The sequence below is a fragment of the Mytilus californianus genome, unplaced genomic scaffold (assembly GCF_021869535.1).
Source record: "Mytilus californianus isolate M0D057914Y unplaced genomic scaffold, xbMytCali1.0.p SCAF_7, whole genome shotgun sequence".
NCBI lineage: Eukaryota > Metazoa > Mollusca > Bivalvia > Mytilida > Mytilidae > Mytilus > Mytilus californianus.
Genome location: NW_026262723.1, coordinates 74388771 through 74532949, shown reverse-complemented (window position 1 = coordinate 74532949; position 144179 = coordinate 74388771). Strand labels below are relative to the sequence as shown.

The 144179-nt window shown below is 31.8% G+C and overlaps 4 protein-coding genes across 4 annotated transcripts in view; 1 reads left to right on the top strand and 3 right to left on the bottom strand.

The window, feature by feature from the left end:
* LOC127708489 (methylthioribose kinase-like) overlaps nt 1-3135 on the bottom strand; it is an 11701-nt gene extending 8566 nt beyond the window's left edge. The window contains exons 1-2 of the mRNA XM_052213377.1: nt 3106-3135; nt 258-367 (exon numbers count right to left, since the gene is read on the bottom strand). Of these exons, the coding sequence (XP_052069337.1) occupies nt 258-338 (81 nt within the window). The 5' untranslated portion in view covers nt 339-367; nt 3106-3135. The remainder of the gene's footprint in view (nt 1-257; nt 368-3105) is intronic.
* On the top strand, nt 2863-39762 carry LOC127708495 (AP-1 complex-associated regulatory protein-like). Its single transcript, XM_052213386.1, has 9 exons — nt 2863-2992; nt 4446-4497; nt 25409-25429; nt 26031-26056; nt 33209-33305; nt 35759-35931; nt 37297-37376; nt 37651-37746; nt 38540-39762. The coding sequence occupies exons 1-9, from the start codon at nt 2949-2951 to the stop codon at nt 38722-38724; spliced, it is 774 nt and encodes a 257-aa protein (XP_052069346.1). The 5' UTR covers nt 2863-2948; the 3' UTR covers nt 38725-39762.
* Nucleotides 10348-21269, bottom strand: LOC127708496 (uncharacterized). Its single transcript, XM_052213387.1, has 3 exons — nt 20910-21269; nt 13713-13859; nt 10348-13011 (listed from the first exon to the last, which is right to left on the bottom strand). Exons 1-3 carry the CDS (start codon nt 21124-21126, stop codon nt 12605-12607), a joined length of 771 nt encoding a protein of 256 aa, XP_052069347.1. The 5' UTR covers nt 21127-21269; the 3' UTR covers nt 10348-12604.
* An 8240-nt stretch (nt 39763-48002) lies between the features above and the next one.
* LOC127710241 (uncharacterized) lies at nt 48003-125013 on the bottom strand. Its single transcript, XM_052216008.1, has 27 exons — nt 124870-125013; nt 123858-124168; nt 96289-97740; nt 86302-88775; nt 85488-85718; nt 82247-82407; nt 80625-80792; nt 79055-79291; nt 74990-75114; nt 72830-72991; nt 71641-71730; nt 70292-70435; nt 69660-69768; nt 67324-67547; nt 66697-66936; nt 64195-64651; nt 63757-63923; nt 61806-62033; nt 60510-60680; nt 59929-60089; nt 57797-58463; nt 56857-56989; nt 55819-56066; nt 54578-54752; nt 52616-53830; nt 51709-51821; nt 48003-48955 (listed from the first exon to the last, which is right to left on the bottom strand). The coding sequence occupies exons 1-27, from the start codon at nt 124916-124918 to the stop codon at nt 48785-48787; spliced, it is 10083 nt and encodes a 3360-aa protein (XP_052071968.1). The 5' UTR covers nt 124919-125013; the 3' UTR covers nt 48003-48784.
* Nucleotides 125014-144179: the final 19166 nt, after the last annotated feature.

Sequence of the window (144179 nt, the reverse complement as noted above, 5' to 3'; positions counted from 1 at the left end):
CTAAAAGGGGGAGGAGGCAAGGTGACAATAAAAAAAACCCAAAAAACGAAAACAACAACAAAAAACCTTTCTATTTTTCTATCGTCTAATAGTCTAGATGTTAGTGTTCTTTTTCATTTCATTATTTTATTTTCAATAAAACGTTTTGGGCCAAAAAGTGGGTTGGAGCAATTGTCCCCTTGTCCCCCGGTCCCTAAGCCAGGGAGCACATTCCATTTGTTGAAAACTGAAGATGGTCTATATTTTATTTATCCTACCTCTAATCCTTTACAGCCACTGTTGTCGTGACATATTCGTTTAACATTTTCAAACATTGTCACGGTGTCCTCTGCAGACATGTTTAACCGGATATGTGAATATATACAGCCTGCAATAAAATCAATTTAAACAAATAAAACAAAAATTGTCAGGCAATACAAATATAATTCAGTGAAACGAATTTAAAACATATTCGGAATATGATTATTACTAAAATATCTTATCAAATTTAATTTATAGTGGACAAATTGTGGTTCCTTTTGAGAAATCAAATATGGTTGATGCACAAAGCAGTTATTTTTTATTATTACATTCATTTTGACTATTTTGCCATTTTGTTGATTTGATTTGTCAATTTTCTGCTTTAGTTACATTGGTACTCCTTAAAGTGATATGATAGTCATTTTTTTTTTGCTTTTTATGACGCCGAATGTACTCCTACAACTTGGACCCATCAGTGAGATTATTAAGTCCAGATTCTGATCCATTAAAAAATCGTGATAGACTATATTTCAAGAATCAGTATTAAAAAAATAACTAAAGATACCAGGCCTTGTAATTTTGTACGCCAGATGCGCGTTTCGTCTACATAAGACTCATCAATGACGCTCGAATCAAAAAAGTTATACGGCCAAAAAAGTACTAAGTTGAAGAGCACTGAGGACCCGAAATTCCGAAACATTTTGCTGCATACAGCCCAGGTAATCTATTCCTGAGGTAGAAAATCCTTAATATTTCTAACAATTCAATTTAGAACTTGTCATTTGATATGGACGATTGTCCATCGTTGATTTTGTGACCTCTAAAATTGTATTATATATAGCAAACTGAAACAATTTCTGAAGATTTTTTCAGTCAGCAGAAAACTGTACAAATATGCATTTTGAATATACTAGTAGTCGTATTGCTTATAGATAACCTGGTTATTTTTTTTGTTTGGGAGAAGAATTTGAATAAAAAGACAAACATAACTGAACAAAAAACTACACAGAAAACTGGATTGAGCAACACGGACCAAGTCAAAACACGAAATTATGAATTAAATTTATATTCCCCGGAAGGTCAAAATCTCGACTCCACACATGACATCTGAAAAGTCGCTTCAAACAAATTAAATGCAAGGTTTATTCCTTAATTGCAAATGTTTTTATTACTATAGCGATCTTCAGTTATATTATCCTACTAAACTAAAATGTTCGCATTCACATATTGAATTTAATTAAGATGCTCAAATTTGAAATTGAAAATTCAAACGAGTCATTATAGTCAGACATACATGTAACCATAGAGGAAAAATCGAAAAGATCAAGATATGAAGCAGACCTTCTACTTTCAGAGGTATCCTTAATCTCAAGTTCACTGGGGTATATGAGATTGACGCACACTCACTTTCCCCGAAATGTTGGATATCAAATGACAGGATATCATCAATATACTAGTTTCTGAAAATGAAATTAAAGAACATGGCAATATGCTTTTACTCTTCTGTTTGAGAGGATTTTGTGTGAATTCTGCTTCACATGAGTACGAAAATCAAGTCGGCAAGTAGGGGTGTACAATTAGTATCCTTTGGAATACCCACTGTTTGTTCAAATATCAATCCAACAAGCTCAACAAGTATATTGTAAACAAAAATAGTTCTGCATTTTGAGGATGTCATCATTGGGGTATTTATTGCTGGTATCAACGTGAATATTGGGGAAAAAAAGATTATGATTTATCACCGATGTTTTTTGTTTGTTTTGTGTTGTTGCTTATTTTGACCAAATTCAAATTGAACCAAACTGACTGATATATAATAGCTACTTATAATATTATTTCAATATTCCGCTTTTCTAAATGTTTGAAAAAAGTCCCATATTTTATTTGTTTTTCTATATCGTAGCTAATACAAATGCTCCTTCAAATATGAGAATATTGCTCTTATAATTTTCTTTCAGAAAAGAAAAAGCATTTTTTTTTTAGATCATCAGGTATTCGTTTTTATCTACAAAACAAACTGACAAAATAGATTATTTTACTATACATTCTAATAATACCAATAAGAATAATCATAACTTCATTCGCAATACAGCTCGTAGAATATACATTTAACAAATATTCACAGCACAATAGCATCAATGTCCACCCGGCAATTAATCTACACACAATATATTCCTTTATAAAAGTTATATTATCTGAGTTATCTCCCCTCATATAGCTATTTGAACAATATTGAATCAAACAAAACAATATTTGGTATTTGTTATAAACAGTCGGAAAAGTAAGATAAAACACATAATTTTCATCCTTTCGTTGAAAATTCATGTAAATTTAATGTATTCTTCTCACAAAATTTCGCGGCAAATTTCCTTAATCTAGACCTTTTGTTTTCTGCTATTTTACAATCCAAGCCAAAAAGTATTGCACATTTCAAAAAGAAAATAATTGGTGATTTATTTATATATGAAGAACAAATCATCCCAAAATAAAATCATGTGAAACTTAATAGGAACTCGCATGCATAAAATATTGATGGAGTCAGGAGATGGTAATTTTTTATTTCGTTTCACTTTGGTAATTAGTTATATTTCGTAAAAGGTTGTCTTACTTTGCTCAAATTTACATTTCCTGTTTACACAGGAAGTAAATGTCTGCTCCCAATTGATGACGAAAGATCATGTTGTGATATTGTTTATTCTTCCTCAAACATGGGGAATTGTCTAGGAAGGTGTTTTGGTATTTCTGACAAAAGGTGCATACTATGTAAATGTAAACAGACAGTAAAACGATTACCTGTGTACACAAGACGACACGCCCCCTTTATTGAGATTTATGAGAAATTATATCTGATAAAATCGTACTTACTTTCTATCACCTGTACACACTGGTCTATGTCACGAGGGTCAGTCGAACTGTAGTCTTAAAATCGATCACGGAACGTGTCATTAGTCCGGTAATTTCGTTCGTCTGGTCATTCCGTTCATTTCGTTAGACGTTAAATTAAAGGACTAACCGGACGAACAAAAGTACCGGCCAGCATCGTACATTTATATGAAAGTATCAAATCCAGTTTTTACCTTGCCAAAACAATTCTAATACAAATATAAAATTCAGTAGCTGAAGTCAGACATATATATTTCTCTGCTGAAGTACAACATGTACAATATAGTCCCCAGACTACTTGTTTTGACAGTGGTTTCTTTGTAAAAGTCAAATTAATTTAAAAAAATCAACTAGGCTCCAACATGAAATAAATTCACCTGCCTTAGTATAGAACATTATTATTTTAGTAAAACACACACCTCTATCTCTGCTTTCTCTCTTGGATAAAAGCTGACAGCTGATAACTACCCTACTTTCACTTTGGCAAAATTGCTACTTTCACTTTCTTCAATTAATTTATCCCAATATTTTACTTTTTGCAATATGTATGTTACTTAAAGCTCCACTTAGATATTTTACTATATTCAAATGGTAGCAAGAAAAATCAGGAAGAAATACCGAAATACCCTAGATACATTAATTTATATGTAATACTTGCAAACTACAAATAATTTCAGACAGAGAAGAAAGGGAATTAATTGTGATGAGGCCTATTAGGCTATTGAACATGAAAATAAAAATGCAAAATGTTATCACAATCTGACAATTTTTGAAAGACACTAAAAAGTTCATTTGTTTTCATCTGTCTATCTTTGTGATAAGTTATGTGTACTTCTAAACATGCAAAAGTAAATTTAGACTTGATATTTTTAAATTTAAGACCTTTTGCCCTTTTAATGTTTGTACAACATATGATGAAACAAGGGAAAAAGTACAAAAATTTGAATAAAGTTGAAATCTATGCATGCTATATTTCACTCAGTCTCTCATATGTAAAACATACGACTGGACCAAGAAATAGTGAGATCTTACGTAAAATTGGTGATAATGGCATTTTTGTTTTAAAAAAGATTTAAATAAATGATAGCTGATCATATATTTCAGCCACTGATTGTTTCATCCTATTAAACAAAACAAAATATGTCTTCACTGCAATGATGATATTTGAATTAGTTTACTCTTTCTGTGGTTTCACTTATTTACAGTTAAGAATGACAAAAGAAATGTCTCTTCATGCATGAAATAGATAGCAGGCCTCATCCATTATTGATAAACACTCGATACATGTAACTGCAATGATCAATTTATGAACTGTTTTTCAGAAGAAAGTTTTTGAGAACAAGGTACAATGTAGAAAGAGATATTTCCATAGAGGTAAGTTTCCTTCAGTTTGTATATTGTAATCTTTTAGAAGGAAAATGATATATATAGTAACCACATAATTTCTAACTTGATAACAAATGCAGATTCAATTTTTGCAATAGCTAACACGCTTTATTAATATACAAAACTAGTCTTGAAAATGATGCATATTCTGGATAACTTTTTTTCATCTCTCCGCCCAAAGAATATATTTCCTCTAATTCTTTAAAACAGCTACTTTTGTTCAGATGACATCTTCATTTTCAGCATTTAAGTTGGTTTTATATAAGCATCTCAAGTTGAACTTGTCAACATCACAAAAAAATCAAATTAAAGACATCTTGTGTTTCTGCTTCTATGCATTCAGGTCTTGATAGGGGGTCCTTTATATCTTTGTTCTTTAATTCTTTAAACCATTTGTCTCTATTTTTTATTTATTTTGACTGTGATTCTCTATTCTTTATAGTTGAGCACTACTTTTTTCTCTATTCTTTATTATTTTTGCTTATTTTTCTCTATTCGTTATTGTTTGCTTTTTATTTGCACTTTTTGCCCATTATTTTCTATTCTGTAAACCCCATTCAGACCTTCATGCATCTACCAACTGAAGTTTCTTTATAATTTATGAAGCTTGATTGAGGTTGTTTATATACTGTGGAGATATACAATACTAGATTTGGTTTACAAATCATTATGAAGCTTCCATTTAAAAAGCCATATAATTAAAAAAGTATAAACATTTTTAGATATTTCCAGGTTACTTAATTTAGTATACTTTCTTACTCTCATAGCCATGCTTATGTTGAAGGCTATTCAGTAACCAATAGTTGTTAACGTCTATGTCATTTGGTCTCTTTTGGATAGTTGTTAACATCTATGTCATTTGGTCTCTTTTAGATAGTTGTTAACATCGATGTCATTTGGTCTCTTTTGGATAGTTGTTAACATCTATGTCATTTGGTCTCTTTTAGATAGTTGTTAACATCGATGTCATTTGGTCTCTTTTGGATAGTTGTCTCATTGACAATCAAACCACATCTTCTTTTTTTATATTAGATGGAAAAGTTGTGTATCTGAAAAAGAGTAAATTAATTGGATATAGTAAATGATTCATTCTCAATTTCTGCCAAGCATGGAAATAAAAAAGATACTTTTATCATTCAGATTAACATAAGTTATCCACATTTTGTGTCTGTAATTACGCCAGGCTATCCAGACCATGTGTTGTTCATTGTTGTTTCTTGATTTTTGTAGGAGTTGGTTGTTAGTGGTTTGTGTAGTGTGCTGTCCAATAATCACATGATACTTATGATTCTTACTATTATCCTTTTTATGTAATATCAAAAAAATGTTTCTCAAAATTATGACTAGAATGTTTAGTGTTTGTCTACCTGCATGATGGAAATAACAGAGTTAAAACAAATAAGAGACATTTATCATCGTTTTATTTAGCATATTTAAAATACAAAAAAATCTTTCATATTAGACAGAAATAATAACTTTATGCGAAAACAAATACATTATTTCCTATTTTGTAGTTTGATTTTTGATTCCTTACAAAAGACACTTATGATCAGACAGTAACATCACAAATGCTTCATGATTCATGTTTGATTTGTTCCTTATGAGTGACTTGCATGAGATCGTATGCCTTTTTTTATGATTTCATGATATATAAATTGTCTATTTTTATTTTTATTAGCAGACACAGGTATGGTTGCTGCCTTACGTCTTCCACCTATCACAAACTGTATTTAGATTAACTACACCTTGTGACCCATTTTCGATCCCAATACACATCTACCTCCTGTTTTGCAAAAACACAAGTTAATTGCAGTTGTTCTTCACATGAAGTCATCAAAGTCCTTATGGCATTTTGTTAGTAGAAATGCACCACTAAAATGCAATACAAAACGAGTTATATTCTGGGACTTAAACAGTTTTTTTCTTTGGTCCAGGTTAAGAGGCCTAAAGCTGGTTTTTCTCAATGGTAAGAGTACTTAAAACATATAAATGCATTTTTGCACCTGTCCCAAGTCAGGAGCCTCTGGCCTTTGTTAGTCTTGTATGTTTTTTAATTTTAGTTCATTTATATGTTTTGGAGTTTAGTGTGACGTCCATTTTCATTGAACTGGTACACATTTTTGTTTAGGGGCCAGCTGAAGCCTGCCTCTGGGTGTGGGATTTTCTCGCTGTGTTGAAGACCCCATTGGAGGCCTTCTGCTGTTTTCTGCTCATTGGTCAAGTTGTTGTCTCTTTGACACATTCCCCATTTCCATTCTCAATTTTATCTAAGCAGGCATCATCTGGGTCATTTCCTTCCTTTTGGACATTTTTCACACATTGATTTGAGTATTAATTTAAAGATTTCTAAATGAAGCAATTAAGCATTTTTCAGTCTTTCCTTGAGCAGATGAGAATTGAAGGCTTAAAACAAATATCTGAGACAAAATTTGACAGTAGCTTATAACAATATCTCATAGACAATATCTGAAGAGTATTTTTGATAAATTTATAATTCTAAGTGATATCAAATTAAAGGGGTAAACATTGCCCTTATATATCATACATTCAACTTTATTTAGTAAAATTCATTTCAACTCCTTTATGGACAGCACAGGTACTTGTGTAACCCTCTTTAAATAAAGAATTATTATTATTATTATTATTATTACTTGTTTCTATCCATTATGAGGTCGACTTCTCAAGGATAGAAACAACTGCCTGTGAAGGACAGTGTAAAGTTTTAAAATGTGAGGAAGCATAATTGAAATAGAAGAACCATAACCACAGAAAAAGTACAAAAATTAATCCTCAAATATTTTTATGCCCCCGCCAAAGCAGAGGGGGCATTAAGTTTTACCCTTGTCCGTCTGTCCATACGTACGTCTATACGTCCCAAAATTGGTTTCTGTTCTCTAACTTAAGTTTGCCTCAACCAAATGTTATCAAACTTATACACAATGCTTATTACCACAAAACAAAGATCAAGTTTGAATTTTGGTGGTGTCACTTTAACCATTCTAGAGTTATCCCCCTTTAAAAATGGAAAAATTGCAAAATTTTTTATTTCCGTTCTCTAACTTAAGTTTGCCTCAACCAAATGTTATGAAACTTATACACATTGCTTATTACCACAATACACAGATCAAGTTTGAATTTTGGTGGCGTCACTTATACTGTTCTAGAGTTAAGCCTCTTTACAAATGGAAAAATTGCTAAATTTTTTTAATTTTTTTTCTAAAAATATCAATGATGTCATTGTTTAAGGAATTTTCAAAATTGGAGTTATCTTCCTTTGTGCATGATTATAGTTGAATCAACTACAATCAATGCTCTATACAATGCAATGTTTAATTTTGCCTTCCACTGATAAAACACAGATCAAGTTGAATTTGGGTAGTGTCACTTTAACTATTATTGAGTTATGCCCCTTTATAAATCGAAAAATTGCTAAATTTTTAGTTTCCGTTCTGTAACTGAAGTTTGCCCCAACCAAACATGAAACCTACACAATAATTATTACCACAAAACTAAAATCAAGTACAAATTTGGGTAGCGTCAATTTTATTGTTCTTGAATAATGTTGTATACAAGCGGGGGCATCATCTGTGTCCATGGGGACACATTCTCCATTTATTTAATTCTTAGATTTGTTTTAATCTTTTATGACCTACGTATTTTAATTGTATGAAGAAAAGAAATAAAAACACCCAGTTTGAAAAATAAAGTATGAGCTTTTATAAAAAACTTGCCTGACTTCAGCAATTATTTATTTTTGTAATTGTGGTAGTGATAGTATAATTGTAGATACCATCTACCAATACTTTTTGAAATAAAAAGAGTTTTATAATAAATATGTTAATGGATATCTTATTGAATAACACTTACTTCTTAAAAAATGCAATTTGAATAATAAAAATGAGACAGGTGAATATATAAAAACTCATAATATTATTCATGCAAGATGAACTGGAATCTAGTTATTGTTTTCAAAAGATGTGTCAAGTACAACTTAGTTATGTCTGTTATATTTACATCAGTACTTACTTCTGACAAAATTGACATCATTTCTTATTTTGCCTAAAATATTACAATTTACATTCCTCAGTATCAAAATTACTTAGAAATTAAACCAGTTTCAGTTTAAACTTATTAACATGTAGTTTTCTTTGCAAGACATTCTTGAAATGTTTACCAACAATATTTTCTTAAGTCTCACTAGTTTTTTTCAAAAGTAATATTTTTGTCTTGCCTGGACGGAGTCAAAAAGCGAGACATAGGTATGCTGTTTCCGGCCTCAGTGGCGGCATCAACAATGTATTAGTTTGTGACTAGGTCTAGTTTATGGTGAACCACTAGTGGTAGGTCAATGATATTTGGTATGCAGTTGTATTAGCACTTGAACATCTCATTACCATGGAGATTATTTGGCCCCCTCCCCCTCAGTCATGGTCTATTGACTTTGAAACTTTGCTTAGTTTACATGTATTAGTTTGTGATTAGGTCAGTTTATGGGGAACCACTAGTGGTAGGTCATTGATATTTGGTATGCAGTTGTTTAAGCATTGGCATATCTCATTTCCATGGAGATTATTTGGCTCCGCCTCCTCAGTCATGGTCTATTGACTTTGAAATTTTTACTTATTTTACATGTATTAGTTTGTGATAAGGTCAGTTTAAGGGGTAGGTCAATGATAATTGGTATGCAGTTGAATAAGCAGTAGTGCATCTCATTTCCATGGAGAATATTTGGTCCTAACCCCTCAATCATAGTCTATTGACTTTGAAACTTTTGCTTAGTTTACATGTATTAGTTTGTGATTAGGTCAGTTTAAGATCAACAACTAATGTTAAGTCAATGGTATGCAAAGGTATTGGCATTTGCAAGTTTCATTTCCATGGAGATTATATAACCCCACCTCCTCATTATGGTTCATTGACTTTGAAACTTTTACATAGTTTACAAGTTAATGTTTGTGTTAAGGTTTGTTTAAATGGAACAACTTATGAAAAGTCAATGGTATTTGGTATGCAGATGTATTAGCATTGTATTTCCATGGAGATTGTTTAGCCCTGCACCTTCAGTCATGGTTCATTGACTTTGAATATTTGCATAACTCACATGTTAAAGTATTGCTATTTTAATTTCAACATTTGCATTATCAAAATAACAAATAGGCGAGACATATCTCTGTGTTAACAGTTTATTCTTTTGTATTGATACTAACTAGTAAGTTTTTATACAGGTATTGTATTTGATTGAAAAGTTCTCTGTCATTTCACTGGCAATACCATCAAAGATGCATTTGAAAAAATTACATATGACAGAATAAAGCTATCAACCTATGATTCCATATCATGTAGGACTGATGAAAACTGAATTTTAACCGTAATATTACTCTGTTCAATACAAAAACTAAGATAAACAGAAGATATAAGAAGATGTGGTATGAGTGCCAATGAGACAACTCTCCATCCAAGTCAAAGTTTATAAAAGTAAACCATTATAGGTCAAAGTATGGTCTTCAACACGGAGCCTTGGCAAAAACTAAGATAAACAGCTCCCTATTTCCAAAAATCCAGATTATACCAGTTTCATAGAAGTTAAAGATAAAAAATGCCCACCACCAATTGTCATGTTTGCAGGTACAATTAAGTCCAAGTTATGCTATTGGAAAGCACATTATTAATGGACAACAATGGAGAATGCAACTATACTTGAGAGTTTCATAATTTCATGTTAGTTATTTTGGGAAAAAGTCCAGTCCAAAATTTCAATTTTTCATTTTGAAATTTAGCTGACAATTTCATGTCCAATATATAGTATATGTATAGGCCTTGAAAAGACAATAAATTGAATAAAAATGTTTATATGTTTAATGAAATCAATTGACAAACATAAATGTATAACAAGAAAAGATTAAACAACAACAATAAATAATGAAAATATGAATAACAATAGTGCATTTACGTCAATAAATTATTTAATAAATCTACCTGATATTTTATGAGTTTTTGATAACATAAATTCAAATTAAACAAAATATCTTCTATAATGCCATTATTTACATACATGTCTTTTTTTTTCTCAACACACTTTGTCTTCTTTCAAAAGTTCATTGTTGATTTATACAATGCCATGACACTATCCATGTGGTAAATATTGTCAAAAGATAAAAAGAAAAAGAAAATGATTTACATTCTTACAAAATGTTATGATTCGGTTCTATATCCCAGTAATGTTACTGATTGTGATATTGTTTATGGTGTCAACAGAACCGAGTAGATTGTGTTGACCTTCCCACAAACTCATTTTTGAGAACAATGAACAATTGAACTTAAAAGCAGATCGTTAAAACTGTCAATCTTTTCAAATAAACTGAGAATAATATTATGCCCAGGAATATAAAAATTGGTCTGAATTTATTTAAACATACGTTTTCAAATTAAAAGGACAGAAAGATTATAGTACATTTTACAGTGCATTGCATCGTTCCCGAAATTTCAAAAAGACATGAGTATCCAAAAATTAAATATTTCAGCAAAATATAAAGTACAAACAATATAAGTATACAAGTGACTGTAATTGATTACAGAGAACAACATTTATACTTCTAAGTACACAAGCACACGATAAGAATGAACAAGTTTCAATAGTCTAAACTAAAATGACAGATTTTCTACTTTTTTCACTGCAAAAAAATGAACACCACATCATAGAATGTTGGTCAAATGTTTCATTTCTCACGGTCTTTATATAATTCAGATGATAATTTTTAAATGATATAATTATACTGCTTTTATTTAAAAAAATGGTAAAATAACCATCGGTGCAAAAGGAGGTACAATGAGGCCTCTTTTTGGCCCTATAATTTCGAAAATCAAAAAGTTTTACAAATCTATCAAAAAACATCTATTAGTTTTACAAGACATTTATAATTACTATGTCAGATATCAGTATTTATATTTTTGAATTGTATCTTTATGACTTCAAATTTCATTAATTTCATGTAAAACAGCAAAATCTACCAAACATTCTCATTAAAAACAGAAAATTTAACGAAAATTACCATTTCAGTGATTTTACTCTAAAATGCATTTTAGCCTAATTGACATTTTATTGGATTTGCATTATTGTAAACATCTTTCATTCATTTCCATATTTCATTGTGAACATTTTCTTTAGCGGTTCGATAAAGATTTTTTTTCATAAGTTTGATAATTCCATTTGTGTGAAGAAGTCGCTTCAGTTCAAAAGCATACATCAACGTTAAACTGTCGTTTATAATAGTTTGTTTGTATAAATTAATACGTCTTTCAAAATATTAATACAATATGATATACAAAATCACACATAGAAATTATTTTATAAATGCCTATTATCTAGGTATTGTATGGGAACGTAAATAGAGGATGTTGAACTGATTCGTTTTTGAGACAAGGTTTTCGTGTGATGACATTCACACTTTATAACAATGGCACAAATAGACCATTGATCTCGCTCATATGTATCCTCCAACATTTGTTAAGCTCCTGTTTATATTTTGAACAATTCTTACGCTTAGGGAGCTACCATTTGATTTTTATGGGGGGCTAGGATGAAAAATTTTGTCCTGCATTTTTTGTTAGTTGTAATCTCTGTCCTGCCTTTTTATTTTTCACTCAATTCGGTCCTGCCTTTTTTTTTTTTTATTATCCTGACTTTTTTAAAATAAATTGTCATCCTGCCTTTTTTTTTTTGCCAAGTTGCTCATCCTGCTTTTTTTTTGCTCAAAACTACTGTCCTGCCTTTTTTCAAATTTCATCCTAGCCCCCATCCCCACCCCCCCCCAATAAAAATCAAATGGTAGCTCCCTTATCTAAGACAGTAATTTGTATATGGACACTCTATATAGAATGTATAAAAGTATGAATTAAGTATTTACGTATCCGTATATAGTGAACAAATGACATGTATGTGGTATTTTGATAACTTCTATTAACATACAGCGTACTCCTACCTTCTAAAAAAGTCGCAATTTGCTCAAATTAAAAAAGATAACATTGGGTCAATGCTTACTGCTAGTGACGCGGACCAGGACCCTATTGGCTAATGACAAATAAAAGTTATTTTACTTTATCGTGCTTTATAATCATATCTCTGTGAATATTGTGGTGTTCCATAGCGGCGTTGTGATCTATTCGAGTTGTCGGTGAAGGCAGGGGATATCACATCGATACGCACTGACCGAGGCGTTCTTGGTGTATATGTTGGGGATGGTGGAGGAAGTGCCTTTCTCTCATATCTTGGACTGGGATTTCGAATATAATACGTAGGCTGTAATGGAATCGGTGGTACTTTTTCTTGTGGTTTAACTTTCAGAATGTTGGCCTTTTTCTGCGCACGAAGGTCTCTTATCAGAAGACAACTGGCAACCACATATAAAGCAGCAGCGACAATTGTCAACCCAAGTGACCAAGATCCAAAATACGATGTTGGAATCTCAACCAACCAGATTATCATTCCAATCACACAGAAAAACGCTGAAACAGAAACGAATAAAAAAATGTGTAATGAAATTATGCTGTACACAAAATTACACAAATATTTTTATTTCCCTAAGTGAAAACAAAGTGTATAGATATAAGACTGTGTTAATTCTATACGAACATCGACATGAATATTAATAAAGTTTTCCTTAGTAATATTCTACTGATAAAATGATTTTTTAAACTTTACATTTACAGAAAATCATTAATAGGGTTTCCCCATGGTCATTTTTTTTCGCCACTCTTTCAATTTTAATTTTTTTCGCCAACTTATTGTCCTTTAAAATACGAATAAAATTAATTAATAAACACTAAATTAGAATATGATTTTTATAAAGAGAGCGGGAATGCCAGTGGTGACAATTGGAATATATCCGTGCTTGTATATGATACAGTTATCTCATAACGGTGAACCAACTCGTGAGAGTCTGTCAAACCTTCGAAGGAATGACTTTACCACTTGAAACCCTTGGTCCAATATCTTCCTTATAATCAGGAATCCTGTACCAAGCAGATCATGATAGGAAACACAAGCTCTGGAATAGTGTATCAACTGTGGAATATTCACATTTATGAATACTGTAAAATTGCATTACAGAGGCAATGCAACGTTCTGAATTAATGATTCGTTATTGAATATCGTAATTTTCATTAACATTACCCAAATATGAATGGAGCAAATCGTCTACACTTACTTGATGCTAAGCTAAATGTCATTATGGTAATGGCGAAACATCTTGTTCTGGCTTTTTCTGTAGCAACATATATTACTATAAAAATAGTTGCTAAAATGTATCCTACCATTGCAAGTGACTCTAGAGCCTGGGTTCCAAGAAACGAACCTGTAAAGAACATTTTCTTATAATTATAGGTTATAATCTATAAACAGTTTTGTGTCCTTTTTCTGACTATAAAGGTTACATTTTATCATTGTGAGACATTAGTTCAATCCTTTCAAGAGTGCGTTTGTTTAATTTTCATAATTTAGAAATGTCTGCAGTTTTCTTCCGGCACACCTCGGCAGATTAAACAATCAGGGTAGTGGATTCTGCTGATGTCTGCCGATTTAAAGTTACAGTGAACTGAGAATAAAATGAAAAAGAAAATTTCAAGGTCTACAGAAGGACGTGAAAGTTTAATTATTTAGGGACTGTAATCCAGCCTAATGAATATTATAGAAAAAACTCGTTAACTTGGTTTAAATATTTAGGGACTGTAATCCTGCCGAATGAATATTATAAAAAAATCTCTTAAACTTGGTTTAAATATTTAGGGATTGTAATCCAGCCGAATGAATATTATAAAAAAAAGCTCTTAAACTTGGTTTAAATATTTAGGGACTGTAATCCAGCCGAATGAATATTATATAAAAAAAGCTCTTAAACTTGGTTTAAATATTTAGAGACTGTAAATCCAGCCGAATGAACATTACAAAAAAAACCTCTTAAACTTGATTGCTTTATTTCATAACTTTGCCCTATTCCACTTTATTTTCCCTAAAAATAATAGACCAAAGTCTTTAATTTGTTTTAAAATTGGTAAAAGATTTATCACGGTACACTGAATATTAAAATCTATGCACCCATGATGTAAAGTTTTACATAATGCATGATTTTGAAAGCAGGCGTAAAGAAAAAAGGGAAAATGCTGTTTATTGTATATCACGAGACGTGAATCGAATACTGGTTACCTTTTTTTTTTAATATCTATAATTCCAATAAATAACAACGATTTGTAAATTATGTTATGTGTGGTGGAAAACCTGCATGACGATATGGCATTAAGAATTTACTGCGATGTAGTGAAGCGCCATAGAGAGAAATGGGATCTCCAGCATTCAAAGAATAATGTTTTATCTTTTTGGTCGAAAAATAAGCACATGTAAAATAACACAAAAACGGTCTAAGATATCTTTTTTCGTTTTACTGAAAGTTGTATTATTTTTTACGGAAAAGTATTGAAATATGGAATTTTGTGATATTACCTCAAACATGCCAAGATCAAACCGATATATCTAGAAAAGTTATTAATGGAGGTTTATTAATTTATCTTTATAAAAATATGGAGATGTGGTATGATTGCCAATGAGACAACTATCCACCAAATTTCAAATTAAGTGGTTGTAAGCAATTATAGGCAACCGTACGGCCTTCAACAATGAGAAAAACCCATACCGTATAGTCGGTTATAAAAGGCTCCGATATGAAAAATATGAAACAATTCAATTGAGAAAACTAACGGCCTAATTTATAACAAAACAATTCACGAAAAACAAATATGACAGACATGAAACAACGACAACCACCGAACTACAGGCTCCTGACTTGGGACAGGCACATAAAGAATGTGGCGGGGTTAAACATGTTTGTGAGCGGTCAACCCTCCCCTAACCTGGGAAAGTGGTGAAACAGCACAACATAAGAACAAACTATAAAAATCAGTAGAAAAAGGCTTAACACATCAGATCGAAACAAAGCAGAAAAACATCAAACAAAAACACAGACCGGACGTGGCAGGGTATTTATCCATCCCTCATCCCTAACAACAAAAAGGACACTAAGTACAGATCTGAGAGTACTTGCAGTTACTGACAGCTAGTTCAAAGCCAATAACAACTAATAAAAAAATCATGTATCTAATATTAAAATATCAATCAGTACACATCCAACATCCAATGGATTTAGTGTAAAGACGTCATTAACAGTCAGAGAAAAACATGACCTTGTGCAATGCCAAAATAAAGGTATCAACAGATTGTAGTATCGTTAAAGTGAATGGATATAACAAAACTATTTAGTATGATTTTAATTTACTGATAAGAAAATCTATATTTATACCAATAAAAACAATATTCAAAGATCTAATTACAGTGTTGAATTGGTAACCTTTTAGAATAAGTTTATTTAAAGTATTGATAAGTTTACCCGGATCGTTTTGCATGTTTTTGAGAGTGCTTATCAAAATTGATCTTTTGACAAAATTTGAATAAAAGTCAACGTGAGGTATCTTCTGTCGTTGGCCCTTAAGAAGGATGGAATGAATTATAAAATCAAGAAAAAACGAAATTAAATAAATAGGAAGTAGGAAGTATTTGTCCGTATTAAATTTTTATATCAAGGTTCAGAAAATTAAACATAGTGACATCAAAGTTGTCCGTTTTTTTTTTAAATTTCTGAGTCCTCTTTCGAAAATCCAAAGTCTGAATTTATTTCACTTCAATGCCGTTTTTATAAGGACAATCTTTACGAAATATCCCCGTATCACAGCTTCGTGTATGTACTTTGAGTTTACAGCAATACTACGGTGTATTTATGATCATTTGACCAAATAATAAATATCTATAGAAGGTTGAAAACAGAAATTTTTGGGTCTTTTTCTTTTTCTGGAGCAGAGGCGGATTTAGGGGGCCCAGGGTGCCCGCCCCCCTTTATGTGGGAAGAATTTGGTTAATTATATAGGGAATCACTGAAGCATGACTGAGCGGGTCCTCTCTTACGGCAGTCAGTGGCCCCCTTATGAAAATTTCTGGATCCGCCACTGAAGGAGTAATTGAGATCACCCCCGGTTTTTGGCGGGGTTCGGGTTCCTCAGTCTTTAGTTTTCTTTGTTGTGTTTTATAGACTGAAGTTTGTCTTTTGGACGTTTTTCGTGTTTTTGCCATGGCATTGTCAGTTTGTGTTGACTTGCGAGTTTGGATATCCCTTTGGTATCTCCCGCCTCTGTTTTAGGCCAATATTCTCTTTATTTATTTGATCTAATGGGTCTTTTAAAAAAACTTTCAATTTTTACTGAATGTACAAGATTACAGCTTGATGTATGTACATTTGTACTTCAAGATTCTGACAACATTTCTGCCTTATAATTTTGAAATTATAAATGCCAACCGGTATTGTAAAACTCCAGTTTAATAGATTTTGACAAATTTTACCATTCACATGACAAAGATGAATAATGTACTTTTAACTGTGTTTTTTTTTTTTTACCAATATCCTTAATTTGGAAAATTTAATCGGTTCTTCATTTTACATACTGCGATAAATGCTGTTAAAAGCAATTTTACTTAAAAATTCCTGAACTTTGACATGTTTTGGTTTTTTTCATTGAAATAATCGAATGATAATACTCATAAAGGTTGTTTTCAATAAATATTTGGTCTGTTTTTAATGTCCTTCCTTTCATCTTTTGACTCTAATCATATACCGCTTTCACTCAATATCCAAAATCGACTCCGTTAGTGAAAAATAGAGACGAAATTCCTTTCCGCTGTTAATTTCAGTTTAAAAAAAAATTATTATTACGAATAAAACTATGACGTAAGACAAACTCTTTTATAAACCGGTTTATACTATAACCTACAAATGAAAAACAAAACATTTCTGTAGACAACTCCATTAAAATTCTGAGGTAATCAAAATTCATACAGTGATGGTTTTCAAAGAGCTTAAAAAAATGTATTGGAAAGGAAATCTATATTATATGTGTACAAATTGCATTTGATATCTGAATTCAAATTTTTAAAAAGTTTTATTTTGTATAAAGGAATAGAAAAAGACATTCGATTTGAAACTTTTCATATCATAATGCATGTTAATGGTTGATCATTACACAACATCTTTATAAATTATATGATACATAATGACAAATTTCTCCCTATAACCATTCGTTATGAGTGCATCAATTTAATTATGACCTTCTTACCGGGGGTCTTGTATCAGTGTTGTATCAGGATGAACAACATCAATAAAACCACTTTGTTATTTTGGTTATTATATGGGTACATCTTTTTTACCAATGTCTTATGTAAACCCAATCGTATTTTACAGATGCATTTCAAATACTTAGTCGTCCATAGAGGCGGATTTAGGGGGTCCCAGGGGGCCGGGCCACGCTTATTGAGCTACTCATATGGTAAATCCATTTATGTACGTTTCGGCAATAAAGTTTATCGACAATTTGTAGGTATTCCAATGGGCGCCAATTGCGCCCCTTTAATGGCACAGTTTATGGCCAAATTCAGTAAAGACCCGTCTTAATTGCATTTAATTGATAAATTCAACAACACTTACCGTTATCTTGATGATATTTGTTCGTTAAATAATCAAGAATTTTCTTGATGTACTGCCGAAAGATTACCAAAAGGAACTTACTTTAGATAAATCAAATATAAACGGTAATAACTGTCGTTTCCTAGATTTAGATATTTCAGTTTTACAAAGTAAACTCTACACAATAATTTACGACAAAAGAGACGATTTTTCGTTCCCGATTGTTAATTTTCCTTTTTTGGACGGTGATGTTCCTTTGGCACCATCTTACGTTGTTTATAGATCACAACTCGTTCGCGATACCCGTGTCTGTAGTGACATTTTGGATTTCAATGGACGTAATCTATGTTTACTGATAAATTCTTATGTCAGGTATTTCGTTACCACAAATTACTTAAAGCCTTACTAAATTCTTCCATTGATACACATATTTGGTTTGGAAGTTTGGCAACACCTAAAGAAAACTTATTTCAAACGGTATAGCAAATCCTAATTTTTACGGAGATGTTGTTTACCGAACCCGTAAATTTAGATACGATCCGTGTAAATTTATCGATCCTTTGAGTCTTTAAATAAACTTATTCTAAAACGTTTCCAATTCAACACTGCAATTGGTTAGATCTTTGAACATTATTTTTTTTGGGTATAAATATTGATTTTGTTATCAGTAAATCAAAATCAAACTAAATATAATTGTTATATAAATGTACATATACACATTCATGGCTCTACAATCTGTCGATACCTGTATCTTGGCATTTCACAAGGTTATGTTTTTTTCTCTGACTGTAAATGATGTATTTTAGACTAAATCCATTGCATGTTGGATGTGTACTGATTGATATTTTAGTCTTAGATGCATGCATGATTTTTTATTGGCTTAGAACTAGCGGTCAGTAACTGCGAGTACTCTCAGATCTGTACTTAGTGTCTTTTTTTATTGTGGGGATTAATAGATACATGTCCGGTCTGTGTTTTGTTGGATGTTTTTCTGCTTTGTATTGATCTAGGTAAGCCCTTTTCAACTGAAGTTGATAGCTTGTTTTTATATTGTACTGTTACACCACTGTGTCCCAGGTTAAGGGGAGGGTTTGGCGTCAGCAAACTAGTTCAACCCCGCCACACTTTTCATTGGACTTGTTTTTGAATTTGGAATATTTGGTTTTTTTTAAGTCTTAATTATGGCAACGTAAGATTTAAAGTTATAATTCATATAGCACTTTAACTAGAGTATGTTGGGCTCTATTTACTTGACACTTTACACCATGGTTTGTAATCGTAAAAGTAAGTTTTTTTGTATTTTGAAAATGTTGTAGTTTTTTAGAGGGCATTACGTTTTACCCTTGTCCGTCCGTACGTCCGTCCCAAAGTTGGTTTCCGTTCTCATTTTAATATGATTTAGTGCATTTTAACATATCGCACACGTGTATGTACTAGCGTATGGTCGGATCAATTAACTATAAACTTGATAGTACTATGATGATATTATTTGGATTGGTAAAAGTAAGGTAACTTTTGACTTTTTTGAATTTTCTTATTTGTCGTTCCAGAGTAATTGAGACTTTAGCCGTTATTTTAAATATCGACTCACCAATTCGAGTATGCTTGGATCAATTTACTTCAAACTTCATCTTGTTGTTTTGATTGGCAAAACTAAATAGCACCCTTTTGATTTTGAAACTGTTCTTGTTTGTAATTCCACAACTACGAGACTTTATTCATTATATTTAAAGAAATATTTCCATGTCGCACACTAACACGAGTATGCTTGGATCAATTTACTTCATATTATTTTTGGGATTAGTGAAAGATCGTTTTTGTGTAGTGGAGTGTTGTTTGTCCTTTTTATGCCCCCGCCGTAGTCGAGGGGGCATTAAGTTTGACCCTTGTCCGTCCGTACGTCCCAAAGTTAGTTTCCGTTTTCTAACTTTAGTTTGCCTCAACCAAATGTTATGAAACTTATACACAATACTTATTACCACAAAACTCAGATCAAGTACAAATTTGGGTAGCGTCACTTTTACTGTTCTTCAGTTATGTCCCTTTATAACTTTATATGATATGCAAGCGGGGGCATCATCTGTGTCCCATGGACACATTCCCCATCTATTTTCAATTATGATGTTGTGTGTCTTTCGTAGAATTATTCTTACAATTTTTGCAATGACATAAAGCTGTTATTTTAATGATTTGGACAAATTTTTAGTTTTTATTAAGAATATAAATAAAAAAGAGTGTCTTAACCGAAAACAAAATTCTTTATGAATTGAAGCTATGTTTTACATTTCATATATACTATGTACAGGTAAATTCGTGTTGGTTCCGAAAGTTCTTCGATGCAAATAATACAAGAACATGTACAATGTACAAATTTACCAGCAATGTATAGATGTACAAATGCATTAACAAACGTGTCAATTTTAAGTATGCTTAAGCGTAAAATTAAAGAAAAATGTGTGAAGAATATCATTTAGACGTTAAATATTCAAATTCCGCTAGGTTTAATCAACTTTCCGATTTCATCTTTTGAAAAAAACAACATGACATATTTAACTTCAGCCTATTTTCATATGGTGCTCATGAAAAGTCACTTTGAACGACAAATGTCGCCATATGTTAGTTAACTGAAATGATACTATTAGTTTTATTTTTCCCTTAATTTCAATTCTTCTGCAAAACTGTTTTTACGAGTAAAAGTTTTTTTTTATTTTAAGAACAATTAGTCTGAAAATCTTATTTACGTGACAGACAATATCAAATTATGGATGTATAACATTTATCATATCCCTTTTTTACTCCCAAATAAGTTTCTTCAAAAAGGAACTTTTGAAGATACAATATTCTTACCATTTTTATAGGAATCTGGAACACTGCTAGTTTTACATGACCCGGATGAGCAATCATTAGTTTGCCATAGTCCTATAGAAACATCCAATAGTTCTCTAATTGTCTCTGACACCATCCATGCCGGAGTAGCATATCCAGATATAAACAATGGTAATCCAATTAATTCTAAAATTGCGGCAACTTTTGCCCAAGTTGAAGCGTCTCCACATATACCCATACTTATTTGCTAAAAACACTGTTCACATTTACATTTCTCCGATCTTAGTTAGAAATGAATGCGATGAACTTATATAAAAAAGCTTCGTTTGACATCATTTAACATTTGAATTTAAAAAACGTACGGTCTATTGAAATGACGTGTTAGGTGCGAAGTTTTTTTCATTATCTGATTTTTAATCACGTGATCAAATATTTTAATTAAATACGCGGTTGATATTGTCTATTCATTGCCTTTCATGTAAAACATTTGCTTTTCCCATTTTGATTTTTGAAAGGTATGTAATGTTCGTTGTAATCTTCAATAATGCGTCATGTAAGAAAACAAATATTTTATTTGCCATCATATAATGTGTGTAGAGTTGTAGACAATGCATACATAATAAATACACGAAAAACGTAAAGAAACAGTTGTTATAAGAAAGAAACCATTATTTCAATTATAACAATAATAATACAAGTAGAACATGGTGTCAAATATTATTTTAGATATTTATTTTTATAGTATTACTTTAAAAATGTTATTTGGATGGAACGTTTGTGTACGAATCCTTTGGAATAGAAATGAGAAACATCACACGGACCGCCTAGATACCGATGCACCGTTCTGCATTTAGATATATTTAAAAAACAATTTCTTCTCTATAGTGTGCCGTGTAATTAACATTTTTAAAATAAGAAATTAAAAGTTGAATAAAGTGCAGACAAAACATATGTTTACATTATGATATGTTTGAAATAATATTTGAAACGTAATCTTATGTTAATCTCTGTCAACTCAGAAGTTTAAAGCTAAAACATTTCAGTACTTTAATTTCCAATTAATATTAAGTTGGTTTGAAATTCAGCTTGCATGACTAAAAGATCAACAATTCACCTTTTTTTAAAACCTGTTTGTATGGACATTTCAGAAGCAGCTACACATAAACTGATGATATATAGATTTCTATTTAATAAAACGGGCATTAGCTGTCAAATTTATGTTCACCGATTTGACGCAAATTCTCATATTTGATTTAGTACATAATAAAACATACCCAAATTACAAAAAGACAAAAAGAAACAATTAAAAGTGCATGGAATCGTTGTAATGTATCAGCATTTCGTGCGTATTTTAGACGACGCATCAGAATTTATCATCGAGATGACCTCCGAAGAATACCTATATCATATGACCCGATATAAACATTAATGTCAATAAAAATAAACAGACAAGCACATTCAATCATAGTATGACGATTTTTTTTTTAGGTCTGTTCAATTTCATGTCATGATGATAGATTAAAAAATACAAAAATCTTCTTTTTACCAGTATATTTTTTTTTTCTGGGCCGAATGAGTCAACGAAATGGTTCTTTCTGGTGGCTCCGTTGTTCCACGTATCAATGTTGATATTCTTTTCTTACAATAACTAAACATACATCATGCACAACCAATTTTCGGCTAAGGGTCGAATCGAAGGTTGCATGAATACGGATTCATATGAGATAAATTATTGATTTACAAGCCAATAATACATCAGCGATGTTTTACTTAGCTTATATTGACAAAATTGAACCAAACTGACTTCTTATAGCGAAATATTATTTCAATATTCCGCTTTTTTAAAAGTTTGAAAGAAAAAAAATGTTGTTGATTTGTATACGCTCTTCGAAGACGGGACGGGACGTATCATTGGTATACCATTTGATTTGATTTTTGGTGTTTTAACGCCACTTTTAAGCACCGTTTTTGGGCTATTTCATGGCGGTCAGTTTTTATTGGTGGAGGAAGCCGCAGTGCCCGGAGAAAACCTCCAACCTTCGATAGGAAAACTGACAATCCTAGTCAATTAAGATTGGAGTCGAGTGCACCCGCACGAGCGGGGTTCGAACTCACAACCTCAGTGTTGACTGGCTAGTGATTACAGTAGTAACTACTTAAACCACTCGGCCACCGAGGCCCCTTTTTGGTATACCAATCTCCATCCTTCCGCCCGTTAACACTTCGTACGTTAACTCAAGGTCGCTTTAACCAATTATCTTTTAACTTTAACAAAACATTGAAATTGACGGAAGAAAGCTCTCTTTCAATTATTTTTATTATTGGCTCTGTCATTTTAGAGTTATTGAACCTCGTCCCTAGGATTATGGAAAGGAAGCTCCTTTTTGTTTTTTTTTTTTTTTTTTAATTTTCCAGTTTGTCGCATCAGAGTGACTATAAAAAAAAATAAGAAGGACTTTTTGATATGAGTAACCAACACAGAAATTCAATCAGAGGTAAAGCTATGTTTTGTCCTTCACATGTTTATTTAGGATGTCTTTTAATGCAAAAGGAGAAGGGACTGTAATGGCAAACAGCTGTAAAATGTGCAATATTGTATCGACAATGGTAAACACATTAGGTAACATTTTGATTTTAAGACATGTGTAAATTAAGGCGATATTTGTTTATCGATATTCAAAACTCGTTAAATCGATTAGGAAGAGATAAATCAATGTAACAAACAAAAACTGAGAGAATCACATAATCCAAAATGAGCGAGACCGGATGCGTCGACTGGGTAAGCGTCTCGTGATATACTAATACTTTTACTTCTGTCGTTCTGTTAATTTACAAAACTTTACATTTTTGAAATACTAAGGCTTTTCTACCTCAGGAATAGATTACCTTAGCTGTATTTGGCAAAACTTTAAGAACTTTTTGGTCCTCAATGCTCTTCAACTTCGTACTTTATTTGGCCTTTTTAACTTTTTTTTATTCGAGTGTCACTGATGAGTCTTTTGTAGATGAAACGCGCGTCTGGCGCAAATACAAAATTTCAATCCTGGTATCCATGATGAGTTTATTTACACTGTTACTCACTAACGCTTACATTCTTTTCGGTAAACAAATTATTTGCCTTTTTTAATCGGGAATTGTCAATTATTTTCTGCTACGATGTATAGCAATCTTCATCTCATCCACCCCATTGTCTGATAAACGACATATCTTTTAATATTTATTACATAGAAATATGTTCCTGGCTCTAGGCTGTCCATGGGGAATAATGAGGAATAATCTTTGATGAGTATTCGTCAATTGGCGATGTTTAGTATTGGTGTAAAAAATATTTTTTCTGTTATTCAATATGTGATTTCATTACTATTGTCAACTCGAGTCCTTTTCTGTCACGTCTCATCGATTGTGTTTTTTTGCTGCTTTTCGTCTTCGGACAAAAAAAAAATTGAACTCTGACTCAAATACAATACTAAAAGTTTGCATTGGATTTGTTTAGGTTTTTGTTCATATACTGACTCTCAAATCATGCCTTGGTTGAACAGTTTGATACGATGTTTATGTTGTCTATTCAATATTGTACATCCATTGTATCTTTTAATAAACTATGATTTGTTGGACGCGCCAATGCCTTGTAATTTTATACATTTTGAGTTTTTACACTGTTTTTTTTTCTCGGAACAAATAGTTTAGTCTTTGATAGATATTGGTTCGTTTGTTTGTGTTAAAGTTAAATGTCTGTTGTTCAACGGCAAACATTTTGGTTTTCTCAATCAATAATCATGGACATCATAAACTTGTTAGAATGATTAGAATGTGAGGTTAAACCATATTTTGAAATAAAAGCACTCGAACTTAGGAGTTTCATGAAGGTATATTTCTAGAAACTTAAATGCACTACAATATTAAGAGCCCTAGGTAAACTTTTACACGACCAACTTTAGCATATTCAATGATACAAATATCCAAATAAAATGGAATTGAAATATGAAAAAATGAATTAAAATAGGATTAAATACCATTAGTTGCGATGCTTTAAAGTACGCTATATATTTTGCAGTTGAGAGGAGTATGGAGAAATTGTACTTATACAGTGTATAGGACTTTTCCAAGTTTTACAAAACAAACTTCAAAAAAATGAATAAAAATGAATAAATAAATTGTACTTTTTTATTAATTTTTTCGATGTATCGTCTTATATGAATTGTATTTAATCGTTAGGAGTAGCTCCCATATTATTTTTATCAAATTGACCATTGGAGCTAACCTGAAGAAATGGGTTTATTCTTTCATTATTAATATCTTTTTTTCATAATAATAGTTTTGCTGATCATGTTATGTTATACTGTCTACATATAGGTATTATTAATCAGAATGTGGTCCAAATATGCCTGAATAAAATTGAAATATTAACAATTGGACGGTCATGTTAATTTATACACAACAAAGCTCATTATGGGTCCTGATATTGATAATACACATATGTGTACATAAGTTTCTAATTGTCTTTCTTATTTTTTTTTCAGTTTGAGAATCTGATGGACGATGTAAGTACAATGATTATTTGAATTTAATTGGAAAATATAAAAATATCATCGACAACTCGACTCATCTATGTATGTCAATTCATATTGTATGTGTACACAGAGAGACAAACAAACGGATATATATATTTGTTTGCTGACATCAGTATTACGTACTGAACTTTCAATATTTCACATATATATGACAAAATCTAAATTTATTGATGACCCAATTTTATAATTTTCCAATACGTTGACGCTAAAAAAATTTGAAAGTCATGTAAACGTTATAAATAGCAGTGAAACATTTGTATTTCTTAAAGGAAATAGCTCTTGAGATTTTCTACTTTAAAACGCTCTGTATGCGAACGACCACTGCGATAGTTCTCTTTTTGAAGAAATGTTTTATTATTAATTCATTAATAGGCGATAATTATCTCACTTTTCATGTTTTTGTATGAAACATTTGAATACGTTACACCAAGTAAGTATATGTTAACGTTGTATGCTTTGACTCTTTTCAATCTGAAATAAAATTCTTAAAAGAAAACTAAATTGATATAAGGACTTGGACCTATATTTTATAATTTTTATTTCATATCATTTTATATGTTTATCTTTGTAGGATAATAATGAAGATGAAATGACAAGGTATGACAATAAAGAAACAGTAGACATCAATAACTCATAAATGATCAGTCAAGTAATTTATATAGGTATTGATGAGTATATAAAAATCTCACAATACACGGTAAACGATTGTAATAGTAGATATAAAGAGTAGACGTTTGGGTATTCAATATATGTCATCCCTGTCGATGTTTTATCCCCGTCAAAGGTTTTAATGAAAAGATAATTCATCATGTTAAATCTGATATAGTGTATAAAGAAAGCATGGGTTTTAACGATTATAATGGTTTTAATCGTATAATTTGTATATGTCACAATCATTATTTGGTTGCAGAGTACTATTTCTATTAAAGTTTATGAAATTCTTTCTATCTAAAAAGAAGTGCATGAAAAACTGCATACAATGATATATTGAAATATTTTTGTTGAAATAAATAGGTTAAAAGAACTATGTCAAAAAAAAAAAGAGATTAATTTTCTGCAGGTCATGTTGAGTTTTGGTATGCCAACATTCTGTCTAATGGTTCAGATATAAAAAATGCAATTAATAAAGAATGTGTATATATGTTAAAAAAACTGGAAAATGGTGCAAAAAAATAAAAAGTTTAACAACTGTATTAATAAAGAAGAGTAGGTATTCCTCCGTGAACCAGTATTTTTTTAAATAAAGAAAAAGAAAAGGCAGCTATCTGAATACTTTCTTTTCATGAAGGCGATGTAAGAGCAGTTCTATACGTTCTCAGTTTTTATACGCCCGTTTACGGGACGTATTATGGTATACCGTTGACCGTCTGTCCGCCCGTCTGTCCGTCCGTCCGTCCGTCCGTCGTCAACATGTCGGACATTAATTCAAAAACGCTTTAACCAATATGCATGAAACTTTGGTGAATTGTTTATATCTATTGACGTGAGCTCCCTTTTGTTTTTTATAAATTTCGGATTTACCGTTTCCGAGTTTAGGGGTTTTATTCATTAAAAAAGTGGGGATTTTCCAGTTTTGGGACAATAACTCAAAAACATTTTCACCAATTTGTATGAAACTTTTGTGAATTGTTTATATCTATTGTCGTGAGCTCCCTTTCGTTTTTTATAAATTTCGGTTTTACCGTTTCGGAGTTTTGGGGTTTTATTCATTATAAAAGGGGGGATTTTCCAGTTTTCAGACAAGAACTCAAAAACAATTTCACCAATTTGCAAGAAACTTTGATGAATTGTTTATTTCTATCGACATGAGCTCCCTTTTGATTTTTATAAATTGTAGACTATACGTTTCCGATTTATGGGGCTTTATTCATTACAAAAAGGGGGATTTTCCAGTTTTCGGACAATAACTCAAAAATGCTTTCAGCATTTTTTACGAAAACTTTAGTAAATTGTTTATTATTTGTAGCCTCACCATTTCAATAATGATGTTCTGATTCATTTCCGAAAGATATTTTGACAGTCCTTTTACAGAAATGTCGGTATAAAAATGTGATTTTTTTTGTTGGAAGACCAAGTCTTCTTTTATCTACGGAGAACACCTAGTAATAGTTTTGAGTAATTAAATAAAATTTTCTTATCTGAAACTACTAGGCAAATCTTACAAAGACTGATTCAATTACATCGTAATGAGAAAACTTAACATTTTGTTATATCTACTCATGCAACTTTGGTATCCTGACCTTTTTTTGTCAGAATAATATACTTGTTTTATAATTTGATATTTTTTTTTAACATATTTCACATCTTCGTTAATTTGATAATATTTTATATTGACAATCGTAGTAAAATGCTTTTTTGTTTCAATTACTGAGTTAAACATTCAGTTTTAGAAAATGGTATCTCAAAAAAATATAAGTACCGATTATTAGGTTGACTGCCTTTCGATATTGTAAAATATCAGCTGCGAGTTACAATATGAAGCTTTTTGTCGAGTGATCGCAGCGATCAAGTTCAAAAAGGTTTCATATTGTGTCAAAATTTCTACGTTTATATAATCCCTGCCTTTCAAGAAATCAAAAGAATCACTGTCTACTTAGTTGCAAATACTTACTAGAACTGACAGTCCGCCAGCGGAGGTACTGGTCAATGCAGCTATTACCAGTATCTCAGGGGATGATATCAATGTCAGTACCTACGACTCATGTTTCTGGAACACTCACAACAAAACAGCCAAAAGTATAATGGTCGGCCCATTGTTTGCATTTGAAGAAAAAGGGTCACAACAAGCTAACTACTGACTCAAACACAGTACGGCAAATATGGTTGGGTTTCATTAAAGTTCAAATGTTTTAAGTTAGACTGTAGTGGACAAACGCACTTGACACACCTACAAAGTACGAGATGATGTCACAAATGCATATGAAACGTGACCACGATACAGAAATATAAAAAGGGATTGTCCTTATATATGAGAAGATATGTATAATCATAACAGAAGATGAAACAGGGCTCATTTCATGTGTTGGGGTTTGAGCTTTCCTGATGAAGATAAATCCAGAAAAGAGCTTATGACACATGACACCAATATATAAAGGTTTTTTTTTCTTTATTTCATATTATCAAAACGTTGTTGTATTCCTGCATTGAATATTTTTAAAATATGGCCTCTGGACTTCCGACTATCAAAATTAACGTATGTTACAGACCAAACAAAAACTGTTTGTGACATTTCTTCTTCTTCAAGTAACCGGGTTTTTTTTTCAAAATAAATAGATGCATGAACGAAGTGATAAAATGAAAATATGTGTTATGTAACGAAATAATGTAGATTTTATAAATTTATGTGAATATCTATAAAAGTGACCTTTAATATCCAAAACATAGCACAAGTTTACTTAAAATAGACATTTTAACAAAGGTCACTTGACTCTAACCAAGAGATTTGTTCATTCTGTTTAAAGCGCCTGCTTCTCTTTCTTTATGTGATGATATATGTGAGGGCAATTGAAGTATTTTGAGAAACAATGATGGCAGTAATAAATGTAACACTGTATTGAATAAAAAATGAATGTCTGTAAGTAACCTGCAAAGACGTTAATTTGAACACATAATGTTTAAGCGAATAATTATCTAAAATATTGAATATACTTAATTTATATTAAAAAAAGTCACTCAACTGAAATCTCTAATACCGGTTTTAGTTGTCCGTCTCTATTAACCATCCCTACGGATTATAGATGCATGTGATCATGTGTGTATATTAAGGTTGTTCTGAAAAATTCACAAAATTAGAGTTATCTTTCATCACGAATTTCAGATTTAGAATAAAAATTCAACTGCACTTTTAAATAAAGATAGAAAAAAGATAATCAAATGCAGCTTTTAAAAAATATTGGCTTCTTTCCTAAGTTGTTGCAAAATGTAAAAGAGGCTGAATCCCGCATGACTCATGTGTTGTGTCGCCCTTTTATATGCCGTTGAAAATGTAAAAGAGGCTGAATCCCGCATGACTCATGTGTTGTTTCGCACTTTTATATGCCGTTGAAAATGTAACGCATGTAATATCCATTATTGCAATAAAAAACGAGTTCAGATTCGGTCAAGTAGAAAATGCGAAGTTGATTGTACATGGTTTACCGCATCGGTTGTCCCGTGGAAGCGTGCTTGTCTCCATTGTGGATAGTCGCGGGTTCAAATTCCGGGTCAAACTTAAGACTTTTAGTATTGATAATTGCTGTCTTTTACAACTAAGCACATGAATGAAGGAGTAAGAGTAAATACGGGTGGGATCGGTGTTAAAACAACGATCTGAGTTGGATGATGTATTTTCCTGTTGACCTCTTTTTTTGTGGGTTAGCACGTTAAATATTCGAGACACCGTTTCAGTCTATAGTACAAATGAGGGTATGTTCAAACAACTTTTACATGCTATCATCTGGAATATTCGTGTTAGGATTTGACTCTTTCAAAAACATTATATACTTAGAATTAAGATATGTCCTAGCAGAGGGGGATTTAGGGGGAGGCCCCAACTATGGGACTACATATATGGTTAATGGATAGACTTTTTAGCTCACCTTAGGGTAACTAGTTTATAAATTGTATCTGAAGTTACTAGATCTATCAACAAACATGGCCACTGTTGCTTAAATTAGAACATAGGGGTCAAATGTAGCTTTTGGCTTATATCTCAAAAACTAAAGCAGTTAGAGCAAACGTGAAAGGAGTTAAAGTGATGAATAGGTCAAAATCTATCTGCTATGAAATTTTCAGGCCAATTGGAGAACCCATTGTTGGGTTACTGTCAGAAGTTGTTTATTTTTAGGAAATTTTACAGTTTTTATACGACCGCCAAAAATATTTTGTGGTCGTATATTGGTATGACGTTGGCGTCGTCGTCGTCGTCGTCCGGCGTCGTCCGAAGACACATTAGTTTTCGCACTCTAACTTTAGTTTAAGTGAATGGATCTCAATGAAATTTTACCATAAGGTTCAATACCACAAAAGGAAGGTGAGGATTGATTTTGGGGTTTATGGTACCAACAGTTAAGGAATTAGGGGCCAAAAAGGGGCCAAAAATAAGCATTTTTGTAACTTCCAGACATAACTTGTGTGTAAGTGTATGGATCTCTCTGACATTGTACCACAAGGTTCCATATCACGAAGGGAATGCTGGGATTGATTTTATGGGTAATTGCCTCCAAATTTTAGGAATTAGGGGCCAAAAAGGGGCAAAAAAAAAGCATTTTTCTAGTTTCATGACAATAACTTGTGTGTAAGTGTATGGATCTCTCTGACATTGTATCACAAGGTTCCATATTACAAAGGGAATGCTTGGATTGATTTTGGGGGTAATTGCCTCCAAATTTAGGAATTAGGGGCCAAAAAAGGGCAAAAAACAAGCATTTTTCTAGTTTCATGACAATAACTTGTGTGTAAGTGTATGGATCTTTATGAAATTGTACTACAAGGTTCCATATCACAAAGGGAAAGCTGGAATTGAGTTTGGGGGTAATTGCCCAAAAAGTTTAGGAATAAGGGGCCAAAAATAAGCATTTTTCTAGTTTCCAGACAATAACTTGTGTTCAAGTGTATGGATCTCTCTGAAATTGTACTGCAAGGTACCATACCACAAAGGGAAGGCTGGGATTGATTTTGGGGGTAATTCCCTCAAAATTTTAGGAATTAGGGGCCATAAAAGGGCAAAAAATGAAGCATTTTTCTAGTTTCAGGACAATAACTTGTGTGTAAGTGTATGGATCTTTATGAAATTGTACTGCAAGGTTCCATATCACAAAGGGAAAGCTGGGTTTGAGTTTGGGGTAATTGCCCTAAACGTTAAGGAATTTGGGGCCAAAAAGGGGCCAAAAAACAAGCATTTTTCTAGTTTCCAGACAATAACTTGTGTTCAAGTGTATGGATCTCTCTGAAATTGTACTGCAAGGTACCATACCACAAAGGGAAGGCTGGGATTGAGTTTGGGGGTGATGAATCATAAGGAGGTTCAAAAAATTTGGGGGGGGATTTTTTTTTTCATTTTTTTTCTTTAAAATTTTCCATTTTAAATTGGTTATTTCTGATTTATATATAAAAGCAAATAATAATGATATGGTTTGAATAGGTAAGTTAAAATTTTTTAAGTTCTTAGACCACTTCCATTCTGTGTCAGAAACCTATGCTGTGTCAAATATTTAATTACAATCCAAATTCAGTGCTTATCAAGCTTGAATGTTGTGTCCATACTTGCCCAAACTGTTCAGGGTTCGACCTCTGCGGTCGTATCAAGCTGCGCCCCAGCGGAGCATTTTATTGGTTATTATCTTTTAAATTATAGTAGATAGAAAGAAAGTGTAAATAAGAAAAATGCTCAGCTAAGTAAGATCTACAAATAAGTCAGCATGATCAAATTATCAATTGAACCCTTAAGGAGTTATTGCCCTTGAAACACAATTTTTTACTTTTTTTGTGCGTTTGTTACTTTTTAAAAAATCTTCTCCTCTGAAACTGCTTGGCCAAATACTTGCAAACTTTAACCGAATGTTCCTTAGGGTATCTTGTTTATAAATTGAATCCAAAGTTTTGCTCCATCAACAAATATAGCCACCATTGCTAAAAACAGAACATAGGGGACACATGCAGTTTTTGGCTTATATCTCACAAACTAAAGCAGTTAGAGCAAAGTTCAGACCAATTTGCCAACCCCTTGTTGGGTTATTGTACGGAATAGTTTTTTGGGAGAAATTATAGTTTTGGTTATTGCCCTTGAAAGATTTTTTTTATTAATTTTATACCTCAACAAACACATTTTTAGGAATTATATATAGGAATCACTCATCTAAAATATAATGCATTGTAAAAGAGGGACGAAAGATACCAGAGGGACAGTCAAACTCATAGATCGAAAACAAACTGACAACACCATGGCCAAAAATAAAAAGACAAATAGACAAATAATAGTACAGATGACACAACATAGAAAACTAAAGACTAAGCAACACGAACCCCACCAAAAAATGGGGATGATCTCAGCATAGCTGCTATTGCCAAGAAAGAACATAGTAGTAAAATGCAGTTTTTATATTTCATCTCTTAAGCAACAAGGACAAAACTTACAGAATAAATATGATCAACAATTTAAAATCTATCTGCAGTGAGATTGCAGACAAATAATTTTTTTTTTATTTTGAAGCAAATATGACCAAAACAAAGAGTTTTTAAGTGGCATTTTAAGCAAAAACCGATATACATTAAAAAGCAAAAATATAAATCATGATTGATGAATGAATTGAGCAAAAAAATTCAGGTGAGAGATTCAGGCTCTTGAGAGCCTCTTGTTACAAACCCTAACATTGCCTAGTGTTGGCCTCCTTTTTCAAAATCCTGGATCCGCATCTACCTAAGATCATCTTATTACATGTTTTACTTCTAAGATCCCCCTGATGATACAGTCCATGATTTGGAGTTTTTTTTTTGTCATATAAGTAAATTTCAAAGCAGATTTAAGCTTTTTAAAATGGAGCAGTTGATTTTGTAGAGTAAATTTGGAATTACAACCAGGACCTTTTACAGTTTCCTCCTATGTTGAGCGGGTAAGGTAATTTAAAAATATTATAAGATGTTGTACTTGGCTGTTATCATTTATTTATGTTGTACAAATAAAAAAGAAAAGACAATATGTCTTGTTGCAATGTTTTCAGTTAATTAATGTCTGCATGTGTTGAATTTTCCTTTTATTTTTTTGTATATTAGATTGGTGACTGAAAAAGAAAAACAGCTTTTGTTGAATAAATCTTATACGGACATCGTTAAACACCAAAAAATACTTGATGCAGAAATCGACTCTAAGGTAGGATACGATTTGCTTACAGGTAGCTTCTTCTTTGGTATACATTCTCTTGTATCCATTTGTAATATTAACTTTAAATGCAAAATTTCCATTTAAAGGTTCACATCCAGAGCTCTAGTTCACATACAAGACAGATGATTATTTGATGACTGTCTCGTAGACAAATGCACCCATTTTAATTATTTATATATGTGCATAAAATGAAGGTTTAGGATCAATCTTTATTGTGGTAATGCAATTTCTGAATATACTACGCATTTTATTTTCACAGAACGCTTCACTTTGCTATAGTTGTTTTTTTTATTCTGTTATGTTTATATTTAATTATATTTATATTATTTGTTATTTTAAAAAATTGTATGCACATATAAATTTATTTACGTAGTTTAAATATATTGAAAAGATGTAAATTTTGTTTTGCATTTTGTAAAGTCATGTTTATACACTTTCTTCATGTTTGTTGGAGCTTTTCTTTTAAAAGTTTCATTAAACACAGTTTATTATCGAACAGTGGTAAGATTTTTTTTATCAGATCGAACATGAACATATTTTTGAGTGTTAATATATTCAATGTATTGCACAAAAGAATGGATTTTAACTAAGCAAGTTTTGATCTGTCTTTGCAACAGAAACATTATGTGATAATAATCATTATGGTATTAAATCAAGCGAAATCAGTGCTAAGTCAGATCGGTTGTTTTTTTAATCCACCATTTTGTATACGCCCGTTTACGGGACGTATTATGGTATACCTCTGTCCGTCCGTCCGTCCGTCGTCAACATGTCGGACATTAACTCAAAATCGCTTTAACCAATTTGCATAAAACTTAAGTGAATTGTTTATATCTATTGACGTGAGCTCAGTTTCGTTTTTTATAAATTTTAGATTTTACGTTTCCAAGTTATGGGGTTTTATTCATTAAAAAAGGGGGGATTTTCCAGTTTTCGGACAATAACTCGAGAATGCTATCACCAACTTGCAAGAAATTGTGGTGAATTGTTTATATCTATTGACATGAGCTCCCTTTTGATTTATATATATTTTAGATTTTACATTTCCGAGTTACAGGGTTTTATTCATAAAAAAAAGGGGATTTTCCAGTTTTCAGGCAAAAAATCAAAAATGCTTTCAGCAGTTCTTATGAAACTTTGGTGAATTGTTTATATCTATTGATGTAAGTTCCTTTTAGAATTTTATAAATTTTACATTTTACATTTCTGAGTTATGGGGTTTTATTCATTAAAAAAGGGGGGATTTTCCATTTTTTGGACAATAACTCAAAAATGCTGTCAGAAATTCTCATGAAACTTTGGTGAATTATTTATATCTATTGATGTAAGCTCCCTTTACATTTTCATAAATTTTTAATTTGACATTGAGAATTAATTGAACTTTAATTGTTTATAGTCTGACAACAGATTTACTAAGTATTGCGCAACAGCACAGTGTATTGCACAACAGCAAGAAATCTTTAATTGAATATAAATTCAATTCATATAACCAATTTCAAGTTCTTTGACTACATTTATTCAGCAACCAGCGAAGCAGTTTATTACATAAGGAAATGCCTGTACCAAGTCAGGAATATGACAGTTGTTTTCCATTCGTTTGATATGTTTGAGCTTTTGATTTTGCCATTTGATAAGGGACTTTCCGTTTTGAATTTTCCTTGGAGTTCGGTATATTTGTTATTTTACTATTCAAATCAGCATTACTAAACTTAGTAGTGGAATCTCAAATTAAATTTTATAGTTAAAATAATCGTTAATAATTTTGTAAGTCAACTTATTGTTACAAAGAGCAAGAGCAAATCTTATCATGGAGAGAAAATTGTCAAAGTTAACAATGAAAAATTAAATTGCTTAGAGTAAAGACAATCATTTTAACTGTTTTAACTTACTCATCCTTAGCTTTCAAATTTTCGGTTTTGAGATTTCCTAATGAAGGTTAATCCAGAAAAAAACGTTTCGGACGCATAACATTTATAATGTGTTGTTTTCGTTTTTTTACAGCACTGGGTCGATACCTTTGCAGGTGGAATAACAGTCCCCGAGGGTATCATCAGCTCAGTAGTCAGTAGTTCGATACTGACATGATTTATAACAAACCTTTCTAAAATTGTCCGTCTATAAATTTTGAAATTATAAAGAAACTAAGGTTTCAACTTCCTCTGGCAATGTTGACCTTCGATGGATTTGGCTATTTTTTAATGTCTTTTTTGGTCAAATAGCTCTTCAACTGTTTCGGTTCTTATAATTCTGGGCTTTGAATTTTTCGGCTCTGAGCGTTCCTGATGAGGGTAAATCCAGAACAGCGCTTCGGACGCATGCAATTATACAGTATTGTTTCATTTTCTTACACTCAGCTATTGCAATTAATGTCCTTTGGTATAGTTAGCAAAGGCTTTAATGTTAAAAAAAACCTTTAAATTTATTTATTTATTACTTTTAAGTTGAGACAAGAAGAAGAAGAAATCCGAGCTGAAGAAGAAAAGTTCTATGAAGCTAAACGTGAAGCAGCACGGGTTGCTAAATTCCAAAAAGCGAAAGAGACAACTGCCAAAAATAAAACTGCTTCCAGAAGTGGAAAATCATGGCTTGGTGATGATGAAACAGAATGGGAAATGTAATTAATTTTTAAAAGTGTCAGAGTTCAAGAATGTTCCTCTGATACTAGTATGTGGCATTTTCCAAGTATATCTTGAGAATGTTGTTTCTTGTACATTGTTCCCATATCATTTTCTCTCTTAAACACCACTGCTGGTAGATTGTAAGTTCCCAATGTTGTCATCAATTCAGTAGTCAGTGCTTTGGTACTGACATAATTTATAAACCTTTCATAAATTTTCCGTTGTTAAATTAAGAAATTATTAAGAAACTAAGGTTCCAGCACCCTCAGGCAAAGTTGACCTTAGATGAATTTTGCTTTGTTAGGTCCATTTTGGTGATATAAGTTGTGAGTTGGTTTGGTCTTAATATACACTCTTGGCTTTCAAATGTTAGGTCCATTTTGGTGATATAAGTTGTGAGTTGGTTTGGTCTTATACACTCTTGGCTTTCAAATGTTTGGTCCATTTTGGTGATATAAGTTGTGAGTTGGTTTGGTCTTATACACTCTTGGCTTTCAAATGTTTGGTCCATTTTGGTGATATAAGTTGTGAGTTGGTTTGGTCTTATACACTCTTGGCTTTCAAATGTTTGGGTTTGAGCATTCTTGATGAAGGTAAATCCAGAAAAACGCTTCGGAAACATGAAATTAAGGACGTTCGCTACTCTTGTTTTTTAATTTTTGTCAGATATTCGGAATCCTCTAGTTTTATCCATGTTAGTGCCACTAAAAATTTTGCCCGCTAACCCCTATTTTTCTTTTCATAATTTTATTACATATAGTTTAAATAGCCATATTTGAAAATGCTACAAAATCCTTGTTTTTTTTTTAAAGAAAAAGGGTGCCAATGTTAAATGTATGAAAAGTCTAGAGAGAATTATTTCCCGCCAAATTTTCAATGGCTTATATCTCGAAAACAAGCACACGGACCCTTCATTTTTTTCTGCTTTTTTAGTTCCTTTATTTACATACTATCAATTTATAACAGTCTTTTAAAAAGCTTGTTATTTTGAAATAGAGTAGCGAACATCCTTAATACACTTTTGTTTTCATTCAAAATAAATAATTTTTCTTATACATTACACAATGGCTTGGATATACAGACCATCTGAATAATACTTGTCTTCATTATTAGAAATAAGAAAGTGGTTCAAATAACAAATGAATTACTTTATTCACTGTCTAGATGCATATAATTTTAATGTATACAGTAATACAATTTACAATGAAAAAGCAAGCAATTATTTCCTGGAAGTACCAAAATTGACCAGATATTTTGAAGACTCTAGAATACAGTTACTCTTGCTGACTTAAACTTTTTTCATTTTGAAATTGTGCAGACTCGGTTTCATTTTTATATGATAAATATATATTCAATTCCAGTGCAGGAGGAGAAGATGATTTTGATATGTTCTTAGAAAGTGTTAGGGCACGATCCCTCAGAAAGACTCATTTAAATCACGGTAAGTACAGATATAATAGTCGACATTGCAGATTTGTTTGCAAAAATGAAACAGTTCATATATAGTCTATTACGAAGACTCCGTGTAGGCCTTCATTTTGAATTGTAGCAGATTTGCAGCAATAGTAAAATGAGATATACATTTGCTTTAAAATCAAAGTGAAGCTCACATTTTATGCCGAAACTACAGTTGATAAGAAACCTGTATTTTTTAAAATTTGATTAATGTTGGTCTACACTAAATATACCTCAAATATATTGCTTATGTTGAACAGGCTCAACAGATGGACATAGTTCCACAAGTTCTTTATCAGGGACACAGACCAAAGATAAATCATCATCAATAGACTTAGAATGGGAACACGAAGAAGGTAGGCTATACTAAAGTATGTTAGCAATAATATGAAACTGTCACTATGAAAATGGATGAATATGTAAATCAAGAGTTCACTCGATAAAATGTGGTCTCGCCTGCTACGAATCATGATTGAATAAGCTTAATATGACATTAACTTAACATTATTTATGATATATTTGAGGTAAGATGAATCCTATTAAGCTAATCGAATATAGGTGACCTGTCACTTATGATAACTTAGAAATTGACCTTATTACGAAAATTTAAAAGTTGATCAATGAACTTTGAAATTCAGGTAAAGATCAGACGAACCATGTCGGGCATTCAAGTTCACCATTGTCACCATTACAGTTTTTATACTCTCCGAATAATAATGCCCAAAAATTATAGTATTTGAGAAATGTAACTTTTCATAAATCTTAATTTTGACCAATGAACCATGAAAATAATTCAAGATCAGATAAATACTGTAATCAGACATGTTACTTTTTATCCATCTAAACATTAAATATGGTTTACCATTTACGTATAGTATCTGAGAAACAGACATAATTATGAAAAGTTAAGGTTAATCAATGGACTATGCAAATAAAGTCAGATAAACGGTGTCAGACAGGTAGGTACAAGTAAAAGACTTCATACAGGAGCTGCACAAGAAGAATTAAAAGAAGTTTGCATTATATTTTAACTTCACGTTCCTCTATAGTAATGATGACCTCTCTTTAATCATTCTTTTTAAAGTATACAGAAGTAGTAAGAAATTGTCACTTTCATTATGTTTTTTCAATAATTTGAATTGATTTTAGGTGTAGTGCCTCAAAAGCGACAAAGGTCATCAACTGAAGAAAATCTTTATGCCACCATTGGTACAAGAAATAAAGAAAGTCCAGCGCAGTCTGTTGAATTAGAATGGGATAATGACTTTGTATCGGCTGACTGTGATACAGAAAAACTTCTTACATCTGACAAAAGATCTCGAAATGATTCATAATAATACACATTCCAATGTGATATATTTTTGTGGTTGTGGCCACTTAAACTTTTTATGATGTAAGGTGCTTTGTTTTTTTTATACAAAAACAAAACATTTCAGGTATGCTTTATTTGAATTCCAATCACTCTATTTGGTTGATTTATTACTAATTTATTAAAACATACTTAATCTTTCAATCATGTAAATAGTAAACCCAAAGTTTGCAATATATGAGTTCAGTTGAGCCGCCAACAATAGCAGAGGTGCATTATGTTTTCCGTTCTATGAGTTCGTTCTTTCAGTATTGGGTTAAAGTTTTGGTTAATGGTAGATTACAGTTTTGGTTTAGGTCAGTTTGTGTTCACATCAACTTGAAATTTACTGCATATTTTCATTATGAAGTAAACCGTGTAATATATATGCCAAATGCAGTTTTTGACCCTTCTTGGTTTACTGAACATGAATATGTGTTTTGGTTAAAGTTTTAGTTTAAGGTAGGTAAACGTTTTGTTTAAGGTTGTTTGTGGTCACATTAACTTGAAACTTCATACACATATTTGCTATAAAGTGAACTGTCTAGTATATTCCAAATTGGGGTTTGAACAAATTTTCCCGTTCACAGAAAATGGAAATGTGATGGTGCGAGAGGGGCATCATATCCTATGAACAAATATTTTGTTGGTGAATTGATTTATCCAGAAATTACCTGTTTTTCAAAATGTTAATTATTTTCTTCTTACCATTGTCGTCCTCTTTAAATACACAAAAGTGGAATGGTAAGTTTTCTAATGATCTAAGAATCCTTAATTTGACCATATATTATTTCCTATCCATTTGACACAAGGTTTGATTTGATATATTTAAATCATTATATATTGTAACAAGCATTCCAATGCATATCAGAAAAGTGTGAATGTAGAATATATGTTTTTTGTTGTGAGCAATATTTTGGAGGATCCAAGTTTTATCTATAATTCAGTGTATGTTATTGAGAATATATATATATACATTTTATAATGAAGCCTTTATATCTGCAATAAATGCTGTGAAAATAGACTTGTTGAATTTTTGTATGCTGTTTTCCAAATTGGACAGGGCCTCGTTGCCCGAGTGGCCTAGTGTATCTACTGAGGTTGTGAGTTGGAAACACGCACGTGGCATGTTCGTAAGCTCCGATCTTTATTGCCGAAAGGAAAGACGGAAGATGCCAAAGGGATATTCAAACACATTATTCGAAGACAAGCTGACGACACTATGCCAAAAAAAACAAAAACAAAAAACTATGAAAAGACACACCAGAATTTCGTTAAGGTTTTAAGTATGGTACTGGCTACGATTACCTGCAAAAAGTTACAATAACAAATAATTATTGTTACTTCCGATAATAATTGTCGAATTGTATTTCCAGACAAGGACCTGATTTCATAAGAAAATTGTATGTAGCAATATTATCATTTTTTAAAGGCAGTGCTTTAATGCCTTTCTGGTTGCCGGGTTAATCTTTTTCCTTACGCGATGTCCGACATATCTACGTGAGGGGTCATTTGGCCATAATAAGATCCGGAAATGTTGAATTCTCTCCTCTTCTTCTTGTGATATAAAATTTGTTTGTTTCATTTCATTTACATTAGGATATAAGGAAACGTGTGTTTTGTTAGTTTTCAAAACTTTTTGATATATTTGTATTTTGCATTATAAGCAGTCAACCGATTGACAAACTAGAATTATTTGAATTCCGTGTGGAAAGAGGTCGGGTTAATTTCGAGTGTTATTTGCAATCTAGATGTTTTTAAATCATTTCAGTCGTTGATATAACAATTAAAGGTCGACTGAACATGAATTATATTGCATATTATAAAGCGCATTTCTGTTTATGCAAGTGAACGGATGACGTAATTATTATTTCGGTATCAGTTGTAAAAAGTATTATCGTTCCTGGATAGGTGGCGCCGTGGTAGCCGTTCCTGTTCATTAACTTCCGGTATCTGCACTGTGCAAATTTACATGTTTAATTAACGATGCCTAGTACTTGTTGTTGTGTACCTGGATGTCATTTAAGAGGAGGACATGCATTTTCAAATGACTTAAAAAGAAATGAAAGTTGGACCAACGCCATGGCCCATACGCAGATTGGACGAGAACACGAGTCTATCTCAATCAGCTGTTGTTAATGCAAGGCACATTTTACTGAAAACGACTACGTGCAGGAAACTATTCATGGTAAAACTTTATTTTCTTTTAGAAATATATACAGTTATATATTAACGCCGTGCGAATAAACCAAAGTATGTTTACAACCGCAATTATCGTTTTAGAATAAAAGGGGGTGGTTAATTCAAGACTTTTTGAATTACGATTCAATGTATCTGTTTGAGATTTGTTGGTAAATGCTACAATTATAATGATTTCCTACAAGAGGTATATCATACTGAGAATTAATTTAGCAGTAATTATTCTTATGTATGATGTAGTAATGACAGGAATGCATAAGCTTAGTCCAAATAATGACGTCTTGAAAGGCTATTTTAATTTTTTCTGTGATGCCTTCCTACAACCGTAAGACAATATAAGAAGGTGTCACAGAAAAAAAATTAAAATAGCCTTTCAAGACGTCATAATTATTTGGACTAGCATAAGCCATGCCTTATAAGCTTTCTTGAAAAATATCAATGACTATGTTAACAGGAACAAAACAATGACATGCTCTCATCTACATGTATATTATAGTTATTTAGGTACATTGTACGTGTGTTGCATAAGTCTCTCATTGTTTGTTCATTGGATTTACAAACATGTTACATACATTGAATCAGGCAAACATAGTTTTAAACTTTTATCCACATTGTAATGAATAAATCTAGTTAACATTTCGCCAGGTAGTACAAAGTATACATTGCTAATGGAAGTTCATTTAATTTTCAAAAAACTAATATTTTATAACCTTTTTCAGGGCGCAAACTCACCTTACATGTACAGAGACTTATGGCTTCTGCCATTCCCAGCCTATTTTCCTGGACCAAGCAAGAGACTGAATCGTCCACAAAAGAAAAATCAGGGCACTGCAGTTTCCCGTGAAAACAAAAGAACTAAACTGGATGAATAATGTAGGAGAAATCTAGAGGAAAATTTTGATTGTGAAGTTGGTTTCCCCGAAGAAGTCATTCATACTGCAGAAGGATTTATGACTGTCCACCACCAACTGCCGAGCTAATGTTGAGCTTCACAGATGGAATTACGCAAACACCATCAATGCCTATGTAACTGTTTTCAGCAGAGAATTTCGCAAATGATGACACAGCTATGCATTTTTATACCTGTTTAGAGTCGTATACCAAATTTTTATTTGTTTTGACCATGCTTGGTCCAGCAGTACATTTGAGATATATATATTTTCAAATTGATAAGTATAAAAATCAGTTTTTTATGACTGATGAAATTGAGGCATTATACAACCAACTTTCAACTGTCTAGATTGTTTTCAATATCTAAATCTAGTGTTAAGAATATTGTGTATACATTGATTGTTTTTATGTCTAAACAGTGGCGAGAGGCTAACACTTGGCCATCTAGCGGTTTAGTCAGGTATTTTTCGCCATTTGACATCAAATTAAAGTTTCCTTCAACTAGGATTATTGACAGCACAGAATGTCCTGCGAGAAAACCTAAAGTTCCTAGAGCTCAACAGGCAACCTTTTCATCATATAAAAACAGAAACACTGAAAATACTTGTATGTTCGACACTTGAGGGTTTAGTCAACTATGTCTCTAATGCATATGTTGGTTGTACCAGTGACTGTCAAATAGTTGAACGATATAGAGTAGTTCAATTATGTGATCCAGGTGACAGTATGATGGCAGATAAAGGTTTTAATGTGCAAGATTTGTTTGCTAAAATGGATGTTGCCGTCAATATTCCTACTTTTTTTTCAAAAAGAGAAACAGAATTAGTTGAAAAACTCTTATACGGGATAGAAAAGTGTCCAATAAACAGGTGCATAGAGAGCCAATTATTTGACTTGGCAAAACATACAAAATTCTAACAAATCCTATGAATGGAACTGAAACAAAACTTTCATCTGAAACAACATTAAGTTGTTTTATATTGTGCTATTTTAGAACTTGTATTGTGCCAAAGGATGCATAAATGAAAGTGGCGCAATGAATTCTGTTCTGATATATATATTTACAATTACATGTACATGTAAATTGTAATGCATATGAAAATAAGGAGATTTGGTATGATATTCAGTGAGTTTATCAAATCAAAGTGCATAAGAAATGGGTATAAGCAGTTACAGGTGTTACTGTAACCGTACAATCTCCAACAATGAGTAAAACTCATACCGTGTAGAGAATTTCAGAGATCTTACAACTAAGTTTTGTTTTTGGGTTAAATCATTTTCTTCTGTTGTCTTACAAATATGGAGAGGTGGTTAAAATGCTAATGAGACAACTATTATGACAGTGACCAAACAACGAGATGTAATTGTTTTCTTAATTAAGAACTCTTTTTTTATACGCCTGCTTACAGGACGTTTTATGGTATGCATGTACCGTTGACCATCCGTCCGTCGTCAACATGTCGGACATTAATTCAAAAAGGCTTTAACCAATATGCATGAAACTTTGGTGAATTGTTTATTCATTCATAAATTACTTTATACTTGGAAATAATTTTGCTTGGAGTTCTAGTTTCTAGAAAAAGTATGGTCATCCAAAGAGTTGACATGTTGCAATGTAAAAAAATGTAATGTTACTTAATGTTCTTGCAATACACACAATACTGTGACTAAGCAATCATTATGAACTACTTTTCATAGGATGGAAGTCATTAAATATGCTAATATAAATCAATAATAAAGAATAGTCTACATGTATTTATATTAATAAGGAACAGTTCTTTTATGTCTTAAAAGTGCATGTTGTCTGCTCTATGGTCGGGTTGTTGTCTCTTTGACACATTCCCCATTTCCATTCTCAATTTTATACCATGGCGAGGTACCGAAAATCATATATATATACGGTGATTATCACCAAGGTTCAATTTTATTTTCTGAAGTATAGGAAGACAATGTTTACCCCATTGTTAAATTTACATTACTTTTAAGATTAAAATAGATATCTTGAGATTGACTGTATGTTACCATAGTTTACAATAAAATTTATTGAACATATCCATATAAAGTGTATTTTATAATTATGCCACAGTATCTATTTATATCATTAACCATGCCAAAATAAATGCTTGGTATATCCAGTATGTAACTCCACAGATACACACATATACTATGTGCAAGTTAATTATATCAAACGGTCATACAAATTGCCCTTAAACATCAAAGTGTACTGAGATTTAATACCAGCATTCTTGTTGGCATACTTTACCATGAGCTGTGTTGCATAAACATGGCATATACATTTAAATATGTGTTCACCATATTCTTAAAGCGGTTGAATCCAAGGATAGAAGGTTAATACCATCATACATATATAAAATGATAGATAGACAACATCATCTATGCACGATATGTTCAACAGGAGTATTCTACATAGTTCTATGCTACCAAATCAAAAGTTTATATAAAAGAAAGAAGTCAAAGGTTTCCCATCATAGTTTAGTTACATATTTTTTTTTGTACCTGAGGTCGTTGAATATAGATCATTATACAAATAAGGAGATGTGGTATGATTGTCAATTTAACAACTTTCATCCATGCTTACTAGTAACAAACCACATTTGCAAAGTTGAATAAAAATACAGTTGATATCTGGTATTTATTCCTAAAAAGAAAATGCCCAACTATATCAAACAGTATTTGACTATAAACCTAGATAAACAAGGTACAAACTGGACATAATGCACTAGTTCATAAACAAGTAAGAACAATCACCTTCATATAATGCTCAGAATATGACATTCATGAAACTTGTTCAATATCATTAGAGAACTCTTAATCTTAAATACTGGAAGCCACCTCTGATAAGTACACTGTACTATGCAAGATAATGATATAACTGGACTAAAAATACACACAACCTGTAATTAACTGCCTTTACAGCGCTTTCGCGCTTTGATTGTTACCTGCAGTTATTGTTACATATGCGATTTATGTCTTTTTTGTGTGTAGCATCATGATACTTTATACGGTCTTCGTGTCATTCCCCCAATAAAATGTTTTACATTATATGAACTAATTCATATGAATTGAAAATTATTCTTTGAACATAGCAATGACAAATTGAAAGCACATTTATACATATTTAGAATTTGGTGGCACACATTTCAGATGGTACCAGTCAAGACACCGGTCCCAAACTCTAGACCAACATATGCACGCCTATACTGCACTCTAAATAGTTCATTATGCGTGTCCTTCATTAGAGATATCTTGTTTCTTTTATCATTTCCAGGACTCACTTGAAAAATACTTTTGATCCGATTGAGATTAATGTTCTCGCCGAGCAATTTCGTTGGAAGTTTCTCAACTGGAGCAAATTGTTCCTGAATAACAATAATGAGTTGTTTAATTGATTCCTATGGCAAAAGTGAAAGTCAATACATGTGAAAGTTTAATCATGTTAATGTTTTTGACATGTTTAAAATAATTTAACAGGTTGCTCGCAAATCAAACAATTTTTTTCATACCTACATTTTGCGGGTAACAATAACTTCAGGTAACAATACATTATTGTTGCCTGCAATTTTCGTATGAAATCGGGTCCCTGTCCGGAAATACATTTGGGGTAATCGTAGCCAGTGCCTTTAAGTAATTTGTGGCAACTAAATCTTGACTTAATAATTTACCAGTAATACACAGATTACGTCCATTGAAATCCAAAACGTCACTACAGACACAAGCATAGCGAACAAGTTGGGATAAATAACCACCATAAGATGGTTCCAAAGGAACATCACCGTCCAAAAAAGGACAATTAATAATAAGACGAAAAATCGTCCCTTTTGTTGTATTTTTTGTGTAGTGTTTCCTGTGTTACTTGAACTGAAACTGAAATATCTAAATCTGGGAAAGGACAGTTGACTCTGCAGCTTTTTTCTATTGCGCCCTTTACTTTAACAACACATGATCTAGATAGGCATAAGACATCTAAGGGGAAGGGGATGAGAGTTTGTATATATATGTATTGATGTAAAACTGATTATTATGTGTACCCCGCCTGCCACCATAACCCACTTTTTGTATCTGTACCAAGTCAGACTATTGCTTACTAGACATATAATCTAAACTGGAAGCAATTTCTGATTTGTTCTCCTACAAAATTCCTTATTCAGGGATACAAAAATAATCATCAAGATAACGGTAAGTGTTGTTGAATTTATTAACGCTTATGTCATATAGTGACACCACAACTAAATTTTCTGAACTGAAGTATTCAGATTATATCACCCAAATTATTTATTTATCAGTAGAACAAATTTAGTTTGGAAAGAATTTTAAAAAAGTTTTCCATTTCAGAGGCTAATTAATCGTTCGAAACACTTAAGGTCCGCCTGGCTAAGTTGACTTTTGCCCTATTTTAAACGTTTGGAATGCTTTTCAACTTCATATCTGATTTGGCCTTCAATTGTTTCGATTTGAGAACAGCTTATGTAGACGAACTGCGTGTCGGGCGTAATTTTTTACAAACCTGGTATTTTTTTTTATAGTATTTACAACCACAGGGTCGCTGCCAATATTTGTGAACGATTTCCCCAAAGGTATCAGCAGCCCAGTAGGATGCACTCTTGTGCTGACATGAAATGTCATTAATATGGATACTATCTGAATTTACTGTTCATAAATAGCTGAAATCGTCCGAAACACTAAAATTTTTCGACCCCGGTCATAGATGGTCTTTTTATAGATCTGTTTATAGCTTTTCATCTTCGTAATTGTGTGGACCTTACATATATTTTGATCCGAGCGCCATTGATGAGTCTTTTGTAGACGAAACACGCGTCTATTGTACAAAATTGTAAGTCTGGTATCTTTGATCAATTTTTACAGACACTAAGTCGATGACACTGCTGGTTGAAGTTTGGAACTTTCAAACTATCCGTGAACAGGAAGTGGCTGCTCTGCAGATGTAAAAATTGCATACTCACTACAAGAGGGTCGTAATGGGGCTACCTCCATGACGAATATCGATAAAAAAAATCTTGCCAAATTTTTGGTGCATGACGATAAAAGTACACTTTCTTTCAGACGATAAAAAAAATCGACTGATTTTGACGAATCACGTTAAATTTTTTTCCCAAAAATAAAGGTAACGATAACTATTTGAGACCTCTGACGAATCACGGTAAAATTTTAACCAAAGCATCCCTACCCTCCTACAACTCATCACTATCAAGCTGCATAAATACCAAATATAAAAGCATTCCCTTCCATAGAAGCCAAGAAAAAATTACGGATTTTTTTTCATTTACAATGAGTGTTGTAAACTATTGGCAAACAAAGAGTGACAGCACTGCAGAGATGTTAAAGTTTTTACAGGCTACAACTCATCATTACTAAGCTGAAAACCAAATAAAAAAGTATTCCCTTCCATAGTTGCCAAGAATAAAATGACTAAAATTTCCTTGTACAAAGGGTGTTGTAAAAATTTCAAACTTTTGGCAAACAGGAAGGAAGTGGCTGCTATGCAGATGTAGAATTGCATACCCGCTATAACTTATCATTATAAAGCTGCAAACCAAATATAAAATCATTCCCTTCAAAATGAGCCAAGAAAAATTTGGCAAGCATTTTCCTTATACAATGAGTGTTGTAAAATTTCAAATTGGCAAACAGGAAGTGGCTTCAATTGAAGACACAACAGTTCGATGAACGTTTTCCTAGTACAATGAATATTGTAAAATTTAAAACTATTAGCAACCAGCAAGTTACTGCACGGTAGATGAAAAAAAATCTTATATGCTACACTGAATCTACATTATGAAACTGGAGACCAAATATAAAACTATTCCCTTTCAAAGAAATCAAGAAAAGTTTGACGAAAGTTTTCTACCCATGGTAGACAGACGGACAGACAGAAAGGCTGCCGGATGGAGTCGAGCGGTTACTAGACTTACTTGCGCCTTTGACGACGCAGGTAAAAAGCAATATGTTTTATTTGCGCCAATAAGACTGTCATACACCTGTGCCAATGATTGAAAAATGTATCGTATTTTATTTAGATATGTACTTAACAACTGACTTCCCGTCTCCTTAAATCTAATTCTGTATTGAACTAACACTTAATCACATATTTTTAATTGACTCGACAAGCTTACTCCTAAGACATAAAACAAATAATGGAGTGCATTTGCTTTATTCTGAAATTAGACTTCATTGCTTAAATATATATGAAGCACGTGGTATAAAACTTCTACTAAATAGATATGACTACAATGTGCACAAAATGACAAGGCCAGGAGCCTTCAGTTGAATATGAAAGAAAAGTTTAATACAAAAATAATCAATTATATTATTATCTAATAAAAAAAATTATAAAACCTTGTAAAAGACCAAAAAGTGAAATATATCAAAATCGAACCCTCTTTTTATATTTAGATGTTGTTCATATTAGACTGGTACATGTATGTACAGTTTAAATTTATCAAAGATATTCTACGTTTGAGGGTCTGGATGGGGGATACTTTATTTCTTTTTTCTTTAATTTTTTATACCATTTTATCTATTCTTTATTTATTTTGCACATTATTCTCTATTCTTTTTTATTTTTGCATTTTATATTTCAGTATCCCATTATTCTCTATTTTGTAATACTTTTGCCTATTTTTCTCTTTTCTTTATCCCTATTATTCTACACTGTATTCCAATTATTCTCTATTCTTTAAACCCCATCCAGGCTTTCATGTATATCCCGATTAAAAAAATGAGTCTTCGTTTTTTATGCAGGGTTTGTCTAAGAAAAATTTCCCTGTATTGCGAATTATATCTTATAATATAACAACTGCATTTGTCCACACGCAATACTATCTTATTTCGTAAAGGAACATTTCATACACAACAAATGTTAAAACAAGAAAAACAATTCAATGTGAATAAATGTGCCAAGGAAATTTGTACAGGTTTTATAAATATCCTTTATAAAACTCGTAAAATCCTTCATTGTCCTTTGCTTCTGTCCCATCTGGTAAAATAATTTTTACACTTTGTGCCGTTAATGGACGTGATTCAGGTCTTAAATCTAATTTTGCTGACACATCTTTGTTTCCTCCATCTTCTTGCGCTGCCAGGCTATCCTGAAAATAAACAAATAATGGTTTGATATATTTGTAGTTTTATTCTCCCCGCTTTCTGATCGGGTGGTATTTAGTGATGTCGTAGTCCATCTGTCCGTCCGTTCGTCTGTCCGTCCGTTTGTTCGTTCGTCCGTTCGTCCTTCCGTCCAATTATTTTATCTACAACTGTTCCAGAATCTATTGACAGAATTTTGTGAATTTTTCACAGAGTCCTACTCACATGATGTAATTTCACACCTTAAACTTAATTTCTTCATCCGAATATTTTTTGTGGTTTACTTTGGCATGACATTGACTGTGTATGGGTTATCATTTCGGCAGCTTTGCTCACAGTATCTCTAGTTTAATTTTATAGGCCATTAACTGTAAACGACTGTTTTGAAGTAGACTGTTATTCGTTAGTCCATCAACATTTTTGCATTTCATACAATAACTCAAATTATTTGGTTGTCGAATATCATAAAATTAACACTTCTTACAAATATTACATCTGCCGTTTTAGGATGAGAACTTTGTTTGGGAAAGTTGATTTTATCATATTTCTTATGATACCTTCACTAAGTTCTGGTCGTATTTGATGGACCTATATATTATACAGTGTAAATTGAAACTGTCATTTGCTTCAAGCATCACCTATGATGAGATATTGTTTGAAGAAATGTAGTGTTATGCATGAAATTTTACACTGCTGAATATACTAACGGAATCTTAATTCTTTTAATGAGGATCCCACACAGCAGCACTGTACATGTATATTGGTACTGGTATGAAGTTATGAACATATTGTTTAAAGATATTTGCAATTACAATGAAGAATAATTCGCTCATAAAATTCCTTCGCAAGATTTGGTCCAATTTGATTGTTTAAGTCGTACCAGGTATTGGATCTACAAATATTTGTCCTCGATTGTCAATGAAGAGAATTGGGAAACAACGAACTGTGTTGTTTTTGTCAAGCCTGCGACTAATGTCGTACAATACAAGAAAGAGGTTTGCTAACACATGCTAATCGGTCGGAGGCATAAGTTATTAAAATAAGGAGAAACAAAATGGAGTTGCTTGCCATGTTGTTTTTAAGTATGGATAGTCAAAGAAAGGATTTTACCAGAGTGGATTAGCTCACCTACATGTAAAACAAGGTAAGACCAACATAGTAGTGGCCAGCTGAAGCCCGCCTCCGGGTGCGGGATTTTCTCGCCGTGTTGAAGACCCATTGGTAGCCTTCGGCTGTTTTCTGCTCTTAGGTCGGGTTGTTGTCTCTTTGACACATTCCCCAATTCAATTCGCAATTTTAGTGTTACGTATGTGGAAAACAAATGGAAAATTTTACATTCAGAGCAAGAAATGAACAAAAATATCCAAATTATTTATCAAGTGCCTGCAGTGATGTACATGTAGCAACACAAATCGTGGAAAAACGAGATTGTGGCTCATGTGGATGAAGTATTTTATAAAGGAAGACCAAATCTTGATAAAAAGTTGGCATAGTTAACTTCAGCTTCATCTATTAGAACTCTTGGTTCAATATCTTCATCGTAAGGAGCAAACTCTTATCATGGCAACGAAATCATTATAGGAAACGTAGAAGAAACGCTATTTCAACATTGGAGGAATCCGCAAAATTGGTTCTTGGCTACTTCTTTAATAATGTGAAAAAAGGTATGACTTTACGAATTAAACTGTTTACCGGATTTGTAATAACATAATCAACACGACGGGTGCCACATGTGGAGCAGGATCTGCTTACCCTTCCGGAGCACCTGAGATCACCCCCACTTTTTGGTGGGGTTCGTGTTGCTTAGTCTTTGGTTTTCTATGTTGTGTCATCTGTACTATTATTTGTCTGTTTGTCTTTTTATTTTTTGTCATGGCGTTGTCAGTTTGTTTTCGATCTATGAGTTTGACTGTCCCTCTGGTATCTTTCGTCCCTCTTTTACCATCATCTTAAAGATTAATATAAAAATTAGGAGATGAGGTATATTTCCAATGAGACAACTATCCACCAAAGTTCAAATAAAGTGGATGTAAGCAATTATAGACAACCGTACGGCCTTCAACAATGAAAAAACCCCATACCGTATAGTCGGCTATAAAAGGGCCCGACATGAAAAAAATGAAACATTTCAATTGAGAAAACTAACGGCCTTATTTATAACAAAACAATTAACGAAACACAAATATGACAGACATGAACCAATGACAAACACCGAACTACAGGCTTCTGACTTGGGATAGGCACATAAAGAATGTGGCGGGGTTAAACATGTTTGTGAGCGCTCAACCCTCCCCCTAACCTGGGACAGTGGTGTAACAGCACAACATAAGAATAAACTATAAAAATCAGTTGAAAAAGGCTTAACTCATCAGATCAATACAAAGCAGAAAAACATCAAACATAAAACACAGACCGGACGTGGCAGTGTATTTATCCATCCCTCATACCTAACAACAAAAAAGGACACTAAGTACAGATATGGGAGTAGCAGTTACTGACAGCTAGTTCAAAGCCAACAACAACTAATAAAAAAATCATGTATCTCAAGACTAAAATATCAATCAGTACACATTCAACACCGAATGGATTTAGTGTAAAGATGTCATTAACAGTCAGAGAAAAAAACATGACCTTATTTTCTTTTGTTTCTTGAACGTACATAACTCAAACTAAATTTTGATTTCACTTTTCCAAACAACAATTCTGATTTTCCGATATATAGTAATTGACAATATCAATGATTACAACTTTTCCTTACCTTTGGTTTTACTTGTTCATCATCAGATTTAAAATCACCCAATGTTTCTCGTATGAGCCCCAATACGTTCGACGTATCTATATCATTGTTGTATTTTTGTCTTCCTCTGTGACCTGTAAGGAGATATATATATATATATATTCATATTGACCGTTCGTACCAATATTGCATAATCAAACGATAGCAATTTATATAGTGAAACTTTCCTTTTAGAAATTTGCGATGATTTTCATGACCACTATTTTCATTTAAATTTTCTCCTCTATATAACATAAGATGTGGTATAATTGCCAATGACATAACTATCCACTAGAGGCCAAATGATGTAGATGTAAGCAAATATAGGTCACCATACGGCCTTCAAAAATGATTAAAGCCCACATCAACTTTATCTTTAGTATTTAAAGTGGCAATTGTTCCTCTTTCACGAAAAACTTCTTTTGTAAATATTGCATGAATAATAAATAAAAGAAATAGTAACCAATATATCCATGAAAAGACATTCAGAGTTCAATATTATACAATTATAGCCTTTGTGTGAGGTCGATACGAGGTTATATCGACCTAAGAGAAGCATATTGACTGAGGACGAAGTCCGAGGTCGATATGCTTCTCTGGGTCGATATAACATCGTATTGACCTCAACCAAAGGCTACAATTGTTATATTATTAATCAACAACTATAGCATGAACAATGTAAAATTGGGGATTTCTAGAATCTATTTTTAGTAACATGCTGTATGCCCTGTGCAATATGCTGTTTTTGACCTACGAAAAGCTAAACACAACAGTATTGGCGTGCAAACTGAGCAAATACAAATGTACATGTGATCAAGTTTTAACGAATCAAAAATCCTTAAAAATATTCGATTAATAATATAATTATATATAAGTACTATATACATACTATCGTTGGTACGTTTTGAAGTACCGGAGCTAAAATGAAGTCCCACTAAACTTAGTATATCTTTTACAGTTGTTTTCACTAGCTGCATTATGCCAATAGTATCAGCTGCTTGAGCATATCTCACTTCAGAAATACTCTCGTTCAGAATGGCAGAAAACATTGTCATTAAAGTAAATATAACAAAGAAAACGTAAACAAAGAAATATAATTCTGCGAATGCTGGTGAAGCACTAATCATTGAATCCAAACTATTTCTGCCTATCAATGTGTTTGTTAAACTCCCAAATGCTATAAACATATTTCTGTATTCACGTACAGTCGATCCAAATAGTAGATATCCAAATCCAACGAAGTTGAAGAAAACACACATAAACATCACTGCAAACTGGCATATAGGATTTGCTCCTTTTCGCAAAACTTCCGCAACTTCTGTCAGCTTTTTGTTGTATTTTAACGCACTTAGAATGCGTAGAGTTGCCGCAAAACAGAGCCCGCCAAGAATACATGTGAATATATATTCCCAGACAACAATATGTTGAAAGTTGATGAACGCATCCCTGTTTTCGTTAAACTGCTTCATAGCCTTTCTTGTATAGATATATTTGAATATCCACACAACAGTCGCAGCATAACTCAGTATGCATAAAACAATATCAAGACCATTCCAAAAATTTGTGAAAGTTTTTCTGCAGCCTTGTAGCCGAAATTTTTTAATTAGTTTGTACGTTAAAACAATAATGATGATTAGGTAAATGATGTACAAGATTATAGAAAATGCACCCGTAGCATCAGTTATTGTAGTTGCACGAAAACTTTGTGTATCAATCCAATTATAAGCGCCTCCGTTTTCTGAAAATTCGGCCAAATAAATAGTATAGGAAAATAAGTTTAAATTTGGGTTAAAAAGAGTAAACTCTACAAAAACAGCACGCGTAAATCTATCAATCCACTTATTTGCTGTAAGTTCTTCAATGGCATTGATAGTTAAAACTTTTTCTTTATGAAAATTTTGAATAAACCCTCCACCACCATAAGTGTTGTATAAACCAGTGATTGAAATTCCCCATATTTCATCTGCACCGGTATACTTCCAAGCGTTGGATGTGTATGATGATATGGGACCTATTGGTACCATGAATGATTTGTTCTCTTTGTCAGTATTATATGCAGGCACACAAACACGACTTCCAGTTAGGTCACCAAAAACACAGTCATCTGAAGATAAGACAGAAAAATGATATTTTAATTAAATTTACTTACCTACGGAAATTATAATATCGAAAATCACCATCTTTTGACAATATCTTCTAATGTCTTTACGTATTTTTACATCCCAGGCTTCGGAAGCACACAATTTATAAAGTGTTATTTTTCTTCTCCTTCTTCTTAATGTGAAAACCGAATCTGACATTCGATCAGATGAACTATTTTTTTTAATGAAAGCTTTACAATTTCATTGCTAACTGTTTAAATTATTATATTAGTGAAAGCAACTAATTAAATATAATAAAAAAATGAATTATGAGTAACTCAGAAAATAAAATACCCAAAGCAAGTCTATCTAGTCGCATATTTTAGACATTGTATAAAAAGAGGAAGAGGATGCCAAAGTGGAAAACAAATACACACAACCCATAAGTTACAAGACAACACAAAAGTCATGAACACAAACAACAGTCAACAAAACTCATTTATATCTTTGTTTGTGTCATTATTTCGTTACACTCGATCAAATACAACACCAGGCACAAGGTGTAAAATACTTTTTAAATGTATTCCTTATGTTTGTTCAGAGTCTTAAACTGAACTGGATATTGTATGGTATTTTTTGTACTTTTGTACTGATCTTTAAAATATTATCAATTTCATTATCATCATCTATCGGATGAGTAATCTGAAGTACAACTTATTTACATGTAAATATTAATTATGTTTGCTATTGTCGTTTCTACTGTTATTTACCTTTATTTGTTCGGACCTGGCGAAGTCTGACTTGTCCAACACGAACATTATCCATGTCAGCTACATAGTATTTGTCATGGGCGCTGATGCCTTTGCCATTATATTTTTCAGTTGGATACGTAAATGGTATTAATGTTTGTTTAGTCCAATTTGCAAATGCTTCCTGTGAGAGAACCTATACAAAAAACAAAAACACGATTTCTGAATACAAAACATACTAATTTGTTTTTATAAGTACTTGATTTTTCTCTACTAATGTAAAATGTGATTGAACTATTTCACACAAAACAAAATTACCTAACTCCAAGGTAAATAAAAAAAAATAGGAAGTCAATAAAACATGACAAAATCAAACGATAGACTATATCAACCAACGGAAACGAATGGAAAACAACTGTTATATTTCTGACTTGATCTGCGGGCCTGTTAATTATTTTATTTTGTCGTTGTAGAGTATTGTTCTTGTTGCTCAGTCTTCAGTTTCTAGGTAGTGTTTTGTGAACTTGCTTGTCTTTCAACATCGATTTTCATTTTTTTTTGCCATGACGTTGAGCTTTTCTTCGACGTAAAAGTTTAAAATTTCTCTTGGTATCTCCTGCCACTTTTTTATGAGAGTTAAATGTTCGAAAATTATGTATTTTTTATATCGAAACTCAAGAATGCCTTGAGCGATGTACTTCAAACTTCACCAAATTATTCAAATGGATGTCTGATAAGCGTACGTGTTTTTACGTTTTGTTCTGATCGAATATCATGAAAATCATTACAATGAAACAGCTATTAAAAATCAGTTTTTAATCATCACTGAAAACCAAGCTTTTTTCCCTGTCTTACGAAAACTCAAGTATACTTTATCGAAGCCTTATCATTTTTTTTACAAATTATTTTCTTAATTCAATAACATGTTTTAAATCACAAACAATGACTACCCTTAGTGATTATTGGATCTTAGTATCATGCGATCCTAGCTTATCTGTTTATGTACATTTACAATCTTGGATTGTTATGAAATATATTCAATACATGTTTGTATTATTGGTTCTTCAAATATGAGTTTCCACCTTTCCTTTGAAATCAGTCGAGAAATGTCAACAATTGAAAACAAAAATATGTATTTCTCTACTGCCATGCTAGTAATGAAGTTTGTTCACAGCTTAAGAAAATGTAAATTGTGAGTTTCATTGACTAGCTAAGGAATTTTAGCTGATTGAAAGAGGCAAAACACGAAAATGACATCTTACTTTAGAAAATCCAAACTGACTTTTACTGCATGCATATAGGTAGTTATCGATGCTTGCTTTCTGTCTATAAAATCTATCATCTCGGTTAACGTAGCTGATTGAAAATATTACAGCTGCAAAAAGTATTTGCAGGATAACCTCTATAAAGGCTTGCTGGGCAATTTTCTCTTTCATTCTTTTGATTCTCTGATGTTGAAGTGCATCCTCAACAGGTGGTCCTGATTTAGACATTACTTCCATTCTAAATGCTGGAAAGAATTAGATATGTTTAAGCAATATGGACTATATAATGATGGGATGGGTGATGGACTAGTTGTTTCTGTCCAGTGGTAAATATTACATGCACATTATGACAAGAGTTGCTGATGAATTATGAATATGAAGTCAGCTTTGTACTAGACCAACACGCCGAAACAGATTTGTAACGTGCTAGAAAGAAGTCACAAGGTTACAGATCACAAAAAGACAAATTATTCAAAGCTAACCAATTGTTGCTCTTACTTCTAAATGCATCACGTTTAGCAGAAACGCAGCAAGACCAATCTCCAAATATTTGATTTGAGGGGGATTGGGGATAGAAACCGCAATTTTTATAAGTCTAAATTGAAAACAACGTTCAAACCTATGATTGCGTTGGATAAAAACCGCAATTTTTATAAGTGTGCATGCAAAACAAATTTCTTGGTAGAGGGGTCTAAATACTGCACAAACAACATTTTCCAAAAGACCAAAAAAAGGAAAAAGTATATATATATATATTAACTAAAAAATGTCAGTCTAAATTGTTCATATACAAATTCCATTGTTATTTAATAACACGAAACGGTATAAATTTTACTGCACCAGATGAGTATTTCGAAAATTAAAATATCTTCAATGATATTCGAGACCAAAGTGTTTGAAAATTCAAAATCTATATACACACTCTGAATAGCTGACAAAACTCTACTGTTGAATTATTGAAACATTAAAGTCTGATTCACGACTGTATTACATGATTTTTATGTAGAAAGAGAGACAATCTTTATTTAGACTTACATAGAAACTGTTTTGAATTGTTTTCAGTGCTGTTTTTACATTGCTCTCGTACAGAATCTAAATCAATCTTCAGATTTATATCATCTGCTGGTTTTTTAATCAACCATGCAATAATCAGCGCAATTATCAACACCTGAAATCAATTTTTTTGAATTAAATATGGTATAATTAGGGTATGCAACATAACTCTTTTTAATAAATTTTAGAATTAAAAAAATGTTATTTAGTTTCTAATATTCCTTGAACAATACAATTATTCATCGATGCATATAAATATTCAAACATGCACAATGATCTTGTATTAATTCTTAAGTTGCTTATTGTGAACATTTTAAGTCTGACGGGTGTCACATGTGGAGCAGGATCTGCTTTCCGTTCAAGAGTACACGAGATCACCCCTAGTTTTAGGTGGGGTTCGTGTTGCTCAGTCTTTAGTTTTCTATGTTGTATTTTTCATACTGTCGTTTGTCTTTGGTCTTTTTCGGTTTTTGCAATGGCGCTGTCAGTTTATTTTCGACCTATGAGTTTGAGTGTCCCTTAGGTATCTTTCACCCCTATTCTACGGAACAATATAGTTTGTTTTATTGATGAGTTAAAAAAGTGAAAGTTTTGCTATTGCATTAGTATATGCTGACAGAAATTTTAAAAACCAGTTTAGTGCACCAACCATTTTCTCCTTGATAAAGCAATGATCCAATACGAATGTGATGCAGTATTCATGCTTTTAGATGGAAAACACTTGAGTGGATTTTTTTCGTTTTGATGCCGTTTTAGACTTTGCGCTGAATAGATTTTGCAATATAAATAGTTTCATATATTATATTATTATAAATCTATAAACAGTTTCTTCCAATTGTACAAAAATAGCAAATTCTGTATATATATATTTTAGCTATGTATACATTTTCCTTCAAAAGATGTTTCTGCTGGAATTGCTCACCTTCAATGGATCTACAATAAAGAGAGATTCTACAAAGGACAAAACGAATGTTGTTAGCCATTCTTCAGATTTATCTGTACCCCATTCCATACTGTAAAGTAGCATAAAGAATGCTGGAACAAGAATGGACAAAGCAACTATTGTCCATGCTATGTAGACAACCCAAAAAGGATATTTTGCTTCTTCTTCCATAGTAATTTCTCTCGATTTAATAACAGTTTTATCTGGCTTTCCATCTTTTACAATTTTCTTCTTCACTCTTGTATTCTTAAATAAGTATGTAATTATCATGATAGGTACTACTGTAATTAAAACACCAACTACAGAAATGTACGCTGTTTTCAAGGAAAGCCGGAGTTTTCCAATCCGTACCGTGTCCGCAATTACTGTTTCTTCACTTTCTGTTTGAAAAAACATTGCATTTGTAATCATGGTAAGTAATAGTAATGACATTAAACAGGAAAGTCTTTGTACTCGGGTAAACAAGCTTCTCTGAGGTCTCACCACTATGGAAAGCCAAAGATGGTTTTCAGATATATTTAGACGAGTTTGTTGTGAAAAGACTGATTCAAATCCAGCGTTATCTTTATCAAGGACTGGCAATAACCGATCAATCATTCCGTCATCAAGGTCAAGAGCCAACCATCGGTCACTAAGGAATACAAATCTAAAAATTTACAAAAATCATTATAAAATCAATCAGTTTAGATTTAAAGGGTTTGTAAGATAGCACATTCCACTTTAAAGACTGTATGTGTAGCAATGGTTCTTGATAGTTCGATTTACAAGATTAGGGAAATTGCCATTTACTTTTTTATCTTTATTTTTTTCATATTTTGGGACTATTCAATTTAAATGTCCTCGCTCCCTGTTATGAATATTGTGTTTAATGCATTATCAGATGAACTAGCCTGGGTGCATAAAGTCATTTATTTAAAAACATTTGACACATGCATGTCCTGTGTTGTTACTAGCACATCAGTTTTCATCTCATAATCATATAAAAAATACCCGTGGTCATCTTTTATTTAAGGGAACAGTAATTTACCGGTGTACTAAATAGATACAAATCAAGGTAAAAACAAAAACCGAGGGAATCGCGTGAACTTCAAAAGAAGAGATATCGAGTCGGAGATCGCCATTTTCTAAATTTCGGACTTTGGCATACTGTCCACTCCTAATCTTCCTGTACACTATTACACATTTTATGATGTCTGCTTCAGCATTGTTTAATATATGTACTTATTTTCATCGAAGAATATAAATTAATGAGTGGTAGCTCTCCCTACATCTGGTATCTTTTCTTTTAAAATCATACTTGTTATTCTTATTAAGTGAAATTATCATCAATTAGATAAAATTAGCATCTTAATTTTTAAATTATAAATGACACTTAACTAAAGTTATATAAAACTTATTTTATCCTAAAAAGATTTGGTCGATTTTAATTTGGATATTGTTTTTATAAACTTTGCAGCGATAGAAAGTTAAAAAGGCATATCAAATAAATGAATGCATCTCCATTATGCACATCTCTGGTTCCTTGTCCGGGGTAGGCTATACTCCTGGTCCTTTCCTGTGTTATCATCTATTCGTTGTTGTATTAGGTTTTGGATTTTTTAATTTTTTGGGCCTCGAGCAGCACTAAAGAGACATTATTGGTGGAAATGAACATCTGGTGTGGTAAAATTAAGGTTATTACATAAAATTTGGAGATGTCACATTTTTGTACACGAATGGGCATTTATAAAGATTTCATTGACCGTTTGTTTTATCAATTTTACGGGGCTACACCAAACTCCCATTTGTATACTGTATACGTATGCAAATTTTATTATTCAGAAAAAAGATTTCCAAAAGTATGATTTAGGTAAGTTATACATTCCCAATAAACTTCGCCGCGATATAGCCTTTTTGTGCTTATGCGACGCAAAGCAATCACAAATCAATCAATCAATCTTAATAAACGTATGGTAGTTGGTGCATGGTCAACTTTAGATATAGGGAATTTTCGTTATCAATAAGTCATAATACGCTTTAATTTGAATAGTGACCACTGAATATGATTAAAATATTCCAGGTAATATACCTTGAATGATAATCTATAAATATTCTACACTATGATACTTTACTTCTCTTTTGTTTGTATATCCTCAACAACTATTTGATGCAAATACCATGAAGCGTCGTCATTTTCCCCACTATTGTCATGCCACACTCTAACATATGTCAGCCCACCAAGACAGTCAGGTGTCGCCATTATGTAACTCTTCACGGTTTTACTCTGTATACCCTGATAATAAGTTTAAAATTTGACATTCTGTGTTTTCTGAGTACAGTTTTTAATTACACATATATTGTTTTCTTCAGTATTATGATGAAAAAACGCTTTAAAAAAATACGTTACAAATTCCGAGCTAAATCCTTCATCGGATAAGATAATCTTCAGAAAAGATATCAATTTATATTTATAATGATAACATTAGTTGGTGATTATTTCTTGAAGTCATGATACCAGCGGAATTTTTACAATTGTAATATTAATGTAGATACCCAAGATATTCCTGTTTAAAGAAACTGCTCATGATAACATCATATATAATTATATCGTAAAAATACATAATAAACCACTCTTGTACATAAAACCGTTGGAATTGAAAATTTGTCTAAAAACAACATATATTGACTTTGTCAAGGTTAAAGAAAAAGCTACCTCAGATGTTCCGTCGTTCAGAAGACGTACACCACTATCGCCATCTTCTCCTCCAAGAATAAAACTAACATTCGATTTTGTTCCAGATCCAGGTCTAAGTCCAGTATATACAGATATTAAATAAAAGTATTCAGCAGATTTTTGATTGTCACAGAGTAAAACTGGCATCCACTAAAAAATAAAACTGATAATGTAGTGATAAATTATGGTGTATGTCTAATAACAGTAACCTTCAAATAAATGAAATTAGAAGCCTGTCATTGTCGCCCTCATGTCACTCTTAATTATTTTAAAGATTTCAATAACTGCTATTTAAGGCATTTGTCCAATAATACTGTCAAAGTAAATGTAACATAAGATGTATAATACTGAAAGCATCAAATCTAAGGTGTTCGGTATAATAAGATTCCCCCAATATTCTGCATCTTGTATTAAAGAAATCCTAGAATCATTAACCCTTTATGAAATCTCATTTGAAACAGTACTCAAATATCTGGTTAAAATTTACAAGGAGGACTGGAAGTGCAGCAGAAAGTTATTGCGTGGAAATTGTTGAACACAAATACAAAACACGCCTTATGTATAGATGTGTAGGTACAAATAGAATGACCCGCCAGCTTTACCATAACAAGTTGGTTAACGGGATTGTAATTCCGCCAAAAGTTGGTCAACGAGTATGAAATGCAAACTTCATGCATTATAAACCTATGTTCCAAAAATAACATCCATGTATCGATTTATCGGTTCTACTTCACCTTTTCCCGTTGTCACTGCAATTGTTTCTTAAATAACCTGTATAAAGGCTAAATCTGTCGTTTTACCTAGTTGTCTGTCTACGACTTGACAGAAAAATCATAAAGATGAACTTGTTTGTACGGGTAATTGTTTTTTTTTTAATTTTGGTATCGGTGGGGACGAATTGATAACAGATAAGATCATCAACCATGATTTCTAGCAGGCGATGACATTGTACAAATATATCGGTTCTTATACATCCTTTGGTTTCACATATTCGGCTTTTAGCGTTCTTGATGAGTTATCTAGAAACGCTCTTCGGACGCATGCAGTTTATAAAGTGTTGTTTTGATTTTTGAAACGATGCACCCTTCATAGGTTTTTCCCATTTTTCGATGAACTGCTTCTTGATTTACTCATGTTATATGAATAGTAACGACGACAGGTTGTATTGTCAAGTTTGAATTAATGGCAATCGACTTAAAATACCAAGGTGAGTAAAACTAAATCCAAATCTTCATGCATATAGCACTGTTTTGATGAGATAGAACAGAAACTAACCTTTATCTGGTCTATCTTGTCTTTTCGTCTAAGATATACCATACCACCAATGTATAGAACGAATAACGCAATTAATGTGCCATATATGGCTGCATTATTAACATCAAATTTGGACCACACAGAATGGAAATCTATCATGTTTGGTACAAAAAATGAAGATGCAAAAACATTTCCTGCACCAGCTTCACATCTACACAATGTCTCGTTTAGAGTGGAAAACGATAGAACCTAAAAGAAAAATACGTTTTGTAGTACTATCTAATAAATCTAACAGATTTTGTTATTCAAATAAAGAAAGCTAACACAACTGCAATACATCTGTTCAAACTTTCTTATTTCGCAGCTTCGAGCATCCATCTGGCTCTAAAGAGAGGGATGTCAACAACAATACTCTAGTACTAATATATTTAAAAATTAAACAAACATAGTTAACAGAAGAGCTAAAAAGATTTCATGGCATATTAATGCATTTCGCCAAAACAGCGAGAAAACGAATCTATTATCTTTTTCCTAAAAATTATGTTTAAAAATATTATACATACTCGTCTCTCTATAAATTGTATTGACGTCTGTATGTTGTAACAAGGATACAACATAGATGAGGCAGTTCAAAGTAATTTTGAATAATATATTTGAACGCTACAACCGCATTTTATTGCTCATGAAAAGTACAGATTTCGGTAAAAAATATTATTCGTTGATGTCACACTCGGGGGAAAGGAGGGCGAGGCGAATTATGTACAGTTGCTTATAGTTGCTAACATTCACCTTATTTCAACTCTGGTGAATAGTTGTCTCATTGGCAATCGTACACAATCTCCTTATTTTATAAGAGATTATGGTTACGACAATTGGAACATATCCATGCAAAATATAAAATTACATCTCTTGATCAATATGACAACGAAGATGTACACTCATATAGGCCTGGTTTCATATATATATGTATATATAAAAATGTACAGGTCATTGTAAGGTAAAAAAAAAGTATTAAGGTGGGATTAAAATGAACAACATCAATAGTACTTGACTTTCGAAAAAAATAAAACCGATATGTAAGCAACCTCTATTTTATTAAATGAACGACTGTTATAAACCATTGAAATTAAACATAATCTAGAAGACAATGCAAAACACAGGCTCATCAAACGCAATTGGCAATTTACCTAGACAAATTAGTAAAGATTTATGCGAACAGAGCACGTTAAGAACCAAAGTTTGATTTGAGTGTTCCTAATAAAGGTTAATCCAGGAAAGTGTTTTCACTGAACTAGCACACAATTTTATTTAGGGGCCAGCTGAGGACCACCTCCGGGTGCGGGATTTTTTCGCTGCATTGAAGACCCATTGGTGGCCTTCGGCTGTTTTCTGCTCTTTGGTCGGGTTGTTGTCTCTCAGACATATTCCCCATTTCCATTCTCAATTTTATTCGAATGCCCGTAATTTATAAAGTGTTATTTTGTTGTTAAAAGAAATTATGATTTTAAATTGAAAATAAAACAGAAGCGACATTCGTGCTTCCAGTTGGTTTAGTAACCCTAGTGTCACCTGCTACACTAGATTCTAATATATGAAACACGAATACAGATCAAATTTGGTATGGGTTAAATTTGGTAAAGAATGGATAGCACTGAACACATAATGCTTGACTGCTTAAATATTGCAAATTAACCCTAAGGGCTTTTTAATTTAAAACAGACTGAAAGTACATAATTTCGAGAATTTTCCGTTGATGTTAGATTTCTTTCCAGTCCCTTTTTATTTTTTTCAGATAAGGAACGATTAAACATATGATAAGACATATAAAATATACTATATAATATCAGACAATGACATTTGAAGTTTTACTTTTTATGAATAGTATTTGACTTTAAATCTATAAATTTCGTTTTTTGATCAACCGTGACGTAAAATGTTCTGTTAAAGTTGAATCTACACTGATGATACTTACACTGCATCCATTCGGAGTCCATGTATTAGAACTTTCATCATACACACGACAGCCAGTAGTTACTATGGCTACACTAACATTGGTAAATGTTTGGTTTAACGGATTGACTGGATCGACACTTCGCCGCCTTCTTGATAAGCCATCTGTTTCTGATGTATTGCGAGGGACTATAATATAACACATAACCATTACAGGTTTGACTCTCAAAATAGTTTATTGAAATATACAAAAAAAAAGTCAAAAACATATTCACTGGATATAAGTTATACGAAATTTCATTCTGAAATATAAATTTGAATGCAGATCTGCCTATTCCTTTGCACGACAGACACAAAAAAGTAAAAGACTAAATTATGAATCAACGACTGTACAGTAAAAAAAGTTTAAAAAAAGAAAACCATAAATAGCACGTATAAACTGATTATGGATTATCAATACCTTCTTTTCTTTTGAGAGATAACACTATATCTCCTTTCGGAAAAGTGCCACTTGGAATGAATACTTTAAAACCGAAAGTTGTCCAACTAAGGGGAGAAACAGCTTCCTCAAATGCATACTCTCCAACTGTAGAAGATATCTTTGACGTCGCATAAACTGTCAAATTATACGTCTCGGTAGTATATTCATCAAATCCTTCGGGTAAAATGTAGGCTATCAAGGCATCGCTGTCGTCTTGAAGATGAACTCTGAAGTGCATTAGGCCGTTGTGTTCATCATCAAATATGGAGGTATCAAATTCAGCATAATGTGTTATTCCTTCATTCTCTATTGTCATGGGAATTGGGAAATGTATTTCTTTTCCCTCATCGTTGCGAGCGGTTAAGCGGACAATTTTCCCATGAATATTCGTAGCGCCACCTGCATGAATCATAGGCGACGTCTCCAGTACAGAAACCTGTGATCAATAGAACAGCGTATTATATTGATGAAATATATGCTATATTATGCTACATTTGAAGCACATTCACATAAACATTAAACCATAAGTATAAAATCATGTAACAGCACATCGTCAAAAAAGTTGAATTCACTATAATCTTCTTTATTATAACTCAGTATCCTCGTCTCATGGGTTTTCGTGCTATTAAGAATGTATTGTGACGTCACAATTTCAATTGAAAAAGCATGCAAAGTACGAATTCATATGACGTACGAAAACATTTGATCTGAACATATGTTTTTCCTTTATAAACTCATAGACGAATAAATTTACCGTCTATTTACCGATTAATAGTTTCAAAAACTATTTACTGGGTATGAATTGTTTACAGGAATCAAACATTTTCCCGTTAAAGACTATAAACCGGTTAATAGTTTCGAGAACTATTTACCTGTTAATAGTCTTTTTTCGAGAAATACTGGAAGCAAACATTTTCCCGTACTTTCTGAACTGTTTGAATTGAGTCATCTCTCGAGACTTTCGAATAATTGTTTATACTGCAACTGTGCTATTTGCGCGGTCAAATTGATGATGATGATGGATGGCTGCTTAATGTCCATCGGCAAATATGCTTATTCAGGACGAGAACATGTTAATGTAATATGAATATTAACCCTGCTCTGTAATAGACCGACACGGTGAGCTGGAACAGTCCACAGGAAGACATGTCACCTTACCCAGACACATTATTTTGACTCTGAGATGACCAGTCTTTAGTTTTACTACTTAATGCCGCATGATTAGCGGAGATGCAGCAAATACCAATTTTAAAGTCTTTGGTTTGACCCGGCCGGGGTTCGAACCCACGACCTCCCGCACTCTACCACGAAACTACCGAGGCGGTTCGCGGTCAAATTGCATTGACCGTTTATTCATTTGTGATATATACAATCACTGATAGTGAATCTCCAGCGTTTACAAAGCGGTTCCGTAGAGTTTTATCTTTGACGTCAATAAAGAATAATTATAGCTTCGCGGAATTTTTAAGTCGTCCGCTTCAAATTAAAAAAATATGGTTTACCAACAAATATTTATTGGAAATAGTTGTAAGAGTTGCAGTATAAAGAGAATAACCATATATTGTCACCAAATATATACTAGTTTCTTTCTGTATGATAAACACTTATTTACTGGCTATTCGGACCATAGCAAGTTTATTGTCCCCCTCGACAGCAACTATTCTCCTCCGCTACGCGTCTAAAAATGTTTACTAATGAAAATAGTCAGAAAGAGTGAGCGTGTCGTCATTATTAGAATAAATAAGTCTAACATTATCTATGTTTCCAGATTAAAGATATTTTTATGCCCTAATGTGTTTTAGCTACCATGTCAAAATTTTGACAGAAACTATAAGGTAATTGCACAAAGGAAAATGTATCAACAAAGACACCGAACTCCAAGGAAAATTAGTAGAAGTCCATAAAAGCAGAAAATCAAACGTTAGACGTTCTTAACCAACGGAACGAATGGGAAACAACTGTCATATTCCTAACTTGGTACAGGCATTTTCCGAAGAAAATTGTGGATTTAAACCTGATTTTATAGCTAGCCAAACCTTCCACTTCTATGACAATTGTTTACAGTTACGAATATTGTCCTGAAAAAAATATATATTACACAAGCTTTCTGCAAATATCACCAATATGTGTATCCGTCGCGCAGCAATGTATTTTTTTATCGTTTTTTTTATAAGTGTTTGATATGTTCAATTATCTTTCGAACCTTCAGAGAAAAGTAATCATGCAGATTTGTATGCAGCCGGCAATATCTTAAAATAATTCAAACATCCAAAATCATAATAAAGTTACTGTTTCAAATAACGGAAAGCAGAAAGTCTTGAACCCTCATTTTATATAAAATTAAAAAAACATATTTGCTATTGTATTGTATTGTCTTGTTGTCTTTTTTGCATTTAAAGAAACTTTGTTTAGTTTATTTTCAAAATCCTGTTCTGTTTGTTGACTTTACTTATTACAGTTTAGTATTATTGGGTTGCCAACCTGTATCTCCACGTTTTCATCGGTTATATTGGTAAAGGTTCCATTTTCCATATCAAAGGTGAAACCATTGCGATGCAGCTTAGTCTTATTTATCAGATTTGAAACACTGTCCTTTTCAATAGTTAGCTGTAGATTTGCTGATCTTATTTCATATGGCCCTTGTCCATAAGCAACATTTATAGAGTTAACTTCATTCACAGTGTCAATGCAACCAAATAGTTTTCCAGTAGTTTTCTCAGTCTGAAATAAATTGAATGAAGTAGTCATAGAAATAGCTGTCTTGAAGTAAAAAATGTAAGTACACTGCATTTGAAATACTTAGTACGAGGCCCAAAATACAAACTATGGACATATGCATGAAGTTTAAAGTACATTGTATTGAATACCATCTTGAATCACTATATTAAAAGATATCTCACATAAAATATTTATAAGGTGCATGCATGCAATGATGTTAAAAATAACCCCGATTATTGATAAACAAACATTAAATTATAAATGTGGAAATGTATAAATGTTTAATACATGTAAATACATACAATCCTAATAATATGAAAGCTGTTTGAAAAAAAAAAAATGTTCCGTGTGTTGCATATAGCTTAAAACATAGCAATTATTCCTTCTTACGCTATTTCCAATCTCTATTTGTTTTTCTCTAATTTTCATCCGTTTCTCATACATTGCCTGTATAGTTTCCGTGTTAATTGGATATTTCGTTCTCTCTTCTGGGTGGAACAGTAGATAATCACGAAGATCTGACTCTACTTGCTCTAACGTCAATGTGGTATTCAAATCTTCAATTGTTGTATTCTCTAAGAATTTTAGATTTTTTGATACAACGTCTATAACATCTGTAATAAAAATGTTTTTGAAAATAGAGGCAAATCGTAAACAACGAATAAATTATTCTACATTATTTTCCCCATTTAATAGGTGCTGTAGTATTGTTCATTTTAAATTTAATGTTCACACATTTTCCAACTGCAGTAAATTTGGTACTGTTTGGACACTCCGACACTACTGGTCATTGAAGATTGTGTTTACTTTACTTTCTACGAGTTCCCTCGCTACTTTTTGACCCGTGTTTTAAAAAAAATATATCCGAAAAACACAGCTTTGGATTGTTCAAATCGCGGTTAAACCAAGTTGCCATCTGAATCTGAAATTTAAATCCTAGTGATGATGTTGAGGTTTTTCTTAGCATACCCACCAAGTCATAATATCAAAAATATTTAAAAAATGAAGAAAAATTTCATTATAATTATGAAATTTCAAAAAAAATCATATGCGTTATTTGTTGGTCAATACAAATCAGTGAGGAAATTTTGTAATTCTAGAACAACAAAAGAGAGGCGAAAGATACCAGAGGGACATTCAAACTCATAAGTCGAAAATAAACTGACAACGCCATGGGTAAAAAAGAAAAAACCAACAGACAACAAAGTCAAATCCGTAAATAAACACACTGGGATGGGTTTAGTTAAAAATACTTTATTTTTTTGTCACCACAAAGTAAAATGCCTGTTCCGGGTCAGGTACCGGCCGCATGAATTGTTGTCAATGATCTAATTTATATCTAAAATGTATTTTTGTCTTTTAAAGAATCTGGTTTGTATAACAGATTTGAAAGTGTATAAAATAATTTCAATTTGTTTCGGGGTGATTTAGAGCTTGACATATGGAATTTTCAGAAGGATGAATCGAAAAAAGCGACTTTACTGACAGGGTAAAATACCATCATTAGGTGTTTCCAAATCAGAAAACACATTGGTTTGCTGTTTATTTTTGTTTTTTTTTACATACACCCAAATTTCTTTTTCTTCGTTCAGCTTTCATTATGACAGTAACCATTTAATCATGAGACAAAAGGTATGATTTGAAAATCCCAGTTGTAAACTCTCCCTTTCAGGGTTTTAAAATATACCATTGTCTCTTGTGAATACTGATACTATTTTGTTATCTATTCACTTTTAATGATTATGTATTGAAATAGTGCTTTCATTGCCATCTCGGAAATTTCCCAGTGAGGATCGTCTTCAGAAATGGTTGCTGTTATCATTAATGTATTATGATCGACATAAGAGTTGATTGACTCTTTCCTTTGTATCATCAGTTTTGACAATTTTCCGGTTATTGCAAAGAACTACTTTTGCATAAAGAACAAAACGATGGAAGCAAGACGTCTTTCGTGTTATGTTTTAATTCCCGCTTTTTTTAGTTATCCTGATCATCAGTTGGTAATTGCTAGTTTAATTTCATTATCTTAATTTAACATTTTACAACTAAACCATTGGTACTCCTCGTTTTTGCTTATTTTTAGAATTATAGTTAGCTGTTTAACAAAAACAAACAACAAAAACTGTTCATAAATCTTTTTTTTTCATTAACTTATTTAAAAAAATAATTATTTTTGTTTACCAAGTCAATATTTCTTAACCAAGCTTACAATTTCTTTTTAACAGTATGTGTGGGAGTTCATAAGATAAAAACAATCCTGTTATCTTTTCCTCGATTAAGACATCAACAAATGAAACTTATCACCGACTTTTTACTGACAATGAGCAACGAGATTGGTGCCACAGGTAGAAGTCGATCGAAGTACCCTTCCGGAGAATCTGATATGACCTCGCTTTTAAATGGAATTCCTGTTGCTCGTCCTAGTTTTATTCGTAGTGTTTTGTAGACTGTTGTTTGTCTTTTTATCGTTTTTTTCACCAAGGCGTTGATAGTTTCTTCTCGACTAATGAATTTTCAATGTCCCTTTTTGTATCTTCTGACTCTTCTTTAATATAAGCTTACACATGTATTTGATATGATTGGTTATGTCCGTTTTCTGCAGTCTAATAATAGCATATATAATTACAATATATTGTCACTTTCATGTTTACTTACCAAGAGCTCTTCTGCAGTCTAATGACAGCAGATATAATTCAATATATTGTCATCATTTCATGTTTACTTACCAAGAGCTCCACCTTTGATCGCATTCAGTTCCTGCATTGGGATAGGATTAGATTTTGATGCATTCTGTATGTTTAGCATTAGTTCATACGTTGTATTGGTTATACCTTCCTATAATATAATTTATTATTCAAGAAGTGCTATTATTTTAATTTTTCAATGGCATATACAAGTATAAAACATTCTTTATTGTGCGTGTTTATGACTTATATTATAAATAATTAAAAAAAAAATTTTTTTCTCGCAAATACAGTATGTAACATGTAGTTTTGCTAATTCTTGAACGATAAATAATATATATTGAAAACATTTGAAATATGTCCTATAGTTTTCTGGAAAACTGATATATCAAAGCAGTGTTACTAAAGTTTCAAAACAAATGAAGTATGTTTGAGTCCTGCCTTCCTGACTGTTCATTTGCAGTTTAACATATTCAATAAGCATACCGACGTATAAAACAAATGGCCTATTTTCATATATAAAGTTAAAGCTATATTTTTTTTCTTCAAACATTTTGATTACGAACTGATGGAAGATATAATTGATTGTCGACATTCACATCTGGTGCTGTAAAATTGATACCATTAATGTTGTTACAGTGGATACTTCAAGAGCATAAAATAAACCGACTAACCGAAGCTGATTGCGTTATAGCATCCTGATTAGATATACATTCGTCCAATGTACTGGCAACTAAATGTGCATCAGATGGTAACATTTTGATTGTTGAATTGACAGGTACAAGCTTTGAAATTTCGGTGACAAATTCGTTGGTTTTCTGGAGAAAACAAAATGTAACATAATAGTTAATAGACAACACTATGGCTAAATTATACTTTTACAGAAACCCTTTTGCATTCAAATATCTAGTCAGTTTGCTTAAATAAAAAAGGTTGTAAGGTTTATGGTTCATCAATTACCTTTGGTTTCGCGTTTGAATTTGTTTATATTTTGTCATTCGGGGCTTTTATAATTTATTTAACGGTATGAGCCGTACGATTAAACATTATTCATTTATTTCCCGTGTCTGAGAAAGATATGAAGATTTGTTCACTCAAGAAGATTCATATTTCACGAGGGCTTTACCCGAGAGAAATCTGATTTTTCAAGGGTGAACAAATCTTCATATTTCTCAAAGCCAAGGGAACTGAATGTTGTATGCCACTTGCTACGCTTTGTTTACTATCTGAACATAAAATATTAATTTACATACATTTTTTTCTTATCCGCTTGTTTTTATAACTAAACACGCCATAATCATTGATAAACAGAACGGATCAATAGTTAATTATGAGTCTTTTTCTTTTAACGTCTGGAATAAATTTGAACACGATAATGACTTTACTATTATAGCTATTTAAGAAAACAAACTTTCAAAACGTTATGTACATTAATCGCACGATGAAGTCCCGATCTTCAGAGGGCAATATGAAGTTTTGTTCAATGACACGTGGGATATTCTCAACCAATCAAATATTGATTAAGCTATCAATATGTACATACAGTGGAATAAATATAGTTGTTTACACTAACGTCATTTGAATTATGACGGATAACCGTCCCAATCTTACCACATCATATTTTCATATTTGTTTAAAATCCGAAAACTTTTCAATTTCAATCAAAACTAAGTTCAAAGCTGTGAAATCGATCCCAATTCATACATTTCAATTAATCTATTGACTATTTGGTGTTTAACGCCACTTTCAGCACTCTTAACTATTTCCTGGCGATCATTTATTTTTATTTTTGAGGAAGCCACCTTCGGCTGGAATTTGTCAATCAAGATCGGCATCGAACGCACTTTGCTACGAGCAGTATTATTTAATTGAAAAATAAAGTGCATTTATTAGACCTATACATGAAGACATTCGTTTCAGCATATAACACATTCGATGCTCTGATGTTAACACGAACATTAGAGTAAATACTGAGAGTGTATACTCAGACAAAACAAATATCCATTTCTCTAGAAAGTATTACCTCCCTGACAAGTGTCTGAACATCGTCAATCGTATCTTCTTCAATAGCAATCAAGTCTTCTTCGTTAGTTGTAGTCGCTGACTTGTTACTCTGGTGTACAAAAAAAAAAACATTTTGATGAGACATCAACGCAAACATTTATATTTTACAACCAATCGTTCCTTGAAAATCATATGTCTGTTTGTATACTGACATGCATATACTCCTATATTGCTGTGGATCGCATACTGACTTCTAGATATCTAATCTAGATTTTATAATGTTGAATTGCTTTCCTGTTGACACATACCCTTTAACATGTTTAATTCATATTAACTAAGACACTTCATATAAATATTTATGAATAGAGCAGAGTACTACGACATCACACTGATTATCATGGGTTGGCTGATTGTTGAAAAACACATTTAAAATTCCTTATTTTTCAAAATGTTCCAGTCATAATTTAAACGACCATCGTTGGTGTTTAATAAATACCTTCGACAGATTATACCATCATTCTATATATTTGAAGAGATATGGGTATACGTCAAGGAAACAAACATCGTGTCATTCTAAAACATATCGCTATATACCTCTTTTCAGTAAATTAATCTTAGTGTAGTGTAGTTACAGGTACAGATACATTTGTAAGAAAGCAACTTCCTAAGTTATGTAATGTGAGCGCCCCCCGTTTAATAAGTCTGATGAATAATACATAAACCAAGTAACAACCAACATTCTGACAATTCAACTCAATGACATATCTTTTATATCTTTTTTGTCACAAATTAAAACATTTGCTAAATTTCACAGAAGGTAGAATTCCGATTTTATTACAGAAACTTCAAAAAGGTGCCTAAATATAATAGCCAAATCCAGCAAAAGTCAACTTTGCCCGAGGGAGTTGAAACCTTAATTTTCAAATGCATAAACGAACAATTTAAGAAAGTATGTTATAAATTATGTCAGAATCGTAGTAGTGACTACTGAGTTGATGATACCCTCGGGACTGATAGTCCACCAGCAACGATATTGAACCAGTTCCATAAAAAAATGAAAATAAAGCTTTCATGCGTCCGAAGCGCTTTTCTGAATTTACATTAATCAGGAACACTCAAAGCCGAATATTTGAAAGCCAAGGATGTATGAATACCGAAACAGTCGAAGAGCTATATGTATAAAAAATATATTAAGACTTAATTCTTACCAGTAATATATTACTGTACATGCTCGCCGTTGATGCAATCAATCTAAGAACAGCAATGTCATTCCCGCCTGCTTTTGTGATGTTGTAACTGTCGTCATATTCACCAAACAATTTATTTGCACCGTCTACATTTGTTGGTTCGAGTGATTCATCTCTAGTTACCTGTTAATTTAAAGAATACGAAAGTTTGCTGATGTATTAGGAAATAATAAAAAGAAGGCGGAATATACTCGTCGAGAGAAACTGAGAACGCCATTGAGAAAATGAAAAGACAACAATTGGGTAAACTAAGTTGCTCTAGAAGGGTGAGAAGGTCCTATTCCACTTTTGACACCCGTCGTGTCACTCATATATAATATGTTGAAAAGTTAAATCAAATGATTAGGGATCACTCCATAGCGAATTGGCAATTGTCTTTTACCTAACCCTAATTTCGTAAACCATCGTTCAAGTAAAATTTCTAACCCTTCAATATGAACGAATATAAACATTCTAAATTTACGTTAATTTTTAAAGAGAAAGACTCGTCAATACTGTTACTTGTTAATACAAAAAGATATAATAATACAGACATTTAAAAGTTAAAACGCATACAACATAACACTGAAAGCTAAAGCAAAGGCAACTCAAACCCGTTTCAAACAAAACTAGGGGTTATCTCAGATGCCCCGTAAGAGTAAAAAGATCCTGCTATACACCGCCGTGTTACTCATGAAAGTACAAATTCGGTAATGAGTCTCATCTGGTTACACTATTATTTCAAACGGTAAACCAATTAATGATGGCGTCCGTTCGACAAGGTTCCAAAAATGATAGCTATCTATTGTAAAACACTTGCTAAAGATACAAAAATAAAGACGGAAAAAGTGTTTGTCTTCGTGATGGTTTTTGAGGAATTTTAACGGGAAATATATATTTTTAAAATAAATTTGTGAAATTCTACGCAAACTCGGAAAAACAAACTTGTGATTGTCAAGTGGTCATTTTTTTGTTATTTTCTATTATTCCCTTTTAACAGAGTGATACAGATTTTTTGTTAGGAAAGAGTCGCTGAAAGCACCATTACTGTTACGACAGTTAAAACTTAAATCGTGAAAAAAGAAGTCGTATTAGATTAAGGTATTCAAAGTCGTATTTGATTAAGGTCTTCGAATATTTATCAGATATATCACGTTAAACCACCATCCCATGACTTACTCTAAGGCGAACATGTGTGCTTTTACTAAAAAAAATCATAAAAAATATACATATAGTGAAGTAGTCAGCTCTTCTGTGTTGACATGTATTATCATTGATATGGTCATCATTATAAATTAACTGTTTACAAAACTTTGAAATTTTCGAAATACTAAGGATTATCTACACATGAATAGATTACCATAGCTGTATTTAGCAAAACCTTTCTGAATTTTGGGTCCTCAATGCTCTTCAATTTTGTACTTTTTATTGGCTTTTTGACCTTTTTGATTCGAGCGTTACTGCTGAGTCTTTTGTAGACGAAACGCGCGTCTGTCGTATATCATTTTAATTTTGGTATATATGATGAGTTTATATACAATCATTGATATATATAAAGGACAAGTCTTTTTTTATCTTATTTTCAGATAAAGTCCGTTATGCAGTTTAATAGGACGGAAAAGGAATAGACACGCTTCCTTGGTTTCAATCAGGCACATTCTGTAAATAGTTTGTGGAATTTAATGCCTACTAAACATTTGTGAGGCGACATTAGAAATGTTTCATGTCCCCTTACGTTTAATAACAGCATACTGGATTCTGATAACTTGGGAAATAATTTCACTAAAACATTTAACTTTTAACCCCTTCTTTTGGTTTATAAATCATCACATATGAACAATACGAACCCCATCAAAACTGAAGTAAAGACATTGACGTTACTAATGTTACATTTCATAAATTATTGTCACTTCAGCGATTCTTAGAGTAAACTTAGGTGCTTTGGAAGGGTCAACAGTATCAGCTCTACCAGTGACACAAGTCGTGTAATCCCTATTGAAATATACATTGCTTGTGCCTAAATAGATGGGTAAATGACTCTTATCAAATCCTAAGACATCAGTAAATGTAAAAACTACAGTTCATAAAAATGTTTTTACCCTGAAACTCGACCGAATAAATTTCTTGTAATTAGTAACTTACGTTAACTGTCCAGTTTTTTGTACTATAGTCTCCAAACCTATCAGTGATTTTTACATACAAGCCAACAGCATAATCGAAATCTGGACTTCCAGCAGGTAATCGCAGGTCAGTCGCTGTACTTTCTCCTTAATAAAAAAATCATTTCTAATTGTTATATATATTTTATCTAACATATATATGTATCCCTTGACCTGCTGGCGTGTTTTGATATACAAACACTCTTACAACAAAAAAAATATATACAATAACGTTTGACAATTATCGCTCATCCCAAGTTGTTTTTCCTAGATTCATCATCAGGAATGATCAAACACAGATATTTAAGAACCAAGAATGTATAAATACCGAAAAACGTCAGATGCTAAAGAACCAAATATGAATCTTAAAAAAAACTTTGCCATATAGAATTAAAATCTAAGTTTCTTTATCATTTCTTTATCATTTCTTTATTTATTCACGGATAATTGAAGAAATGCATGTTATACTACTGGGCTGATGATACCCTCGGGGACTAACAGTACATCAATAGTGTTATCGACCCATCGCTAGTATATGAAAATATAATTATGCATTTCGTGCTTCCGAAGCGCTTTTCTGGATTTACTTTCACCAGTAACGCTCTACCCTACAAGCTTTACATTTTAAAAACAAGGACAAAAAGTGACATAAAAACAATTGCAAATCTATCTAAGGTCAGGAACAGTTTAATAAACCCAGACAATTACGGAGAAACATATTTTAGTTTAAAAGCTGTAGATATAACAAAGAATATTCGGGAAAAGACAAAAAGTATTATTTCAAGCTTATTAAAATCTGCTGATCCTATTATATCAATACTGCAAGCAAAACTTTCTTATAATATAGGTGTGCGAAACCCAAACCATGTGATTGTGTTCTTGCAAAAAAGAAGGAAACAATGTACCCAGACGTACAATCCACCTCTACTTGATTTTTTCTAAATTTATAATAGCCGAATAAAACTATCGAACTATAAATTCTACACAGAAAGGTTGGAGTTAAGTTTCAAAATAGGATTCATCACTCGAATACAGCGTACATCTCAAGATGTATAATCTTCTCAAACGCCTTCAATTTTTGGTCAAAGGCAAAATATATAAAACAAAGTAGAATAAAAAACCCGAATACGACAGTGAACATTTTAAAAGCAAACACCGCTTCCAAAATCTTTTATGGAACATCCCACTTCGATTTGTCTTTTTTGAGCATGTAAACATGAATGATCAGACATAAATGACATAATCAAAAACAGCTTAAACTATTTACCCTTCGATTCGCTAATTATCAAATGTATCCGCTCTTTTTCTGAATGGTCGGAAATAATTCTTGGCACAATTTAGAATTGTACAGTAATAGTATGATAGTATTAAATATAAATATTACAAAATAAGTGAATACAACATCTTCAGTAGTTGTTTATCGACCAGACAATAGATTACCCTAGCAAGGATATATCAATCCAAACCAAAACAAATTAACAATCATAAAACAGGTAGCTTCCCTATGGCTTTTGGATAAACACAGATTGTTGTAACAGAATACAGAAGCAAAAAAGAAAAGTTGATCGCGATATCATTATGAACACAGACTAAGACAAATGGTTTATTTGGAGAATTGACAAAACGATTGTTCCCGTCGTATAAAAACATAGCATAAACAATATATATGCTATCATTATTGGAGCTATAATAGCAATAACATTACCAATTTGTCTGCACCAGATGCGCATTTCGACAATGGATGCCTCTTCATGATGCTCGAGGCCAAAATATTTGAAAATCTAAATGTATCAAAAATATTAAGAGCTTATAAAAATAAAAAAAAAAACCAAACAAACAAAGAACAAAAGACAACTGTTCAAATTGAATTGAAAAGAGCATTCGCTGATAGCGAGTTTTGGAGGCATTTAAAAAAATGCACTCCAACATGCCTTCGATAAATCGACCATTTCACAAAAGGATGAAAATAACTAGAACCATAATCCGAATACAAATGTACCTGATCTGGTCTCAAAATCATTGAAAGACAACAGACGGATATGATAGTCTTTAAGGAAGTTAACTACAGATAGACAGCATAAAATGGTTACTAGTTTAATAAAAGGAACACTAAAATCCTCATATGTAGCAACGCATTTAATAGACATTGCTCACTTCAAGAGAATATTTATTGGTAACAGTCAACTTGTTTATTCAATCATCATGAAGCAAAGCATTTATTAGCTGGACGACTATAAAGGTAAAGAAACCATTTAAGTACGAAAAATTCAAAGCATAAACGATTTCTATTTCAACTGAATTCAGAACCAACACAACAGTCTATACTGATAATATTTTTTCTATCACTTTTCTATTACCTGAAGTTCACTTAAAAATAACAATTTCGACAGCTCACTAGAAAAAAACAATTGCTTCGACAGTACAATTATTTTTTACAATCATTTGAGTTACAATAAACATTTCATTATAAACATCGTCCCAAAAAAATGAAGTAGAACCACTTCCCTTGGAGTTTCCAGGACATTAAATAGAAGTTTCACATAGAAAAGTTATGGAACCAGCTGTTGAATCACAAATCCATGTTTGATTTGAACCAAGCGTTAAAGGTGGGTAGTTTCATTTTTTACGACGTCTCAAAAAGAGAAGTGTCTAAAGGCACCCCTCGAACTAGCTATGTTCCACGGATCATATAAAAAATAGATAAAAAACAAGCTTTACAAGATATCAAAACAAAAGATCTTTTTTCCTAAAAAAAACTAAAAAAAAAATGCAAAAAAAAACCAAATAAAAACCTCATAAACATAACACGGCAAGGCGATGAACAGACGTTGACGATTCTGAGACTCCCTCGGGCATTCCGATAATTCAAGGTAAAATCAAAAGTGTTGGGACTGTTTGTTAAAAAAAGCGTAAAACGCTGAAGTGTACAGAACGTTGTGTGGAGAAGCTTAATAGACTCGGTCGTTATTTGAAAAAAATCCCTTGACAACATAGAAGAAGAAGTGCCCCGGTAACTTGATTTTCAACCTTTTCGATATACCCGCTTACGCCAAAAAATAGTAAAAGATACTAATGTCTGCTCATTTTAATAGACGTTTGCATCAAATACGCATGGTCCATTTAGGATAGAACACAAATAAGACAAGAAGTAAAAGAGTCATATGTATCAATACTGAAGGAAAGAATAGTGCTAAAACTGCCGATCGGAGTTTAACAATCAAAAGGTGAATTCTTATAGAACATAGACATTTATCATACCCCAAATAAATGAACAGTTTATGTAGTTTAAAATTGGAACAAACCTCTCAATACCAAACAGTGCAAATACAATAGTACAAATAAAACATACACCTGCATGAAAGTTCAACCAGATATTATTGATGAAAACTGATGAAATACAAACTGGATGATACAGTATAATAGAAAGAAGACCGTACAAGGGTTGATCAAGGAGTGTTTCAAATCACATAATTTTAAATAACTATCATTGTGATTAAAAAATAATCTGATCTAAACGATGAACCAATCAAATGTCGCTTATACACATCTGAACCGAAATTATCGTTTTGTTCATTTGTTGTGTAGCCCTCATTTAGTTTTTCAAAGCTTTCCCATGAGCTAAACCTATGTTGATATAAAAAAAAAGGATTTTGAAAACTGATTTATTTTAATAAAAATCCTGCCGTTTTTTCACTATCTATCACATTTTGGAAAATACTTAAATCACTATGCAGATATACCTGTATATAATTGAAGACTTATATTGCCTATTATATGATGTTTTGTGTTTTTCGTTTGGTTCTTATCTCAGTTTTTGGTGGAGTTCGTGTTGCTTAGTCTTTAGTTTTCTATGTTGTGTCATCTGTACTATTATTTGTCTATTTGTCTTTTTTTATTTTTGGCCATGACGTTGTCAGTTTGTTTTCGATCCATGAGTTTGACTATCTCTCTTGTATATTTCGTCCCTCTTTCATAGATGTATACCTCACATCTAATTTTATTAATATTCTACTTCTCTTATTTTACAAAAATAGCACAAACGCAATACCTCCTTTGTAAATTGATGTATTGGTGCTCAAATCCAGGTCATTACTTCCTTTGTTATACTGAACAATGATGTACTCATACATAAGTGGTTCCTTGCTGTCTTTAATTTCATTTTTTTCTTTTCGATCCGCTTCATCTTTCCAATCAAAACAATAAATTGCAAATTTCGTAGAAAATGCCTTTCCGACAGGCACACTAGTTTCTTCTATTTCGTCTACTGTTGGAGGGCGACCTAGAACTGTATAGGTTTACTTTTAAATCATTATCATAATAAATTTTTTGCTTATAATGATGAACATTTTACCTTTTTCAACTATCTGTATATTTAATTTAAAATGTTTATTGCAAATTAAATAATACATGAAATCCATTCGAGAATGTTTCTACGAAATCATCATAATACGTATAATAGGATAAAATCAAATTACAACCTGCGTATACAAGTCAGTTGTGTTGTATGTGTGTGTATATTTAAACATTTGTATCTGCTGGGTGCCAATTACCACATGAACCAATGATTTCTGTTCAGGTAGCTGACACAATTCGGCTAATATAACGGAACTATAAAAAAAAAAACATGTCATATAAGTGGGAGGTATAAAGCCAGGTTTAACCCACTAGGATTATCGAAAAATGCCTGTACCAGCTCAATATAACAGTCTTTTGATCCATTTGTTCCATTGGTTAATGTCGTCTAACGTTTGTCAGATTTTATGGACTTCCCCTTTTTGAATTTACATTGAAGGACAATATTTTTGTTAAAACAACTTTTGTAAAGAAAGATGTTTTAGAATGACCTATCTGTTCTAATCAGATTTTGAACGAGGACATTTCAAGACTTAAATATGAATTATTGTTTTCCTCTGTATCATAAAATTTAAGGCCAATATTTTTATTTACTACATTTTTTATAGTGGGCATTATAGTCAAGTTTATAAGTTTGTTTATTATCGGATATCATTTATTTAGTGGAAAGGTGTACTCGTTTCGATTTTTATAATATGAAATGGAGCTCTCCACTGAAAACATCCATTATTCTGGGACAATGCTTTAATGATGGTATGCAATGTAGATACTCATAATGCGAATAAAATATACAATGAAAGACACGTTTAACAACACATTAATATATTAAAGAATTATCAACCTTTGAGTTAAAACTTAAACTGAAAGAAAGATTTGGTTTTTCACAAGTTTATCATATATAAGTATGTATATCATCGTTGAAAGTAAAAGATGACATTAAACTTGCGTAATTCGCAGATTTTGTTATATAAAAAATGAAAAAAAAACACGTAATAAATTTCTTGGGTCCGAAGCTCGTTTTTGGATTGACCTTCAACAGAAATGCTCAAAGCCAACCAGTTATACATGCACAAAAGATGTAACAATTTCCTTAGCTTTTACTTTAGTGATTTAGAATTTTTAATCTAAGTGAAAAATAATATCCATTCCATATGTGATGATGATTATTAATTTAAGCCTTCGACATAAGATAGATAATGTCCTCAGGTTTAAAAAACATAATATGGTTGTTGTTTATTTTGCCTTTTTATTTCTACTTGTCATACTTGTATGATTTACTGCTTTACAAACACCACCATACGGAAACTGATTAGTAAAGAATGACCATTTAGCTTCCCCTACTCCATTAAGGTCTGTCACTGATACTTCAATTCTGTACGTTTTACCCTGCTCTAAACTGAAATCCTCTATATCGAATGACTGCTTTGTGCGACCTGAAATATTTAGATCAGATTAGTCAAACACGAAAATCAACCAATCAAAAATACAAGATGAGTTGTTTTGAGGTCAAATGTTTATTCTGACTATTGGAGTAAAGATTTTTGACTACAAGGCCAAATTCGAGCTATGATTTAATTGTTTTTATATTTATAACAACGTTCGATAGAAACAAGATATTGATACTGCATGCATATTAATCATTGAGGAATTCAATATAATTTTTCATACTAACAATTTGTTATTTATTTACACAAGTATTCCCCATAACAAACTAAAAGACAAATTAAAAGCGTTTGTATTCCTTTGTTTCATAAAAAAGAATGGCCAACATAGATGCAAGTATCTTGTCTTAGGGATTGATGAATCCTACTTTGCAAAAATCACTCTGATTCAAACAAAAAATTCTCTGAAACTGACATTATCAAGATGCTTGATTTCTTGATTGACAACATATTTGTTACGTTTTGAGGACGTGTTTTTCAACAAACAATCGGCATTCCCATGGGAACCAACTGTGCACCTCTTCTTGCCGACTTGTTCCTTAATTCTTTTGAGGCTGACTTCATACATGAATTTCTTAAGAAGAAAGAAAAAGTAAGCAGTATCCTTTAACTTTACTTTCCGCTATATAGATGATGTTTTCTCACTAAATAATTAAAAATTTGGTGACTAAGTTGAACGCATCTATCCAATCGAACTTGAGATAAAGGATACAAAAGATACAGTTAAGTCTGCCTCATATCTTGACTTACATCTAGAAATTGACAATGAGGGTCGGTTGGAAACAAAACTTTACGACAAAAGAAATGATTTCAGCTTCCTAATTGTGAACTTTCCATTTCTATGTAGCAACATTCAAGCAGGGCCTGCATACGGATTATACATCTCCCAATTGATACGATATTCCCAGGCTTGTATTTCTTATCATGATTTCCTTGATAGAGGGTTGTTGCTCACAACCAAACCAAGAGTTCAAAATAGTAAGTTGAAATCATCCCTTTGTAAATTTTACGGACGCCATCACGAGTTGGTTGGCCGTTATGGAATATCCGTTTCACAATTGATAGCTGATATGTTCCTAATGTCGTAACTACAATTCGGTCCCCTTTTCACCGGAGATCATACCTAGTTTTAGGTGGGGTTCGTGTTGCTTAGTCTTTAATTTTCTATGTTGTGTTTTGTGTACTTTTGTTTGTCTGTTTGTCTTTTTCTTTTTTAGCCATGGCGTTGTCAGTTTATTTTCGACTTATCAGTTTGAATGTTCCTCTGGTATCTTTCGCCCCTCTTTTATATCATTTAAAGAGCTTTTTCTGAAAAAAAATAAAAGATATACCATGTGTACTTTAAACAGCATTTTTCATTTTTTCATTGATCATTTGCAACCTATGCATGTAAAGTATGTAAACAGTAGCAAAACAAGAACATGTTTAATGTTTAAAATCTTTACCTGTTTTCGTTTTTATATTTGAAACGTCTAACCAATCTTGATCGTTATTTTGAAACTTTAACTTCCACATGTATGTAGGTGTACTGACGCAATCAATGCATACAACCTCCCATATAGAGTGAGCACTTACTGCGTATTTCGAATCGCAGTTGAGTTTGCACCTGAAATAAACGACTGAGAACTCTTACATGTATTTAAGTTTGATACATAAGAATATTGAAGTTATTTAAAATATACATAACATAAATAAAAAAGTCCGACGCTGAAACCTTGAAGAAAATTTTTTTAATTAAATTCTATAATTCAAACAACATAAGAAAGTAGAACATGCGCAAAAAATTTACAAAATTACACGTTGTTAGTTTAAAAACATTCAACAGTGCAACAATGATTTAAAGATTGGAAATATGTAAGTTTGAAAATGTAGTTCCATTGGTAAAAAAAGAAATTCTTAGACTGAAGAATGGTTAACCATTTTAGCATTGGAGGTAGTTTAAACAAATCACAGCAAAAATTTAATGTTTTGTTGTATTTGCCTCACTTTTCGGACGGTGTCTGAATATACCTATACAGGAGATGTTCAGACCTCAAAAGCAATGATTACATTATGTTGTAGTCATACTGACGGAGTTATAGATACTGTAAATTCAGAAAGTATTGCGTGTTTGAAAAATGCGAGATTAATTATTGCGATGTCAGGAAAATCTGCATACAGATATATGTATCAGATATAAGAATGCGAGTTCTTATTATTGTGATACTCACTCAGTCGCATTATTATTGGCATTAATAAAAACCTCGCAATAATTTCTGAATTTACAGTAACTCAAACAATCAAGGTACCTTCTATAGCATTCGATGCAAAGTAATAATTAATTTAACAACCAGGAATCTTGAGAAAAAAATTACTAGAACCTGTCCAAAACAGATGATTAGTATCCTCAATTTATTTTCAGCTTAAATCAAGTTAAAGGAAAACTGTTTGCGCTAACGACACGAATAACCTATACTCCCTAGTATAGTGTTCGACAAAGTTCCACATGAGGAAAAATAATTCAAATATTTAAATGTGTCAAATAAAGTATTTGGAAATATGCAATATATGTGCAATCGCTTGGGAAAGTTTGAATAATTTTTAAGGAAAATTGCTGGAGTTATTGGCACAAACTAGGTGAATTCGACACGTTTCGACGGACGAAAAGGACGGGTGGAATGAATGACGAACTGAGTGAAGCGTTTTATAAACTAGTTTTAACCATTGGCGACGCTCATAAGAAAAAGAATAATCACAGACATGAATTTTAGGACCAAATGAACATTCACAGTAAAAAAGAAATTTAAGATACTTTTGAAATGTATATGCTTTATTCTACAATTGACATGCCATTAAGGAAGATTAACTTATACCGCCATCTTGGATTGTAAAATAGTAGTTCTCAATAGGGCTAGATCTTTGCTAAAATCTTGAAATTTTGAAACAGGTTGGCTGTTAATTGGTTAGACTGTTTATTGGAATAAAAGAAAATGAATGATTTATTGAAAATGTTTGTGCTTGTTCGAATCAAGGAATGATAGAGAAATTTTCAATTTTCAATTGTAGCAATCAAACGAGGTTGGTGACACCATTCTTTCTTTTAATTTTCTAAAAGCATATTTTAAAACCTAACCTCTCATATTTTATTTCAAAATTCTATCTCAGAGATTTCTTTTTATTCACAAAAAAAAAATGACTATTTAATGAACAATCTATGTAAATTTGGATATTTTTGCACCACTTGTAGCTTGAAAAATAGCACGGTGATCTTTTCCTATTTTTGAAAAAAGTATTGAAAAATCTACATTCTGGCAGAGTATAAGATAATTATATCTAAGGAAATATATACTTATGATCCACCTTAACTATATAATTTGGTGCATATGATCATACGGATTAATGGATCTCACGGGATATCTTAGTGACTGATACAACAGAAGCAAAAGTCACAGTATAAGAAAACATAGTCACAGAAAAGCAGTATAAGAATTCCAAAATGTTTGTACAGTAAACTGTTTATTCTTGTGTTGTTCGTTTGCACTACAAGTCAGGAGCCTGCAATTCAGTGGTTGTTGTTTGTTTCAGTATGTTATTATTGTCTTTAATTTGTTGTTTTGTACATAAATCAGGCCATTGGTTTTCTCATTTGCATTGTTTAACTTTTTTTTTTTTAAGTCGGAGCCCTTTAATAGCTTGCTATGCGGTGTGGGGGTTGCTCTTTGTTGAAGGTCGTACGGCGCCTTATAGTTGCTTCTGTAACATCTACGTTATTTGGTTTCTTGGGGATAGTTGTCTCTTTGGCAATCATAACACATCTCCTTCTTTTATAATCCAAGAAAGCAAATGTATTATATAAAAGCAAATCACCATTTTATAAAAAAAAATCGGGAAATACCTTTACTTAGATATGTAAATAATTCACTTTTACTTTTAATACTAGTAACTTATTTCTAAAATACGTTTTGTAGCAAAATGTCTTTATAAGTAAAGCTGTTACTCTTATCATAATATTAATGACAAGATCTCAAAATGTGGCTGTTTTGACAGTTTATGCTGATTTTCACTACATGTAAGAAGTTTAAAAAACTAATGCATATATGTTAGAGGAAATTCAAAATTAGAAATACTAATGTCCGATAGACTTATGTCTTTTGAACATCTACAGAATGTTATCTGGTAGATTTATAATACTTTTTGATTTTCAAATTCAAGGGACCCAAAAATAACTTGAATTGCATTATACTTTTGGTGCATCCGCTGCAAGTCTTGCTAAAAAGAAATTACTCCTAGGTAAGGAAAACTGCATCCCTGCCTCTGCAAATCTTTTGGAAGGGATTTTTTTGTATGTAAGTTGCTATACTTTTTCACTTTGTAATCTTCTTTTATCAATCCCTTGTTTATCATAAAGATTTAATGTACTACGAAATAAAATTTAGTCAAATGCGGTACAATAAACTATGTTCATTCCACTTCCTCTATAAAAGCATATGGATACTTTGTCCTACTGTACAATTATTTCTTTTGTAAAAAATTTCTAAAATTTGATACTTAATTCAATATTAAAAAATGGACTATTGGTTTCATCACAAAGATCAAAACAAAGTTTGCAACTTAAAAATGAGTTATTAGTTTCATGACGTAGAAATAAGTAATTCAAGCTCACATACAATATTCAAATAATAATACTATCATATTGTTATACTTTACCGAATGTATATATCGGGGTTACTTCCATTGGCCGTCATTGTCAGTTGGGTGTATTTTGCAAATACTTTATCCAAGGTAACATTGACTGTTACTATATAACCTTGCTGAATCCCTTCTTCAAATGTAAGATTAGCTATACCGCGAGATGTTTCATTTATTATACAGGGTGTGTCTCCATAATCATGTTCTTCATATTTTTTTGCCAAATCATCCAAGTCGGACGCATTTATTCTACGAATAAATAGAAAAAAAATTTCATTTCACATATGGATTTGATTGTTGAATCATTATTTTATTCAAAGTTAATTTAATAATATTGTTTTAATGCTTCAAAAGATATATCAAAATGTCAGATGTAAAGGACAGTTTTTTAAGAGAAAACGATTCGTTGTACAATGTATGCTAACATGAAAACAATAGACAAAAAATAAAACATAAATCGAGAAAAATAAATACCCATAAAAACCAAGAGTAAGATAAGATGTTTTTGATACATTAACATGCTTTGTAATATTCGTGCTTCTTCATATGTAAAGCCCAATCGCGGATCCTCAAAGGAGGGGTTCCAACACATGCAAGTCATATAACAAGGTGGGATTCCACCCATATATCCCCATACAATAGCATTAGTTATAAAAAAAGGGGGGGTTCTTACCTCCGGAATACTCCCCTGGATCCGCCAATGAAGCCAGTATTCTGAATGTACATGCATTTTAGGTCATCACTAATAAATATCGTTTGTACTTGTCTTATCTATGCGTAATGAAAAATAAAAGTGTGGAGATACTTTTCTCGAATGCAAAGAATAACTTACCGGTAACATGTCCAAGTGAAGTTCAAATCTGCATTCCCACCATATCCAAGACCAATATCATAAGATGATGTCAAAGCATCTATAGTTAGAAATGTATTAGAAAGTTTACTAGTCCTCTGAAATCCACCCTCTATAAATGCAATTGGAGCAGGCCTTACAAACCTCAGATACGTTCTCTCTGGAATCCATGTTGTTGATAACGAAACATTCAGAAAAATTTCATATAACCCTTCCTGAAATTTTCCTTTAGAGAATCTGTATGCTCCTCTGTTAGTTTGATCAGCCTCATTCCCAGTATTATGTATACGTTGCTTTGTCTCTGGTTTTATGGTTATTATACTATACACATCCCAATTAAACGTTATTGTCTGATTTGAACAGTGAACCCCCATTCGATTTGCTAAATCAAAATTTTCTGTTGTGTACACTATCATTGGTGTAGTAGGTCTTGCATATTGTCGATCAAAGATTCCTTCAATTGTAAAACATTTATTTGTGACTGTAATCGTACTCTGATAAAAAAAAGTGTCGAAATAATTTGAGCAATTGATAGTTACCTCATGTTCTCCAAGAGTTAAATATTCAAAAGTATATATCAAAGGACTAGATGTGGTGATATTTTGTGTTAAAGTCACCACAGAAAAATCAATAAAATCTTGCATGTCGTATGTACATGACGTAAACGGAAGCGGAATTGTTGTACCGACTAGAAATGCTGTGACATTAACTTTTCCCGGATTCGGCATTTTAAGAGTTTTTGGCATGTCAATTTGCATTACAGACATGTTATAGTCGACAACAACAGGTTCAGGAAAGTAAAGGAACTCAGTAAAATTTTCGTTTCTAGCAATTATTCTTGGATTGAATTTTCCCCAATCGTTATAAACTTTATAGATGTTAACATATTCGTTTTCATTTGGCTGTTGTTTTATTATCGAGGAATCGTCAACACCCGGAAAGAGTTTATAGTATCCATACATGCCAATTCCAGTCATAAAAAATGTAAAATTCGTAATTCCTACCCCTCCGAGGTATGAACTTACATCAAAATCTACCGCGCCTATTTTAATATCCAGTGTCTTAGTTGTCTTTTCGGAGTTGTTATAAATCTCTATTAAAATTTCATATCTTCTCCTTTCCACAAACGAATGTATAATGGAACTACTTTGGGTTGTATCGACTGAAGAGTCATTAAAGTTCCACTTAAATTCTACTTCTGGTGGAAATCGGACACAGTCAAACAAAGCGATAATAAATTCAACAGAAACTGAAATATCAGTAGCATCTGAAGTCATATTCATCGGGACGACATGTGGATAAAAAAATGTGAAATCATCTAGTTCAACTTTCTTTATATCTATCTGTGTCGTAAGTATAACACTACTGACAACATTGGAACAATTAATTACGACATCTTTTGTCCCACTGGTGGTATAGTTATAAATCCTCATTACGTCTTTAGTATATATTATATCAACTGAATCATTACTGAAGACATCTCCTTTTTCATAACTAAATTGACAGGTAACATTTGTCGGATCTGGATTATAATTGGTCATATTAATCGTAAAAATAACTTTGCCATCTGGAATTGGATACTGTATAGGTGGTTGAGGTGACAAGTAGAAATCAACAATAGGGTGCTGGATTATTATAAGATATTTATGAAAAACTTTGAAAAATGGGTTCCAAAGTGTCACGTTTACTTCATAAACCTCAGGTGAAAAATAGCTGTGGGTAAACGTGATCTCAGTATAGTCTCCGTAGAGAATATCGGACTGACTCTGCTCACCATCTCCATCTCCATATTCAATTTTATATTCAAATCCACATCTAGGAACATTTATGAAGGAGAAAGTTATTATTTCGTTTACTACTGCACTCCTGTTTGATGTTAGTCGTAGGTTTGTTATATTATCCCATACATATACAGCATGCTCCATCGTCTGTGAACTTAGACTAGACATCATAATACCTTTTACAGTATAGTTTCCTTGTCTGGTGTATTCATGACTAATGACGTATCCGGATGTCAAAGCTTGATTGGTCAAGTGTCCATTAAACGATATGCTACTGTTTAAATGGTCACCATAGTCCAAATTCAAAGTTAAGTTATGCATTGGTAACCGACTTGAGTTATCCAATTTTATATTCAAACTAGCGTTTGTATACGAATCAATGAGATCTATAGCAACATTGAGGTCAAATCCTTTAATAGGCTTGACTGTTTTTACTTTTGTATATTCTGTGTTGGAACTGGTAATAGTATTTCTTGCTACAGAATTAATGGTATAGTCTACGGCATCAATGTATTTATAAGTGACTTGATTGACACGTTCAGTTCCTTCACATGACACCAATACGGACTCTGTATCCCGGATAACTATTTCTACTTCTACATTACTGCCTGTTGTGAATTGAACGTTAAACGACGTAACCATTTTCACTAAGACCAGATCAGCTTCTTCTTGGACCTATAATACGTACATATACCATATTATGTCAATGTCAGAAAACTATTAACTTTTTTGCATGAGGCGATGTATACCGAGCTCTTCCTGTGTTTCGATCTAAACACAAACTGTTGATAGTTTTGGTAGTTTTCTCACATTGACAAAATATTGTTTTCATACTGCAGCTAAAAATGGTTATGAAAATGTTTATACAAAAATAAAATGCATTTTCCATACGTATTGTCCATAATAAATTAACCTGAACTGTGAAGAAAATTGACGTGACATAAAATCGACATTCACGAAATATCCCTTTTTTACTATATTTAGAAGATTAATACAACATGGAGTGTTCTGGCTGCAGTAAAAAATCATGGAAATTGAATAACTCAGTAATGGTAAAATAGTTTTAACAAATCAAATGCATGGGTGATGATTTGATCAGAGTATAAATACACTTAATAGTTATTAAAGATACCAGGATTATAATTTAACACGCCAGACGCGCGTTTCGTCTACATAAGACTCATCAGTGACGCTCAGATCAAAATAGGTATAAAGCCAAACAAGTACAAAGTTGAAGAGCATTGAGTGCACGTGATAATAGGGTAAATAAAGGCAATAGTAGTATACCGCTGTTAAATAGTCATAGATTGATTTAACTAAAACAAATCGGTAAAAATATCTCCTGTACTGAAAAAAAAAAACGCATGGTGAAAGTATATTTTACATTTCGTTTGTATGTTCTTTGGACTTTATAGCTAATACGATATGAATTAAAAGATTGATTTAAAATTAGGGGAGACAATAGTTTACTTTGAATGAAGTGTCTTAAAATTTACAAATATTAACTTCAGTCGAATGCCCTAATTACGTAATGTTTGTTTTTAATGCTGAAAAAAAAACATTAACTTTACAATGACGTCAACAGAACATTTAAAAAAGAGATAAAAACTGAAAGCAATTTCAGCAAGTGCTCCGCTTGCACATTTTTGTACGAGGAACAGAAATAAATAATAAATACTAATACAAACAAAGCAATGCATGTTTATGTATTATCAATAAGCGTGAATTTTGAGACCAAAAACTAATTCAGGATGTGTTCAATATATCAAGTTGTGTTTCCGATTGTTTTGATTTTTTTATGTATATAGACAGCGTTAAAGGGGCATAAGCTGTCAAATTAATTTTCACCGCTTCGACTCAAAACCTCAAATTTCATTTGTAACATACTAAAACATCTATCCTTATTACAAAAAGTCCCGAAGAAACATTTTAAAATGCATGGACTCGTTATAATGTATTAACATTTCGTGTAGGTTTTTTCAGAATAGATCCCATCTAATTAACAATCGAGATGATCTCCAAAGAATTATGTAGGTCATGTGGTCTACTGTAAACAAACATAAATATAAATATAAAACAAGCATGTGCAATCGAATAATGACAATTTTCTAGGTCTGTTTGAATTTAAGTCTTACTGGTAGTTCAAAAAAAAAATGTAAATCATCGTTTTAACTGTATTTAAATTAATTGTTTTTGTGGACAGAATCAGTCAACGAAAGGGGTCTTCCCAGTGTCTGACATGTTTCAGATTTCAATGTTAACAATCTTTTCTTTTTAATAACTAAACATGCTTAGCCCATGCGTGGCCTTTACCCAGTTAAGGTTAAATTGAACTTGCAAGCCAATAATACATCATCGATTTTTTTTAGATTAATTTGATAAAAATGAACCAAAAACTGACTGCTAATAGTGGAATATTATTTCACAATTCCACATATATTAATGTTTGCAACAAAACAAAATTATATTTTTATTTTCATTTCACGAAAATCTCCAAATTCAAATATAATATTTTAACCGATGTATCAGTTGAATATTGTTTATGGATTTGTAAACAAGTTAGAACAAAAACTATTAACGTCGATAATGTAAATTCGTACAAAACATACAAAAATATTTGTAGCTATAGTTTTTTTTTTAAATGTCCATGACATTTTAGTAAGTTTACAAGAATATTTTACCTACATTGTAACTGGTTGTACTATATTCATTCTCTCTGCATGGATGTAAGAAATGTTTTTTCGCCATTTATATTCAATAAGCTCTCCATTTGATATAAAAATAAGGAGATAAGGTATGATTTCCAATGAGACAACTATCCACCAAAGTTCAAATCAAGTTGATGTAAGCAATTATAGGCAACCCTACTGCCTTCAACAATGAGAAAAACCCATACCGTATAGTCGGCTATAAAAGGCCCCGACATTAAAAATATGAAACAATTCAATTGAGAATACTAATGGCCTAATTTATTACAAAACAATTAACGAAAAACAAATATGGCAGACATGAACCAACGACAACCACTGAACTACAGGCTCCTGACTTTGGACAGGCACTTAAAGATTGTCGCTGGGTTAAACATGTTTGTGAGCGCTCAACCCTCCCATAACCTGGGACAGTGGTGTAACAGCACAACATAAAAACAAACTATAACTAGATGCTCTCAAGAGCCTGTGTCGCTCATCTGTATCTACTGTGCTTTTGGAAATCATGTGAAATAAGATTAAAATCATAATAAATAGTATTAGATACCCTAATAATGATTGAGGCCAATTTTGGTTTAATTTGGCCCAGTAGTTAATTTAAAAGCAGGTCATCCTATTTCAGACTTACAATAGTTACTGAAGACCCCTTATCATTATTTAAATTAGTTTTCAAGTTGTGACCATTTGAAATTGTTTTTTTTACAATTTTCCCTTAGACTTCTATTATAAACACTTATGTTCTACTTTTAGCCATGGCGGCCATGTCGGTTGGATGACAGGGTCATCGGATACATTTTTTAATCAAGATACCCTATTGAAAATTGTGGCTAAGTTTAATTCTATTTGGCCCAGTAGATTAAGTGGAAAAGATTTTTGTAAAAGATAACAAAATTTACGAAAAATTAACTATAAAGGGCAATAATTCCTTAAGGGGTCAATTGACAATTTTGGTCATATTGAGTTATTTGTAGATCGTACTTTGTTGAACATTATTGCTGTTTACAGTTTATCTTTTTCCTTAATAATGTTTAAGATAATAACCAAAAACTGCAAAATTTCCTTAAAATTACCAATTCAGGGGAAGCAACCAAACAACGGGTTGTCTGATTGTCTGAAAATTTCAGGGCGGACAGATCTCAACCTGATAATTTTTTTAACCCCATGTCAGATTGCTCTAAATGCTTTAGTTTAAGAGATATAAGCCAAAAACTGCATTTAACCCCATGCTCTATTTTTAGCCATGGCGGCCATGTTAGTTGGCAAGCGGGGTGATCGAACACATTTTTTAAACTAGATACCCTAGTAATGATTGTGGCCACGTTTCGTTAAATTTGGCTTAGTAGTTTCAGAGGAGATGATTTTTGTAAATGTTAACGGACGACGGACGCCAAGCGATGAAAAAAATCTCACTTGGCCCATTGGGCCAGGTGAGCTAAAAATCAGTTGAAAAAGGCTTAACTCATCAGATCAATACAAAGAAGAAAACATCAAACATAAACACAGACCGGACGTGGCAGGGTATTTATACATCCCTTATCCCTAACAACTAGTGTTGTCAAATTGAACATATCTACCTAACCGGTTACTCGGATAATCTTTCAACCGATAGGAAAGTTAAGTTCAAAGAAAATGTAACCCAACGGTGAATCGGGTAACGAAATGTCACTTTTGGTCTTTTTCTGACCTGCTGTAAAACACTTGCAAAAAAGGTCTAAATATGGATATTAAATCCGATGCCTCGTGTAGAGAAAGCGCTCTTGGGACGTAAAACCCTTGTAACAACCCTTTAAGGGGCCCTTAAGTGGCAAAATGCAAGGCTTAATTTCTGTCCCTACCAATACCTTCTTTTTCCAGATCCATTTCAAATGTCCGACTCTCCATTTCGGTCGACTCCTATTGTAGAACCTGCCTATTGAATTAATTGTTAAATTGTTCTCATCATGAATATGCATGACATATTTTCAACTGGACATTACACAAATAACGATCAATCAACCAACCATAGAAATTCCTGTCGTATATCATCGCGGTGTATGGTTAAATGATATGAGGTATAAAATTTTATCGTCACACCTTTTATGTATAGTTCATGTCTGCATGGTACTTGAACGACCAGTATAGGGGGGGGGGTGTCAGTATACACTTAGTTTGCATTTCACAATTTTTTAATCAGCTTTCCATTTGAAATATAATTAAGCCTGATGAATGTAGATGATTCGCATTTTTACATTTACGATATCTCAATATTAAGTTATAATGAAAAGTACAACTACATTGTAAAATTTGATCATCTTACAACTTTTGTTTTTTCATACGTTTACAAATTATGTTTATTTAAGATTTTGTCCCAAGCTGATGCAAAGTGTCTTCGTGCTGATTATATAAGGTTAAATTTGAATGTATACATTGTAAATTAAGTCAATGTACTGGATAATTGATCTCATTACGTTCCACGATGATCCTGTTAAAATTTTAGTATTGATTTTGTCAACACTACTAACAACAAATTGGACACTGAGTACTCATCTGAGAGTACAAGCAGTTCCTGACAGCTAATTCAAAGCCAATAGCAACTAACAAAAAAAATCATGTATTTAAGATACTCCAGGAACCTTAGAATATAGCAAAGTACTCTCGACCAATGAAATTGTAGGATTGGATGCCTCTTAATTGTGAAGATGAATGTAAATCATGTTCTTATAGTAAGGGATTATCCTATTATTTGGGTCTATTTACAGTTCAAAACAAAGAGTTTCTAAATGAGTTACAACTGCCCTGAAGCACATTTATCAGATTGAAAGAATTTATCACAGAGTGATTGAAACTGACTAAAAGTTGAATTGTGAAACAAACAAAAATCTCAAAATAAGTTGAAGTTCACTGGTGCAGTAAAATTGGTACCGTGAATGCTATTATGAAAATATTAATAACTTCAAATTACTATAAAATTAAACAATACCAAAGCAATGCAAAAAAAAAGGAAAAAAATCTTTCAGATAAAAAATAACATAAATCTTTAGCTTTCCAAAACTTTGATTACTTGATCAGCGGTTGGGGAGAATAGTTATTTCCAATACATGTATTCCGATAAAAAAAAAACAGGAATTTAGTTTTGAACATATTAAAAACTTTTATGGGCATTGTTTTTGAACATTTCCCTGACATAATAAAACAGTATTTAATGTAAAAAGCCGGACCAAATTATTGGCTGTGAAATAAAATTTAGTTGTAACTCAAATGTATTAATTGATTTAAACTGTAAATAAAAAAAGGATAATTCCTCACTAACATATTACATGATTTACATTCATACTCACAATCAGGAAACATACAATTCCTACCTTTTCTTTCTACTGTGGTGTCACCTAATATCTTTAACGCATTTTTAAAAAAATATTTCCCAAATGATAAGAAAGTCCTCACATCACTAAAACTAATCCATATATGACATGCCGAAAAAGGAAGTCATGCATCAATTATAAACATTGCACTGACAATGAAACTAATTGATAGATCATTTGAGCCTTGAGCACTTTACAATATTCTAAGTTTGTAAGAGAATGATAATCCCTTACTTCATGATAAGTACTCGCTAACGCTCGTACTTATTCATGAAGAAAGGGATTATCATTCTCTTACATATACTTAAAATCTTTGGATCTAAAAAAATGTTTTTGACGATTGCAAGTTTCTTCCATTTAAATAAAGAGAAACAAATATGGTTCTTTATACCTTGATTAGAGTACAACGCCATCTTAAAATTGTGATATTTAATCATCCATGCAATTAGTGTGTACACCAAAAAGTGTGTACTATGAAACCTTGTGAAGGGAAATTAAGGCAACTTGATCTATTTCGTCATGAATTGATTGATTGATTATTGGTTGCTTAATGTCCAGTGGCAAATATTTCATGCATGTTCAGGGCGATGTCATTAGTTCAAAAACCGTAATAATTCTGAATGTGCCACCTATATATATATATAAATGTTCTGATAAATCTTTTAGTTTTTACTTTGAAATAAATAAAATAAACATAAACCCTAGTATCTTTGATCTATTGGTAGTTGCTTTTTATGACTATCCGCTAGACTATCTATTGGGACACACCAGGGGCGGATCCAGCCATTCTTAAAAGGGGGTTCCAATCCAGGATAAAAGGGGGGGGGGGGGGGGTTCCAACCATATGTCCCCATTCAAAAACATTGATCGTCCAAAAAAGGGGTTTTTGAAACCCCCGGACCCCCCTCCCTTCCACCTGGATCCACCACAGCATACTATCTATATGTTTCAAATTTATTATAGCTTTAGTTTTACTGTGACATTGAAAATATTGTTTTCAAGACATGTAAAGCTTCCACTGCAATTTAATTATTGCCTGCTTTTGGTCAATTTATTTTGTCTTACCATGTAAAGAAGTACATGTATAGTAAAACACCGCTTTATATCAATAAACATACTTACACCAGCAGCTACCATCTTTTCATTCAGGAGTCAAGGGCCTTTTGAAATCACATATTTTACAATGATACTAGTGAGTAGATTTACAAAATTTCGTTAATGAGCTGCGTTTTACCAACATCTGTGATACAAGTAGTCAGCCAAAATAAACTATCAATAGACCAATTAAAAGATTACTCGAGTTGTAAATATGTGCTAAATTGGATAGTCTATGAAAAGGTATATACTATGAAATTAAGAGCTCGGGGCAAGCCCCTCGCTCTAAATGTCATAGTATTTACCTTTCCATAGACTAACCTAGACTTAATTTTTCATTCACATATATCCCTTAACTTCGCGTTGATTCTTTTGGTATTGAATATAATTCATAGGAGATAGGTATAAGTGACTTCTTGGCAACAGATATACGTGAACAAACATGTTTTTTTTAACGACATGAGTATGATTTCACTTGCGAAACAGTTTTGAACGTGTTGGGGAATTTAGTTTGACACGGACATAATTACAGTGCATTTACTATGCATCATAAGTAATAAAGGTAGTCTTACGGAGTTTATTGACGTATAAATTCGTTTTTTTCCTCACTTAGAAACTATACATAAAGTGTTTCAAACTTTATTCAGTCTTTTTTCAGAGAATTGGTTTACTTATTGACGAATAAACCCGACTTTACACTCGAAACCATTACACATTCGAACTTTATTCCATTTGGGAGTTTGCTGAGTTTTCACATCAAAACACACATTCTTAATAACTTTTTATAACTACCATATACTTTAAGTTGAATAATAGGTGTACAAAAGGAAGTTCAATTTCAATCAGTACAGGAAAAGAACTTTTCGCCATATATTAGTGTAATCGATAAAATAAACTATAATAAACTTAACCGTACCAAAACAAGACTTGTAGCTACTGAAAGAAAGCTCAAAGTACTAAACATCAAAGAAATCAAGCCATTCTAAACTTCAGAATAAATTTCATAAACCATTGATAATGTTTTATATCCGTGTTACCACTTACTTGAAAACCAGATATTGGCTCCTCATAGAAAAGTGCTAGGATTATTTCATGGATTTCACCAGAAACGCTGTGGAGCTCAAGTGTCACTTTGTAGCTTCCATAAATAACACCTTGTAGGTTGTCTTCTTTAATTGTAACAAAACCACTCTTTGTGTTCTCATTAACAGTGCCTGTAATAGAAATTATGTCGTCTGCATGCACTTTGATTACAGTTGACATCAAGGTACCTTGCGAGTAACTGAATTCTGAAGTTGTAGAATTGTTCGTCGGTAAAGATAACACGTATCCATTTGTAACCTTGAAACCCTGTATCCCAGGTAACATTTCTATCCTCGTGTTAACCATTCCGTGGCTGACATTATTCGAACAATTAACACTAATGTTCATTTCACCGGTATCTGTGTAAACATGATTTATCATGTAGAAGTTAACAGATGAGAAATCAACATCTTTGTCTGCAGAGCAAGTGCTTGAATCAAAGCAAAATTTACAAGTCATGTTTGTCGGTGGTAAGCTGTTTTCATTTGTCATATTCAACGTGAAGTTGACACCGCTTTGTATTGCAGGGAAGAGCGACAAAGGAGTCATCTCCAATGGGAGTAACGTTAATAGTGGTACTGGATTTTGCACTTTCACAATATATTTACATTTCTCTGTGTAAAATGGATTCCAAGCTTCAAATTCAATTTCATAAATTCCTTCACTTTGATAGCTATTGTCCCATTCACTTATAGTTAGCGGTTGATTGTTCGTAATGATATCAGGAGAGCTTGTTTTATTCCTATTGTCACCATATGCAATATAATACATAAATGGAGTAGTGGTAATGTAATCAGAAAGGAATAAACCATTTTGTTTTATTTCAATGTAGGACACCGCTGTTGGAAGTGAAATGTTACTCCAAACAAAGGCTGTACGACTAAATTTTGTTTCGCTTAATGATGTGTAGGCATAGGAAGTAATAGAATAATTTCCTTGTTGGTCGTAAGTATGTTTGAAAATGATACCGTTTGCTGTTAAGTCACTCGCAACGTTGTCAGAATTAACAGCACTGTTCCCATCTCCAAACGATATGTTGAAGATGATATTCCCCATAGGCAATCTGTTATTGTTGTCCAGTAATATAGTAAATGTAATTTCTTCGTTTACACTAGCTACTGTAGGTAATATGGTAAAAGAAAAACCTTCTACAGGTTTCCAAACTATGACGTCAATCTGCGCAGATAGATTTTGCCCTAAACTATTAACAACCAAAACAGTCAAAGTATAATTCTGTGATGACGGAAAAATCATGTTTGTCTCAATTGTCTCCATACTTCCGTTACAAACACCATATGTAACGAGAGAATCAAAATTTGAAATCCACTCCACAACTGCACTGCTTCCACTTGTTAATGTTGCACCAAACTGTGTTTCCCTGTTAACCAACGTTTCAACAACATCGTTCTTTATCTAAAAAAATAGAAAGCACAGTATGAATTATATCAAGCACGATGAAAATATTAACAAAAATAAAACCGGTTTGAAAGTACGCGCAACTTCCAACCATAAAATATTAACCGAGGACCTCTCATACACAGACACCAATAACCACACTGTCAAACATCCCCGCCACCCTTGTGTACATATAAAAGTCACTATGACCTTCAAATCATCTGAAATCAACAGCAAGTTCCAAATTTGTCAACTTCGAACCCCTAAATTAACCATGCATTCACACACATAAACAAATAACCACACTAATTTACATCCCCATCACATTTGTATACATTTAAAAGTCAATGTGACCTTCATATAATCACAAATCTGCAGCAAGTTTCAATTGTACCAAACTCACAACCAAACATTAACACGGTCTTTAATTCAAAATAGAGAGCGGAAAATTTCCGACAATCAACAGAAAGTACATTACGGTAGTATTCTAATAACTAGTTATACCACAAAACAAATGCGTGGTCAGAGGGTCTGCTTTTGGAGTATTCTGTAAAAATGTGGTGCATTTATTTGCCCAAATCTCTCAATTCAATTTAAGCATTGGCCTCGATTGACAAAAATAAAGTATATAAGTTGCATACCGTATTTTAGTGTATTATGAAACAATTAAATGTAAATGCTTATCTATATAAATATCAAAATAAGAAGATGTGGTATGAACCCTGTTCTTATAGGTCTATTTAAAGTATCAGGTTACGTTGTTATTAAAGCTGTAGCAGGAAGGCTATTGTTAACGTATTTAGCGAACTAAATTTATTATAAAGTGTAAAAAGAAATAAAAGTTTTGTGTAGCAATCGAAAGACACACCTTATCTTAAAAAAGAGAGGAGGGGAAATAGCTGTTTGTTATATCAGTCCCCTGTAAACAATTCGCTACCAACATGCCTTTTGAAAGAAGATTACATGTAAATAGAACGAAAGCAGCTTGTCAGTTGGAAGCACACTTCCACTTACAAAAAGGACGTATAACTAACATACGACCTTGCTTACATGTAGCATATGGATGAAATATAATAATGAAACTAGAAAAGGAAAACCTATATAAAGTATGGTAGTATATTCCTTTCAATGCGATTTTTGCGATTTACTATCCGTTCCTTTATATTCAATGCCACTAATATTTTTACTTAACTCCCAAAAAATAAGAACATGTGTAGCCAGGCGTGAAGTGTCATCAATATACAAATTGATTAGTTTCTTCTCTAATACTTTAAAATTCTGTTTTGCAAACCATCAATGTGAATTAGTTATTAATATATCTCAATTTTGATTTATGATGCGGTTTAAATTTTCAAAGCTGTTAAAATATCAAAATTTTAACTACAAAAGTAATATATGATTAACTATTTCAATAATGAGAGAATTTATTTGAATTCGATATTAAGCTATGTAATTTGTTTAAATATTCTCTCTGTAACGTTCTCTGTGTGTTACGCATTGTCTAGAGTTAACACATTGATTTTGAAATAATTTTACCACCATTTTATTTTAACTCTGGTTGATAGTTGTCTCATTGGCAAACATACCACATCTCCTCATTTTTATATTTTAATTTTCAAATCATAAACCTACATTAATTGGTAATTTTTTTCTCAACTTTATATATAATAGAAATAATGACCGATAAGTTTTCTGTTCTAAAATTATAACCATGTCTATCTTTACAAATAAAATTAATAGGGCCAATTTTCATTAATTTATCCTTAACATCCTTATCTCTCTCTTTATATATAAAAGTAAGAAGAGTTGGTATGATTGACAAAAAGGTATAACAAAATTACCGAACGCCAAGGTGAATTCTTAAAGGGGACGTCCATAAAAACCGACAAAATCAAACGCTATCAATCAACGGAACAAGTGAAAAACAACTGCCATATTCATGACTAGGTACAGGCATTTTCCGAAGAAAATGATGACAACTATCCATCAGAGTTCAAATGAATTGAATAGATATGTTCTCTTAATGAAAGATTTACAGCACATATAGAAAGATCACTTAAATATGGAATAATGTACGTATTTGTTTCCCTTAAACATGGCCACCAATTCCAGTAAATCATGCTTAATTGATATTAAAACAAACGCGTTGGTGTGATTTTTTGATATGGCGATGAGGAACGACGAAATGTTTAACGCTTTATAATCATTCAATTGTTGTAAAATTACAAGGATATGATTTAGAGGTACCAAATATGACGTGGAGGTACTGGATATGAGTATGTGGAATGACTCTACCCTAGTAAAAGAAATTCATATGAGGAATCCACTTTATCTTTACTGATCAATAACTTCAACATTGTGAATTGGCTCTGATACTAAACATTATAGAGTGTCTATGAACGAACGCACAATTTATATATAAATGAGGTAATATCTACATAAAACGTTTTGTGTACATAAATCCGGGCGTTAGTTTTTTTGTTGTTGTTTGAACTGTTTTACATTTGTCATTTCATTTCGGGGCCTTTCATAGTTTACTATACGGCATGGGTTTTGCTCATTGTAGAAGGCCGTACTGTGATTCATGGTTGCTTACATCGACGTCATTTGGTCTCTGGCGAATAGTTATCTCATTGGCAATCATACCATATCTTTTTATATATATATAGGGTAATTTTCATTTCCATAATCTTTCAATTATTGTTCTAATATATTGTCCAAAGATGGAGAATTTTTCATACATTGTATTTGAGGCAAATTCATTTAATGTTTTAAACTTTTAATTTACGAAATTTCACTGATTATCAAATCTCATTTTTGTCTAAACGTCAATATAATTCTTATGGGCATGATGGACGAGAAGAGGCATTTCAAAAGGTTTTTTTTCTCCATTTTTTTCAGTTTTGATTTCAAACTTTCCAGCAACAGGATTTGATAATGCAGTATTTCCTTTTTAAATATTTCTTTTTCAAATTGGGGTTAAATTTTCATTGCAAAATAAACAGTTACTATTTTCAAATATAAAAATACCTTATACTGTTGAAAACGCAATATTGTGAGGAATAAACGCACATAATTGCTTTTGCGGTTTCCTCAGTTTTTATTTTTTACCCTTTTCTTATTTTGTCAAATAAATCACTGATATATTAACCTTAACTATGGGTTAATCACAAATGATTGAGTTATATTACTCAGTTCGATTTATTTGATTTAAGTAATGAGTAAAACATGGCAACGAAACAATTTATTTCGCTGTATCATTATACAAATATTTAAATTAATAGTTGGCAGAAATAAACATTAAAGGCTAAAGTGGCTGAATAGAAACGATTTACCATCAAACAAATATTTCATAACTTTAAATTGATATTTTCGGTACCGTTTAATTATTGTTAATTACGAATGATATTTGGTCACGAGCTAGATCTTCGTGGTCGTCGGTTATTTCCAAGCAAATACGGTCAGTATGGTACAAATGATTGTGAAGATGATTTTTACAATATAATAGAAGGCTGACAAGGAGTACCTGCTAAACCTGCCCATGTTCTTGTTGTCCAATATTCAGTTCAGTATTTGTTGTCTTAGTTACAGTTTACACCCAGTATCACAAACGAAAAAGGAAAAAAAAAAAAAAAAAAAAAAAAAAAAAAAAAAAAAAAACGACAGAAACACAATATTTAAAGTAAAAAAATAAAAAAAGAAATATACATTGCAGTTTAACTGTTTCAAAAGCCATGAATATTGGTTTGGAGATTGCATTATCTCCTCGTTGTTTACAGAACGCCGATAGTTTACACAATGTCATTGAATTATTTTTTTTACGCTAAATGCGTCTTAAACATTTCATTTCACGCCAAAAGCTGTGCATTAAATGCTTTTTTGTGCGCAAACATTGATATTCAATCACATAAATAATTCCATGATTACTCAAATTTGTCTATACAATCCTGGTTAAAGATTTTCCGGAGCATTAAACGTATTGTCTTTCAACCAATGCAATCAATAGAACATACATGATTTAAGTGTTTAAACATTACTCGTAATGACCTACGTCATTCCATTTGTATGAATTTCAAAATGCACCAATTTGTGAAAGGACTTGAGTGTAATTTTTTTCTATATATTCCATACGGAAATCATATGAAGTATCCAAAAGACATCTTTTTGTTATAATCCTTTATGCTTATTAAAAACATATAATCCATTAAACGACCAATTGTTTAATAAATATTAGAGGGAAAAAAACAATGCATAAAAAGTACATCTGTAAGGATTTGGGTCATTCAACCTTTGCCCAAAAACGTTGACCGAAAGTATTTATTGAATGTGTTGGCATAAGTCGAATATAATTATAATTTAAAACGGAAGAAAAGTAAAGCAGGTGTAACAAAAATTGTAAAACATGTTAAACTTTATAAGATGCATTTTCATTAAGAAACACAGTGCATATGAGGAGAAAAGAAACGTCAATTAAGTCGGTTAAGGATATTCTAACAGGCTTTTGCTTTGCAAAAGAAAATAAAAAATAAAGAATAAAAAAATACTTATATTGTCTTTACAAGAGCATGATGTCAGATAAGTACTACTGCATTTACTAAATTGTTTTCAAATCTTTGAAGTATATTATTCAAACATTAAAAAAATTCCAATTGCACAAAAAAAAATGTAATACGTAAACCAATGATGAAGTTATTTTTGTCACTCAAATCTTTACCCACTAAAAAAAAATCACTAAATAGTATATACTGAAACTTTAAAAATGTAAAATATAAACTAATTCAGTGCTGAACTACTCATTACTGAGTAGATGACACACTAACATACAAACGGTTCTACTAGCTCTGATATTGACCAAATATATAAGATATCTTGTATAATATATAAGATATCTCATATTATATATATCTTATAAACTTTAGAAGATATCTTATAAACTATATGAGATATTTTATATTATATATAAAATATCTTATCCAATATATAAGATATCTTATATAATATATAAGATATCTCATATTGTATATAAGATATCTTATAAAAACTAGATTATATAAGATATCTTATATATTATATGAGATATCTTATATAATTATATAACATATCTTATATATAATATGAGATATCTTATATATTATATAAGATATCTTATATATTGGATAAGATATTTTTTGTCATTTTAAAAAGTGTTTTGCCTACTAGAACACCTTCGTTTCTATACACTATAAGTATTTAATTGTTATCTTAAATTAAATCTAAGTGATTATCAAACAAATGAAAGGCAAATTCTCCAACGAATTTGGAATGGAAAAGATCTAGAATACAATTAAAAACCAATTGTTCAGAGAACAATTGAAGGTCTTTCCACGTCAATTTTCTAAATAGTTGATAAGAAGCTACTTCTAGTTCACTAAAAGTTACTATTGGCGTTCAATCATAGGTTTCTTCATACTGATTCAATAAATGTATGGTTTCTAAATACTTTTTCCTGAAATAAGGGAGATAATTGCCGACTTCCGGTGAAAAAAATATCACTTTCGGTCTCATATGATAGCTTTATTTACACTGATTCCAAAAATATATGGTTTATATATACTTTTGCCTGTAAATTGGAGATAACTGGCTACTTCCGTATTAGAAAATGTCACTTTCGGTCTCATATGATAGCTTTATTTACACTGATTCCAAAAATATATAGTGTGTGTATACTAATGCCTGAAATAAGGGAGATAATATGCTACTTCCGGTTTTCAAAATGTCACTTCCGGTCTCAAATGATAGGTTAATATATGACCATTCAAAAATATATGGTTTCAATGTACTTTTACATGAAATAAGTGCAAAAATGACAACTTCACTCAAGGTCATTTCCGGTTGACATTTTTCAAGGTCATATGTCACCCAACATTTTTTAAAAGATCTTATGGCTTTATCATGTACCAATCTGAAGAAATAATCAATTTACCTCAAAATAAAACATTTCAGGGGAAATAACTCCAATAAGATGTGACTAGCTGCTCAGACCAAATGTATCATATCTTCATCACAATATAAGAAACATTTTGCACTAGTTCTTTATATATAACGTTAAAAATATCGTAGAAAATGCAAAATCAAGCAAAAGACAAAATTCAGAATATGACCCTGACCTTTGACCTTACCTCATTTTCTAAATTAGGATCCAAGGACCTTAAATAAAAAGATTATAGGTTTATACGGCTCACGGTTTATGAGTTACAAAAACTTTACGACAAATCCATTTGATAAACGTAAATAACTCCTATAAAATTTCACCGGATCGCTTCGATCCAAATCAGCCAAAAATTCCTTAGGATGTAACGCACAAATATGAAAAAGAATTTTGTTGTTATCTTTTTCGGTTACGGAGGAGATACACTAACAAGAAAAAACAGTGTTTGGGGAGATAACTCTTACAATAACAAGTCTTCGCCCTAACAAGATGAGTTTTAAAAGCGCAATAACTGTTCAATATAATATCCAAAATATCTAAGCGACATCTTGCGACACAACTTTATATCACAAGAAAAGGGTTTGGCGGCAGAAGAATAATAAAAATAATAATTAAAAACCAATTGTTCAAAGAACAATTGAAGGCCTTTCGACATCAATTTTCTAAATAATTCATAAGAAGCTACTTCTGGTTTACTCGAAGCTACTACTGACGTCCAATCATATGTTTCTTCATATTGATTCAATAAATATATGGTTTCTAAATACTTTTGCCTGAAATAAGGGAGATAATTGTCAATTTCCGGTTTAGAAAATGTCACTACCGGTCTCATATGATAGCTTTATTGACACTGATTCAAAAAATATATGGTTTATATATTCTTTTGCCTGTAAAAAGGGAGATAATTGCCTACTTCCGGTTAAGAAAATTAACTTCCGGTCTCATATGATAGCTTTATACACACTGATTCCAAATATATATAGTTTGTATATATTATTTTGCCAGTAAAAAGGGCAATAATATACTACTTCCGGTTTATTAAATGTCATTTCCGGTCTCAAATGATAGGTTAATGTATGACCATTCAAAAATTATATGGTTTATATGTACTTTTACGTGAAATAAGTGCAAAAAGATTACTTTCGGTTCATTCAAGGTCACTGTCGATTGGCATTTTCAAGGTCATATGTCACCCAACTTTTTGCAAAAGATCTTAAGGCTTTATCATGTACCAATCTGAAGAAATAATCAATTTACCTTAAAATAAAATATTTTAGGGACAATAACTCCTATAAGATGTCACTGGATTGTTTCAGACCAAATGTATCATATCTCTATTACAATATAACAAACATTTTGCACTAGTTCTTTTATATATAACGATAAAAATGTCGGAGAAAATGCAAAAACAAGCAAAAGACAAAATTCAGAACATGACCTTGACCTTTGACCTTGACCTCATTTTCTAAGTTAGGACCCGAGGACCTGAAATAAAAAGACTATAGGTTTATATGGCTTACGGTTTATGAGTTACAAAAACTTTTCGACAAATTTATTTGATAAAGGTAGATTACTCCTATAAAATTTCAACGGATCGCTTCAATCCAAATGAGCCAAAGAATTTCTAAGGATGTAACGAACAAATATGAAAAAGAATTTTTTCGTTATCGGAGGAGATACACTTACAAGAAAAACAGTGTTTGGGGGGATGACTCTTACAATAAAAAAAGTCTTCGGCTTAAAAAGATAAGTTTTAAAAGCGCAATAACTGTTCGATATAATATCCAAAATAGCTAAGCGACATCTTGCGAAACAACTTCATACTGCAAGAAAAGGGTTTGGCGGAAGAAGAAAAAAAAATAATAATCAGAACAAATACAATAGGTCTTTCCACAGAAAAGTGGAATGAACTTATAATAATAATCAGAACAAATACAATAGGTCTTTCCACAGAAAAGTGGAATGAACTTATAATAATAATAAGAACAAATACAATAGGTCTTTCCACAGAAAAGTGGAAAGACCTAATTATTTTCATTTTCATTTTAACATACTTATTATTTATGAATGTATTATACATAGCATAGCTTTTTTGTGCATTACTGATTTCAAATAGCGTATTTTAATACCCACTTGGTGTCTCCCACCAAATGTAGTTGACCTATTGCTTAAAGTATTTGAAAAACAGACCAAAACACAAAAATTTAACCCATATACCAAATATAGTTATCCTATTACTCATAATAAGTGAGAAATTCCGATGACAAAAAAACTCAAATTTTCTTCAAGCAGTCGCTGAACCACGAAAATGAGGTCAAGGACAATGGACATATGATTGACGGAAACTTCGTAACATCAGGTATCTTCATACAAGATATGAAGCATCCAGGCCTTCTACCTTTTGAAATATCAAGCTTTATACAAATAGTTTACGCCGCCACCGCAATCTGATAGTAATACCTATGTCTTGCATACTGCGACGAAAGTCGCAGGCGAGACAAAAATTGAATGTGCAAAATAAAGAAATATGTATCACATAGCTTAAAATTGTTCAGATCTAGTTGTATTTCCGTGAGTGTCATAACCGCGTTTATAAAGAAAATGAATTAACATATTTAATTACGAGTTTCACATTAGGTTGATCAAGTATGAACTCGAGAAACCTTAAATGCAAGTTTTCTAAACAAAAGATAACAATAAAGGAGACGATTTTTCGTTCCTTTTTGTTTATTTTCCGTTTTTGGGCCAGGTTATCACTTCTACATTTTATTGTTTGGATGGATGCGGATGTTTAATCTGATGTTCCTAGTAGGGTGAATGACACGCTATCTGTACGATAAAGAAACTTGCTAAAACTCTCTCACAGAGGGGTGCGTAGGTGTCCTGTAGTAAAGCAAAAATTTTATCCAAGATAACCCTGTTTTTTTCCAGCGGCAGTTCAAAATTTGTCCGCTCTTAGCCCCGGTCGACACTCTATTGTATTAATTGTTAATTTGTTTTCGTCTTCAATATGCACACACTATTTGCTTCCAGACATTAACTAACCAATCAACAACTAATCAACCAATCAATAAACTGGAGTATGCTAATGAACTTTTGAAATGTTTTTTTCAATAAGTGATTGTGTAACTATAGACTACATTGACTTGAAAAAGGAGAGCTAAGCACACAATAGGTCGTGTGTTAAATGTGCTAACATTCTTCGTTGAAACCCATTTTTACCTGATGAGGTTAAACAATGATGCATAGCGCCGTCTCTTGGCGAGTTGATACATGCACCTTTGGTAGTATATAAGAACACATGACAAACTCGTTAGCCTATACATCTGTTGTAAAGTAAAAAGTAAGATTCTTCATTATGCTCTTATCTTTCATTATAATGTATAGTATTTCTGAAATCGGTTACTAGTAATAGAAAATGTATATCATTTGAGGTTGAACAGCAAAAGTATGTTTGTGTTTTCTTATCTTCTTGCAATATCTAAATCAATGCAAATATATTTGTTTATATAAAAAATTATATGCATTCATTACAAAAAGAAGATCACGTAGAAGTTAAGTTCTTAAAGTAGCCGAGGAGGGAAACGAAGAATAGTACAAGTATTATAAGTAGGTTTCATTAAGAGCCGAGAAGATAGCACCGAATTGTAGGCGAATATTTCGAACCATTTTAAAAGCATAGATAAAGAAAGGCAATAGTAGTATACCGATGTTCAATAGTCATAATACGATTAAGCGAAAACAAATCCGGGTCACAAACCAAAACAGAGGGAAACAAATCAACTATAAGAGGAAAACAACGGAACAACTGAATAGGTTTCACTATTTCATTAAATCTCCCATTTTGACAAACAGTGAGTCAATCTAGCAGAAGAATAAGGGATCATACCATATTATAATCTAATGCATTTAATACCAATCTACTTGTGAATGTTTAATGTTATAACAGTGGTGTGACTTTGATAAAATATTGAATCTGCACCTTGTACGTATACTAATTGTATATAGATATTCTAGGTCATGATCAGTTTTCAATTTATTGTTCATATATCATAAACATTTACTAGTACCTATATTAAAATGATGTTGCAAGTCAATTAAGCCTTGATGTTAGCGAAGTAAACGAACACATTTTCCCCAATACACTTATAGTATTGAATTTGTATAATAAATTGAAACTTAGTGATTATCGAACAAATAACAGGAAAATTCTAAAATGAATTAGGAATTGAACATATCTAGACTAGAATCATTTTCATTTTTATTTTAACATATCCAATATTTATGAATGTTTTATATGTATCACTGCACTTTGTGCTGGACTAATTAACGTACTTATTTTATTGCACCCTTGGTATATTCCGTTTTTTTCTGATTGACTGAATTACTCCATGGTAATTAACGTGATTCAGTACGTCATCAAGTACACGTGCTGACTGCTTTGATTGGACGTAATTTACCATTTATAAGTTCAATACCTGTACTCTATAAAGAAATCCTGTCGAAATATAAAACAAATGGTGTCTTGTTTGTTAAATAAAATCCAATGGTCAACAAACAAATTTGCAGACTTTTAATATTTTGAGTCTTAACTAAATACAAAAGCCAGGTTTCGTCTTTCAATTTCTGAAATCAATTGTGAGGCCGTGACATAAACGTAACTTTTTTTTAATTTAGATTTTTACCTTGCGATATCTTGCAGTTCGTTTTCCTTTTGTTTAATGATTATTAGAATTATTTGAACGTAATACGCATTGAGTAGTGCTTCGATCACTAACTGCATTGTAAAATTGTTATGCACTGGGTTTATATGAGCGGTGTCTTAAGTGAACCAGGAATTTAAAAACCTTTCAAAGCAAGTACATTTATGTCTGCTTTTTGATGGGGTACGTGTTGCACAATATTAAGTTTTTATTGTAGCGTTTTTTTAAGTTATTTGTTTGTCTTTTCTTCGTGTTTCGCTTCAATGTGGTTTTATTGATTTTTCGAATTTAATTATAAGTATTGCCCCCCTACCGTCCACCTGAAAAAACGAAATATAAAGAACGAAATAATTAGTATTTGGTTTCCATAACTCGTCTTCAACTGGGTAATATGCATACGTAGCTTAAGCATACCCTTCGTATAGTTAACCTAATAAAACTGATGCTGTTCAGCTATGTTTGGAATTCATAGAATTTGGAGAAGATGTTTGGAATTTACAGAATTGGGAGAAGATGTTTGGATTTGACAGAATTGAGAGGAGATGTTTGGAATAAAAAAAAAAGGAAGGAGAAGTTTTATTTGGCTTAAAATACACCTGTGACGTAAATCTTTAGTTCAAACTTTCCATTATTTTTCAGGAATTGAGAATTCATTCCTATTGTTCATCTTTATTCATCCGGACGTTTTGCCCTTTGGGTATTATATGATGACCAACTCTTTTAAGTTGTGCATGGAGCCTTCTTGTGCAGGATTTTTCTTAGAACGTCTTTGTTCGATAAAACATGTACAAGCAATTGATTACTGTAATGTCTCATTGATGTATACTAGGGATGTCAACGAGTACTCGAGTATCGCTCGGTAGTGCTCGGAATACCAAAACGATACTCGACTAATCGATTTCATGTTAGAATATTGATGTCTTCCTTATATAAAATTGATCTTCTTGAGAACCTCTTTCGGAAAATTATATAGGCATCACTGATCAATCATACTAGTAAATAAAATACATTTTGTTTCGAATGCTTATGCTAAATTGTCATTTAAAATGCCTCCGACAATACGTGGGCTATACCTAGGCTAACACTGTAAACTAAACATGTCTTAGCCATTCCGTCACATCGTTACCGTCTGCAAGACTGTAATTTACAAAGTTGCAAAAACCGACTGTCACCAATAATAGTTGACAAGAAAATGTTTCCAAATAAAACAAATTAGTTGCATCCTCTGGTGACCCTCAGTGAATAGTTAAACTCCTAATCCTTACGTCTTTGTAAACATTAAATATGTTTCCTTAACGATTACCAAATCCTATTGTTTGATATGGTTTTTCCTTGTTATAATTTTTTAGAATATAGCAAAGTGCTCTCGACCAATGGAATTGTAGGATTGAGTATTTCTTAATTGTGAAGAATGAATGAAATCATGTTCTTAGTAAGGGATTATTCTATTGTTTAGGCCTACTTACAGTTCAAGACAAAGAGTTTCTATAAATGAGTTACAACTACCCCGAAGCACATGTATCAGCTTTAAAGAATTTGTGATCGAAAACTCAGATTACTGGATCCGCGGTTGGTGAGAATAGTAATTTCCAATATTCTGATAAAATTTTAAAAACAGGAATTAAGTTTAACTTTTGAATATATTTCAAACTTTTAAAGGCATTATATTTGAACATTTCCCTGACATAATGAAGTAGTATTTGATGTAAAGGGCTGGACCAAAATAATGGCTGTAAAATAGAATTTAGTTGTAACTCAAATTTTGAATTTTTTAATTTGAACTGTAAATAAACAGAATGATAATTCCTCGCTAAAATATTACATGATTTACATTCATACTCACAATTTGGAAACATTTTTTACCTTTTCATTGTACTGTTGTGTCATCATATGTCTAAAACACAATTTATTATATTTTCCAAAATTATAAGAAAGTCCTTACATCACTTAATCTAATCCATAAAGGAAATAGTTAAAAAGGAAGTCATGCATTAATTACAAACATTGCACTGACAATGAAACTAATTCTTGAATACTACCAATCAAGAGATCATTTAAGCCTTGAGCACTTTACAATATTCTAAGTTTGTAAGAGAATGATAATCCCTTTCTTCATGATAAGTATCCGCTAACGCTCGTACTTAATCATGAAGAAAGGGATTATCATTCTCTTACATGTACTAAATATGTGTTCATTTATTTATATTGATTGAATTATTGTTTTTTTACTTAATTAGTACTATAGGTAATGAGCCATTAATTATGGTATGTAATTCCTTGTCCCAGATACTTATGTACTAGTAGAACATTTTTCGCCCGTTGAACAACAAACCACAGAATGTAAAAAAACGTATTTTTGTGTTTCCGTATTTTAGATATATTCCCGAGAGAGTACTCGGAGTATCGCTCGATTAGTAATTGTTCACCGAGTTGACATCCCAAATGTATACCCAATATCAACTTTTATTCATATTACTATGAAAATATTATGCTTCTATGATATAATATAATACCACGAATAATAAATAAATTAGAATAATTGATTACTATATACATTTTGTGTATAATAATTGTTTTACTAAGTTCATATCAATATCAAAATTACCTTTTGAATTAACTCGATTTTCTATTCAGTGAAGTTTGTGAAGTTTTAGTGCATTGAAATCAAATTTCTTTTGTGTTTTCGTTTCAATTAAACGTTTGCAAATATCGTTTGATATATAAGAAAACTACAAATATATAAGAGAGATCAATAAAAGTTTTGGTACATGTCCTTTAAAATAGAAATATCTAATGTGCAAAATAAAAATATATGTATTATTATTTGATTTACCTAGCTTAACATTGTTCAAATTTAATTGTATTTCCGCGAGAGTCATAAACGCGTTTCATACGAAATAAAATTACATAGTTTCTTTACAAGTTTTAGTTTTACATACGGTTGGTCCGGTATGAAATCGAGAAACCTATAATACATGTTTTCTAAAAGCGAGATTGATACATGTATTATTTTAGTAAATAAGTATACATAACAAACTTGTAAGCCTTTACATCGGTGGTAAAAATGAAAACAAGATATTGGGGTTAAAAACAAGACTATATGCGCCCGAAGCGCTTTTCTGGATTACCTTCACCAGGAACGCGCAAGACCTAATATTTGAAAGCCAAGGATGTATAAAAACCGAAACAGTTTAAAAGCTATAATCCAAAAAGGACCTTAAAGTAATAGCCCAATACATCTAAATCCAACTATGCATGAGGGAGTATGATTCTTCGTTATGCACTTCACTGTGCTGTGCTCTTATCTTTAACAATAATGTATAGTATTTCTGATGCCGGTTACTAGTAGTACAACATTTATATCTTTTGAGGTTGAACAGCAAAAGTATGTTTATTTTTTTCTTATCTTCCAACAATATTTACATCGATTGAAATACATGTGTTTATATATTAAATCATAAGTATTCACTACGAGGTCAAGAAAGTGTGTTCCTGTAGTGGTAAAGTTCTTGAGGCAGCCGAGGAGGGAAACGAAGAATAGTACAAGTATTATCAGTAGGTTTCAATAAGATACGAGAAAAAACATGATGTAGCACCGAGTTGTAGACGAATAATTCAAACCAGTAAAAACTTAACAATTCAAAAAAGAGTAATTAATAGAGAGAAAAACGGACAGTAAAATGTACAATACTGTATAGCTACAACAAACCAATTCAACTGGATAATCCAATAAATGTGTATGTCAACAGCAAAATCGTATCAATATCCGGTAGATAAAATTATTACAATTACATTTGATAAGACATTATCAAAAAATGAAAAATAAGTAAACAATTAACCAGATATACGCTGATAATCTTTATATGTGCTGTTTGAATCGAGAGCTCATTCATTCAAAGATCAATCAATCAATCGATTCAAATACTTCTGAAGGTATGCAGAATAAAAGTGCACAACATTCAAACGATAAAATTTTCTCACGAAAAAAATAGAAGATCGACATAACAAAGGTTTAATAGAAAACTGTAAAAATATTCCATTTAGAACAAGTCCAAAACTTAATTAGAAAAATGGTAAAATGCCTGTGATAGCTCCAACTTTGCTATGAGCTAGATAGAAAAAGTTTTGGAAAGAGGTCACAAATACCCGAATTGCATGCAAACATCACTAAATCAATCCATTTACAATAGCAAATATCACAGGCAAATCAAATTAGGGTTAGATTAAGTAACAAAAAAAAACCACATGTTTAGACGCTTTAATAGTATATATTTCACTGTTTCATTAACTTTCCCATTTGACAACCAATGAGTCAATCAAGCAGAAGGATGAGGCTCTTACGACTTTCGTAGTGGATTAATTCATGGACGGTTTCCATTCAACCGTTTAAGGTCTGATAAAATCATAAAGCTTTTGTTTGAGTTTTTCAACTTATAAGGATTATGAAATTAAAATAGTCTTGTTTTATGTATTACATCTTTCAAACTCTTATCGTAATGAGTTTTCAAAACATTGTTTATTCATCATACATTTTTGATAATGTTGAAATGATGTTGCAAATCAATTAAGCCATGATGTAAGCAAGGAAATGTGGGAGGCCAGAACAATGTTATAGATGACTGCAATTAAAAAGAATGACTACGACTTATTAGAAGATGGCTTTTAATAAAATGAAGATCATTTGATTTATATCCCTTCTTTTTGTCATTTTTAAATGTGTCTGCCATTTTTGTAGACATTGTTTTGTAAATTATGAAATAAAACAATTAACTTATAGTTAACATACAACATGCTTATTTTCCAATCCATACAATACCGAGTATACCTTTTTATCCAAACTTCCAATCAATTTCACTAACAAGTACCGCGCATTGTAATAAAATGACCACGATGAACACTCCTTTGATATTTAATTAAATTGTATAGAATTTTCATCAGAAAACCAGACCAGGTGATGACACGGTCAACTCAATTACAGACTGTATTACCTGTTATTTGTCTTCATTTTAGATGTTCACAGTAATTGGCAACATTTTACTTACTAAGGGAAATTTCAGAAATTAATTGATAGACTTTACTGTGAAGACAATATTACTACACTTCAAAAAAACAATATAATTCAAAAGTCGGATGATTGATTTAAGAATCAAACGGACTATGCATGTATGCATATAGGTTCACTAAAGCAGGTTAACAAGTTAAAGCTATCAGTATGTTTTCAGCTAGTACTCAACTGTTTCAAAATATCATTGATATAGATCGGTAAGATGAAATATTTGGTTGTAGAAAATTAAATTGTTATTAAGATTAACATTCCTTATAGATAGACAAGTTCCCCTTTTCCCGATGTTGACATGTACAATCTAATGCTAAAATTTAAGTCATCCTTTCGAAATTTTTACGGATGCCGTCACTATTTCGTTGACCGTTATGAAATATCTGTATGACAGATAACCACAGATATGTTATCTAATTATCGCAGCCACAATCCCGTCATCATTTTCTTAATGGTGAGCATCACGACATAGGAATCAAGATCTGCTTACCCTTCCGGAGTGAATGAGATCAACCCCAGTTTTTGGTGGGGTTCATGTTGCTCATTAGTTTTTTTTTTGTCGTGTTGTTTAAACTGTTGTTTTTCTTTTCGTGATTTTTTTTCTCTACGTCTTTTGATATTTTCTCTATAGTGTCTTCTAGCCCTCAAAGGTAGTGTTTTTGAATTGGCCGGAAAGGCCGTATGGCAGAGAAAAGGTTAACCAAGTGGCAGTAATAATATTTATTTTACTGTATCAATAAGCACATGTATCATACCTCAGTATGTATTTTCTTTATAAAATTATAGACGAATAAATTCACTATTTTTACGATATTGTCTGACAAAGACTATTAACCGGTTAATAGTCTTTTTATGGGAAAGTTTCCCATATTTTCTGTATCGTTTGATTTGAGTCGTCTCCCGAAACTTCTGAATGATTGTTTTACTGCAACTGTGCTATTTGCGCAGTCAAATTATTATGACGTCAATACAGAATATAATTTCGCGGATTTTTTACTTTGTGCGTTTCAAATTAAAAAATGATAGAATATCCAAAATATTTCATTTGTAACAGTTGTAAGAGTAACAATACTAAGAGAATAACTATAAATTGTCTCGATGAATACCGGTTTCTATCTGTATAATAAAACATTTATTAACTGGCTATTTGAACAATTGCAAGTTTATTGTCCCTCTCGACAGCAACTATTTCCCTCCGCTTCGCGTCGGGAAATAGTTGGTACCTCTGGAGACGATAAACTTGCTATTGTCATCATAGCCAGCAAATAATTGTAAAATATTGATTGTTACCAAAACTTTAATAATTGTTTTAAGTATTTCTCCAGTTTGTGTTAATAAATTGTTCTTAAATCTGAAATAACATTATTTTAATACATCATCGTTCTGAAATCGTTGGAAAAATCTGCTGTACATTAATAATTTCACGGCTTTTCTCATATATTTGTGAATAGTTTCAATCAAATAGTATATGCGCAGAAAATGCACTTTTATGACAGATATGTATGTTCTGACAATTATAAAAAAAAAAAACCGATTTAATATTATCCACGCCATTAAACTAAGGACACTTAACTAATATTTCAATTTTCACGATTTTGTTGCATTGAACAGAATCCAATACAAGTTACTATATTATTTTAAAACGTTGGGACTTAAGTGCAATGTACTAGAAAGGATCAATATGAAACACTAAGATCGACGTTACAATATTATAATAATAAGCTTTGAAATAAAGCATAAATCATATTGATTGTGAGATAATGCATTATTTTGGCATTTATAATAGCAACCTTCGATCCATGTAGCATTTCATTGCATTTTTTTAATACATCATCGTTCTGTATTCGTTGGAAAAATCTGCTGTACATTAATAATGTCACGGCTTTTCTCATATATTTGTGAATAGTTTCGATCAAATAGTATATGCGCAGAAAATGCACTTTTATGACAGATATGTATGTTCTGACAATTATAAAAAAAACGATTTAATATTATCCACGCCATTAAACTAAGGACACTTAACTAATATTTCAATTTTCACGATTTTGTTGCATTGAACAGAATCCAATACAAGTTACTATATTATTTTAAAACGTTGGGACTTAAGTGCAATGTACTAGAAAGTATCAATATGGAACACTAAGATCGACGTTACAATATTATAATAATAAGCTTTGAAATAAAGCATAAATCATAATGTTTGTGAGATAATGCATTATGTTGGCATTTAAAAAAGCAGCCTCCGATCTATGTAGCATTTCATTGCATTAAACTTACGTTTTAACTAGCTAACAGTGTTTTGTGAAATTTACAAATATATTTGTCTTTGTAAAAGAATTTTTTATGGACCAATTTCCTAAATTCTGCATCTCATATGATAAAATAAAAGGATAATGTGCATTCATTCATGAAATGAATTCAATACACGCACTTCAAAAAATAAAAACCAACGCAAAGACCGACACTTTTGTTGCATTCTACATTACAAAGTCACAGTGAGGTAATACAAAACACAAAAGCTCGTAGCTTACTGTTAGTGAAAAACGCAGTTGCGGATCCAGGATTTTGGTGTAGGGGGGCCTGGCAAGCCAACGTTTGGAATGTTACTTGTAAAAAGTCTATGCATTTATCATATATGAAGCTCCATAAGGGGGTGGGCTCCCTGGCCCCCGTAAATCCACCTTTGAAACGACATTGAGCACCGTTTTTTTTAAAGAAATGTTTAAATTATTTTACAAAGCAAGATCTGTTCATCGAAGCACACAGAAAACAAATGTACGATAAGGCCACTATTTTGGAACCTTGAATTCGAAAATCGGAGTATCATAAGTCTACTAAGGCCACGCCAAATTAATACCTCGTTCGTTGGATCCCCCGCGTTTTGTGAGAGGTCGACGAGAAAAAAAGTACTTTTGTTTAAAACCCGCGTCCAGTAAGGAGCCGCGCGCGTCCGTCTCTAAATTTATGTAATAAAAATTTTAATCAGTTGTGCGTTTGAAAGTAAAACCTTACAGACACGAAAATTGACAACATATCTAGATCTAACATTTACAATATTGTATGGCCAAAAATAATATGATATATATTCAAAACGTAAGACATGAGTGGAATATTTGTAGTTACAGTGTCAACGCAGGAAAAAACCTTACTGCCAAACACAGCAGTGGAATGTGATTTGGACAATTCTTTTATCGATTTGTTTGAAGTGCTCCGTGCAAGACCAAAACGCTCCATCGCCACCGAATTGAAAGACCATCAAATCATGACAATATAACATTCATAAGAATAAAAGAGAATCCCGTAGATGATAGTACATGCATTAAAATGGCACCAAAATGAAACTGTTATATTGTTTACTCTTTTTTTTTTATCTTTTACAATAAAAGGTTTTTTCCTTGAATATTTTATTTATATTTGCTAGTATCGTTTAATGAATACAAAGTTATAAAGCATGGAATTTGACAAGGAAGTTTTTGTGGTAATTGAATATAACACATCAATCCAACTTTACAATTTACAAAATCTTCTAAAAATAAGAATTTGTATCATTTTCAATGAGACAAACTTCCATTTGAGTCCAAGTTTATTGAGGTTTGCAACCAGTAAAGTTAACTGTAAGGCCTTCAACACAGAGCAATATTCCCATATACATAAATATTTGATTGTTAGTAAATTCTTCAGCAAAGCAATGACTAAGTGGACTATTTAAATGTTCCTTTTGTTTAATTAGTATATAGCATCTAGTGTGATGCATTTGAATACTAAGTAGTATAAATTGGTGTGGTTTTTGAAGGACAGCCCTTTTTAAATTTTTTCAGCCTGTTTTATACATAAATATGTAGTTCACTGGTTGTCGTTGGTTCATGTCTGTCATATTTGTTTATCATAAACTGTTTTGTTATACATTAGGCCGTTAGTTTTCTCACTTGAATTGTTTTATATTTTTCATGTCAGGGCCTTTTATAGCCAACTGTACGGTATGGGTTTTCTCATTGTTGAAGGCTGTACGTTGCCTATAATTGCATACATCCACTTCATTTGAACATTGTTGGATAGTTGTCTCATTGGCTATCATACCACATTTCCTTATTTTTATAACATCAATTATAATTTCCATCAAACATGGATGTCTGCCTGTTCAAAGCTGTTGTTCTTTTTCATGTTCAGGCAGGATCTTTATTTGAGCAGACTACCCGAGGTTGTAGGTTTTGCTACTAGTTAACCATATTTGTACTGGAAATGATGTGAAAAGAATTCAACAGGATGTCACAGAACAAATTGATAAGCAAAGAAGGGGAATATAAGAACTAGGATATGAGATATATAAAAACATGAAGCTCCAAAACAGTGTAAATTTCTGCTCGCTTGCATAAAATGCTTTTCATCGATTTTATTTTTTCAAAATATCAAAAATAATAGCGCTCGCAAGTAAAAAATTCTTTCGCCTTCCAAAAATCAAACTTTGAAAAAAAACAAATAAAAAAATTTCGCTCGCTCGCTACCCTTTTTCAAAGAAAAATTCCGAAGAACTAGGAATTAATTTGGTGTGGCCTAAAAACATACTTCAGATGGTCATACATCAGTATTACATTTTTTGAATTTTGTTTTACAACATGTACATATTGGCATAATGTTTTCAAACATATTACATTAAGTCCAAAACATGGAAAACTGCAAAAAAAACCCTCTTTTTGAGATATTGTAAAAGATATTTAGATATGAGCAATAACTTTATCCAAAAATATGTTTTGCTACAATGTACAAACTATATGTTATAAAGATGTCATTGTGTGTAAACTATCTTTTTGGACAAAGCTCTTCCTCATGTACATATTGACTAAAATTATGCAAGAAATAGCCATTTTTATATCAAATACATTATACGTTAATTTCGAGATGTTTATCAAGTCAAGTGACATCAAGTTTTCAGATATAAACAACCAGTTCAAATTCATCAATAAAGTTAATTTAATGAAACTAGGCTTGAATACTTCTACTGTCTAAGCAATTTCAGTGGTCAAAAAATGAATCTTATTACGCCTCCTGCTTTCAGACTTCTAGTATTATAAGTGACGAGGAAATCAAACAGTTTCATAATATGCACGACAATTCTTATTTTAAAACCCAGAAACAATACAGAGATTAAGACACAGCACAAGAGACACACTCTGCCTATGTATTACTGAATGTTAATGTCATAGATGTCCACGGATATTTTCCATTTTCTTACCACAATGCCGTCCTGGACTAACCTGGGATGCGACTTTTACCTGAAATTTACCAGTGATTAGCAATACAACATGTGCCTCTAGCGGAGCAGGACCTTTTTCAACATCAGAATCACACGAGTAAACCCACCGTATAAGAAGAATTCAACTTTCCCAATATTCAGTTTTCTCTGTGTTTTGGACTGATTTTTATCTTTGTTTCATTTTTATTTTTTCCATGATGTTGTTTTTCCTTTTTCAGCTCATATTATTTTCTATTTCTTAGGTATCTTCACTTTTTAAACACTTTGAAAATTTTGCATTAAAAACAAAACAACGATCTTAAAGTCAATTTCAGCTTCGTGTTTGTTTAAAATAATTCTAAAATCGATTATCATGAATGAAAAGGAATTTAGCAAGTGGTCAATACAACTAGAAACTGAAGAAACGCAACCTGTGTAATATTGTATCATATCAACCGTGAGATATAGAGTACATTTTTTTCTAGCACAAACGATGCAAACGACTAAGCGCGCACATGTTTTGATCATTTGTTTCAAACATACGTTTGCAAAGTTTACATAAACTTTGACAAACTATGCACTCGCTAAAAATGCGTCTGCAGTTTGTCGTTTGTTAGTACAAACGCTACATCTTTTTCTAACTTCAACCTTTAGGGTACATTTCTTTCTAACCTAAACTTTGTAAACGTTTTGTAGCATTTGTTATCGTTTGCTGAACGCTAAAAAAGTAGAAACAAATACATCGTTTAATAAGTGTTTACTGACCCTGTTTGAACTTTCAATAATGCATGTAAATGTTGTTGGTAAATACTAAACAGACTTATTTTGGTCATAATCAAATGCGGTTCCTTCAACCAACATACCTAATAAATCTCAAGTTAGAAACAAATGTAGCGTTTGCACAAACAAACGATGAACGACAAACTGTAGACGCATTTTTGGCGAGTGCATAGTTTGTCAAAGTTTATGTAAACTTTTCAAACGTATGTTAGAAACAAATGATCAAAACATATGCGCGCTTAGCCGTTTGCATCGTTTGTGTTAGAAAGAAATGCACTCTTAATATATTAAAATCAATCGGGTCCAGGACCAATCCAGTATATCTTATTATAATCCACCGTAATTCATCCATTTTCTATGTGCATATATTTAGAGTAATTTAGAGCTGGTATAACTCTGTGAATGATACATATTTTTTCTTATGGAATACATTTTTCATAATTCATACTTGCATGCTTGTAGTATGAGACTTATGTGTGTATTTTAAGAATAGAAATTCATATCTGATATGTGTTTTTATTACCAGTATTACAAAGAGGTATTTCGGTTATGGTCATGTAGACTTAGGCCTATCCTCATCAAGTATCCCCTATATTTTACCTTTCTTGTAATATTTTAGAATGGTTCGAATTTGATTTCACTTATGGGGATACATCTGTTTACCAACAACACGTGCATGCATTATTGAAAGTTCAAAAACAGGGTCAGAAAACACGGATTAAACGATGCATTTGTTTCTTCTTTTGTAGCGTTTAGCAAATGATAACAAACACCACATAACGTTTACAAAATTTTGGTTAGAAAGAAATGCACTCATAGTACTACATGCATATTATGCTGGAATGTTTCCACAGAAGGACGGAAGTTCGCAATAAAAAGAAGGCAGTTATAAAATCGTGAAATTAAGATTTCAGTCGATCCTCACTGCCAACAATTTATTGTTTTATTTTCTTCCAAAAAAGCGTAGAAAATATATTTAATCACCCACAATGCAGAAACCTCATTATAAGTAGTACAAACGTCTTGCGTTTTCTGTGTTAACAAAGAACATTATTTATAAAACAAGAGCTGTCAAAATGACAGTAAACCGGATTCTTTAACATTTATTTGTGTTCTGGCATTAATCAATATCACAAGGACCAAAACTCCTAATAGGTAAAATTTATGATCATCAATATCAAACTTGACTTCCATGTTGTCAACAATAACAACATATAAACTAGATAGAAAATGACACTTTAAACTTTCAAGAACCGTAACTCCTGAACGGTAAAAGTCAAAATCGTCATTATTGAACTTGACCTCCATTTTGTTGTCAGTAACAACATATTAAAATTTAAAAAGGTTTGGTTGAACAGTTCATGAGTAAATGCACGGACACGACATTTTTTAAACTTTCAAGAACCGTAACTCCTGAGCGGTAAAAGTCAAAATCGTCATTATTGAACTTGACCTCCATTTTGTTGTCAGTAACAACATATTAAAATTTAAAAAGGTTTGGTTGAACGGTTCATGAGTAAATGCACGGACACGACATTTTTTAAACTTTCAAGAACCGTAACTCCTGAACGGTAAAAGTCAAAATCGTCATTATTAAACTTGACCTCCATTTTGTTGTCAGTAACAACATATTAAAATTTTAAAAGGTTTGGTTGAATGGTTCATGAGTAAATGCACGGACAACATTTGGTTGCCGCCCGCCCGCCAGCCCGCCCGCCCGACCGACCGACCGACCGCCCGCCGTACATCCCCAAATCAATAACCGACATTTTTGACACAAAAATCCGGTTAAAAAGTATATGACGATAAGAATTCCCTTTTCTCATTGGCTAAAAACGTCGGGGCTCTTCTTTGATTAAACGTTATATTATATTAGATTTGGAAAAGCTGGCGTGTACCTATAAATAGTTTTTTTCCTAGCTAATGTAAATAACGTAGGCTTATTACGTCATGCACATTCTCACTTTCTTCTTTTTTACGATTTTAGTTTTTTTAACTAATCTTATTGAATATTTCAACTTATAAAAATTTTGCAACTGCCAACGCAAATAATATATTTAGAATAAAAGGACCAGTTAACTATCTTTAAGTAATACTAAATACTTGAAATTGGAGATGGATAAGAAAGTAGTATAATTAAACAAGTGTTGACTTTTGATATCAGTAAATAAAATGATTTATCAACCCTATAGATAAGACATTCACCCTCGTCCGTATGCCTCGGTGAATATCATATCTCTGGAGTTGATAAATTATTGTATCAACCTCACCAAAAGACAATAATTACATACTGTAAACCTTAGCTATAGCTTTGACACAAAATATCTATATCTATCAAGTATCTCCCATCGTACATGTACACACATGAAAAAGTGTTTTTTTTTATTTTGTATACGAATAGATTTTTATCCTACGTAATTGACTGAATGAAAGATGACGATTTCAAAATACCTGCGGATTTTCGGAACAAATATTGGAATGCAGAGGACAATATACTTATGACGCAAATCATAATCAACAACAATGGTTCGTTGGTACAAGGGGACACATATTCTTTGAAAACACCGAAGTTAATTTAATACGAACTTTTGATCAACCAAATGTGTAGGTTATATTGGATGGACCGGATTGGTAATTACATCTGCAAACTCGCAAACGCGCATGTACCACCCGTCGTACCACTTTGTGTCAAGGCAAATATAGGATAAAACATTGTAAAAGTAAAAAATGTTGTATTGATAACAGCAAGTGCAGGAAATATGCCCAGGATCATTTGAATTACAATCACTTAGCATTTAACCTATTTGATAACACTGAAACTAAGGTAATACTAAGATAAATAAATGGCGTTTTCTCATGGAGTCACTTGAAAACATGCACATCCTCGCTTGAAAGAGTCGAATCAATTGGCCTCCAATTGAGTCAGCGTTGTTGCTGAAGGATTGTCATTATGAATATGAGTTATCTAAATGACAAATAAAAGCAGTTTTTGTCATGCAAAATATTCAAACATATTGGATCTTGAGATCCCGTACCAGCCTTCATAATGACATAAATACCTCTTTCGTATAAGGGATTACACGTTTTCAAAATAAATATTCTGACATCAGAAATGAACATTCTACAATAAGTCATACATTTAATGATTCAGGTTGCTTGTTGCGAAGAAATTGTGAGAGATTTTTTTTAAAAGGGCCATAACGGGGCACATTTTATACAAAAAAATAATTTCAATACACATTTTGGATGAAACATATTTACACATTGCAACAAACAAATTGCATATAGTATACCACATAACTGTATGCCGTTTTGTAGCTCTTGAACAGATGCTGATCACAAAAGAGTCTCTTTAAAATGAGTAATATAGAAAACAATGATAATAATTATGGAAATAAAACATAGATAAAAGTTGCGCCATAAAAGTGCTTTTCTTGATCCACTGCCATTTGGAATGCACAAAAACATATATTTGAAAATTTTAAAGCAACATATATTTCTATTTAAGAAATAAAGGACGAAATAGGCATCATCGTACGGTGACCTATAGTTGTTAATTTCTGTGTCATTTGGTCTCTTGTGGAGAGTTGTCTCATTGGCAATCATACCACATTTATTTTTTTATATCATGCTTACATTTTGAAAAGATCACATGACCTATCACACATTTGAGATGACATATCACATTGGAGATAGTAAATTCCAATCAGTATCATGTAACGAAGGGACTTTTAATTGTCAGTTGTAATTTAGTGAGTAAAACACATGGAAAATAATAAAGTTGACATTTTCAAATAACAAACAGGTCTGATAGTTTTTAGAATTTTAAAACAAAGTTCGATGTTCCCAGTCTAATGCAATAACATACAAAAGAATCGAGTTTTTTTCAGTAGCAAAGATGATTGTTGAGTTGTTTTGGGTGGCAAAGATGATTGTGAAGTTTGACTTTTGAGTAGTTAAATTCGGAAGATTCTCAAATAGTTTTATGTTCAAATTTCCTTCAATGTCTGCTCATGCATTAGCTTAATTGAATAGATGAAATATAGATTTTAATTATGCTAACTTTACAGTATATCTTAATTATTCAAGTACTCCGAAAATAGATATCGGTTGCGATATGGTAGCCCAATGTTTTTACGATTGATTTGTTCATATCTTCCGTTAAAGATTATATCAACCTTATGCAAGTAAATCAATGAACAATTTTCAAACCGTTAGTTGGAATTTTTTTTTTCACCGACATCAAAGCACACGTTGTATCTGTAGCTTGTTATACATGGGTTGTATAAAGAGGAATAGAAATAAAAGATTGAATGAGATGGGTGAAAGTACAGTATGCCATAAATTTATTTACGACATTATTTTTCTACGTGATCAAAAATATGTTAATTGTCTTACCGTTAATCCTGAGAGAGATTTCTCATAAAATAAAGCAGCCGCTACTTGTTCACTATAGTTATTGTTATACAGATGGAATTCGATTCTATAAGTTCCAAAGTTTAACGTATTGATGTCAGAGGGTGTTATATCAACGGAACCATTTTTATGCAAAGTATTTATCGTTCCGTTAATAATAATATTTATGTCAGAGTTGATCACTGCTGAAAGAAACTCGTGGTCTGCTGTAGTAAATGAGACTAGAACGGTTGTTGTGGTACCCTCAAAAGCTTTAATTTTATGACCTCCAGGCAGTTGTATTGCAGCGTTAACTATAAAATAAGTTATATAATTTTAACATTACTTTATTTGAAATAATTTTTCGAATTACTAAGGATTTTCTAATCCAGGAATAGATTACCTTAGCTGTATTTAGAAAAAAACGTTTGAAACCTTGGGTTCACAATGCTCTTCAACTTCGTACTTAATATGGCTTTTTTCTTTTTTTATCTTTTTTGATTCGAGCGTCACTGATGAGCCTTCATAGATTAAACGCTCGTCTGGCGTACAAAATGTTAAGCCTAGTATCTGTTTATTGCCGTCTGATTATAATAGCTAATACGGACAGAAGTGTCCTTTCATGATTTATATGTCAGATGAAATAATTTACATACATTTTTCAAATGGAACAGTTATAATGCAAATTTGAAGTGATTTTCGTCCATAATTTAATTCAAAGTATTACATATAAAGGTCATACTGTATAAGCTACCAAATAATGCTTCTAAAGAAATGCAGTTTTGAGTTTAAGACAATGAAATACTAAATTAAACATAATGAACCATCTCTTATGTTCTTTAAAAACACAGACGAACCAACCAATCTACCAAATATTCAGAACAGTAAGCAATTATCTAATGATCAATAATTCTACTATTTGTTTTAAATTATAAAATGGTATTGTATGCAATTAAATATAGTATGCACTTGTTATATGTAGAAATACAGAGTTAAGTAAGATTACAATTCTTACCTTCATATCCACAGAGAAACAGAAATAACAGGATAGGTACCATCATCATCCTCCTATGTTTTTCCAACTTTAAATCAAATAACAAATTAAAACTTATTATCAAAAGCAGCAGTAAAGTTTAACATTGATTAGTTGTCTGCTCAATCAAATTGCTCATGCCTAAAATGTCTTTTTAAATATACAATTTAAATTGGAACAGAGTAATGTAATAGGGAAATCAAAAACCCGGATGCTGACATTGATTATTATATTTAAACAACGATTCTGTAATTTTAGTGGCATCATAGCAAGCCTACAGAAATATTGTATTAGTTGCTTTCCCATGAATTATAGATGGAAAGTTTCCAAAAAGAATTATCTTCAGGATAATGTTCATATTACTGATAGGGAAATGTCTAATATAAACATATGGCATATAACTTGTTTTTAATTTAAGTCATATAACAACATGAACTGTGTCTACCCTTACAATCCTTTAAACCTTACAAAAACAATGCTATATTTCCATGTAATTGTACAAATATAGCATATCCTAGTTCAGTTTTACAATAAAGATCCACTGAACATTAGTTGTCCTAAATCAAAATAATAAACACTAAAGGATATCGGTATGTAAAAATAAAGGCATACTTTTTTTGTAGATTGTTGTTTGTCTTTTAGTGATATTAATTTTTGACAATGCTATAGTCTGTTTTTCTTCGACATATGATTTGCTCGTAGACACTAGATACCGGGCCCAGGTTTCAAAAGTATCTTAGGACTTGGACTTGTCTTAATAGTCCAATGTGTTGTGTGTTTTTTTAAAGTATCTTACGTTACAATAAGATAAATCCTAAATTTAATAGTTAAGTGAGAATATCAAAATATAGCTTTTAATTAGATGGTGTCAAACTGATTAGATTATTGTTTTTCCTTTTGCCGTTAAATTTATCGTGTAATTCGTACAAACAATGTACATAGCTAGCTATAAGACCAGGTCTAATCCACCATTTTCTACATAAGGAAATGCCTGTACCAAAGTCAGGAATATGACAGTCGTTTTCCTTCGTTTGATGTGTTTGAGCTTTTGATTTTGCCATTTGATTAGGGACTTTCCGTTTTGAATTTTCGTTGGAGTTCGGTATTTTTGTTATTTTACTTTTTATCAAACGGTTCAAAAATAAATGTTAAATACATAAACATGTTATAAAAAGTTTTAAGCATTGATCAGGAAAATAGCATATAAGGGATTTAATTAAGCTACACATGCCTTGATATCTTTTTAAACTTTTCTTATCCAATCGTGTTTAACTACAACAAAAAACTTCAAATATTATTTAATAATATATCATTATTATTCAACCACAAAAACTGCATTTAAACAACAAACTGATGGTGAGTAAACTTTTTATCACATACTTACGAGTAAATAACTTATAGTTTTGACAGCATGCTAATGGCACTAAATTTGCGTAAATTCCATATTTTTCCACAATGAAGACTGGCTGACTGATATGAACAATTTATTAACTGCTTCCGGTTATTATCGCATCCCTTTTCGTGACAATATTGCACGACAACTCGCCGTAGCTCGCAAAATTCCAGAAAGTATATCCCAAAGGTACGTTATCAATGTGAAAAACCAATACAAACATTTAGAAACATAAAGATATATTACGAAAATGTAATACAATAAATGCATTTTTCAAAGTTTTAACAATAATAATTATTGTATATATTGTTTGAAAGTGCTGTAAAGTTCTGTTTGGACGATTTCAATAGGTAAGGTCTTTCTAAAATCAAACGCATCAGTTTGAAATCTCTAGAAAATATATAAAGCACGTTTGAGCGTTTGAATTTTAAATATTTATCAAACATATGCAAATATATGCAAATGCCTTTGTTATATATTTGCCAAACAAACTGCGTATTTTAAATTGATATGTTTAAATAAAACATTTTTATACAATGATATTTCAGTGGAAATATATGATAAAAAGCATTTTTTTATATTTCAGATGTATAATCAACCCACGAGTCTTCGGTTCTTGGGGGATATCTTGACCTAGGGATGATATACATCTTTTCTGAAAACTGTCATGTTATCATCTTGTATTATTTATTTCCTCTTCGTTTTATTCTATTATCGTTTTAATCATTTATATAAGCTATTATTAGATTTTGTTTATATAAGCTATTATTATATTTTGTTAATAAAACAATCAGTGTTATTTGGGTCTATTGTTTAAATATAAAAGATGAAAGCATGCGTTTTAATGGATGGTAAATTTAACTTACGTTTGTCCTAATACCAACTTTATTTGGACTATCTAAAGACAGGTTTGATTTACAGTCTAAGACGTATCCTACGTTCCTAAATTCTGTCATAATATATATCTTAGAAACATATCTTAGGATACTTTCGAAAACCGGTGTCTTCTGGCTATTCCTACATTTTGTATTTTACTATTCTGGCTATTCCTACATGGGAGATAATGGGAAGAACAATAGATGTTGTTATTACAAAATATGTTGTTTTAGTCATTAGTGTCTAATTGGGTCACAGGTAAATTTACCTGTGGAAATTAAATAAAAATAATTATTTATATGAAATTTATGTAAACAAATGGGTTTTTTTGTTTGAAAACATTCCTCCTATTCCCACTTTTTAAAAATCACTATTCCTTCTATTCCCACATGCAAATAACAATAGATGTTTTGATAAATAATTTGTTTTTATAACAATCAAGGTTAATTAAGAATTCACCTAAGATTCACCTGTATTTTTTAAAAAGAAAACATATTTAATACACTGTTTAAGTATATTAATTAAAAAAAAAAAATAATACAATGTTTTTGTTTGTAATATTTTTTTCTTCTTCAAAGAATTACCTTAAAATAAATAATAATAAGTCACAAACTTTCCCATCTTGCAAGATTTCCATGTACAACAAACGCAAGAAGAACCTACCAGTTTTACCAAAAACGTTGGTAAAATCAACATAGAGGGTATTTGGGCACGTACTACCAAAGGTGACCCATTCCTGATAACAGACAACACAGTTGGGTGTATGTTAATCTTCAGTACTCAAACGAATCTAACACATAAGCAGCAGCAGATATCATAAACTAGTATGGTGACAGTACATTTTACTCCTGTCCAAGCCTATTCTTCAAACTTTACACATTTCACGCAATGGTTGACGGCGCAATGTATTATCCACTGGTACACAGTTCACTTCCAACCAAGAGCGAACTAATATACACAAGGTTCATGATGTATGTCACCAACACCAACTACAATTTCAGCCTACCACTATCTTCCTTGACTATATGATGTATTGAAAAAGGTGAGGTTGCACAACTTGTCAGTGAAAACTCAAAATGATCTCTTTGATAAAATTTGAAGCCAACCCTACTATATGGATGTGAGATTTGGGGTTTCAGTAGTACTGATATTATAGAAAGAGTGCATTTAAAATTTTGTAAATTATTATTAAATCTTAAGAAGTCGACACCTAATTTTATGATTTAAGGTGAACTTGGTATTTATCCCATGTCTTTATATATACAGCTGCATATGGTTAATTTTTGGTCAAAAATGGTAAATGGGGAGGATAACAGGATTGCTAAAATATTATACAGATACATGTTCTTGAAGAATTCTGAAAACCAATTTAGGTCAGATTAGTTAAAATACGTTAAAGATACATTAGATAGATGTGGATATAGCAATATATAGTTATAACAAGAAATTTTAATTCTAAATGATTGGGTATTTATATAATTTAGTTTAAAACAAAAGCTATTGGATCAGTTTCAACAGAAATGGAGAGCAGATATTGACTGTTCATCAAAAGGTTTGGCCTACAAATTGTTTAAACAAAAATTTGAATATGAAGAATATCTGAATATTTTAAGTGATAAAGATAGAATAACATATTGTAGGTTTAGAACGGGAAACCACAAGCTACCCATCGAAACTGGTAGATAAAATTGAACGTAATAACTATAGATATTGTAATTTATGTCAATGCAACGAGATTGGTGATGAATTTCATTACATTTTGCAGTGTAGCTCTTTGTCAAATTTTCGAGCACAATATTTGGATACTTTTTTCTTGCACAGAATTAATATACTAAAGTTTGGAAAACTATTTCAGTTAAAATACAAAAATAAGTTAAAAAAGCTGTGCAAATTTATCAGGGTTATAACTTTTCAAGTAAGTCTTCCTGGTTAATCACCACTCTTCGCCACTACTGTTTATTCTATTCTATTTTATTTTGCATCTCATCTTGTCATGTGTGTTAATGTTATCTTATAACTTTTGATGAACTTCTTTGTACCATTGTAACTATATGGTGTTTGAGAAATAAAAAATCTTGAATCTTGTTAAATTGTATAGTTTGTTTCATATTATAATGCTTGCTTGAATCTAATGTTGAATTTGTGTTATAAAAGATATAAAATAATTTACTTATATTTGTTTCCATTTCTTGCATATTTATTCAAATTAAAAACACAGAATTCATACACATACAAAAATAACCTATTACCTATAAAAAAACCACTTGTCAAATAAAAGTTGATTAAACAATGTTTATACAGTATAAATTAATCCTTGTTTGCACAAGTTTTCCCCCTATTACCACATGAAATTTTAAATTTTCTTACCAGATTTATAAAAAGTGGGAAAAGGAGGAATGACCACCGACACGATATCATTTAAATATCAGGTGTCCATGTCCACACTTTTATGAAATTCATTCTATATAAATTTGTTTACTGTTTCAAAAAACTTTTATGCATTTATGTATATCTTTTCATCCGATACACTTTTCTTTTGAATATTGGTATCTAAAGGCACTGTATTTATTGAATATTTATTGAAAAAATATTTTATCAACATTGAAAAGCTGTGGCTTTCCATACCCTTCCTTGGTTGTTTTTGTTATAATGTTTTGTTACGCGAAAGACGTATGTCTCTAGCTTGGTCATTTACAAAGTGAAAGTCATCTGTATAGTGATTTCAAAGTGAAAGTCATATGTTGTGTCAGGTCAAAATATTTACAGAGATCTTAAAATCTCTAACATTTAAACAAACAAATGCCGTGTAAAATTTGCTTAATATCAAGAAAGGTCGATGATATGTATTCTGTTCAATAAAACATAATGGACACTACTTAGTACATTTTGTAATATAGGAAGTATAACTAATAACAAAATATTACTCAAGAACGTATGAGGAAATGTAGTATATGTTAGAACAAGGACGCTTAATGTTTGACCACTTTTTAGTGGGGTTTGTGTTGCTCAGTCTTAGGTTTTCTATGTTGTGTTTTGTATACTGTTTGTCTTTTGATCGATTTCTGTTTTTTTCGCCATGGCATTGTCAGTTTGTTTTCTACTTATGAATTTGAATATTTCTTTGGTATCTTTAACCTCTCTTTTAATGGATATCATATAAGAATATTTTACAATAACCAATGAACCCACACGCGGAAACACAAACCCAACTAAAATTAAAAAAAAATAATAAAAACGACCAGCACATACAGTTTACAAACGGTTTAGTAATTGAAATAACAAAAAAACTCTGCCACCATGTACGTATCTTCCGAATTCTCTCATAGATATGACAGAACTGTTTTAAAGAAAAAAGTACGGATTTGATTCTGCAACTCCTGAACGGAAAAGCTGCAAAGTGAAAACTAAACTACTGCATATGCGGTTGAAAGTAATGATATGGAACTAAAGTAATCATCTGGATTCCATTGATTTTGCTGAAATGAATAATTAAAGATGCAAAATTACTGAACCGTACGTGTAAAAGCATAGATGCAGTAAATTGAAAGTGTCATAAATTTAATTGATTTTTTACAGTTAAAGTTAAACAACCCTAATCATTAAATCAATTTTGATCTGTATCATGTTATGGTAAAAAATATTTTTGCGAAAGAACGAAATACGTACGGTGTTGATCAAGGCAACTTTAGATCAATAGTTTCGGACTAAAGGACTACCGGACAACACGATAACTTTTGGGACCCGATATATATATACGGACTCAAAAATAATGGTATCACAAATATTGGATTTCATTGTTGTAGTGTGATTCACTTGAAAATGTATAATAAACATGGTATTTCAGTTTTTATGTTAATATAAATAATAGAAAAAATAACTTTAGAAATTGACCTTCAAATCCCTCTTTTTGGCATTATAGACTTATCGATATAGCTGCTGGTGAACAGTTAATCTCTTAGGGTATCATCAACTCGGTTTTTAATATACTTTTGCATTAAAATCTCCGTTGGTAAATTGATCATTTATTTACAAAACTAAGGTCCCGATTCCCTCAGGCAAAGTTGACCTTAAATGGATTTGACTGGTATTTTTTAAGTCACTCTTTGTAATGTAGTATTCGGGTATTTGTACATCCTTGGTCTTTTTTAATGAAAGTTCCTAATTAAGGAATTTAAATCGAGACAAGGGCTTCGGACGCAACTTTCTTTAATTTATCGATAACAATTATAATCATACTGTTGTATTTTAATCAATGACTTCATGAACGCTTTGGATAAAGTTTTAAGGGATTCGTTTTTAATAATAAAAAAAATGAAGATAGAACTCAAACCAACAAATTTTGGCATAATTATGAAAATTATCGGAAAGTCATCCAGAGAAGGCTTAACGCAAAACAAAACACAAATCCGAGAAAATAAGTCCTAATCATACTGTTCAAAACATAATTAACATTCTGTTTTTAAGCATGATTAGTAAGACAGCATTAATGTGTTAATATTTTTAAACGCCTGTCTCACCAGTATGTAAAAATTAGAAGATGTGGGATGATTGCCAACGAGACGACTTTCCACCAAAGATCAACATGACGTAGAAGTAAGCAACTATAGGTCACCGTACAGCCTTCAACAATGACCAAAACCCATACCGCATAGAAAGCTATAAAGGGTCCCGAAATGACAAATGTGAAATACTTACTGCCTGATTTATGTATAAAACAATAAAAGAAAAACAAATAAGATATACAGCAGCAAATGACAACCACTGAATTACATGCTCCTGACTTTGGACAGACATAAACATGGTGTAATAGCACAACATATGAACAAACTACAGACATCGGTTGAAAAGGGTTTAACTCATCAAAACGATATAAAGCACAAAACAACTTATAAAAGCACTAAAGACACAAAATACAGTTCTGCGAGTACTCGCAGTGACTGGAAGCTAGTTCAAAGCCAATAATAACTAATACAAAAATCATGTAGCTAAAACTAACCTATCTACATAGCACAGTAGGATTTTGTTAGTATAGATTCATCCCTTTTCCGAGTAGATTTGTGCTGTTACTTTTCACTAACACTACAACCCTTTTAAGACCTAATAGACACCAAAACAAACAAGGTAGCCTTTTTAAGATTTAATTTCATAAGTCTTTGTGTCGCAGTGATTTTGCAACCTCCACTTTGTAGCATGCCAAATATACATATTTATAGCAATATGAAGCATGTAATTTGCACCCAGTATAGATGAATATTACGCACAGTTTCAATGATAATTAAAAAAATCCTTTACAGTAGTATTATAAGAGAAACACTTCATATAAATACTTCCACTACGCAAGTCCACTACGTAACGGTCCCCTACATAAAATTTCGAGAAATACCGTTACGTAGTTGACATGTTGGTATGTTGTTGACACACTTATCTGATATAAAACTGCAGATATAAATGTATGCGTTCTTGTTAAGGAAGATTAACTGTATTTACTGTATTATTTCTTCATCCTATTCTATCATAGAAAACATATCACAGATTGACAAACCACGGTGTTTACATATCACAACTCGTTCGCTATGCCCATGTCTGTAGTGACGTTTTTGATTTCAATGAGCGTAATCTACGTATTACTTGTAAAAAATAAGTCAGGGATTTCGTTATCACGAAGTACCTACAATCTTTACTAAATTCTTCCAAAGGTACAAAGGTTTGGTTAGCAAGTTTGGCTGTACCTGTAGAAAACTTATTTCAAACGGAATATCACATCCTTAATATTACAGTGATGTTGTATACCGAGCCCGAAATATTAGGTACGATCCGGGTAAACTTATCAATTCTTTAGATAAACTTATTCTAAAAGGCTAACATTCAACACTGTAATTAGATCTTTGAATATTGTTTTATTGGTATAAATATTGATTTTGTTATCAGTAAGATAAAAGCATACTAGATATTATTGTTATACACTTATGCACTTTCACGGTACTATAATATGTCGATACTTGTTTTTTGGCGTTGTACAAGGTCATGTTTTTCTCTGACTGTTAATGACGTCGACCTTAACACTAAATCTGTTGGATGTTGGATGTGTACTGATTAATATTTTAGTCTTAGATACATGATTTTTTAAATTAGTTTCTATTGGCTTTGAACTATCTGTCAGTAACTGCGAGTACTCTCAAATCTGTACTTTGTGTCTTTTTTGTTGTTAGGGATGTATAAATACCCTTCCACGTCCGGTCTGGGTATTTGTTTTTTTTTTGTTGTTGCTTAGTATCGATTTCATGAGTTAAGCCCTTTTCAACTGATTTTTATAGTTCGTTCTTATGTTGTGCTGTAACACCATTGTCCCAGGTTAGAGGAGGGTTGAGCGCTCACAAACATTTTTAACCCCACCACATTCTTTATGTGCCTGTCCCAAGTCAGGAGCCTGTAGTTCAGTGGTTGTCGTTGGTTCATGTCTGTCGTATTTGTTTTTCGTAAAATTGTTTTGTTATAAGTTAGGCCGTTAGTTTTCTCAATTGAATCGTTTCATATTTTTCAACATCGAGGCCTTTTATAGCCGACTATACGGTATTGCTTTTTCTCATTGTTGAAGTTCGGATGGTTGCCTATAATTGCTTATATCCACCTCATTTGAACTTTGGTTGACATTTGTCTCATTGGCAATCATACCACATCTCCTTATTTTTATATAGACAATAACTGAATTGGTTTGTTCGCGTCATTGCTAGACATTGGATAGCTTATTTCAGAACATTTCATTTTTCAATTTAAACGTGGTGTTAAAATTTCTCGGTATAGTTGACCTACTAGTATTTTGTTTATAGATTTTCTTTCAGTAATACATCTAATTTATGCTGTATGTTTACTTTGTAGTAATTTAAGTTACATTTACTTTGTTAATGTATTCGATATTTGATCAGTATTGACAAATTAGGAAGGACAAAGGCCATGTTTAGAAATGACATCTTAAAATGAGAAATAGCTGATTGCTAACCTACTTTTTTTCTTTTGATACTGTTTAGTTGTTATCCAGTTTAAAATATTCCATGCCTATATTGGAGACCAGAACAAGGTTATAATACATCTCTGGTTGGGATCCGAAATGTGGATAGAAAGATACTAATATATTTTTAAAAATACTTGAAAACAAAACTCCTTCGATAGGATAAGAAATATTGCTGACAACCAGTTACATGCGGATTCTATAGACAATTTGTTGCTTCAAAACGTGAAGACACACATTATGACCCACCTCTCTTTGACTCGTTGTTCCCATTTAGACTCATTATGATTGCGTATTCATACATCCCACACAACAAAACGTTCACCCAATCAGCAAAATTCTCGCTCTCGGGAGAAGATGTTGTACGGCGATGTTTCGATTGTTTGATTGTTGGTTGCTTAATTTCCGTCCGGTGGCAAACAGTGCATGCATGTTCAGGACGATCGATGTTTCGAAAATAAATGTAAAATATGAATGGCAAAAATTCTAAAACTCAAGTAGGAACAATTATAACTAGTAATTAAACATATGTGTTTAAATAGTTAAACAAACAGAATTACGTGAAGAACTACAAATTTATGAAAGTATATTAATTTCGATTTATCATCTTATAAAAAGAAAAGAGGCATTCCGTATAAATTTGACATATGAAGAAAAATGTTAGTAGTATTTACATTAATTAAATGGTCTGAGAGACTACTCATTGTATAATTTCTAATAATCAAGTACTAAACATTGTAGCAAATTAGATATATCAGCAATATTTCCTTATAACAATTATTATAAGAAAAAGTGGTATAATTGCCAATGAGACACCCTTCCGTCAGATATTGCATATTTTTGTTATAAAAAATATTAAAACTAATTCACCCTTTAATACTCTAAAAACACTGTATTTTAGAACAAATAAATTTGTTATTTTCAATACAAGTGACATTTTCTTTTTGTAAGTTGTTTCTGCTTAACACCAATCTGACGATTTATTTACTGTTTGTTCTAATTATGTGCTGTTACACCACTGTTCCTGGTTACGAGGAGAGGCCAAGCGCTCACAAACATGTTAATCCCGCCACATTTTTATATGGCTGTAATCCAGGAGCCTACTCTCCAGTGTGTGTCGATGGTTTCAGTATGTCATAATGGTTAGCCTGTTCTTTTGAATTATTTAACATTTTGTTTTACTGAACTTTTAATTAGTTTCTAAACGGGATATGTTTTGCTCATTATTGAAGGCCGTACGGTGAACTGTAGTTGTTTGTATCCTTATCCGTTGATCTTTGGTGGATATATGTTTAAATGGCAACATTAGCGTATCTCCTTATTTTTATATTGGATTTTTTTAAGTAATACTATTATCTATCCGTATAGGTCCAAATTAAATATTAAGTATGTTTGTGTCCCAAAGGTGGAGCAGGTTCTGCTTACTCTTCCGGAGCATATAAGATCACCCTCGGTTTTAGTGGGGTTTGTTTTACTCAGTCTTTAGTTTTTAGTACTGTCAGTTCGTTTTCGACTTAGTATATATAGGACCTTGACTATCTATTTGGCATCTTCCGCGTCTCTTTTTTGACATACGTATCTTTATTATGTACCCAGGAATGTTAAAAAAAATCTTTTTACAGAAAATAAAATATCAAAGATAATAGGAACAAACTGACCATGCATCTCCATCCAGAAACTTTTACTGAAACATGATTAAAATTTAAAAGAAAAGCGAAAGATATCTAAGGGACATTGAAACTCAAAAGTTTGACAACGCTATGGCAAACAACGAAAAAGACTAAAAGACAAACAACAGTGTACAAAACGTTGATGATCTCATGTGCTCCGGAAAGGTAAGCAGATCCTGCTCCACGCGTAGCAACTGTCGTGTTGCTTATGTAAGTTCACATCTTGAGATAAGAAAACGGATGGCGTCCGTAAAATTTCGAAGGAATGATTTCAACTTCAGTACTTAGCACTCTTCGTTTAATAGCTTTCTTGTGAGCAGTAACACTCTATCAAGGAAATCAAATTAAGAAATGCAATAACTGTATCTGTTGTATCCTTTATTTCAAGTTTAATGGGATGGCTGCGTTCAACATAATCACAACATTTTTTTATATCATGTACTCAACTACGGAAAAATGTAACAAAAAAAAACCTAGAGGATCTAAAGCGCCGGTGTCGTTCACCTAGGTCTATTTGCATATTCAACAATGGACTCTAGGGATTTTATCCAGGAAAAGAAAAAAATGTTGTAATCACAAATATAAACAGTCACGTATTACCAATTTATCTAGAATAACGATTGTGGCAAAACAATTCGTCGTGTGAATCTTATAAATTAATGATGTATTTCCCATTTTCTAACTGTTGAGAAATTGAATATAAAGTTTAAAGCGCAATATCATAAATAATTGACTGAGACTTAAAAAGCTTAGTGGTATATAGGAATCGAATTTATGTAGATATAAGAAGATGTGGCATGAGTGCCAATGAGACAACTCTCCATCCAAGTCAAAATTTATAAAAGTAAACCATTATAGGTCACAGTACGGTCTTCAACACGGAGCCTTGGCTCACACCGAACAGTAAGCTATAAAGGGCCCACAAAATTTCTAGTGTAAAACCATTCAAACGGGAAAACCAACGGTCTAATTTATATAAAAAACGAGAAACGAGAAACACTTATGAACCACATCAACAAACGACAACTACTGAACATCAGATTCCTGACTTAGGACAGGTGCAAACAAATGCAGCGGGTTTAAACGTTTTAATGGTACATGAATAGTACATGTAACTCTTTGTTCGATTGTTTTTTTTTAATAGACAAGCAACTTAGTTAAATAAAGCACCGCGCTGAAGTACATCCATTATTCATTTTTCATTATTCAAAATTCAATAATGTTTAGTAATAAATAATGAATAATGAAATTGCTCATGTTTCAGTATTCAAGTTGAAAAGTGAATAATGAAATAAGTAAATAAAGCATCCCCTTTTATTGAGATAGACCACTGCACTACAAATAAATAAATGCTGTTTCGGAAATGTATCCTATATTTCTATTGGAGATAGACCATGGATCTTTTAACTATGTAATATCAATTAACTGCTGGATTTGCTAAGAATTGTACATAAATTGAGTTCAAACCATGCAAACAATAGAAGCATATTACTTCTAAGATAATTTTAATAACAATTATTTTACAGCAAAAAAAACCTGAAAAATAGTGGAGATACAACACTATAAAAATGTTTTTCTCTGAACTAACTAAATAAATTAGCCATTATAAACCAATGGGATTGTGGAGAAAGGACAGTGTAGTTCTGACAAAAACTCGTAGAGTGTAGAAATCTGGTAGTATAGTTGTATATGGAGATAGACCATTACACTTGTATATCGAATGTATACTGTAGATTCAGAAATTATTGCGCGCATTTATTATTGCAATTTTAAAAAAAATAGACGAAAATGCGAAATTAATTATTGCGATTTCAGGACAATCTGCATTCAGATATATATATCAGATACCAGAATGTGAGTTTTTATTATTACGAAAATCACCCAGTCGCATTATTTGCATTAATAAAAACCTCGCCATAATTTCTGAATTTACAGTAACTATCTCCATTTTTATAAAAAGTAGACATATAACACTATAAGATTCGTACGACGAATTATAATACCATCAGTTTTAATGATTGATTTGATAGACACATTACTTTAACAATCACTTTACATTGAATGTACTTTAACGTTGAATTACTATGTAGAATGCTTTTAACTATTTTCAATTTAAAAAATGATTGACTTTTTAACTTAAAAATATGTTTTAACGCATTATGTTGTAAATTGAGTAACAAATGAACCTTTTAAAATGCCAGCCTCAGAATATTAATTATCATCCTTCTTCGACTGAACAAACAAATTTCAATTACAAAATATAGTTAAAAGCTAAATATATTTTGACAATTAAGCTTGTATAAATGTCATTTCATAATGATTTTTTTAAATAATTAAACAGGAATATTAAATGTCAAATAATAAAAAAAGTCTGTAATCAATTAAACTTTTGCATATGAGCTTTCAATCCTCTTTCATTCCAAGGGTTGACTTGGGTATCAAAATATGGTCATCCCTCAACTTCTCTTATTCGACAATAAGACCAATGTTGAGAACGGAGTACGTTTAGTCGTGCGGGATGTATTACATGTAATACGCAGCCACGTCCGATCAAAATACTGAAGACCGTACAGTGACATATAGGTGACATATAGTTGGTTACACGTATATCATTTGACTTCGGTTACATAGTTGTCTCTTCGGCAATCATACCACATCTTCCTATTTTCATAAAATATTTTAGTTTTGGTAAGGTCTCTTGTGAAAGGCTAGAACTTTGCATAAGAAGTATACGGATAATGTAAAATAAAATGTCTATCAATTCATCTGCACAAGCAACTTGGACACAATGATAACAAAGATATAGCGTAAACTAACTTTGAAAATTATTCATTTATTTTGGTAACTTTACATTATCCCTAATGCCTAGTTTCTAACTTTTGTTTATTTTAAAGAGTTTAAATGAAAACATGTTCGTGTTTCCTGAATAAGTAAAAATGTTTCTTAAAATCCAACATATTTCTACTAGAGACATTTTCATATTTCTGAATAAGTAATGTAGTCTGCATGTTTATAAAAAAGGGTTTTTGAAGACCGCTTAAAAAAAAAAGGAATCCAGCTTTTTTGTAAAAGATGCGGATCAGGTATTCCCTTGGCCAATGTGGACACCCTACCTGGTTACTAGATATAGCTTCTTATTTTTTCTTCTTCAAATTTTACAGTTTCATGTATCAATCGACGTTTTAAATGGTATATCAAATTAACTTCGGGATCGTGTAATTAGTTTTAAATCAATTGTATGTGATAAAGGTTATTAAAATGGATGCTCTTTTTTTTAAAATTTTATGTCAAAAACCACGTACTCTGTATTGTTGTTATTCCATGAAATGAGGTCACATTTAATAATATTTATGAGCACAAGATGATCGATTCAATGGTGATTGGTTTTTGAATATCATATTACTGATAACACGATTTCACCTTTTACTCACGAAACTTGTCTAAGGTTACAAAGCAAAATAGAAATACTTAAAAAAAGCATTTGATTCATGCCAATATATCTATTAATTAATGTAATGGAAGCTGAAACTATTTAAGAAATAAAAAAGTGCAAAAAGATGATATATTTCTATTAAACAAGTGTGGACACAGATCAGTGTTGATAGTAATTGTTTGGTTTGTTTCATGATACTTTGTGACCTTCATACTGAAGTTTGCACGATATGCATGATACAATAGCAATATTATGCAGGTATTACTATATTTGTTCCCTTTTTTTTTTGGGGGGGGGGGGGGAGAACTTACAGGTACTTTTTTTATTGCATTTGTGTGCGCGCTTAACTACAATGTATGCTAGGTATGGTGTTCACCTCCCTAGAAGCATTTGTCCATGTTTTGGTTTGAAGGTCTTTGTCATTGGGTTCTAGGTTAACCTGTTTCCATTGGTGAGAGCCATTTTGGATTTCAGATTGGCACCACATACTCAAAATAAGTATACAATCACCGGCCATTGTATCATTTATATAAGATTATGTTAAATGTTTGAAACAGTTTCAAAGAAGAAGATATTTGTATGCATAACAAATATGGTTCTACTTGAAATTATGTTCCCATTGTGGTATATATCTTCAATTTTATTAGATAAGCCACAAAAACTAAAAAAAAATTTACAAATTATTATAATACTTATTAGTATAGGATCATCCTAGTATCTTTAATGCAAGATTTTGTTTAAATGTTGGAGATGGTTTCTGAGAAAACTATGTGTATGTATTTTTCAAAGGATTATATGTTAAACTTTGATCCTTGGTGCAAACTCTCTTTAGGATTGGCAAAAAAAAACCCTTCTCAAAATCCCAATTCACAATGCCAAGAGATACCCAAAAAAATATTTTCAATTTCAGGCAACTATTTGGCTCCAACAGCCATTTTGAATTAATTTCTAATCAACTTCAAAATCTCAAACATTGTGAATTATCTTCAAATGGAGATTCCTGCAAAGTTTGGCTGCAATTATGTTTGCAGATGAATATTTTACAAAATGTGAGAATGTATTGAAGATAATGGAGTTAAATTGATGACAATACCTCACACATTAGTCGAGTCTTGTGTCACTTAAGAGCCTTCCTTGAACATGTTTTCTGCCTAGACCTACAAGGCTTGGTAGACAATGTGTACAACATATTACCAATTCGAAGAAATATAGTTAAATATTCATAAATAAGATAAATTGTGTTGTTTATCCGCAATTGTCCCACATTTTGAAATTTTGCCGTTCTGATTGTCCCACATTATTTTATTCTGACAATTGTTCTTTAAAATAAACAATGTAATTATTACTGTTTGTTTTGCATTATCAAATCAAAAATTAATTATTGCATAAACATACTAGTAGTTGATATGAATGTTATAAATGTAAACATCTTATTATATGCAGACGATATCGTTTTACTAGGTCCAAATGAGGCTAGTTTACAATGTATGCTTGATTGTGTTAATGCATGGTGCCATAAATGGAGATTAAGTATTAATTGTAGTAAATCAAATGTCATACATTTTAGGCCTAGCTCTGTTCAGCGTTCTACTTTCCATTTTTCTGTGGTAGTCATAGTTTAGTCTATGTAGACTCATACGCATATTTAGGTATATGGTTCACTGAACATGTAACATGGAATAAAACCGTTAAAGAACTCTCTAAATCTGCCAGTCGAGCTTTGAGCTGTTTGACTGTGAAATTTTACGCTTGTGGTGGTATGACGTATCAAGTGTTCACAAAACTGTATGAAAGTTTGGTGCAATCAATATTGTTATATGGTGCGTCGATATGGGGACTTACGGAACATAGACTCATTAATAACGTTCAAAATAGGGCTAGTAAAATATTCCTTGGAGTGACTAAATTGACTAGCAATACTACAGTACAGGGTGATTTAGGATGGCTGTCATGTCATGCTAAAAAAAGACTGGAAGTTTTAAGGTTCTTTTATAAACTTGAAAATTCAGATAATTCTCGTATTTTGTATAAGATACATCTATGGTCGAAACGAAAACGTAGATCCTGGAACTTTAATGTGGTTAAATTATTTCGCAACATGTCTGTAGAAAACTTAATGCGGAATTAGCAAAGAATTATTTTTTAAAGTGATTAAAAGTAAATTACGAATATTAGATGAACAGTTGTGGTTTACCAAACTTTGGAATGACAATTCGAATGTGAATGGAAACAAGTTGAGACTATATAGACGTTACAAGAAGGACCTTCAACTTGAACACTATGTTATTAACGCAATGCCACGCCACTTACGAAGTTATTTATGTAAACTTAGATGTGGAACTTTACCTTTGTCTGTCGAGACGTGTCGTTATACGAAACCACCAATACCTTTAGAAGAAAGAATTTGTCCATTTTGTAATAATGCTATAGAAGATGAGATACACTTTTTGATTAATTGTGACATTTACAGTGACTTAAGGTTTAATTTGTTTCACAGAGCTATGGTCATGGATAATTCTTTTTTTACAAAGTCAGATTTTAATCAATTTGTATTTTTAATACAGAATGTCGAATTACAATACGAGTTATCTACCTTGGTGCATAATATGATAAGAAGACGTCGCGCACTGAAAAGCAATCTACACTCTTGATTGTATATTTCCGTAAAAGTCAAAGTTACATTTAATTTATTCATTTTTCTAATTCATTTTATTCATGTTTTATTTATTTACTATTTTACTGAGAGGCTTTAAAAAAAACCCAAGATTATTTCAATTTATTCTTCGCAATCTGTTTATATAACCCCCTTAAAACATATTTTTTTTTATCACATATCATTTATTTTTTACGTCATACTTAATTGTGTCATTTCTATTTTAAGTTATTTTTGTTATTTAATTAATGAAAAAATTGTGAAAAATTCGGATAATTTTAAACATTTTTGACATTTTACTACGTTTTACAATTTGTATTTGTTAAATAGTTATATATTTGTATATATAGTGTCTCATAAGCCTGTCTAGGCTGGGTATTTGTTTTATTTTATTGTTGTGCAATGTATTTTATATAATCTGTATAAAAATCTGTAGACAAGTATGTGACACTTTAATAAAATAAATTATTATTATTATTATTATGTTAATATGAATTGTTAAATGAATCACCAGTTAAAATGCACTCTTGGTTAAATAATATTAGTTACAAAAGATATCTATAATGTAAGATTCATTTCTAAAACAAATATCAAGATGAGAGGAGAGGAGACAACTACAATGTACTATCCGGGGATTGATTTTATTTCAAGTTTTTATTTAAATGTTAAACACGTGCATGCAATTTTTGTTTATTCTTCAGTTTCAGTTTACTTATTTATGAGCACTCAGGCAGAACGGTTTGGAGACTGATTTGGAAGACAGAAAACACATTTGTAATCACAATGTTTCATAAGCATAAGCTATTTTGTAACTTATAATTAGAATTTACATAATTTAAATAATTAGAGGGCTAGGCCTCAACCTACGTTCTCACTTAGAAAGAAGAGGTACATCTGAACATATATAATTTTGATTAGAAGGATGAACGGATGGCTATTTAACGTCCATTGGCAAGTTAAATGCATATGTGTTCAGGACGAAAACATGTTGATGTATGATGAATATGAAACCTACTTTGAAGTAATGTGAAATAATTCCTGAATCTGTGTTTTTCTCTAAATACATCTTTTATTTTAATCTTAATCTTGGTACTTCTAAATTTTTCAATTATATATTTGTTCAATTTACAATTTACAATTTATGTTATTTGAGTCTATTTTTAAAAAATTTCTATGAAGTAAAACATATATTGAGTTTTTATGTTATATTGTTTTGTGTGACAAACTATCACTATTTTTACTGAATTCGGAATGAAAAAGGAAGTGCAGAATTTTATTGTTGAAGTTAAAAGAATAACAACACTGATCTATTTTTATACAAAAGATCAACACTTAATCTGAGGCAGACTCCTATCTTCATTTGCACTTTCTTTCCAGAAGTTTGTTATCAACTTATGTTTTATAACTAACAACTTTTTTAAATGATTTGAAAGTGTTAAATAATGAAAGAAGGGGTATGCAACTGTTGATTTTTTTGTAAAATTAGATCAGCATTGTTATTTTTATAACACAACATTTTTATTTTACCAAACAATTTTAATGTTCAACAATTATGTAAGACACATTTCTTAGTCTGTTAAGCCTTGTGACTTTCGTCCCTTTACGTGAATATAAAAGAATGACCATTTGTATTTGAGACTCTTCGGAAGGCAGTACAAATGGTTACAAAAACCCGAGTTAAACAACTACAAACATATTGTAGTTTAATAGCAGTTTTCTGGTGAATGAATATTTGGATCTAGCAGAATTATTTTTTAGTTCAAATAGAAATAATAAACTGTTGAAACAGAGATATGTCTCGCTTTTTTTGTAATACAGATAATATATTGCAACTGTTGAATTTAAATTGGCATTTTTAAAACATATAAACTATGCAAAACATTCAGTCAATGAACCTTTGTTCTAATAGGGGTGATCTGAGTCGGATCAGATCACCCTACCTTCAGTTTCTTTCTTCTGCATGCTTTCTTTTGTTCTGTAACATTTTGGCGGGAATGTCGAACACACAATAAAACTCAGAAAGATTGATGCGAAATAAAGACGAACTTTCAAAATTATGTAGAAAAAATCCACTAAATTGCCAGTGTCTATGCGGGGAATCGAACGCAAGACCTCAAGCATATGAAGCCACGATTCATACCCCTAACCAGGACGACTGGATACAAACTCACTGTTAATTTAACATATTTAAACATTGTATCCGGGGCTCATAAAGGGTATATACTATATAGTAATATATACTGTATATTATACTTATTGTA

What these genes read in the sequence shown, in the direction of transcription:
- LOC127708496 (XM_052213387.1), bottom strand. Translation starts at nt 21,126, where the DNA reads ATGGGTATATGTGGAGACGCTTCAACTTGGGCAAAAGTTGCCGCAATT. An exon ending in TCCAGATTCCTATAAAAATG is followed by an intron (nt 13,860 to 20,909) that starts GTAAGAATATTG and finishes TGTTCTTTACAG; the next exon opens with GTTCGTTTCTTGGAACCCAG. An exon ending in GACATTTAGCTTAGCATCAA is followed by an intron (nt 13,012 to 13,712) that starts GTAAGTGTAGAC and finishes TTTCTGTTTCAG; the next exon opens with CGTTTTTCTGTGTGATTGGA.
- LOC127708495 (XM_052213386.1), top strand. Translation starts at nt 2,949, where the DNA reads ATGGGGAATTGTCTAGGAAGGTGTTTTGGTATTTCTGACAAAAG. An exon ending in ATGCAGAAATCGACTCTAAG is followed by an intron (nt 33,306 to 35,758) that starts GTAGGATACGAT and finishes ATTACTTTTAAG; the next exon opens with TTGAGACAAGAAGAAGAAGA. An exon ending in GATGAAACAGAATGGGAAAT is followed by an intron (nt 35,932 to 37,296) that starts GTAATTAATTTT and finishes ATTCAATTCCAG; the next exon opens with TGCAGGAGGAGAAGATGATT.
- LOC127710241 (XM_052216008.1), bottom strand. Translation starts at nt 124,918, where the DNA reads ATGATGATGGTACCTATCCTGTTATTTCTGTTTCTCTGTGGATATGAA. An exon ending in AAATATAAAAACGAAAACAG is followed by an intron (nt 80,793 to 82,246) that starts GTAAAGATTTTA and finishes TAAATATTTCAG; the next exon opens with GTCGCACAAAGCAGTCATTC. An exon ending in TACATCAATTTACAAAGGAG is followed by an intron (nt 75,115 to 79,054) that starts GTATTGCGTTTG and finishes TTTTTTATTAAG; the next exon opens with GAGAAAGTACAGCGACTGAC.